The sequence below is a fragment of the Aulonocara sp. 'chitande type north' Nkhata Bay genome, linkage group LG6, assembly GCF_057382095.1.
Source record: "Aulonocara sp. 'chitande type north' Nkhata Bay isolate Kocher_YH1m ecotype deep benthic linkage group LG6, A_spYH_male_GT1.1, whole genome shotgun sequence".
Taxonomy (NCBI): Eukaryota; Metazoa; Chordata; class Actinopteri; order Cichliformes; family Cichlidae; genus Aulonocara; species Aulonocara sp. 'chitande type north' Nkhata Bay.
The window spans coordinates 26,434,393-26,560,623 of NC_141349.1; the positions used below are offsets into that span (position 1 = coordinate 26,434,393).

The 126,231-nt window shown below is 40.3% G+C and overlaps 1 protein-coding gene across 8 annotated transcripts; it reads right to left on the reverse strand.

Annotated features, from left to right (window-relative positions):
- Positions 1 to 7,058: 7,058 nt before the first annotated feature.
- On the reverse strand, positions 7,059 to 94,313 carry adgrl3.1 (adhesion G protein-coupled receptor L3.1). 8 transcript variants are annotated; one of them, XM_086295933.1, is made up of 24 exons: positions 94,169 to 94,313; positions 87,410 to 87,623; positions 69,497 to 69,606; positions 62,950 to 62,964; positions 60,981 to 61,769; positions 49,273 to 49,686; positions 48,844 to 48,947; positions 47,923 to 48,108; positions 46,319 to 46,357; positions 39,333 to 39,516; positions 35,149 to 35,271; positions 34,778 to 34,983; positions 31,938 to 32,114; positions 30,740 to 30,949; positions 27,104 to 27,324; positions 24,429 to 24,495; positions 23,277 to 23,368; positions 19,140 to 19,308; positions 17,578 to 17,757; positions 16,332 to 16,425; positions 12,162 to 12,290; positions 11,530 to 11,547; positions 10,737 to 11,039; positions 7,059 to 9,754 (listed from the first exon to the last, which is right to left on the reverse strand). In XM_086295933.1, the coding sequence occupies exons 1-24, from the start codon at positions 94,221 to 94,223 to the stop codon at positions 9,111 to 9,113; spliced, it is 4,743 nt and encodes a 1,580-aa protein (XP_086152059.1). In that variant the 5' UTR covers positions 94,224 to 94,313; the 3' UTR covers positions 7,059 to 9,110. The 8 variants fall into 8 exon arrangements, with proteins under 8 accessions (XP_086152059.1, XP_086152055.1, XP_086152053.1 ...); XM_086295929.1 differs by lacking the exons at positions 69,497 to 69,606; positions 87,410 to 87,623; positions 94,169 to 94,313 and having other exon boundaries at positions 12,162 to 12,200; positions 17,629 to 17,757; positions 62,950 to 62,999; XM_086295927.1 differs by lacking the exons at positions 69,497 to 69,606; positions 87,410 to 87,623; positions 94,169 to 94,313 and having other exon boundaries at positions 12,162 to 12,200; positions 62,950 to 62,999.
- Between the last annotated feature and the right edge of the window lie 31,918 nt (positions 94,314 to 126,231).

Below are 126,231 nucleotides of genomic sequence, written 5' to 3' on the forward strand. Positions count from 1 at the left end.
TATTGCTGCATCTACAAATAGTCATAAAGAACTGAAAGAACATTTCTGAACATTTTTTCAAAAAATTCTATTTCAGCAACTATTTTAGGCTATAAGTATCTTTCCAGAAAGCATTAGTTATTCCACACTTTTCCCTCTCCTTTATTTATTTATTTTGGTAGTCTGTGCACTACAGTTGCCACATTTAGATTCCCTCAGCTTGCCAAAGACATTAATTAATCATAAACAAATACAATAAACAGAATGATTCCCTTTAATTTATATTCCTGCTCATCCTTGCTGTCTTATGCCTTTGGTGTGTGAGCTGAGTCTGAGAGACATGTCACCTTGTAAGACATACTGAATGCCTTCCCTTGAAGGAGGGAAACAGAGAGAGCAGGAAGATAACACAGCCAGGCAGCACTAACCGATCAGAGCACTCCAGCAGAGATATGACCCACATAGCCCAATACTCGTTTAATCAGTCTGCTACTGGCAGAGGAAAGAGGGAATCGGAGGGAGGAACAGGGGAAATTTGAGTGTTAGGTGGCTTTAGTTAGTTTTAAGGAAACTAAAATACATTTATAAAAAATTTATCTTTTCTCCATTCTACTTGTTCACACTTTCCTTTATTTTTGCTCCTTCCTTTATTGTTGGTCTCCCTACTTTTCTTATTTTTCAAATCCTGTTGCTGTATTATTTTCTTTTATTTCCTGCTCATGAACTGAATCTATGATCAAACTAGATAAAAGATGGCAAAAGTCTTAAATAATATAAAGATGCTGTGCAGAGATTGCACCCAACTGAGTAACAAGAAACATTTGTGGGGGCAGTGCCACAAATAAAAGGGCATGTAACCATTTCATTAAGCTTTTCATATCGTGGCCCAAGTGCATTTTTATTAAATTAAATAACTATTTTTTTTTATTATTATTACAAAAATAAGGGGACTCTATTGTAGGCCAATGCAGATTATTAACTGTTTGACATGTGACAAACAATTATTTTGTTTTTTTAAATTCCATATATTCGTAAAATGGTCTGTTTAGCTACACACCAAAGAACAAAGCTGATGTCAGTGTGAGCGAGATATTGTTAGTATAGGCTGGAATCTTTTTACACTAATTGCTGTTAGTTTTTCTTCACCATTGTAAATATACCCACATCATGGTGGTAGTTTGTTGTGGCTTCACAGGATTTGTTTAGTAATACTGAACCAAGAACACCCACCCTAACCAATTAGTAACCAACCGTTCTGCAATCTGAGCTGCAGCCATTTAGAAAATACAAATTTATTGCTGGCGAAGCACCTCCAGTGGTTTGAGTTTTTATCATCTTAAGTATACACAAGTGAAGAATAACAGTTTCAGATCTGTTTATGCAGTAAATTTTGCTCCAAAATGTTTCCTCTCATTGGAATAAAATAAACTGTACAGCTATGGTTATAAATTTGACTTAATATATGCAATAGACAGCTGTGATGTCTTTTTGCCAGGATGCATAAGGATGCCAAGATGCATAGCCTGTACAGTGACTATGGATGTGATACATGATGTGTCCAGCATGTCCAAATTAACACTGTCAGATTTGATTTCAACACTATTAAAGTGTCTATATGGGTCCACACCAGAGAGTGTTAATTTAACTCTTTTTGGAGAGTTGGTACGTTAACTCTGATTTAGTGTTAAACACCAAATCTGTCTGGAGTTGATAATTTAACGCTTGCTAATGCTAACTAGGTGTTAAGAGTTTATATATTAACTCTCAAAGAGTATTTTAGTTTAACTACATAAGAGTTATCTTCTAATTAATTCTAAAAAGCGGGAATTTTACTGTTCTGAACTTCTAGAAATTTCTTTTGGAAATAAACGTTTACTAAAAAGACGCAATGGTTTTTGAAAAACATTTATTCTGAACTGTGCACCACAATTTCAAAACATTTTCTGAAAGATGTAACAGTGTACATGTTCTCACTTTCATTAGAATTGTGTTTATCAAAAGGTCTGACATAGGTGAGCTGGTAAATGCAAATAACAGCATTCTCATCACTTATTTCTTCAATACAATATACATGTCCTTCATTCATCCCTTTGTGGAACTTCAACGCACTTCTGCTCTCCCCCATATTCCATCTTCACAAGCATATCCTATGTGGAGATTGAATAAAAATTAGTTGACACTAATTAATGGCACAAATCAATTGCTAACGTAGAACCCAGTCAGGACATCTTCTACTGCTGTTTGCTCGGATTTTTTTTTTTATGGGAGATAATTTTCAGGCTTCAAGTAGCACCATTATACCAACATTTCACATTCTAGACATTGTTTTAGGTGTATTTGACCAAAAGTTTGACTGAAAATTCACATGCAAGCTTTTTTTCAAGGCTGTGGTATTTGTCCACAAACAATACATTTCAGCTAGCTAAAACAGAATATTATGCTATCACCGAGCAACATGGCTAATGCCTTTCACACAGCTTTGTCTCAACTCCAAAAAGCCACAGAAGTAAAAGCTAATAATAATAATTGAAACAATCTTTGAAAAAATGACTTACCAAGCATGGCAAACAACTCAAATATGTAGAGCAAAATGTTCTGAAACGGCTTCACTTCAGCTTCGACTGGAGCCTATGGTGCTGGGGGCGGAGTCTGTGAATTTACTCTATTGGTGTCATAGCCCCTCTAGGAGTTCAGAGTTAAGAGGTCAAGAGTTAATGTTTCCATTGTAACACCTCCAGATTTGACAGAGAAACACTCATTTTTAACACTTGATTTTAACTACTATCATTTTACACCTCAGAGTTACATTAAAAGAATGTGACTCTACTTAGAGTAAAATTAACTCTACTTTTGCAAGAAGACTACTAACACCAAAACATTTAACACTTTTGAATTTGCTGTGTAAGAGACACCATCAGTATGTGTTGCAATAATACGTTACATGATCTGCTGAGTTTGCAAGTTTGATCAGTTATAAAGAAACACATTACATAAAAGTTATAAATTGATTTGCATGTCCTTGAGTGAAAATAGCATTTGATCCACAAGTAAAACATGATGTTTCTTGTAGGTGGTCACCAGGTTTGCACACATCTCATCAGGGATTTTGGACCTTTGTCTTTACAGAAACACTCAAAATCATTTAGGTTTCTTGGCTGCTGCTTGGCAGCTCCAATGTTTCCATCTCCGTGCTTGACTGTGGGGATGGTGGTCATTGGGTCATACTCAGTATTGCGCTTCCTCAAGATATGGCAGGCTGCACGAATGCCAAAGAACTATGCTTTCATCTGATCACAGCAATTTTTGCCATGCCCTCTCTCAATAATTTATATGTTCACTGGCACACTTTAAATTGGCCTCTGCATGTGGCTTCTTAAGGGGAGGACTTTGCAGATGCAGCAGGATTTCAGTCCATTACAGTGTAGTGTGTTACCAACTGTGTACTGTGGCTGGTTTTCCAACTGCCTTCCGATAACAAACAAGCTCTTCCCATGTATGTATGGGTTAATTTAACACCTTTCCCATAATCATCTTCACTCCATGAAGCAAGAACCTGCATTGAGCTCCAGACTGAAGGTGATTGATCGTCATTTAATATTTCTTCCACTTCTAAATAATCACACTGATAGTTGTCACCTTCTCGTCAAACTTCTTGCTAACACCCTTGTATCCCATTCAAGCAGATCTACCATGTTTTCCTTGATGTCCTTTGACAGCTCTTTGGTCTTGCTTATGGTGGTGGAGAGTTTGGAATAAAAGAAATTGATTCTGTGGACAGGTATGCTTTATACACATAATAAAGTTGATTGATTGATACATTTTTAATTCTGAGAGCCAGAATTCTAAGAGATCAAATACTTATATCACTCAATACAAATCAGTTTATAACTTGTGTGTAAAAAAAAAAAAAAGTAAGGAGAGAAGCAATCAAAAGGACTGTAAGTGTGTGTGTGTGTGTGGAACAGCAGAACATAGCCAACAGGTTGTTTACAAATTAACTTCATACACACTCTTAGGCCTGTTGCCAAATTAGAGGATGTTGAAGCTTCTCACTCCTGCCCTCTAGAGACTACACTAGCTGGAGAAGGTAACTAGCCATTCCTCAGTGGGGTTTACCAAAGTCCACCCAGGGAATCATTAAGAATTTCTATTGCTGGGCAACACTAAGCACATGGGCCCTAAGGACAAGTTAGCAACTTCACCACATTAAGTGGGTGGAACTGTGTAAATGTAGAGGGAACAGACTACATGGAAAAAACTACATATACAAGTAGACCAACACAATTCTGGCTATGATGCAGCTACTGGGAAGGACCTTGACAATTGAGCAAAATCCAAAATGTAATGTGAAGACCTGAACTTTTACAAAGACAGGACTACGAACTTTAGTTTGCAAAAGACAAACAAGTAGTCTGTTTTTTTTTAATGGGAATCTTTGAATCCAGTGCCATTGCCACAGGCTTATAAAATTGAGCACTTAGCCATGCAGCCTACCTTTAAAAACATTTGTCTAGGAATAGATTGATCTAAGAGCACAATGAATTTGAGCGTGATATAATAAAAGGATGTCAGCAACTCAATAAGGAAAATTTTCCTTAAATATTAGATTTATTATTTTTTATATTAGATATTTTTCTAGATATTCTAAGATCAACTTTACTGGTATTTATACAAAGTGAAAGCTTTCAGAAACCATAGTTATTCAAACCCAAACTGGGTTTACTGAACAAATTAGGTTTTTTAGGTTTACTTGAGTCATTTGTGCTGTTTTAAGAAAACATAAAAATTAGATTTACTTTAAAAAGTTGTTGCACTCAAGTGTGTAAAGTAACTCTGAAGAAATTGGCTGTTTTGTACTCTAAAATGTTTGATTCAATGACAAGCCACTGAATTAACCTGAAAGAATAGAGAATTTTACTGAAATAACATCAAAGAAACTACAGAGGACTCTTTAAAACTGACAATGTAGAGAAATATGTTTTATGTGATTTGACAGGCTAATTCAATGACCTTGAGCGACAAAACAAAACAAACCTTTTTTTTCCAAACCTCCTTTGGCATTAACATCAGTACAAAAGCTGTGTGCTGGGAGCTTTGTGGCATCCAAGGCCAGGAAGCAACTGCAAGTGTATTGTGTATGTGATCCAGTACTTTTGTTTATATTGTGTATGGACTAGAGATGGCACGATACCACTTTTTTATGTCCGATACCGATATCATAAATTTGGATATCTGCCGATACCGATATGAATCCGATATAGTGTTTTTTAATCAACAAAACAGTTTTTTTAAATATCTTGCTGCATTTTGTATAAGTTCACACTCAAGTTTAAAACAACAACTACACTAAAGCTATTCTGTTATACCTGTATGCAAAAAAAAAATTTCATAGTTCAGCAATACTGATCAATCTAATAAACTTAAACCTACACCATCCTCCCTATTCTGGTATTTTAAAGAGTACTTAGCATAAATATTAAGCAACCTAACTAATAGGGTTCCAACTCCCAGCAACAACAAAAATAAATAAATAAAAAATAGGGAACCACCCCTCACGCTCCACCTCATGATGCTTAATCGACGTAATCAACCTTGATTTGATGCAGTGTGAAAAAAAATGCACAGAAATCAATTATTTTTCAAGAAATATTAAATAGATTCAACATCTTTCTTCAACAAATTGCAGACTGCACAGATGGTACCTTCCCAAAGGAAAAAGTACTATAGCTTACTAGGGTATATATATTAGACTTAATAGTCACTATATACAGTAATTGACTTCTATTCCTTTTACATCAAATTAAAACTTTGGGTGTCAGATAATTATTTATTAAAAGCTAGACATTTTAAATGAGAATAAGAAAGAAAAGTATTTCTTTGTGCCCCCTTTTCCCTGTTAATGCCCTATCGGCCCCCCTGGCTAAACTTTGCTAGATCCGCCCCTGCACAGTTACCAGTGTCAGCTACATAGAAAAAGATCCTGGTGTAGAAAGTAATATTAAATAAATTCTAACAACAGCTGATCAAACTTAAACGTGCTGCTGTTGTTCAGCCGCTGGTTTCCACTTTCTGGTGCAAAGTGGGCCAAAAACAAAGAAGCCGATCAGCTGATCATTAAGCAGTTTCATGATTGAAGTAGCAGCAAGAAGAGGCAGTCGCTTGTTAAGCTTAACGCAGGAATGCTTTACAAACATTCAGAGATGGACTTACACACTTGCTTTACTTCTCTCGGGGATAACTTTGTCAGAGATGAAATGCCAGGTTGCTAGCGAAGCTCCACATGCTATCCAGACCACCGACAGGTCCCGCATGCCACAGCCGCTCTATCACGTGATGCATACTGCTCCGACGTGCTAACGTTCTGAGGTGAGTTACGGCGTGTTGCAAGTTTTGTGAGGTGCTTTCGTGATATTTAATGGATCGGATTACATTTTTTATTTTTCTCCAATATCCGATCCAGTAATTTAGGTCAGTATCGGACCGATACCGATACGTAATATCGGATCGGTCCATCTCTAGTATGGACCGAATAAACTTGGAAGAAAGCCGGACCAATTTAAAATATTAACTGATTTCCACTTTGATAGACAGGGAGAGAAAATGTGCAGCAGTGAGTTTCTGCTGGTAGCGTGATCACCATGGGTTACTTGCAGAGGTTCATATCACACTTAGTTTTTGTGAAAGTAATTATTCACCAATCACATTACCCTTGAGGTTCAGTCCTTTATATGTATAGAATATGTAAATATATGTTAATCTCCAAACAATGGAGAACTAATGTATTCACTGACAGAAAGAAGTCTTCAAAAATAAATTGCCTAATATGATTCTGTAAACTTCCCACACACTCAGCTATGGCACGCAAAAGCTTTAACTGGCAGAAGCTGTTCTGACAGATCGAAAAAGCAGAATTTCACCTGAGAACCAGATCCAAATGCATGCAGCGAGATGTTTGCATACTCAGTCTCACCAAATGGTCAGAAACACACATCTGAAGTGAAAACAGTGATGGGTTTAACTCTGTGTTTGTGTTTAATTTCAGCATAATCACTGAAAACACTCAAGAGGCAGAAACCCGCAAAGCTATGTCAGTAATTTATTTGTTGGCAAACAACTTTCACTGTTACAACAAATATTAGTTATGAGATCATTCAACGTGGAACCCATACAAAAAGAATAAATAATTAGCAGTAATATTGTAATAATAATCAAGATCATAATAATTTAAAAAAAGAAATGAAAAACCCCAAAAATTAAAAAAATTAAAAAAAACAAACCCAGTGCCACTTTATTTACTCCTGCCAGCTTTCTTTCCTCTGAGCTTGTTTTGCTGTATTTAAACCAATAAACTGATAAATAAATAATTTCTCTCTTGGGGACATGGCGGGGTTTGTGGAATACATGTGCAAGCTACACTTCATACACTTATTCATTTTCCTGCTAAATAAGTAAACATTGGCTTTCCACATTGGACAGTGCTCTTGTGTGCAGATTTTTCACATTTTCAGTACACAAATATGGTGTAGCCATGATATTTCATTGGTAAGACTGACCCCTTTGTAAAATAGTAGATTCTCTGAGCATTTTTCTGTACAATAAGATCTCAAACAGCACTGTAAGTTATTATCAGTTGCTAGAATATTTGGCAGAGGATATGTTTTTAAAAACTATTTTTGTGCTACGTCTTAAATCTGGCGTCTTTGTAATTTTTCACACCGAGGCCCCTCGCGCAGGGACAAAATGAGATGAGATCCTCTTCCATCAAAAGTCTAAAATGTAGCATTTCCATAGTAATCGCTTCCTTCGTCTCTTAACTACTTCAGTTTCCTGCTTGGTTTAAATCTACACAAGTGGCAAAGTATATAGTAACAACTAATTTGCAAAATGTACGTGACAGTGGTGTTGCTATAAAAAGGACCAGGATGAAGTGTGCGTAGGGTATATGCGTATTAATTAAGGGGTGCTTGACCGCCTCTGCATTACGAGAGAGTGACATGAAAGATTGTTTCTTGCTCGTTCTGCAGTCCTCTCGTGAACAGAACATATCATTGCATTTCAGAACGTTTTCACACACAAAAGGTTTGCAACTTAGGATTATAAAATAAAAGACTTGGTCATATGCAACATTTGTATCTGTATCTGGATTCTGTACAATACATAGAAACAGTTTGTGATTTCTTCATAATCCTTTGATAACGGAAAACTTTTACAGAAGAAAGGAGAAGAAACAGAACTTTTTTTTTCACTTCAGTCTGTTGTAATATGATCTTCCTTCTTTGTTTTCAGTGAAATACACAGTAGCCGCTGTCACTACGACTTGCAGGAATGTTACACCAGCCCAGACACAACTCCAGTTTAGCAGATACGAACAGGAAGAGAACTTCGAACATCAGTTTGATATGGTTACAGTTCAGCCGCCCAAATAATATCAGTGGTTCTTTTTCTTTTCTTTTCTTTTTTTTTTTTTTCTTTTTTTTGGGTGATTGTTAGTGAGGGCATATATCATACATCCTTCACTTGATTGGCAGGTAGCGGTGCTTCTTTGGGGCCAGTTTATGCTGTGAACACCAGAGTCTGACGTCCTGCTCTACCCTTTATTGTCGTGGAAACGTCATCCAACGTATGCGTCTTTAAGAGTTAGACAGACAGACAGACATACAGACAAACAGACAGGCAGCTCTTTTCACCCAGGGCTGGGGGCCTGGGCCCTGTTGTGGTGGTAGTGGAGACTATATGCTATAATCTGCTAGAGGTCCATATTGGTAAACTTGTAGGGCTACGGTCAATCCGAAGATTCCAAATAAAAGTAACAGGTACGGTAAAATTACAGAATCCCTCCCCGTTCCTTTTCTGTTCTGAGTTCAAACATTCCATTCTGGCTTGATGTTCACAAAAAGTCTTTTAGAGCTGCCCTCTCAGTCTGCACCTTTTATGACAGTACATTCAATCCCTGCTTTTAACTGGCCAGTGATGTCTCAATCATATTGTCATGGGCCGCCGTTAATGTTACACACAGTACCTCAATCCAGGGTCGGGCCAGCTCAGTCTGTCAGTCAACAACACAGAATGTTTTCACTGAAAGGTTGAAAGTGTAAAGGTGGGCTGGGGAGGGACAGAAGTCTCGACTGCCTCTATAGACTGGTAACCAGGTGAGAAGGGTCTACAGGCGGCTCCTCGGGTGATGAATCGGACTCATCCTTGCTCCCAGAGACCATATATCCATCACTGCCACCACGGCCCATGTGGTAGTAGCTCTGCAGCTCGTGAAGGTGATTCCTGGAGCCCAAGTTTGGCATGCTCTTATAATAGACATCATCCAGTTCAGGAGCAGTAGCACTCTTACAGGGCTGTAGCTCCCCGGAGCTGTCTTCCTCTCCGTCTGTTAAACCATTCATCTGCCCATCTGGGAGGTCCGTCAGCACTGGCATGCTGGTGTAGAGTGAGTCTCTGTGGTTTGGTGAGTGCGTGTGCTCATCAGTGTGCTCGTTTGTCAGCAGGGGAAAAAAGCTCTCGCTGGTCTCTTGAGGAATGCGCCGTGGCCGGGAGAAACTGTGAGGTGGCGGCGGCGGCGGGGGGTGGCTGTCTGGCGGAGGAGGCCGTGGCGGCAGGAGAGGTGCATTGGACTCCTCTCTGATAATCTCCAAACCCAGGTTCTCCTCATGGGGGAAGGCTACAGAGTTGTCTAGTACCATGGGGCCATTGTCCTCTTTACTGCCTCCCACACATCCACCAACTCCACTGCTGCTGCTGCTGCTGCTGCCCCCTGCCAGGCTCCCTGGAAGAACCAGGCAAGAATCATATTACACCACACATCTCAACATGTTAGCCCACTGACGTTAAATCATTTTGAACAAAAAGCACTGCCACTGCTACCCAAGGCAGAAACTTTAGCATTACTAGTAAAACAAGTATTAAATTTTTTAAATTGTATACTTTATTGACCCCCGTGGGGAAATTCCTCTCTGCATTTAACCCATTCACTCTGTGAAGTTTAAAGTCCCCACTCTAATTTTCAGAAATTAACAACAGATTAAATTAGTCCTGCTATGTGACACCGGACCCAAAGAGAGCGATTTAAAGGATGTCAGCTCATTTGATGTCATTGTCCAGGTTGTCTTGCTTTCGAAATTACAGTTTTACTTGAGCTCACCACTTTCAACAGTGCAATTTTCGCCAGCATCATATGTCTGTTATCCAGTAAAAAAAACCAAACCCCCCCCCCCCAAAAAACTACTGTCTGCTAGATCTGCCCACTACCAAATGTCACACAGGCAAAGCAAAAGGAAAAAGGATCAACTTCAGGTAAATCTACGCTTCACAATAGCTGCCAAAAGTGTAAAAGTTTGGTATTGACATATCAGCTGTGATAATATGTCGCAGTTGTTTAAGCTGTCTGCGAACGGTTAGAAATAATAATTATTGTAGATTTTAATATGTTGCTCACCACTTCTATTGTGCTGTTTTGTTGAGTTCACCTGAACCCTCAGAAGGAAGGGTTACTGCAAATCATTATAAATGACAGGCTTTTGCTTAATTCAGTTTAATAATCACCTGTCTGCATAAATCATTGTAACCAGATAAAAACCCAGATTCTACTCATTCACCCACAGAAACAAATAAAAAGTGTTTACACGCATTTATAATTACTCTAAGACTATTTTTGTTGTAGTGAGTTAACAAGCAGTGCCACTTAATAAATCGAAATATTTACATCTGTTTATCAAAACCTTCAATTATATAAATGAAACCACATTCACCTCCATTGGCCATGCTGCTGTTCACCAGTTTGTTCATGAGGTTGTGATTGCGCTCCGTGGTTGCTCTCTCATGATTGTTGAGGTAAGATGGGATATAGTTGGACGTCAGCTCCTTGAGGATCTTCTTCTCTAGAGTTGTCTCCTTGTGGTTGCCGTGGGTGCCGTAGCCGGCGCTACGGTCGAGGATCTGGACACAGTCGCTCAAGTACTCACTGCTCGCCATGCTGTAGTTGTTGGCATGGTTACCATTAAGAGGGAGTGTATCCATAACACTGGAGTCTCTTGCGTTGTTCAGGATGCCCTCTGAGAAACAATTTTAAAAAGTGCTAATTATTAAGATGTAAGAAAAAAACAACTCCCAAGTGGTTTTTTTACAAATGAAAGATTTTAATTATTGTTTCACATCGTAGTGGGTGCTGTGAATTGAGGATTAAAAATTAGCAATGATAAATTTCTTGGAAAGAAAAATGCTTCAAGCGTCCATAATTCATTAAGGAGAATCTTCATAAGTACTCTTCTTTTTCAATTGCTGCTAGCACTACAACAATACAAAAAGAAAAGTTAAAATTTCACTGAAAAATGTTTTAAGTAGAACTTCTAGTAATTATACAGGAGTTATTATCACATCTCATCTCCCTGCTGGTCGACTAATACTATAGATACTGTATATCGACTGGAAAACTTTTTGGGGAAAAAAGGTTTTGCATAGGTTGGATTTAAAACATTAAATTGCTTTAAATTCAAGAAAATAATTATGTAGCTGAAGTAGTTTGAGTAATAATGTAGTCCATACTTGTGTCTCGGTATGGTGCTAATGGACAGCATGAGGGAGAGAGAGAGAGAAGAGAAACACAGATGTGAATTTAGACATTGACAGAAACACATTTCAGCCACCGTTACATCAACAATTGCTCAACAACTAAAGGCAAGTTGACAAATTTTAAACACAAAAATCTTACATAATCATTACAGAACAAAATATCTGTGCTTTGTTATAAAGACAGAGAAAGAAACAGCATAAGAATCATATTTAAAATGCTATAAATGTAGATATTAAGCTTATGCAGACACATGCTGTTGCACAAGCAACACAAGGCCAAAATGACACATGCATGTAAAAATAAAAATAAAAGTAAATCTAACATTCATATAAAATGTAATATATAAGAAATATTTCATGGTTCACAAGTAGCTTTTTTAAGATATAGCAAATCTGCAAATAGTAATTTAGATAGAGTTGTATGCATATATGTACAGTTCAGTGTCATTGATCATCTCACTTGGGAACCATAACATGCATGCATCAAAATAGAAAGCACCTTTTAAACTGAAAGAACCATGCAAACTAAATCAATAAATAGATAAAATGAAGCAACTCTATGCTACATTTAAAAATGTTGTTCATAAATGGAACATCAGCCACACCTTGGGTGTTGTACATGCCCACAGCTGGGTTGTTATAGACTGCCGAGTCCCCCAGGAGCGTGTTATAAGGATTGTTAGTACCATGGGGACGAAGGAGAGCATTAGTTATAAGATGATTAGCCATGGCTCCTGGTACAGGCAGATAGAGAAAGAGAGAGGAAAAGCAATAGCCAAGTCGAGAGAGGAGGAGAGAGGAAAAGCAACAGCCAAGTCAAGAGAGAAAAAGAGAGAAGCACTCAGGAGAAAAAAAACAGAGTGGAGATAGAGGTTAAAGGAGAGAACATGTAGCCATTGCAGAGTGGAAGTAAGCAAGAAGGAAAAAAGAAGAAGGGAGAGCGAGATGGAGAGTGAGTGTGTGGAAGAAAGAGGGAGAGAAGAGGACAAGTAAATCAAACAGGCTAACAGTTCAGGGAGAAAGGCAAGAAAAAGCTTGACAAGTCATTCTTGCAGCCATTGCATACAGGCTGAGGGAGGGAAAGGGAGAAGGAGACAGAGAGAGAGAGAGAGAGACAAAGAGAGAGTGCCATAGCTTGGAGCAGACTGTGCTGCAGTTCAATACGCTTGAGCAGAGAAGCATGACTACAGGACAGTTAATGGACAAAGGGGCCACAGAAAGTGTTTTCAGTGCATTTTCTGAGAGACTGCTCATATACACATTAAGACAATGCAAAAAATACAGGCAACAAATGGGCACAACAGCTCTTATGCATTCATCCTCATGATGCTATCGACACTGTATGAAGCAGGCTGTGCTACTGCTGTCTGTGCATGTCATATAGCTTTAAAACAGAGAGGGGAAAAACAGGTTCAAATATCTCTGTGGTTTCAGCATAAACTCAAAGCAAAACATGATAAGAAATAATTATCTTTATCAGTTTTCTTTTCCTTTTAGTACCTTAGCAGCACCACTAATGAGGTGCAGAGATGGCATTATACATGACCAACCACTGTGTATGTGACGACCTAGTGGAGAGTCTGCATCATGCAGTTTTTCTTTTTGCTTTTCTTTTCTGCTCTTTCTAGCGGCTTCAAATGCAATCTTGCTAATATTATACAGTTGTCACTGACTGTGTGGGATCTGAACTTATGGTTATGTAAACTAGCTACATCTACGGATGCATCCCGTACCCAGTAAAATCATGTCTAAAGGCTAGTAAATCTATGAAAAATATAGGGGCACAGCAATTTTTTACTTCCCTAAGGCATTTTTTTCTCATTTCTACACAATGTAAACTATAAACTTATGATTCCTATGCCATTATAACCCAGCATTTAAGAACTACATAAGTCATATATTGTCATAATATTCAAAAAAGGGGAATATATGCATTCTAGATCCTTTCAAATGTATGACTACACAAATTATTCATCAAAACTACAAATTACGGCGGCGTAAGAAATTGTAAGCTCTGACACATCAATCTGCTGCAAAATGGTAAAGGTGGAGGGAAATTTGTCATAGCTGGACACACTGAAATGAAAATCACGTTAAGGATCTGTTATCTTTAATTACTTGAACTGATCCCTCCTTTTCTCGGTGCTGCCAAAAGTCAGCCACCGCTACGTGAATGAGTTATTTACTGGTTGATTATGTGACGTGACGTCATTAGTCTCAAGCTACTGGAACTATTGTTGATCTTAGTTTTGCGGATGTCATCTGTAGATTTCCAGAACGTGTGTGTGTGTATATATATATATATACACATGTACATGTGTGTGTGTATATATATATATATATATATATATATATATATATATATATATATATATATATATATATATATATATATATATATATATATATATTGCCTTACTTTAACCTTCCTAGTTTCTGGCTTACGTAAGGTGTTTAGTTGGCCATGACAAAAAATTTAGGTTGCTTGAAAATGTGTGTATAGCATCTCCTAATGTTGTTACTGCACAAATGAACCAAAGAGAAAATGATTCCCTTTTTTTTCTCCTTCTGGTCAAGCCTCCAAACAATCAATGTGGCATGTAGCTCAGTGATGCGCCTGTTTTACAACAGACTCTGTGAAAGTGTTGCCACATACACTAAGTAATATAACTACACTGAAAAAAGGCCTTGTTGGATTTACTTAATTCAATAGTGGACACTGGTTGCACACAAATGTTTTGCTTTGGCAGAAACTTAAACAACTGAGTTAAATCAACACAACTTATTCATATTCAATAACCCTGTGCATTTTGTGTTGATACAACGCGACTGAAACATGTTTAGATGAAGTAAGTTAAAGCTCTTGGAATATTTTAATCCTTCACAATTTTGTCATTTTATTTTAACACTATTCAATAACTTTTACCCCAGTACTACTCGGTCACTTAAATACTACATGTTGTCTTCATATTACATAATGTTCAACAAAGTCTAGAGTCTGGTTACCATAAAAATTGAATGGATCTACAACAACTACCATCCTCCTATCTTTATCCTGGTTGCAGGGGGGCTGGGGCATGAAATCCTGTGCAGTGTCGCAAGATTTAACATTGCTATATTATTGACTTACTTCACTCGAACATGATATGAAGAATTTAATCTAGCCTCTCTGCATATAATGTAGTTTCTACACTATATAGTTACACTTAACTTTAAAGCATAAGGCAATTGTGTTAAATACACACAAGATGCTTACATAAATCCAAGAGATGGCCAATCAATTTTTTTCAGTGTACAGCTTCTTTAGTCTGACTCTGTTATTGTAAGCTGGTACTGTCAGAGTTTATTAAATACACATGTGAAAACAGTATTAGCTGATAGACAATTATCTTTTACTGCTAGGGTTCCAGATGAAGTGCATACCTTTGATTTGCAACCCACACCCCCCTTTTTTAAATCTTTTTTTACATTAAGTAACAGCTACATTTTGAATTAATTGAGAATATCATAGAGTGTTTGAGTTTCACTAAAATGAAAAACAGCCACATACTAACAACTGACTCCTCTATTCCTGAGCATACCACAGAACCTTTTTTTTTTTGGTCATTGCTGTGTAGGTCTCTCTTCTTCATTATAACTTAAATGACCTGGGCATAACAAGAAGTCGGTCTCTTATCTGACAATCCAATTTATTCCATTCCACCGTTATCCAATAAGTCAAAGTATGTAGTTATTTCAACATCTACTGGCTAAGTAGCTCCGTGTGGCATTCTTTAAAGTGTGAGGGAAGGAGGAGGTGCGGGAGTCTTAAGCCCTGCCTCACTAAGTGTGTGATAATTCAAGCGCTGACACGCACCATGTCTGCTTTAGTATCAATCTGTCATGCTAACAGCTTATTAGTGGCCTGAAGAAAGTGAGGGCCACACCTCAGCTTAGAGTCTAACAAATGGCAGCATGTGTTCTCTTGTGTGTGTGTGTGTGTGTGTGTGTGTGTGTGTGTGTGTGTGTGTGTGTGTGTGTGTGTGTGTGTGTGTGTGTGTGTGTGTGCGCACGTATTTCAAACTGTGTGGCCATTTGGGTATCTATGCCCTCATTACCCTAGCCCTCGGATAGCCATACCCATTGAGTTCATTCCTACTCTGAAGGGACTGCAATACACAGCTCTAAATAAAGTAGGGATACACTGAACTGGGCTTATTCATTTAAAAGGTTTGAGACTACAATAGCATACAAATTCTCAGGTGCAAATCCTGCAAAGTTTCGCTCTACTTAAAATGAAACGGGATGCTATGTGATGAGTAATGCTGTGAATTCATCTAAAAATATAACATTAATTTGCATAGCACACTGTATTATAACAAAGGTGTTATGGTGTTTAGTTTAAGTCCTTAACACATACTAACTTAAAGGATTCAAACCTACAGCAGTTAAAGAAACATCTGTCCTTGCAAAAAGAAGATTGGTGCTACAGCACAGTTAGCGCTTCACTCTGTAGATTTAATATTGTGACAATAAAGTAGTTTCAGTTTTGACGGGAGCCTGCCCAGACCTCTCCTTCCTGCGAAAAAGCAGCTTTTGAAGCAGCAAAAATAAGTAAGCGATATTTACACTATCCTGCTAATCTTCCGATCTTCAAGAACAAAATACCATTATCGGTAGTCTGGACCGCAGCTACTTTGCTAAATGACAGCGTATGCTGCCTGTGCCTCCCGCTATTAATAAAGCAGATAGGGTGACAGTGATGAGGATGCAAATTGTAGGTATCCCGTGGTTACCTCTGTTGAGCGTAGCAGAGCTGTTGATGTCTCCAGTGATGAAGGAGGACTCCTGTTTCCTCACAGTGTCATTCCACATCCGCCTGATACGACTCTATACGCATGAGAAAAGAAGCGAGAAAGAAAGAAAAGGGTAGAGACGGTATGGGCAAATTTGTAGAGGGGAAACAATAAAATGCAAGGGAAAAGAAATCAAAGGAAGAGCCAGCAACAGATCAAGGGAGAAAGGACACGACAACAAAGAAGGGAGAGAAATATAGTGAGAAAGTTATAATATATGGGAGGCGATTGGCAAAAAAAAAAAGGATCAAATTAGTGCAGGAGAGGCAGTAAATGGGGAAAAAAACCCAAAGCAACATCCGACAAAAGAGAAACAGGTAGGGAAAAATAATCATACATCAGTGTTTTTTGTACTCCATATACATTTTTTTAAGCAACATTGTCTGTCACAGTCAGGGTTTTGGATCTCACACTTTCAACAAAACATCCATATTTTAAGTAGAGATGCACTGAATGTAATTTTACTGGACTATTGCATTTTTCTTTACTATGCTATGTTTTCTAACCTTTCTTTCGTGGAGAATTTCCATTTTTGCTCATAATAAAACATAGAAAAGTTTTTGAAACAGTCAATGTTTTCCAATACGACATCAGGTTACTGAACCTACTATCACTCCCACTCCAACAAACCCATAATCGAGTGCTCCAGGTTACTGGACACAATATTGAGCTTCTTCATTTACTGGCAAACAGTGCCAACAACAGTATATGATGCCAACTGAGCTGGGCAGATCGTGTCAGAGTTGGAGCTAATAAATGCTAAACAAAAGTTACTCTGACTTTGCTCTTATTGCAGAAAAGAGAGTTCTGAAATTACTAATGGATTGGCAGAACTATGAAAAAGAGTACATGGCAGATGGCTACACTGGTAGATTACTGGCAACTGAGTTAGCAGTATGAGGAAGCCAGATACATTTACAGCTTATAAGATATTACATTTTGCTTCACAGAAGTAATATATCTGCACAGCAATTAAAGTTGTTTTTGTTGTCTAAGGTGCACTATCGGCTATACCCTTGATCGGATATACTAGCCGACTGATCGGTGCAGCTCTAATTTAAAGCCCCAAAATAAACCGAATGGCATTCCAACTTAAAGTCGCATTTAATGTGTTTGCCTAAAATATGAGACGAGTTGAAAGTGAACAGCGATGATCCAAAACCCTCATGGCGTTATCTGGCCTCACCTGAGAATCTGCTGTGCTGTAGCGTCCAGGTGTGCAGGCAGGTAAGCTCACCTGTGAGCCTGTGGAGTAGCGGCCCGGGGTCCGCGAGGTGGTGGTTTTACTGGAGGAGGATATAGAAGTCTCCACGCTCTTGCCGCTGCAGCAGTGGGTGCGCAGACATTTGCCGTACTCTTTACGCACCTGGGCCCCAGATGGTGGGAGGAGGAAAAAAGCGTCAGAAACTGTAAATGCACTCTCAGCCAGCGCGTACAAAAGAGGGGGAATTGATTGATGTTTTTGCTTTGACGTTGCACATAATGATGCATATTTTCAAGATGACAGGCCGAGAAAGAAAAGACAAACTCTTCTTCTACTCAACTTCCTTGTGCAAACACTAAACCCATAAATTTAGACATTAGAAGATTAGCTCCATAAACTTTCCCCCATCAACATCCTCCCCAAGCTGCCACATATTCATCTAAAATGGACATATTCCTTAGGGGGAGATGTGATGCACTTGTACACACAGAACATCTGCATTTAGATCCCAATCAAGTTAGAACAAATACGACTGTAATTGCTTTTTAACAAGCTCGTCGGACTGGCAGGCATATATTGCCACATGCTCTGTTTGAACAGCTGTGTGGTGAGTTGCTCCATGCATCTTGGGAGAAACCAAGTTGGGTCGCAGCCAAAGAAAACCTCATCATTGTTCTGAGGACATCTCTCTGGATACCTGATCCCGTGACCTAGCACATACCTAAGTATACTGTGCACACACACCACACTTGTTTACTGGTCATGCACTTGAAACTAAAAATTGTCTGTGGGATGGCAGCCAGATGAGAGTATTAAGCATTTGATGAATCTTCTTTCCATATCCTACTCCTCTTCTGGAGTCCCAGGCACTGACAGTGTGTGGGAGACTGTAAAAGTATCCCGGTGTGTGTAGGCTCTTCCTGGAAGCCACACATAACTCAAGTATAAAAAAAGTACACACATGTGCTCACAAATGCCAGTAATCCTTTAGGCCAAGGAAACCCCAAAAAATATACTGAAGAGTTTGTTTTGGGGTTTTTTTAAATTATAGAGGACTTGAAAGGCGAACCGTGTGTTAATGTGAGTCATAAAATCATAAAACTCACTTGAGGAAATTACTTCAAGTTTCAGGCAATTAGACTTCAAAACACTCATGCATGTCCTCTTCCTGGGTCCAATATTTAAAACAATTAGAGCTGAATATTATCAAAGTGTATAATATGCTATTTCAGGTGCGATGACCCTGCCTGATGATGGAAAACTTTCTTTGCTGCTGCTAGAAGAAGTAAGACAAGCAACTCAGTTTGTTACCTGCTGCCTCAAGGCAAGACAGACAGTGACAGCGAAAGAGAGTGTTAGGTAGCAAGAATGAAAAGGTGAGAGAATTGAGCAGTAGGGATACTGAATGACCAATCAAACCTCTGTGACAGCTCTGCAGATATTTTTGGTGTCCCTGTTGATCGTTTCTGGCTCGCATGTGTGCCTCTGTGTGTGTTTGTATGTGTCTGTCACACTGGCAGCTTCTGTCTAGCTTTGTGCCTCACCTTTTTCTGCAGTATGCAGTGGAAGATGAAGATAAACATGCCCTGCAGAGAGTTGAAGATGGTGAAAAGGTAGGCCATGATCACGGTGCTCTCGTTGATGTACATTAGCCCGAACGCCCAGGTCAGACCGAGCAGACACAGCAGAGCTATGGCCCCGATCACCCAGGACCTACAGGAGAAGACAAACAGTGAAAAATGAGAGATGCTCGTCCTGTTACTGTGTGTCATTATCAAATGAAATTCAAACATGAGAAGTTTGTCTTTTCCCCCCGTGGTGAAAAAACTAATCAGTCAAGGCTGACGCATGAGGGACCATGAGACGATAGAGGGGTTAGAAAGGGTTCATTATGAGCCCCAACACTGTAGGAGTAGACTGGAGGAAACAGCGGGAGTTTTGCTTAAAAGAATTAAAGCCTTATAAAAGGGTTTAGAGGAGGCAGTGCGAGTGGATCTTTTCATTTAGATCCAATCTCCAGAGAGCGAGGAGAGGTTATAAGCGAGCTGACGTCAGCCACGGGTATCACGAAGAAAAGCATTCTTCACCGAGCACACTTTTCCCAAGCTGCAGCCAAACTTTCTCAGTCAAAGTATATGACAGGAGGTAAAAAATCATTTTCAGGCAGAAGTAGGTCCTGAAGTCTGTTAGCGCACTTGTGACTATAACAGTTTAATGGGAGTAGATTTGATAAAAGTTTTTAAGGCTGCAAACCTTCATTTCAAATAAAGGCTATGAAGAAGTGAGTCATAAAGGCCAAATGTCAGAGAAACTTGGTCATGCGGAGGCATGTGTATGCATCGTAAGTCCTTGTCTGAGAATGTGTGTGTGCGCGCACGTGTGTGTGCATGCGTGTGCGTGCGTGTGTGTGTGTGTGCGCGCGTGTCCACGTGAGTGTCTTCATCGGGCAGTAAGCAGAGGGACATTACGGCCATTATAAATGACATTTCCCACTAAAGGTCATAGATTTGTGTCTGCCAGAGCCGAGATGATAGCTGTTAATTTGATTGGCTGACTGGGCAGTGATCACCTCTAACACAAGTGATAGAGACAAAGAAAACCGGCAAGGAAAGAGAGAGCAGGAATGGAGATAGAGTGAAAAAAACGCAGCGGGAGAGATATTAGGAGAGTCATGAGGAAGGAAGACAGACAGAGGAGGAGAGTAAGTGAGTGAGACTAAGGTGATTGATTCGATGTTTCCCTCTGTGGCACCATTCAGGCGAGACAGAACCTCCAATAAAGCTCGTCTGACGACCCTCTTCAATAAAGGGTATGCTCATCTCTCTTTTCCATCCCACCATTTCACCTCTTCCTCCAGCGTTCCCTTGAGTCATGGTTTCTCTCTCAGCTCTGTTTCCATGAATTCACATCTCACCTTTATAATATTTCAATAGCACATTAGGTCTATAGGTCACAGGACCTCACAAATCACACACGAACAAGAAATCCATTTTACAAGACAGGTTCACGGTTAATTTAGGTGTGTGCATAGACTACAGGAAGACTCCACAGACACATGAATAACAAGCAAACCAAACAAAATGTCTCTAGGAAGACAACACTGATTGGAGAGTGGCCTTACCAGAGCCAATCCACAACAAAGATAACTTATGATGGCTTGGAGTTAGAGAGACAAAGAAAACAAAAGGAAGAAAAAAATAAGACAAAAAGAGCATGATGGTGATTAACGAATAAATGAACCACAATAAGACATGACTAATGAAGTGAAATAGATTAAAATCTAGACAGCCTTCAGTGTTCTCAGAAAGACTAAGGAAAGTCATTAAGAAGAGGGGGGAAAGATCCAAAGCATCGTGTTTTAAACGATTCTTTGATTTCCATCTTTCATCAGATTTTTTCTTATTAGAGTACTTTTTCCTGAACTGCACTAAAGCAAAGATCAGCTGGCTTCGCCTTTGCTTCTGAAACACTTCCTGCTTGAAGTCCTACTTAAAAACTGCCTCCATTGGCAGTAATATTTAAATCATATGAGAACCGAGTCATTTTTGGGATTTACATTATAAATTCTGAGCTCGGATACGCGTTGAACTCTGAGCCAAGGCATATTGTTTGAATTAGACTGAGCCTTTTTTGTCTTGAGCTGGACTCGAACAAGAAATGACACAATCCCGATTAGTTAGCTTGGTAGAAAGAGTTCCAGTATTTAATGGAAGTGAAGTCATATTTCAGTGGCACCCTCTAAGGGTCTCTTGAATAATAGGGACATGCCTGAGAATAATGATTTGAAGAATTTAGAGGGTAGCATCTCAAAATTATGTAAGATAAAGGTGAAAGGCGCTCCATGCGACAGGGTAGCATAAAAATGTAGAATTAATTGAATAGTTCGACTTTTTGGGAAATGTGCTCACTTTCTTGCAGAGATGAATGTGAAGATTGATGCCACTCTTGTGTTTGTGCAGCCATGATGAAGTCGGAGCCAGCAGCTAATGAGCTTAGTGTAAAAACAATACTCCTGGTTCTGTCCAAAGGTAACATTCTAATGCTCACTAATTAGCATGTTATAGCCTTTCGCTGACTCCATAAACAAAACAAACTGAAACCAACAATGCGATAAATTCAGAGATTGTGTCTCTCTTGCCTGAGAAATAGTATTGTACCTTACCTCCATAATTTGTGTTTATGCTTCCACTTATATATAAATGATACAAACAACAAAACATAAAGGCTTTAACTGAACTAAAGGTATCAACTTGTAGCTTTTGTTACCATTGGGCAGCGCCAGGCTTAGTGTTTCAACCCTATTCGAGTCTTATGTTAAGCTAAGCTAACCATCTGCAGCAAAAGTACTGCGCAAAAATTTAGAGTTATGCCTCATTTCTCTGTATTTTGCTAGGAAATAGGAAGAAGTTGAATAGTTGAAGTGATTTAATGAAACGTGTGCAAACACACATACAGTATAAAAGGCGAAAACGACGTTTGTACAAAGTGAAGTGAATATCCATTACGCCGACCTTTATTCTCTAACATAGCCTGAACTCTCTTATGCAAGTTTTAATTCTTTAATTAGTCTTCAGGAATAGTTCTCCAGACTTCTTGAATGACATTGAAGGCTCTTTGGATTTTGGCTCTTTTCTGTTCTCTGTCAAGATGATCACACACGGCTTCAATAACGTTGAGGTCCGGGCTCTGGGGAGGCCAATCCATCACTGACAGCATTCATTATGTTTTTCTCTATCCAGGTATACTTTTAATGCACTGCCAGTATCTTTGGGATCATTGTCATGGTGTAAACTGAAGCTGTTTCCTAACAGGAGTTTTCCAGATGGTGGATCAAAATCAGGTCATACTGTAGAAACACTGTTGTACTTTTCTGCGAACATCCTCAGAAAATATTGATAAAGATTAGAACAAAAAATGTGTAATTTTGATTCACCACACCTTAAGACCTGTTGCCACTGATTTTCAGGCCAGTTATTGTTTAATGTTTCAAATTTCTGCCTTTTCTCTGTTTCCTTTCCTTATGACTTGCTTCTTGAAAACTATCCTTGCACCGAAACCATTTCTGATAAAGCTTTAAATAATAAACGACGGATCAAATGAACAGCCAGGTGTATTTTTGACTTGACTTTACTATTTATTTGCTGTAGATAGTTTTTCTAGGCCTGCTACTTCTTTTGTTCTGCCCTTGTCCAGTTTCCTGTTTCATGACGCACTGCACACCATTGGAAGTCTTTGGGAATCATCTTGAGAATGCCAGTTCATTCCTTGAATTAGTCTGTTTATGCTCAAATGACTCATAAGTCAATGTTAAAAAAAAACTAAACATTTAACTGAAAATGGTCAGGTACAAGGACTGGATTAAAAATGAGTGCAAAAGCATTGGAAGACCTTTGGAAAGCTTGGAGAACTATTGCTCAAGACCCCTTAAAAATGCCGAGAAAGTTTGGATTCTTAAAATATAAAGAAAAAAGGGCAGTTTCACAATACTGTTGTGTCTTTTTCACAATAATGCTTATAGATTGTACTGTACAGACATCTGTCTTCTATTAGTCCTCCCTTTTGCAAAAAAAAAAAAAAAGCACAGTTCCCAAATGTCAAACTATTCCTTCTGCTTTATTCACACAAGCATGCATAATCACAAATCAGATGCACAAGTGTAGTAGCAGGATTGAAGAACTTACTTGATGTTGTCCAGACACCCAGAGTCTGGTTTGAGAATGGCCGTATGATGGAACATCTTATAAAGAGCGATGCCGAGGAAGATTACATTCAGCTGAAACACACAGACATAAAATCACACAAGGTAATTTTCTGCAGCAAGTAGCCTAATTAAAGACACAATGTCACCACAGCACTCACACAAAGAGTGATTCTTTATTTGCCTCTTCAACAGTAATTGGCTTAGGGACACCCTATCAGGCCCTCAATCAACAAGCCTTTATGTTCTCAAAATACAGCAGCTTGAACATCAGGGAAAATTTCAGCAGTTCGGGATCATTGTAACAATGGTAACCCAATTCTCATAGATGTGTTCTGTTCTATTGGAGTACTAATGCATAAAGAGGGTGGTTTAATAATGACTGTCTGAAGCGATACACTGGGTCTCAGAGGCTGTATACATTACCACTAGGTGTGGTGTCATAACAGTGCAGTCCCACCTGAACTGCTCCCCACATGTACATCCTGCAAGATCTGTGATAGCCTGCCTGACATTTCAAAAATGAGTACAGTGGATTGGTTCACAGGCTACTGGGAATACGTCTCATTGCTTTAAATGTCTTTGTATGTGTGTCTGCTTGATCATCAAACTCTATTCCTGTTGTAGTTTACTTGTTCGAGATAGGATGCCTGTTCCTGCTTCTCTGAACATTTTGATGACTGATGAAACATCAATCATTGGCATTGCTCAGACTTCCCGGGAGACTCTGTTCTCCAGTTTAATGTTCAATTTGGTGGCAAAGCAATAAAACAGCTAGATCAGGAGGAAAAACAGCACACAAATGAGTGCCTAATAGCAACATAACCTTGCTGAGTTTTTATCATAATCTGTGTGACGCACGGCGGCTTGCTCTCCATATCCCCTTCGAAGATTTCCAGGTTGCAGGAGTACGTGCCCGCCTGAGAGTTAATCCATGAATGGGAGTTATTAAGTTGACATATAGAGTTGCTTCCACTTTTACTTGCACTTCTGAGGAGCTCAGGCAAGCCTTGTAGGAGATTAACAAATACCTTAATGTGAGCCATCACTGCTGCACGAACATCTATAGATCTACCTACTCATAGATGAAGTGCTAAGTCAAGGGTGTGTGAGTATCCACGTGTGTCCATCTCACCATAATGATGAGTGTAGCAGGGCCTATGAAGCTCCAGATAAAGTAAGTATCCAATCGCAGCCAGCACCTAGAGACAGGGAGAGACGGAGACAGAGAGAGACGTCACGCACGAGGGACGCTGGGAAGAATAAAGGGGTTAAAAAAACATGTTCTTTAGATGGATGTAGGGTAGCAATCAGAGGATAGGACATGCATCACGGTTTCACACATATAATCACTGACAGGACGCAAGCTGGAGGAAAAAAAAGGAGCACATTATGACACGCAGTATATCAAATGCATCACGACAGAGCGAGGACAAAACAGAACTGGGGTGGATGTAAAAAGTGAAAGAGATGAAGAACAGGAAGAAAGGTGTTGCAAGATGGAGGAAAATAGCCTATACACACACCTCGAACATACATCACACACAGAGGGGGGAGACAGCGAGGGATAAGCACCTGTGATAAATAAAGCTTTACTTCTCCCTAAGGGCACAGATATATGACATGGCCACATCCTGCAGTCGCAAAAATATGACATGACTGTGTTCATTTGAATACTGAGTTATGGATGCAGACCTCATACGAGGCTATTTATGGAGTCTGCGGATGGCTGTGTTGAGGTTAAAGGAGAAAGGAGGGACACAAGTGCATGCACATTCAGTGTGTATATGCACACAAGCACACTTTCAGAAGACACGCATGAACATATAACCACAAACACACACACACACACATACAATCATTTTGGACCACAAGGTTAGGATTGGTTGTAAAAGATATACTGCTGTATGCAAAATTATATAACCCCAAAACACCTTGACTCATCAACTGCAGCAAGCAGGGGAAGGAGAAGAAGAAAAAAAGAGTGCCCTCCACTGAGGTCAGACCCAACTAGTTGCCGAAAAAGGTGCCAGAGAAAAACGGCTGGAGCAAAATGGCCAACTGATTCATGACCAGCTGCTTTTGAATTATTAATCTTTCAATTTCCACCACATTAGAGAACCCTCCATTATGGGTCCCTGACTGTGTCACAGTATCCTCCATTAGGGCTCCTTTGCTAACTCGTAGCCACCTTCATTACGGTACATGAATGAGACTCAGTGCCACTGGCTACTGTGAAGAAGAACAGTCTGTGTTATGTGACAAGGTGACACAGCAGGAATGGCAGATGATATTTTCAAAGGTTTTGTCTCAATGTGTTATGTCAAAAATGATACACAGTGTCATTTTCAAGCCTGGGCTGATAAATGGATCGTGTAAGTTCGTTTCTGCTTTTTAAAAATTTCCAATTTCATTTACTTTTCAGATCCACAAGGCCCATGGGGCACGAGGACATGACGAGCAAGAGCATTAATGGCCTGGATGCAACATTACAAAAGAAAATATTGAAAATATTATATTCATGCATTTATTTTTGGTTATGTGCACCTTTTACATATAAGCTCTGCTTCATTGTCCCAAAATATTTCACATCATTTTGCATTTAAAGTCACAGCAGTTGTCTCAGGTCCTTTACGACACTCTGTTTGTGATTATTCACCCAAAGCTTGGCACTGAGACTCTCATGTTTTAATGATCATCAGGCAATGAAATATTGATCTAAGTGGCATGAGGACTGGTGTGGCTTGATGGTTAAACACTGCTAAATTCAACCCTTCCCTCGTCTTTCAGAGCTGGTCGAGTAGAGTGTAGCTTGTGGAAAGCTGCAATGTCAGAACGACTAAAGGTCCCCAAATGACCAGCGACTGGGAGCATTTTAGAAGGTGAATCATTTATATCTATAACCACACGTCATTTTTCACCCTCAACACGGAGCGACTCATTTATAAGCAGCTGAGGGATGAAACACCTCTAAAGCTGTAGCCTTTCAGTGCAAAGTCCACATTGTTAGTGTTTAGTCTTATGATTTGAATGGAGAACAGGTTATGAACATGACTGTGCCTTATATATATTATATATGCAATATACATTTCATATGCATATGTACTTAATAATTAGAATGTTGGCCTCTTTTCAGAGTCAAAGCATGAATGAAGTGTGCAGGTGAAACTCTTACGTTCACTCTCTTTGAATCTGTAGTTTGTGTATTAAGCCTGTAATGAGATGCTGCCTGTCCTTTCTTGGATTCATCCTTTTTCTAGGGTTATACAAGTCAAGCATGCACAAATACGTTACCTTGTGCTTTTAATGTATGTGCTTTTAATGTATGTGCTCATCTTCCACTACTCTTCTCCAGAGAAGCTGGTTTTATTTTAATGCGCAAGCGTAAGCCAGTGTGGATGTGTGAACATCCTGACACACAACTCCATCTTTTCCTATCCCATCCCTCCATTCTCACACTTAAAGCAGTTTTTTTTCTCCCTCGGCATACTCCACTGTACACCCCCTCCTTCTGCCCCGCCTGTTAAATCCTTCCATATTCACACATTGTTGCTGCCATGCTCATGCAGGCACTCTGTGGTGCATCCTCCCCCTGCGTGTCCCCAATACTTCTCTACCACTCTCCATCCTTCTTTGCCTCTCTCTCTCCACTCGTTCTCTCTGTATTGACTCTTCAGAAGTGCCACAGCTTGTTGAGTCCACTGTGGCAAACGCAGCCAAAATGACAGCAGGCACTCCAGCCTCCCTCCCTTTCCCTCCCTTGCCCCGTCATCCATCCTTCCTTCACGCATTCTTCAGCAGCATCCTTACACTCGGTCGGTGCCGTAGCTCCTATAGTCCACAGCAGCGGAGACGGCCACTATGACAGCAGGTACTCCATATCCTGCCAGGTAGAAGTACTTAGTCCTGGAGTGTTCGCTCTCAAACACCTCTACCAGCATGATGTAGAGCTGTACCCCTTCCAGGAACATCCAGGTGAACGCTGCCAAGAAGAAGAAATGGAGCAGGGCCGCAAAGACTGCGCAGACAATCTGGTGAGGCAAATAAAGGATTGAGAGGGTTTAAAAATACAGTAACATTAAACTCAGGAAATATTTATTGTGCTGGACACTTGCACTGATGAGGCAGAAAAATAAAGATGCAAACAGTACAGGCAGTAAGGGTATGAGTCAGATTTAGAAAGCATCATATTCAGTTAAGGAAGAAAACGTAAGTGATTAAATATTGGACAGCCACTGCTTGAACAGGTAAGGCAGGGGATAGAATAAGGCAACGTGAAATAGAAGTCACAATCATAGTGTACTATGACAGAAATTTCAGGTGGCAGAATGACAAAAAAAGTAAAAAATCACTTCAAAATAGCAATATTATTGGAGACCCCCCCTCGCACTTCACTCACAGTCTACAATCTACAAGTCGTCCAGGAAGATAAATGAGAAAATATAAGTGACATGTTAGCGCCGCAGCCCGTGCTGATTGACCACATTTCAAAGAGATGTAGCGAAGCACTTTCAAAGGGGGCTGACAATGAGTTGTTGAGGAGGGCGAATTACTTGCCAGCGCTGTTGAAAATACAGTATGATTTTTGTCAATGCCAAAGATGAACAAAATAAGTGGAACTGCTGCAAAAATGACTCAGCATCTTGGTTTGAAAGAGACAAATGAAAAATCACATAAAAGTTGACAGATTTCGGAGCTTGAAAAAGAAAAAAAAGCTGTGAAAACATACAGCTTTTTTACGCTTTTACCAATGCAGAACTAAATGTTTTACATACGATAAACACTGTGCTTGTTAACATACTTCCTAGAGAATTGCAATTATCAAACACAAAACACAAATTAGAACGTTTTGCACCTACCAGAACTAACCCTGCGTTTTATACACTGAAAGTGAGTAAATCTATTTTAAATGACGTGCCAGTGAACAGTGACGGACGAAAGACATGTAAGTCTTAGAGTGATAGATGAAAACCCTGCGAGAGACTCTGCTCATTCCAAAGAAGAGAAGAAAAAAACACAGAGGTGCAAAGAATGTGAATAAAAAAACAAAAGCCAGGGATCAAACCTAAAAAGACATTAATAATTTTGGCAATTCGATGGCAAAGAAAGAGTGTTGATTAAGAAAAAGAAAGGTGCAAAACGAATGAGCGCTGAAACTTGGTCAATCATGCCAATGTTCTAATCTAAAGAGTCACTCCTAAATCACTCAGTGGAAGCGCTAACAGACAGACTTTTATAATAGAGGAGTTTGCAACGAGAGACAATTACCTAATGTCTGAGAGACAATGAGTTTAGGGGGTGAGGGAGTCACTCATTTCCATTTCTGATGATCGCAGAGTGTAGCTTTCACAGGCAAAGGCGCACACATGCATGCACACACAGGTAGAAAAAAAAAGTGGCTGCTTATGCAAAGTCATTTAGTTTTCCTGCTGGAATTACTGGATTAACCGGCTTCGAGCTAAGTGATGCTGAAGATGTTAATGGAGGTCACGAATAGTCACCGGTAATTAACGGGAGAACAACACGCAAATACAGCAGCACACATACATGCAAAAAAAAAAACCCACAAAAACAAAACAACATGATCCCTCCCACGCAAACACACAGACAAAGAGAAACGCACAAGCGCCACGATCAAAACGCGCTCTCCATCCAATTTGCTTTGTCTCTTCATTTACAGTGAGAAGGTTTTCTCACTGAAAGCTCAGCAGGATGCAAATGCTTCAAGGTGTTCTGAGGCTTCTTGTATACTATGGGGGAGGTAAAGGATACAGCCTTGAGCCTTAACTTACAGAGAGAAGTGGTGAAAAAGCTCGTCCTTTCCTGTGTGTTGATTATTATTTAGGTGTCCTTGTGCAGAGATAATAAAGGCGAGAATCTCCTCTCAGAATCTGTCCCATAAGATTTGTGTGCAAAACGCTTGTACCCAAGTGAGGTTTAAAGTTCTAATCCATGACTGGCGTACTGAATGCGGACCATATGGATTATACATCTTGGGCTATGACTGGAATGCACACCATGTGGATCCCCCACTGTTGAGCCAAAAAACTGCACTGCACTGAATTCCTTCAGGGATAGAGTTTGATTGGTTGCTTAAGTGATACGCAAAGAAAATGCTTCGCAAATTGTGTCTCATGATTTTAAAAAGCCTCCACGCTCTCGAGGGAAGGGCTATTTGTTCTGAGTGTCACAAGGACTTGTGCAGTTAATGATGCATTTGTTGTTCTGAAAACGCACATTTCTATTCCACATGCAGAAAAACACAATGATGTTGCAAATGACACTACATTTGACAAACGTACCACTGCGACCAATTAGGCTAGAGCTACCATTACGCCTGTGGAGAGTAGAACCATTCTTAAAATAGTATATAGAGCATATTCAATAAGTTAGCACTTTTGCCCACAAAGATGTGACTTCATGAAAAACTTCTATATAAATGTTTACCTGGATCGCAGGAATCTGTTTAAAATAATTCCCAGCTTTGCTCTAGATGTTTCACTTGGACTAGTCTGTCTCTGAGCCTGGTCGAGAGCAGATAACTGCTAACTAGTCAGTAATGCTTAGGTTTAATCTTACTAAACACATCTATAATAATGAGATAATTAGTAATAACTAAAATTATAATATATTCTATCTTATATTGTACATAAATTCTGCTTCACTCAGTCTCAGGGGTATTTGACAAATACGAATTGCCTACTTATAAGGAGGGAAAATAAAGAAAATACATAACACCACTTGACCAGAACTTTCAGTGTCAAGAGTAATTTTTTCAAAATAGCCATCTTTAATGGTCTTTATTTTACCTTGCTTTTGTACAAGGTAACTCTACTGTTGGGTACTGATGTATACAGACTGAGGTCACAGCTGAAATCCAACCGCACTGAGGTGTTAATCGAAAGCAGTCTGAACTCATATTCACAAATCGGCCTCATATGAGCTGCATAAGGTTTAACGCATTATATGGCAGATCTTTGTGGGCGCTCTTTGCATTGTAAATCATGGCTGACTATGAATGGATTGCAAAGCAGGCAAATTAGGTTCTTTTTACATACGCACAAGTACGTACATGATTTTGATGATGGGATTACTTAACATGTTGAAGAAAAAATAAATACATTTAATTTTGCAAATTCTATTACATAGAATAGTAAGAATATTGTTTTGTTTCACAATCACTATGAGAAACGACGGCTTTGATTTATTCCAAAGATCACTGTTACTGTACAACATCTCCTGTTTTATTCAGTAGTAGCACAAGTGTGGTAAACCACTGACACAAAGTTAATAAACAGTCTGATGATTTGTGGTATTGGTCAGTGGATAGTTATGCCAACATGTGCCGTGGACTTGTCTGAATTTATGGTCAAAGTAATGTTCTTCCATACGCCGCGTATACTGCACACACTCGCATAAGCTCACACAGGGGAACAGGACCCTCACCGGCTGGTCGGCTTTGTTGATCCCATACAGAAACAGAGACTCAGCGATGAAGAGGCTGATGCAGAGGTTCTTGTGAATGGTGTTGCGATCGCTCTGAAGCCCTCTGAAGAAGCAGAAGGTGAAGATGCAGATAAGCAGGCAAACCAGTGACAACAGGATGCCCACCCACGTGATGACATCCAGGAGCACGTCGTGCATGCTGCCTGTTTTCTGTGAAATGTGCAAACAGAGAGACAAGTTTAAGTTGGTAATTCAATAATAACAATGTAATTTACAGCTACTATAGCTATGCATAGCCTTGGTATGCTAACATCATACATGAGTCATACTGTTGTAAGGTGAAACAAACTGTAGGAGCAGACAGTTAAATCCCCTCCCCCCCCAACCCCTGGCTTATGTGAGTCTGGTTGTGTGTCGTTGAGCGTTCAGGGCCACAGCGTTACGCTGTGTTGCACAGGTGTGCTGGCTCTATCCATCAGTGTCCTGCAAGCTGGCAGGTAGAGCAATGTTCAACCTAGCACTGTTGTGATGGATCTACTGCTCAGACCCTCACACTGCGTTCACACAGAGCAGCCGAGCTGGCTCTGACCATGACCCCTTTGGAAGTAACACACATCCTAGCCCACGGGGAGGGAATAGGTGTCGCGCAATATCCAGAGTTACAAGGGCTGATTTGTGTAAAGAAACTTGGTCTTAACATAACAAAAGAGAGAGAGAGACAAAAAGTACTTATCCCACACATGGCGGGAGAATAATGCTTTTATTAACCACCCACTAAGGCTCATGGATATCTAAAAAAACCCAAAACAAAACCAAAATCTGAAAACAAAAACATGTTTTCACTGTCTGATCAGTCAAGCATCACTTTTAGAATGAAAATAAGACCTGAAGCTTATTTTTGTATCTGCTTTAGTAATCCAGAACTCTGAGATGTTTGAAGTACATTTTCCCCCTCAAATCAATGTCATCATGCAGCTTGACAAATCAATTGTAAAGATTTTCCCTGCCAACGTGGTTATTCAGACTCCAAAGATTCATAATTTACTTTTCAGATGTTGTGGTCTTTCTCTCTTCTTTTCTTCCTCTCCTTCTATTTTCAGAATATGTTGACCAACCACTGCGAATCAAATAATAAATAACTGACCCATAGATATTGCCCACCCCCTTCTGGCATGCACAAGCAGAGAAAAATGCCTACCTTGACCTCCACGTGGGCCATGAGCACTGCAAAGCTGGTAAGGTGGGTGCAGGAGCAGCTGGTGTGTGTACGATTGGTGGCCAGCAGACGACAGTCCTGCGTAGACCAGAATCCCGTCATGGTGCGCTTGGAGTAGCTCCAGAATGAACAGTTGGGATTGAAATTCTTTTCTGAATGCTGGAAGATGAGAGAGAGAGAAAGAGAGGCAGAGTGTGATTGAGAGAAACCCAGACAGACAGGAAGGAACTGAGAGACAAAAAAGCAGGAGGGTTGGGAGAACACGGGGACGCAGAATAGATACTCGGTCATGGGTAGGTGGGAGGCAGAAAGCATGGAGTGGTCGGTGAGCCAAAAAAAGTGAGAAACTGGTAGGAGGAATTGGTGGAAAAAGGATGTAGAGGAAGAAACACAGAGACAGAGTCAAATACACACAGCAACAAAACAACAAACAGAAGGGACTGAATGTGAGATTGCAGCAACAAATAAACATAGAGGCATGAGAGGAGGTGACAGAGCTGCGTCCATGCTTGTTGTGTGAGATTCTGGAGTGTAGGAGCTGTTTGTGTTGTGTAAACTGATGAAGCTGTGTGCGTTGGGTTGGTAAAGCTACTTTCAAAAAGAGCAAGAGAAACAGTGAGGATTTTTGTTTTTTACTGCCAAACACAAAATAAAACCGTGTTACTGACCACCCTAATTCATACTTATGAAATTCTTATAAAGTTATGTGGAATTCAGTCTGCAGTAATTGCTAATGTTATGATTTGGTCATTTGGGGCAAGTCAACGCGAGTCGAGCCAAGTTAGTACACAAGTGATCAAAAATGGCTGCAAGACATTTTGATGTTTGAACATCATCCCGCAATGACACAGAAACAACGTTTTAATATTTGAGCCTTTCCAGGGTTTCTATACATCATGTTTTTGTCTGAATCAGGCCCCAGTTTCATGCCTTATGTCTTTTGCTCTGGTTACTACTACTATTACTGCTACTATATACTGTCATTAAATGCAGGAAGTTTGGACCCAAATGCATACTGCAGAGGTGAACTAGAGGTTAATAAAAAACTAGCCTTTATTCAAACTATTTTAGTCATATAGTCAGGGCTGGATCAGCTAACCCTGAGTCACAGACCCAGGAACATGCAATATGCAATGATTTAATACGGAAGTCTGAAAACAACAAGTTTTCTTCAGTTCTTTTTAGACTTCCCTCACTTTCTGTGGAATTATGCACTAAACTAAACTAAAGTACCGAACTAGATCTCTTTTTGGCTTCATAAGTGCCATAACTCTTTGTTTTGTCTACAGATTCAACGAGGAGCTGGTACATTACTCTGAGATTTTGGTCCATGCTGACATCACAGCATCATCCAGTCGCTGCGGATTTGTCATCTGCACATCCATTATTCAAAGCTCTGAAAGGCGCTGGAGTAAAATCTGGTGATTGTGGATTGTTGTGTTCAAGAAATTAGTTTGAGGTGATTTGAGTTTTGTAACAAAGCGTGTTATCTTGCTGGAAGCAGTGATCAGAAGATGAGTACACTGTGGTCATGAAGGGATGGATGTAGTCAGCAACAATACTCAGTTAGGCTGTGGCATTTAAAATGATGCTCAACTGGAGCTAAGGGGGGCTAAAGTGTGCAAGAAATGATCCCCCACACAATTACATCACCGCTAGCCTGAACTGCTGATACAAGGCAGGATGCATTTTATGTTGCTTACACCAACCCATACTATCTAAATGTACTGGCAGAAATTGACATTTGGCAATATTTTCACAGTGTTCTCTTATCCAATTTTGCCTGAGCCTGTGTTTTTGTGTTCTCAGCTGACAGGTGTGGTGTTCTTCTGTTGCTGTAGCAGCAGGACATTTTCACCCAGAGAATTGCTGCTTACTGGATATTTTCTCCTTTTTGGACCTTTGTCTGTGAACTCTAGTGATGGCTATGTGGAGAAATCCCAGTAGATCAGCAGTTTCTGAAATTCTCAGAAGCCCGCCTGGCACCAACAGCCGTGCCACGTTCAACGTCTAAGTCACTTTTCTTCTGCTCCATTCTGATGTTCAGTTTGAACCGCAGCAGACCGGCTTGATCAAACCATGTAACCGGCTCATTAGATATTTGCGTTAATGAGCAGCTAGACAAGTGGTCCTGATAAAGCATCCAGGGAATATTTTTGATTCCTCTTTTAAAGCCTAACCTGCACATATCCATTTTATACTCTTGTTACCTGTACCTTTCAGCAAGTATGTTGTTGACCTCACCTACTTGCTGAGTGGCTGTTGTTCCTCATTGCTCATCTTTTCACTCTTCACTTTCCTCTTACCCCAACTGATAAAGGCAGACAGCCGCCCACCCTAAGTCTGGTTCTGTCGCAGGTTTCTTCCTGCTAAAAATATTTCTTTTTTTCCTCCCATATTGGAGAACTGCAGGGTCTCTCTGCAAATATTGTCAGTCTCGACCTTAAAATGACCTTTAAATGACGTATGATTTGGCATTACATGAATAAAGTAGAATTGACTGGAAATAAATCTTTTCTTTTTTTTTAATTGCTTAAGTCTGTAGGTTGAAGCAAACATTACTCAAATCGGAGTAAGTAGTCAATTTTCCGGTAAGTGTTTCCAGCTGTGGTCAGTCAGAATTTACAGCACCAGAACACTATACATGCGAAGCTTTGATGGCGTAAACTACATTTCTCATATTGTTTCCTATAAAGCAACACTTTTTGGCACAACAGTGGATTTCTATGGAACAGAGGAATTAAGATTTTAAACTTCTGGCTACAAACCTTCAATTTCTAGCTGCTTTTGGTCTTTTGTGAAATCTTTTTTTTTTAACTCACCTGTAGATGTTTGACAGTGAAGACCACAGGCTCTGACAGGTAAACCTTATTGCTGTCCTTGTTAATGGATGCGGTGATGACCGGGGAGTTGACGATAACAGAGTAATTAGGATAGATGGCATCGCTGCTCAGTCTGACGCTGGCGTTCTCCGTGGAGAGGTAGGAGCCCAAGTTCTTGTACATGACAAACACCATCCTGATCTCACCTGTACGAAAGGGACACGAATAGTGCACTCGATAATTGTTGTAAAGCAATGATGACAGAAATTTGACACTTCAAGTGGGTGAGAAAAGAAGATTGAGAGGCACAGAGAGACAGAGATCACAGTGAGAGTAAGTGCAAGGAGGAAAACATGCGATTTCTCTGCTACCATTTCTGCCATGCTGTTTCAGAGTGCTGGCTGACAGCTGGATGGAGTTTCCGTGTTGTTCCGACTGAGGGAATGTCAGGTCTGCGAGGTTCCCATCCGTGCTCAGCCTGGCTACTTCCAGCACTGAAATACGTACACACAAGCACACATGCACACAAAACACGCACGCCCTAATGGTAAGTTATAGCATAGCGCATTACATCAGATTTGTTTTGCAGACTCTTGTAATAACCATGTTTTCTCACTAAGTGCTTCACAGCACAGCACTGGCATGAGTCCCGAAACAGTTTCAAGCTTCTCCTAAACATATCAAAGTGAAATAATGTACATTTTTTCCCCTGCTAAAATAGGTAACAATGTCTCCAGGCAACTGCTCCAGCACTTTGAGGTAGATTATCCGGCCTCCTCTGTATTGTAGGAATTATTTCAGCGTCCAGGTTCGTTAGCACATTCCTGATTACAGCTGTGTAATGTATTAGATAAAGTTTCTAATTAAGAACTAATTATACCTTTGGTGTGTTGCTATCTTGTGTTTCTGAGCAAATTGGTGATTTAGACTGATGCTTTCATGGTAAAAGAAAAAAAAAAGTCCTACCTCTCTGATCAAATAAACAACACAAGGACATCTCTGATGGAGATGAAGGTAAAAATGGGAGGCAGGGTGGGATAAAAGGTGGAAAAGGCAGACAGACGAAGAGGTCGTGGAGGAGTGGTTTAGAGAGGTAAAAAAGAGGGTAATCAGAGGAGCCGAATGGATGAGATAAGCAGATACACTTAAAGGAGAGGACTGGAGTAGAAATAGAAAGAAGACTATGTTCTCTCTCAGGCATATGATAGATAAGGCTTTACAGACAAGAGATACTAACGTATAGAAACGAGCAAATGGAGGATGAGTGAGGAAGATGGACATGAGCATAGACGTGGGTATGCATAAAGAAAGAGGAACATTGGCTGAGACACCCCCCACCCCCACCACCACTTCCACATGAGCTACGTCGACCCACCCACACGCATGCATACACATGTACACACGCATCCACACCCACACACATCAGCGGGGTATCAAAACACGCTGAGTCTAATCTAATTAAAGCATCCTTGTCAAGACAATCCTCCTCCTAAGAAACACACTTGTTCATTATCGTTATCACACGCGCACGCTGTTACCGCTGCGTTATCCTTTCAAATCACTGTTTTGGTTCTAATAATAACACTATTTATTCATCTGCTCAATACAGTGGCTCATAGTCGCACGCACACAATCTAACACAATAATATCACTTACAGTAGCTGCTGTGGCTCCTTTAAAATGCGTCAAATAATTTATTCTTGTCACTCACTCTCATCTCAAAGACTTGAGAAAAGAAAAAAAAAGGAGGAGGGAGCTTAAAAAGTGCACGGGAGAGAGCGGAGGAGAAAAGACTCAGAGAGAGCAGTGAGGATGAAGGGAGAGAACGAGAGAAATGACAGGCTGGTTATGAATAAAGGGGAGAGATAATCATGGTGGATCTGCCCACTGGATTAGCTGCGAGGGAAGATTAACAACACAAAAAAAGCAGAAATTTTGCAGGAAAAAGATCACTTCCTGTTTTTTAAGTTCCTCGGAGAGGCAGTAGCCTACATCTCCACGACTGTTTACGTAATCACATTTATTTAGTGTGATCAGGAGAGAAAGGAAACACTGGAGGAGATGCAAGTTTGAAATTATGCAAGGTGAAACTGTGTAGGATGTCAGTTGTTGAAATGGACTGTTGTACTTAAACTTAAGCGAGAACATAAAGTCGTGTTGTGAGGAGTGACTTTGAGGAATCTTAACGGTCTTTGATTGGAAATGCAGTGATTTTATCATCATTATCTGTGACTGAAATAGCTGTAATTTCATTGCCTACTGATGTGAAAGTGAGCAAAAAGACCCCTCAGAGCATCATTTGACATTCCACCACCGCCGCCGCCCTCAAGCACACGCTCATCCAGTCTTCCTTCTTATTTCGTTATCATCTTTATTTCTTCCTCCTCCATGGCTTTTTATCTCTGAATGAGTAACATACAGACTTGGTGAATGTTGGTAATGGGGGAATGGTGCGGAGGAAATGTTAAAAAAAATGAAATTGGGTGGAGGGGCGGGGGAGTGTAAACAAGAGGATAACCAAGGGAAACATAACAGATTGCAACTCGCTGATCTGAGCAAAGATGAAACGATGCCTCTAAGTACATACTCCATGTAAAGAAATGAAAATCAAAAACATTTTTTACTCTCCATTAAAACGCGCTTATTCCAAGGTTTGATAATGAGATAAGAGAAAAGAATATGAGAGAAAAAGAGAAGAGAAAGGGGGAAAGTGATGGACACAATGCTATAATAACTATCTGTGTTCTGTTTTTGTCAATTCTGTCTGCAAGTTCAGCAAAGAAAAATATATGGAAACCAATTCATCTCTGCATTGAAGTCAATATTTTTCAATGAGATTTTCACGTTGATGTCTTCACCATGACCTAAAGCTAGCATGCAAAGCTGTATGCATTCTGTTGTACATGATGCTCTGTATCAAAATATTTAGACATTCAAAAATATATTTAATCTCTTGCAAAGGAAATGCATACTAGGAGCTTTAGCAGCCCAACAGGTATAAGACTGTAGTGCCCTTTTGTGCACAGAATTGTAATTGCTTTGCTGGAATTAATAATATATGTGTACACAGTCTACTTACAGTATTAAGAGGATTAAGCACTATAACAGTGGGATCAGTGTAACAGGTTGTTATGCTTAGTCCAGTCACATAGTCACATATCAGTGATACCATTTTGAGTCTTCAAGGAGTCCCTCAACACTCAGTGTCCCAAAATTCTGACACAAAATTCAGTGTTGTTTAAGCACTTTTTTAGCATAATGGCTACTATCCTAGAAAAAGAAAGTGTGCACTGTTGTTTACCCTTTTTATCACTGCAGAAAGCAGTACTTCAGAGTTCATATACTATGTGATATGTTTATGTTTAGCACATTTATTGACTGTAAAGCCTGCCATGTTTTTTTATTACGTGTTTTTTGTTTGTTTTCTGTGATCGGACATTTACAGAATAGAAACCTAATGTTATTAGATTAATATTTTTTTTCCTTTGACTGTATTAATTCACATCAACATTAACTTGTTCAAGTATTCATGCAATCTTTTGTCTCAAAACTCTAAGAAATAACACACATTTTGTTAACATCAGTCAGCCAAAACATCAAAACCTGGATGCAAACAGACAGGTGAAGTGAATAATCTGCCACCTTGTTAAAATACTACTCTGGCTATTCTCCTCTGGTATTAGCAAGGCATTTTTGCTCTAAGAACCTTGGGCCCTGATAATTAGATTTTATGATTTTTTATTTTCATACGTACAACTACTGTTACAAAGGAAATGTTCTGCAGTGGCCATGATACTCCATGATACACAGAAGGACAGTGCAACACAACAAATCACAAAAACTGCTCAGCAACAGAGCCGCAGTCATTGTCAAACATCCCAAATCACAATACAACAGCATCACAGCAATCCGCAGGGCCCAACGGATCTGCTGCGAACATCCCAGCAGATCCCAGCTGTATCCATGCCCCGAAGGGGCCGAACTGTTTTGGCAGTATAAGAGCAAACAAGGATGTGGTTTTTATGTCATAGCTGAACAGTATACGTTCATTAAGTGAAGGAAGATGCCATCTTTTGACATAATGTGAAGCTAGATACTAAGCTTTGCCTCTAATCTGTATTATGAAACATAGATCTCAGACATTGGGTTTGATAATGCCTGCTGTCAATGTTGCCTCTTACTATGATATTACATCATGTTCTTAGATCTTCAGCAGACTGAGCTCTTTCATGTTATTATAATTTCTGCAAGAGGAAAAAACAAAAAAGAAGAAAAAACAGTGAAATCTAACAATTTCTTTCTAAAAAAAAAACAAAACAAGTTATTTCTTCTAAATACTTTGTATTTAGGTAAAGACGATGAGCAAATACTTTTGTTCCAGTCAAATCCTGCTTTGACCTTGTCCAAGCACCAAAACCTAAGACTTGACTGGCTCCCTCAACTCTTATGACCCACTGTAAGAGTTGGAGGTCTGACTACAGGCTATCTCAATCGTCAGCGCTCACAAGGTCCAACTGAGTTTAGAGGACAGGAAGGATCCTAACAATGTACTCACGGATGTAGTCATTAGTCTCCTGCACAGTGTCAGTCTTCAGGAGGTTGTCAGCCAACATAAAAGCCCCGGTCTCCACGGTGTCGAGGAGCAGGGTAGCCGAATGAAGCTGCTCACTGGTGGGCAGTTCTCGCCATGCTTTCTCAGCTCGTGGATGCAACAAATTATTCACGGTCTCCACCATGGCCTGGGGCAGCAGCAGAGACACAGAGGTCACAAAGAGGAAATGAACATATTTACCACTTATTTATTAAAGGAATGCAAATCCACTCGTAGTGCAAATAACACTGCTACACACCAACTACTGAAGTCAGCTGAATGCATCAGCGAGAATGCAGTTGATTTTCATTTATCATGTTAATAAATCATGATAATCAAGACCAAAAAACTGTTAGCAATGCAAATGTGGCATTCCCATGCAGACACAACAAAGACAAAAACAGTTATTAAATCTAAAGTACATCTTCAAAGTTGAACTCTACACTTTTTAATGTTTATTACACCCTTTTCTTCTCTTTGTGTGAGGATGCTGTGATAGAAAAGCCATCACAGATGTTATGAAAATCAAGCTAAGCTAATTAGCTGATTGCAATCACCATGTGTCGACACCCCCAAACCGGGTTCAGTTTCTTTCTCCCTTTCTGCATTTTCTTTTTTTCACCCAAAGTCTTATCTTCAAGTTTGAAAACTTGTGCTTGAGGGTCTGAGAAGAAATTAGAGTTTTATCAGATAATGCCTGCTGGGTCATATCCAGCTGTGCAGAACGGGTTTGAATCCAAAAATATGACCAAATTAAACGGAAAAGTGTTGGCTCACATAGATGAAATGTTCCCCATAAAACAATGCTTATTTTGTCTCCAGCTCATACTTTTTTTTTGTTATGCTTTTAAGAGTTCACCTCCTTATTTTCAGACATGAACGCCACACATACAGCGCAGACACGCACACACATCTTAGAAGACTCTGGGAGAGATAAAGAAACAAAAGAGAAAAGAGAGCTGGAGCAGAGGTGGATAGGAAGGGGAGGGCCATGTGAGAGTGATAAAACAGTCCAGTGAGTCCATGGTGACAGGCCTCCACTGGGAACAAGAGAGGTGGAAAAGCGACTACGGGTACTATCAAACACACACACCTCACACTCTGGTCTGTCTCTTTATTTTCTCTTTCGCTCGCTCTGTAAACCAGCCTTTCTGCAAAGAAACCCCTCGCTCTGCCTTCACTCTTTCAATGCTCCTCTCTCTTGAGAAGCGTGGATGGCAAAGTGGGAAAAGTAACACAGGTGCGATTATACAAGCTAAGGGGGACTTCAGCGGGGAATTGCAAGGGCAGGGAGGAAGAGTGAAAGACATCAGTTTATTGGCATTCACACATCCAGCGTTTGACTTCCTTTTTGTCCCTTTCACTCAGGGTTAAGGAGAAGTGAGGGAGCAGGAAGGAGGAGAGGAGACAGAAGCAGTAAACGATGTGTTTTGTGTGCGCGGTGGATAAGTAAAGCCTAAAGAAACAGTGGAGATGATGACTCATGCGAGTGTTGATGGCATGCGCTACAAAACACTTGCCTTTTTGAATATAAACTAATCCTACCTGTTGTTTCTTTATCCACGTGTAGTTACAGTATATCTCACGCAAGAAAAACTGGTGCTTAGCCAACAAACTAATATGATAATATTATGTCCTCTTTTAGCACTAGCAGTTAATTAGCTGGGATGCATATTGAATGAGTTTGGGAGGGCTACATGTAAACAAGAACTAATTAATCCACTGCTTCGGCAAACAACCAGAATAAGCAGGAGAGGATATGCAGCACACACGCAAAACATACAAACCAGTATCCAAAAGAAAAAAAGTTGGTTCACTGTGTAAAACGCAAATAAAAACAGAATGTAATAATTTGCAGATCACTTCAAATCTGTATTTAATTTAAAGTAACACAAAGAGAACATGTTAAATATTGGAGCTGAAAACGTTTCATGATGTTCTTTTTAAAAAAATAAATACTCATTTTGAATGTCAACAACTAGTAAAAAAAAAAATGGACGAGAGCAAAAGAAGACAGGAAATGTGAAACATCTTGCAGCTGATCAGGTTTATGAGTAACACGATTAGGCAAAAAAAAGTGCCCTAGAGAATAAGACAGGATGTATTAAGACTTTTTTTTTTTTAAGGGAAGGCCAATTCAGCAAAACAAAAACTTGAAAAATACAACAAAGGAGGATCTGAATCGTGAGGTAGCAGAAATAATTTATCAAGCAAGACAGGCAAACGTTTTATTTTCAAAGCAGGTACTGCTTTTGTCATTTCCCAAATGTTTACAGTGTTAAGAACAAGCGATTTAACAATGCTAAATTGGTGACATCAAATAAAAATTGAACCTATATATAACAAAAACTAAATACATTTTTTAGACTCAACCATTGTCACGCTGTCTTGCAAATCGTTTGATTCACATTGTGCACGTCATCTGTGTAAACCAGCAAATGTATTTCTATATCCACTCATTGATACTTTGACAAGAAACTACAAGCTTCAGTTCCTTTCAAAGAGAAATTTCTTAGTTATTTTGCCCATTAATTCCCATTAGTTATGAAATCCACATTTAAGACATTAAAGTATTAAAATCTGGTACCAACCAGATGGGGAAAAACACCAGCAGTCAACTAAATGATTATGATGCTGATTATAATCAAGCTAATACCGAGACGATTAACTCGTTGTCAGCAAGTAGTTCAATAATCAATGAATCATTCGAGCCATTTTTTGAAGCAAAACATTCTTTGGTTTCAGCTTTTCAGTTTTTCACACTTGTACACTTTTCTAACATTTTAAAATGTTATTAGTTTGTTAATTAAATGATTAATCTTAAAATTGTTGGATACTTGCAAATATCGACAGATAGACCCTTCAAACATCTCTCAGTGATTAGACTCTTCCTTTTTGGAGAGCATATCTAAAACAGCAGTGACAAAAATGTTAAAAATGCATGTGCATTGTGCAAACAAAAATCAGAAGCACTTCTATCTTACACTAAGCATTGTGGTCATAGCTAAAGCAGGAAGTTTTCTTTCCCGAGTGTATTCTTCCCGCTCCATCTGACTTCTTTTTAGGGATACTGCCATGATCTGCAACAAACTACCTTAGCATATCCATAGAAACGATATTTGAAATTTCATGCATCAATCCATCCATTTTCTTATTTAACCTCCTGAGACCCGAACTCTTTCATGGCATGCATTTTCAATTTCTCTTTGCTATTTGGGCTGATTGGGACCTGATGAATGTAAAAACAAAGAATTACCAGATTTTTTTTTTTTAACCTGATTTTGTCTCTGAGAAAAATGAGATCCACATATGAGGACATTCGTTTTATATTTTGATAGAACAGTGCCAGCATAATGTCCTCGTAAGTGGACATCAGGCCCTTGCAGAGCAAAATGTAGTATTTTGGTCTAGACAATCCAAAATGTGATGTCCACATATGTGGACGCCAGGTCCTAGGAGGTTAATAACTTTGTTAGTTATTTCTGTGATTGATTTTATACTTTGCTATTTACTTTTGCCTATTTGTATTATTTTCTATCGCATCTGTTGTTGGGTAAGAGTCGGGGTACACCCGGAACAGGCAGGGCGAGCACAGAGGAGTCAGTCACACTCACATTCACACATTCACACCGATTTAGAATCACAGATTAACCTTAGGATATCATTGGACTGTGGACGAAAGCCAGAATAGCTGGAGAGAACCCATGGAGGCACAGGTGAAAACATACCGTCCCCACAGAAAGGCCCCAGCTTGGATTTAAACCCATTACATTCTTGCTGTGAGGTGACAGTGCTAACCACCACACTGCTGTGCTGCCCCGGCAGCAAAACCATGCAATGAAGTTTGTTTACAATCAGAATTTTATGTGATCTGTGCTTTATGAGAAAAGGATTTTTAACTTCTTCAGCTGCCTTATTGTCGCATCGAGTGTGGGAACGTGTATGTGCATATCTCATAAATATATGGTGTAGAAACATATTAAAAGGGACTGAGATACATGCTGCATGTAACGTATGTGTTCTCATGGCTGTGTGTTCAGTTGAGTGTGTGCACAAGTAGCTAAGAGAAGACTTGTAGTGCATCATTCTGCTCCACTTGCTGTACAGTAGCCGAACAGGCAAAGAGAGATGCTCAGTGGAGAGGATGTCCTGTAGACATGGCAGATATGAATGCAATGGCGCAGCTTTTCATTCATTCACGCGACTGGTGCTTCTCCCAACCGCTCACTTTGATGTGTTTCAGATAACCCCATTTTTCTACTCTCATTAAACTTTCCATTGCTTTTTATTGAACTTTTGATTATCGTGCATTTTCAATTTCATATAATTTTTTTTTCAATGAAATTTAATTTAATTCGCTGGCACCGAGATTATATCTGAAGAGGAGAAAGATAGGTAAGGAGAAGAAGGGGTATGATTTCCTTGAGGTCCAGACATCTCAGCATCAGAAAGTCAGAGATAGAATATATGCTTGGGTGCGCGCGTGTGCGTGCGTGTGCGCGCCTGTAAGCTCTGGTGACATTTCTATCCGCACAAGTATAAGGACTTGAGGGCTAAAATAGAGACAGGTTTTTTTAGGGGTCTTCAAAGAGGGGAGAGACTCTGCAGAGACAGATAAGAGTGTCATTCGTTTGTGTGTGTATGAGTGAATGTGTGCGTGTGTGAGGCCACGTATTTGCAGGGTAGGCGAGTGCATGCGTGCACACATATACACAGCACGCATGAACGTACTCACATGCACACACCAGTAAATGGGGCAGAAGCGAAATGCTTTGAAGCGTTGGGGTAATCCAGCGTAAACAGCAGCAGCAAGACAGACTAGAGCTGGGTTGGTCTCCTACTCCGAGCTACACAAGGGGATCGCGAGCACACGCTCGAGCGCGTGCACGTGGATGTACAGTATGTGCACACTCATGCACGGTAACTTGTAACCTGAAAGAGTTAGGACGTCTTGAAGCACGGAAAGATGTGAGACTAGAGAAAAGAATGGAATTTTTCTTTTTCCCCTTTTACTCGCTTGGATGAGCTCTGAGAAGGTGCATGTTTTGAAAATGTTTTCATCAGAGAAGCAGGCTTATCTGTCAGTTGTTGTTTGAGTTTGTCTTCCCTGACAGGATGAGTTTGCAGCTAAATCAGGCTTTAAATTCACAGCATGCCATGTTCTGACCTGCCATCCATAAATGGAGGGCAAATTAGACATTGTCATTGAGCATCGCTGTCTTCTCACTGCCCCCTTCATTGTTTGGGGTTTGTTTTTTTTTCTCTTTTCCTCACATTGCTGTTTCTGTAACTCTCTTCTCTTTTTCTGTTTAATTTCTGGTCCCTCCTTCCCTGTTTCTCATTTCCCTTCTACCTTACAGACTCTACCCCCCTCCATCAATCCACCCTAAAGCATCAAAGCCTCTCCACACCACCAACTTCATCATGAATAAATTGCCAATTTAGTATACATGAAACGAGTCCCCAGTTCCCCAAACGAAGTGAGAGAGGAGGAGAGATGGAGTGTGAGAGTGAGAGCGGAGGAGAAAGAGCGACAGAGAGAGAAAGAAAAGGAGAGAGAGAATTCAATTATTTTTTGTCTCTATTAAGAACCCAAACCTCCTGCCCACTCTCCTCACTTGGCAATTAGTGCTGTAGATAATTAACGAGAAGAGGGCAGCACCACACCACATCCCTAATCACGCGCATTTCTATCTGGCAGAGTAAGGGACTGTTGGTATAATTTTGTTTCACATTACTAAGGCTAATTATATAATCGATCACTCCCAGCCCCCTGCAGAACCCAAAGTGTGTGGTGGTTTTGATTTTAACCTGTAACAAGTTGTCTAAATGGTGCCGCTCTCTGAAACATGGCACTTACATTGGATTAAGGAGACACATCAAAAAGTCTGACGGTTGTGATGTGACAGCACAAGATCATTGTTGAAAATATATTTATATATTGCGTGTGTGTGCGTGCGTGTGTGAGTTGTGTGTGTCAGCTTGCATATAGTCCTAAACCATGTTCTGTGATGTGACATTGCTGACTGGTGCTGACGTTAAGACTTTTCAGGGGGAGAGTGGGAAAAAAGCCTGCATCAGGAGAAAAAGAGCTACCCCATCACTGGTGTGTGTGTGTGTGTGTGTGTGTGTGTGTGTGTGTGTGTGTGTGTGTTTGTCAGGGGTGCCGACAGAGAAAACGAGACTGCAGTCTATCTAGTCTACAGCTCATTGATGAGGAAGGTGGGGTCCTTTTGATGTTCTGAAAAGTGATTTTAGCTGACCAGAAACATGCCTAAATGATGGTAGATTGTTTTGTTAGCGGTGTCGGCCCATGGCGTCAACACATACAAACATCAATACAAGCAGACCAGCAATGAAAACATGAAATGAATACTGAGCCACAAACATAAAGCCTCTATTATTTCTAAGGCAGCGAGGCCGTGATCAACAAATATGCAACAGCATATCCATCATACTCAGTTCTTTCTTTCTGATGCACAGAGGGCATTTCATTGAATGGAGATGGATAGCGAGTCGTTTGGTTTCAGGCGGGCCTGTTTACAATTCTGCAGACAGAACTGCGAAATAGATGAGCTATTATTGATATTGATCATGGCCTCTTATCAGTACTATCGATTCTGACTGCAAGAAAAAAAAATTAAAGCTGAAAACAAAAGAATGTCAGCAAACCCTTTGAGGAGACTAAAACTTTACCGGGAGACACAAGTGGGTAGTCCCCCCTGTTAAAATGGCCGCCCTCTTCAAAGGGTTGGGTTGCAAACCACTGGACAAATGCTGCAGCGTAGAATTCGAATTCTACACTGCAGCATTGTAATGTGTGATCACATGTACACACGCAAACACAAAAGCTTGCTTGCTAGATTACATGCTGAGCGTTAAAAAGAAAAGAAAAACACGTGGGACTGTGGTGTGGCAAAGTAATCAACCATACCGGGAAACGGAAATACCTGTGCGAAAAACCTGCAGGACCTTTCTCTCTTCTGAAGCTGCAAATTCAAACAATTCAGCTGTTAGCGATATAACACCTCTCAATCATACACACGCGCAGACACACAAAGACAGTTACACCCACTTCATTACTACTGCATGAAAAAGGCTTTGATGGTTAAAATATATTGTTATTCTCCTCATTCGCCTCCTTTTGTCATTCCTTATACTCTAATTGCCTTTCATGCTTTTTCCCCTCTATTCTTCTTCTCCTCTTTTCTTCCAGATTGGCTTAATAATTTCCTCTGTTCCTCCATTTCCCCCCCCACTCATTCTGTGCATCTACTGTCAAGTGAATTGATGGCATTAATTACTGTGCCACTCGTGCGTCATTGGTCATATTTGATTTCCAAACAAATATTTGCATAATATGCTAGCGTATTACTCAGTTAGATTTATATGTAATTGGTCCATTATTGAAATCAGGAGGAACACTTTTCCTTTTCAATGGAGGGCTTTTTTCCTCTCTACATATCTAACAGTTAACAGGCCATTTGGTCAACAGCAAAACACAGATTAATTGATTCCACTTACACTTGCTGCAGTATGTATCGACTTCCCACATGTTAATGAATTACTTAGAGGAAGGAGAAGAGATTTAAAGTGTGTGATAGTGAGACAATAAGAGGTAAATGGGGAAAAGCGGAAGACAACACCGACAGAGGGACTCGGATGCTAAAGCTAAATAAAAAAGGCAGTGGCTGCCAAAGCGGTGGCAGCAGCTGTCAGTCCGGTGGCTAAACCCCGCCTATCACCGTTGACCTCAGCAGAGACAATCAAGAAACAGTCCAGCATCCACTCAATCAGTCAATTAGCCAGCCAAGCCAGCCAGTCAACCATTCCCCCGTGATTTAACACACTTTAATTGAATGCCTACATGCCTGCATGGCGCAGAACTAAATTTATCTACAGCCATAACAAAACAGATCCTTTGCATACTTGGAATCGAGTTTCCATTAACGTAATCCCAAAGTGAGCGCTCGAGCCTAATTGTCAACAACGTCTTCGGAGTTATAGCTCAAAGCCTGAAGTTCATTAGAACAACGAGCTACGGCGTAAAACATGTCCGTATGTTTTAATGAGAATAACTCCTCGTGGCCTGAGATGGACTTTTATTAAATTTGGGTCTTACTCTGAAAAGAGTTCAGGAACTATGCCAAAGACTAAAAGCAGTTATCTATCAGCCATAATGTCGAGCAAAACTTGTTACAAAGAGCCACACACAGAAGAAGATAAAATACTGTCTAAAAGCAGCTATTTATCATTTTGAAATCTACAGCTTTATGTATGGCTCTTCATCAAACTCTGCACGGAGAGACTTTCCTAACCCCTGAGAATGAGCGTAAGGCAAAAATACTAACAACTGTTGCTTTTCATCTTACTGTTAACATCAAAGACTCCCTCTATCTGCTCCCCTCTCTCTGTCTCCCTCGCTCTCAATTCTCTTTCTCTTAATTTACTTGCCTTTAAACTGCAAAACCCCTCTATCCTAACGCTTGCAAGAAAACGTCGATTTTATTCACTCACTCGCCCTACATTTACCTCTTATTTCTCAAGACAGTACCTTGGTGAGGCTGCGGGCAGCACTGTCCTTGCCCCCAGGGGTGAGATTTCTGAGTTGGACGTCCAGCAGTTCGACTAGTTGGACCATGGCCCGCACTGTAGATGGCACATCGCCAGGATGCAGAAGTCCTTTGGTCTGCTCTGCCAGTTCCCTGGCTACAATTGCTGCCGTCTCGCCCGACCGAAGCTGCATGTCAGAGTGGATGACAGGGTATGGGAAAGTCACAATGTGCAAGAAGAGATGGATGGCAGTAAAGAAAAAAAAACAAATAAAACAAAAAGGTGAGAAGTAAAGGGAAAGTTTGAGAAAGTAGAAAAAGTTTGTGAGGGCATTACAAGTACACAGTGAGACAGAGGAAAAGGCAACAACGGATGGAGAAGTAACAGGAGGGGGGAGGACAGATCGGCAGGGAAGAGATGTATGTGCAAAAGAGTGGAAGTTGAAAAAGACACAAGGAATAGAAAAAATAATACATTTGCAATATACTAAGCATATACTAAGCTAAGCATTATGTTATAGAGAGAACTCCTGTTTTAGCACCTCAGATTTTCTCTGTTTTGTCATAAAAAATGGGGCAGCAAAAGTATAAGTAAGTACCAAACGCATTTTCCATAAAAAAATGATGCACTGTATGTAAATAAGCCTATCATGAGGTCTGCTACCCTTTTAAGATAAGAGCCCACTGTGAATTAGGGATGCTATTGAACATTTCCTCTTTCCTACAGCTATGGCATATCCCTCAAATCTCTAACACGAGTTAGGGTTAACAAATGAGGATGGATACATGGCCTAAATCTTTCCCTGTGACCAGTGCCCCTTCATGTGTGAGAAAAATTGCTCCAGAACTATGTTCATCATGCGCTAAGCTTAAACTGGGGCTTGATAGGAGCCACGAGGTCTGGGGGTAGCTTTCAGACTTACTTTCTGCATGATGTGGTTGACCCAAGGTGACGTGCAATTGCTGAGGTCAGGGCCTTGGGTATCCCAGTGGCCCAAATGAGCTACGCACATGTATGTAGCCACGCCTGCAAGATAAGCAAAGGGGAGATAATATGACAGCGCTGACATTCACAAGGAGAAAGGAAGACTCTTGAGCTCCTTAGGGTTCGCTAAGCATTTTGTGTTTGCCTGTGTGTGTGTAATTGGTGAATCATTACTGATGTGTGTATTAACTGACCCAAACACGAATATTTGTCCTGACAAAGTGTTGTGTATGTGTGTGAGTGTTATATCATTTTTCCAATAATTACTTGGTAGGAGAAAAAACAAAAAAAAGTAATATATAGATTATCACACACACTGTTACCATGTATAACTGTTTATGCGATAGAAACTATTTGGCCTCCTTACCCAGTGTCCCTACAGGGCACGGCTGTTTGGCCGTCTGGCCCTGCTGTGTGCGAGGCCACGATATGTCGGCTGTCACTACTGGATTACAGAAGTCTTGAGGAGGGAGGATTGGGGGCTGTGGGGGTGCTGGAGGGACTTGCACTGGAGGGGATCGACCCCCAACTTTCTGATTGGTGTCAGGAATCTGATTGCTGTCAGATGATGAACCTCCAGGAGGAACCAGAATGGGCTGGCGGACAGTGGTGGTTGTTCGATACCGCTGACCAGGGGATGTAGTCAGTAGAGGCCTTGGAGTGGTGTAGGAGGGGGGAGACCGTGTGGTGGTGGCGGCACGGCTGGTAGATGAAGAGGAACCTCCCCCACCAATTGGTCCCCCTCCTCGGTTTGGGGGGATTATGGGAGGTGGGCGAAAGTCTAGGAGAGAGGAGACTGGTTAAATTCACAAAAACACACAAAGCATGAGTTCTTCAACGAAAAGCCAGAAGGAAAAATATGTGCTGTGCACATTTGTGGATCCCCACAGTATTAGATTACAGGTGGTTTTGTGAGCCCTGGAGGCTAGGGCTTACGCCTTCAAGGTTCATCCATGGGATAAAAAACATAAGATGTACAGTGTTAAAAGACCCATCCGTATTAGCACCAAATGATTCGAGCAATCAAATAAGCATAAATAATGTAGCAACGGACACAAACACATTGCAGGGATTTGTTTACACGGTGCCAAATAGCTTTGACAGGGAGTAGCTCATGTTTCTGATGACTTCCCAATGTTAGTGTTTCATCCTTGTCAGTGCGGTCATGCGCCAGATCTTTGTGGGGTCGTTTCCTACTATCGAGTCCTATTTATTACCATCAATTGCAGGACATGTTTCTAAACAGTTCAGCCAACAACACTTATAACAGAACAAACTTGAACGTGTGTGGCAAAGTTGGGTTTGTGAAAAAGTTTCAGTGTATAAACTGCAACTCTCCAGCTCAAAGCAAGACCAGTGATTGGTTTTTCCCTGCATCTGTGTTTCCTTTGGGGAAACTAATGGTTCTTGCTGCTTAACCTGGCAGAAAAAACATTCTTTCAGTGGCATGCATGATTCATAGCACTATGACATCACAAGAGGTAGGAAGGCCACTTAAATGCATACGGCACACTCTTCTATTGTCAATATTTAATTGTAAAGAGGTTCAATTATTCACATTGACCCTGTTTAGGGGACAGAAATAAAGAATGAATGAATGAGATGATGGGAAGCGTACAGTATATTGGTGAAGTGTCTGTGCCATTGTGGATGGAGAGGCTGTACCAGTCTGTCTCACTCTCTTTGCAAGATCAGTCTTGCACGATTAAAAAATGATATGAAGAAATGAACAATTTTTAAATTTGATTTACAGTTAAATACCGTACACTGGAGGAGACTAGTCTCTAAAGCTTAATTGTTACTTGCCTTTTACAAAAGCACAGATTAGTCTCATCCGCCGCACATTTACTATACAGCTGAGCATATTTGTATATGTAAAATATACACAAGAGCACTTTTTAGAAGATTGTAATTACAGACATCTGTCTATTAAGTTTACATATTCCACATTATGTGAGTTGCCTTGTCTCCAAACTACACTGTAATAATTTAATAATATTGCACTTTTGCACCTGGTATTTTTAGATTCAGCTACAACTTAGTTACTAAACAAAAATCAATAGAAGATTCTAAAAATGTGTTCTGGCTTCACCCTGCTATTCAAATCCCACAGTGTGTGACACGCAAACACACACAGCACAGATCACAAGGCAACTCAAATATGAACTCTTCAATTTCACGTTATGCTACTTTCTTCCACACAAATATGTATTTTCTAATAGTCAGCTTGTAGACTTTTTTTTTTTTTAACACACAAAGCAATGATAACCAAAAAGCTGTTTAGAGAAGACTGAGCTGCACGTGCCTTCAAACATTTCGTATTTCTGATTTCTGGTTAACAGGGTTCTTTAAAAATTTTCCGTTTAAAAAATAATAACAATAAGCTTAAAAACTGCCTTCGTGCTAAAATGATTGATTTCAAAATTTTCAGGAGACTTGTGTTTCTCATTGGTTTGCCTTAGGTCATAATACGTATTACACGGTGGTCACTGACACTGTAGGGTTGCAGATGTTTCACTGAAGACGTGCAAGTCTGACATGAGCCTAAATATAACTCCACACGTGTGTGTGTGTGGCAGCTGTTTAGCTCTTACTGATTTTAATTTCATATTAATTTTCCACTGATTTGAATTAGACAGCGAACCTACGCGATAGACGTAATAACAAGTGAAACAACCCATTAAGTTATAAATGGACTGTGGAAAAAATTAGCTTTACTTTTTGCATTGTTTTAATAAATGTTGTCTATTTTAATTTGTTCCTTGTTTTTGGGTAGGGGGGTTTGTTGGGTAGATGTGAGTGGAGAATAAAGTGCGAGTGTGTGGGTTGTTGTTGAATGGAGTGGGTGTTTACATTGTTTCCTGTGAACTAAAGTTGTCCCTTCCTGTGGTTCGGGCTGTGCTTCTCTCCATCATTCTGTCTTCCTCCCTTTCTGTCTGTCTGCTTGACTGACAGCCATCTTACATCCCGCTCCTCCTGTACGTTCTGTTCTGTTCCTTCACAACTCAATGGAGTGTTTCCGTACCTAAACTGTGCTGCTCCCCGTTCCTGAATCACTGCCGCCCTGCCTCATGCATTCTCCACGGAACATTGCCATCAATCATGCGTGGCGGCAGTGGCCTAGGGACTAGCTGTCAATCTGCGTGTGTTTGTATGAGTGTGTGTACTTATGAAGCAGAGACAGAGTATGTGTGTGTGCCTATCTGGACTCAAACGGGAAGCTCCATTAGGGCCTCTGCCACAACAATAGAAGAGTAATGGTGTGTGTGCATGTGTGCATGTGTGCATGTGTGCGTGTGCGTGACTGAGGTTGATGTCTGCTGTCATTCCAGTACAGGGCAGCAAACACACTGGCTGGCAGCTCCGGGTGAGGTAACACAAAAGTCTGCAAGCATCATAGGTAAGGGGCCACAGCACATCGCTCTCTATCTCTCTTCCTTCCTTCCTTTCTTCCTTCCTTCCTTCCTCAGCTGTTCTTTTAACATTTTTCACCCGATCTTATCTCTCACTCATAACTTTCTTCCACTATCTGAGACATCTTGTAGCCTTTCTCAGCACTACTTTAAATGTGCACTGCACTATGTTTTCTTATTTTTTTAGTTTTCTCCTCCTTTTCCTTGTTGTTTTGCAGCATTTTGGCTAAAAACGACATTCTAATGCTATGAATTCATCACCGCCATCACTCAGGATGCTGTGTAAGAGACCGTAGGGAACTATAGGAGCATGACATAACAGGTCCATGAAACATTTATGAAGAAAGAAGGCTAGAGGTTGCAGTTGTGGGGACTGACATATCTCCCCGCATCGAAACCGAGGGAACCTTGAGGAAATGTGCCGTGACAACTTCATGATGTCAGCTAACCTAAACACTATGCTCTTTGCCAAAACTGGTGCCACAAAAACACGCTGACAAATTTAGTACAAGCTCGTCACTTAAGGATTTTGCACGTATCTAAGCCTTGCACATGCTTGTGGGTGACATATTTTAACACATATATATTTTTAGGGCAAACCTGAGTCACTACCTTACCTGCCTTTGCTTACCAGGAGATGAAAAATGGCCATTGTGCAAAAGAAACAAGATTTTCTTCAGCGTCTTAAACTGACCAATTTGCTGAAGCCTGGTCTGCAATCGCTCCTTTTTTAAATTGAATTAACTTTCTATTTAATCAGTCATTCAAATAATACATATTTGTGCAACAATGCGATTACAGTTGCACTGATGAATAAGATCAAATAATTGCCGAGCTCTAATCTCATTCAATTCTACTGTGCAAACTCCATCTGATGAGGAAGCTCGCGTAATATAACTGAAAGCAACAGATCAGTTACTAATGGACCCAGTGGGCTCGTAGTTGTGCTCTCTGTTGCTTCCTCGGACAAGAATAAACACTTAATCTCAGAAGTGCCTGAAATGCATCTACACTTTCATGTCAATTGCCAAACTCCATCTGAAGAACATTTGGTATTCTATTCTATTCTACTCTATTTGTTTTTCTGACCTGTAGCAAGCCCAGGGGAAGGTGAGACAGAGACAATGGCAGGGTGGCAGTAAACTTGTTCCTGAAGTTGTCATCTGTCACCACACTGGAGGGGCCACAGAGATGCTGTCAGTCAGCCTGGGATGCTAGCACATGATCATCTGACATGCAGACAGGCACTGTGTTTGTGTTTGCGAGTGTGTTTGTGTGTGCCGTGATGTTTTTCTGTGTGGGTAAGACTGCCTGTCGCTGCCTCTGCTCTGTTGCAGAGAATGCTCTTGTTGACTTCTCACTTGGTAAACAGAGGGATCGTAAATCCACAACACAAAAGGTAGAAGGCAGGGAGGAGAGAGGAGAGGGAAAACGAACTTCCCCTGGCAAGTTTCCCACACTGTCAGAAAAAAAATGGCAGACAGGCGGCAAGAAGGAGGGGCAGAGTGAAACGGAAGCAAAGAGGTACTTGAATTAAGGGAGAAGTTTTGCAGAACTTGAATGAAGTGTCTATTACATTATCGAGAATGTGAGACGATTTAGTGAAAATCTACTGCATCCGTGCCCTCACACATGCAAACACTATTCTGAGCAGTGGGGAAGGATGAATCTAGAGGGGTAAAGGCAAAATGAATCTGACTGGGGGCCCAAACGCTTTCTAGGTTTGATGGTAGCACACGCGCTAAATGGAACTGCATACAACGATAACATGCCACCCCTATGGCTGAAGAGCACACACACACATAAAACCAGAGCTTGTGGCGAGTGGCTCAAGTCTGCTGATAAGACAGAATGGAGCACTTCAAAGTAGCGATACTTTCAAGATTAAAAACGAAAAAAACCACACATACACAAAAACAACCCCCACTAATAGAGCTTCACTCAAAATGGCTGCCAGGGACCCGCACCACGATCTACAGCTAATGCTTCACATGCAGACACATCCCTGCTCAGCCCTGTTGGCTTTCCAGTTGCATAATCATGCCATCCCTCTGCTGAGCTCTAAGGCACCTGCAGCAAGTTTTCCAATTACATGCTTCTTTCTTAATCAGAGGAAGCTCCCTTGTTCAAAGCAAAAAGCTAACGGGACAGACCAAATTGTCTTTTTTAACTCTTTTTTTTAAGTTTTAAAATATAAAGATTCATCAGCACATTCCTTTAGAGCCTCAATTGCTCCTTTTCCAGGCAGGCTATAAACTTATGTCAGTTATATGAGCACTGCGATGAAAATTTATCTATAAGGCATCTAGTAAAATACAATGAATATATTTGAATGGGAGTTGTTTGCTTTGCCCCATATCTTTCAAAATTAAGGGCAACCCTGGCTGGCTTGCAAAGGTGAACCCAGGCACAGTTCAACTGGGCATGTTGGGTATGAAATGCATGTAGCGTGATCGCTATCCAAGCCCAAACATGGATCTACAATGCTTCCTCGATATGGCTGTATTGTTGTTAACTACAAATATGAGCACAAAAAGCACATAAGGTCGTGAAACTTGTACTCTAAAAGCGTATTTTTTTTCAGCCCTGCATTTGTGTTTGTGAAAGAGAGAGAAAACAAGCACAAGACAGGAATCCATACGCTGAGCCAAGCTGATGGAGATTTGGGCCTAGATCTTCGAGGCCAGTGTGAAAGCAGGCCAGCAGTGGGATCGGGAGGGGGACCAGTCTTTCTAAAGGATGGTACACGGCAACCAGTCTCAGTACTCCGTTTTTTGACCTGCACATTTAATGTCAAAATGTCAAAAGTAAAATCCTAATGCACATATGGGGACATGCTCCGATAACTGCTATTGTTTCTGTTTACTTTCTGCTGGGCTGTGGATTTCCCTTCCACTCTATTGTCCAAGCTAGGCCTGCTTAATTTGGCATCTGCTCTTTGGCAGGAGGAAAGCAGTGCTGAGGCCAAATGCACGCAGAGGGCCTGGCAGAGGCTATCCAATCGATAAGGACACACTCCAGGCAAGGAACAGGTGCAGCAGACTCTCTGAAGCAGAGCTCAGTCTCTGCTGAGATGGCTGTGCTGTAATGTTTTTGGGAGTGAGGGAGATAGGCAGCGATTGAGGAGCCGGTGAAAGATGCAGGTGTAGAAGACAAGAGTGGACAAATTCCTCAAAGTTACTATCTAATAAAGCATTTGATATTGGTGTACAAGAACGGTGTTATGAAGAGAGCGTAGAAATGATCGGTTTACAATGTACTATCTAAAACTACGTAGACATAAGTAACAGTTATATTCAGTAAAAATGACATATACCTGAAAATGCTTAGATGCTAGGACTTTTCACTTGAAAGCTGCGTTGTAAATTACTTTTACAAATCTTTCTACAAAGATGGGCTCAAAAGATATTAAATTATAAAGTTGTCCCTTTCTAAACAATCATAAAACAAACTAAGTAACCTCCCTTCACTTTTGCAGAGCTGTGTTATCATGTGATGTGAATAACTAAAGGACCTAACAGACTCTTTCTCACACACACACACACACAAACAGCTTGCTTTGACAGGCCAAAAATGTTCTGAGGGTTAGTCTAATCAGTGACCTGGTGGAAGATGGTCTCCACTTCAACCGCTAAGTATTTTTCTTTCTCCCCTTAAGCTGGCTTCCAACATTTCCTGCACTGCTAAGCACTGCTGCTTGATTGCAATCTGGTGTCAAGGAGAAAAGGAGAGGAGGGAAGAGGAAGAAGGAAGGGGAGGAGAGGAGAGGAGAGGAGAGGAGAGGAGAGGAGAGGAGAGGAGAGGAGAGGAGAGGAGAGGAGAGAAAAGGAAAGGAAACAAGAGGAAAGAGGTGGACTTCCTTAGGAAATGTAACTGTGCAATTTCAGCCATTAAGAGTTCAAAGGTCAACCTTTACATCTTGTTAACCTGACAGTATTGAAAGCAAGGTCATCTTTATATAACAGAAGTAGTGTTTAATTACTCTCAAGGACAGATCATTTTGACTCTCCGGTGTATATTGTGTTGCCTAATGGTTAAACCACACGTTTTATTTTATTTTCTACTTATCTATTGCTTAAAAGCAACGTGCCAATGTGAGAATTGTATTTTTATTACTAAAACACTTGGAAGTAACTGTCAAACAATATGCTGTCTTTTTGTCTTCTAATTAACTTTTTTTTTTCTGGAGCACTGCTCTCCAGTTGCCAGAAAAAAAACAATCCACCAGGATTACTCCAGAAAGTTTCGCGCAATGTTTCTTTTTTTTAAAACCGATTTCAGTGTGTTGCATCTATCCCATAGAATATGCAATCAGACTGTCAGACATGAAATTAGGACCTCGGGTAGATCACAATCCTAAAGAGCTGCGAGTTAGCACTAGAAAGAGTATATATAGCACTTGTGAGAGTGCAGTAAGGTGGAAAAAAAAACCCTGCACAAGACAAAATGAGAAGAGAGTGAAGACAAGTAAAACAAAGACAGAGAAGGCAGTGCTTCTTAGTTTTAGCCATGTTTTTCCCTCCTACCCCGTAGATACAGATAACATGAATAATTTTGTGACTTTGTTGGGAAAACTTTTTAAAGTGTGGCAAGGCAGACTGGAGGTGATAAATTATTCAAATGTTTCATCGGAGCCATGCCGCTTGCGTAGGGCAAGTCTCTATAATATGCATGTAAGAAGACGTGATGAAACAACTCCATAAACAGTAGAGAATGAGAGAATGTTTGGGGATTGTGAGGGAGGAGAAAAGGGTGATGCAGAGACAAGTGACTTTGACTTTACATAGGCATTCAGTAGGACTCTATAATATATAGATCTAAAGGACTCTCAATGAAATAGCGCTGTGTGATGTGGGAACCGGTTGGGAGCAGAAAAGGAGGACAGATTAGGCGCTAGATAAGGAAGACAGAGTGAAAAACAGAGGAAAAAAACACTGAGTGAAAGAGAAAGACGTATGAGCAGGATGGAGGAAATGTTAAGAGTCCTGTCATTGTGAGGGCATGTGTTTGTGTAAGAGGCAGGGAGAGGAAGAATGTCGATTTAACAGAGAGAAGTCCAAACATTAACAATAAATGCAGAGGGCACAGTTTACTTTCTCGTTAGGTACCAAGGGAGAAATAAAATATGCATTTCAAAAAGAAAAATTTCTGCTCCGTGTTACATCAATGACGCGACAGAGAAAACCTGCACATCATATGTTAGCCCATGCTGAACTAAACCTGCTTTATTTGTTTCTCCCCTGCGATCCCCTTTAAATCCGTCAATGCGATATATGAAACTAGGCCTGACATTTTCAGCACCGGGGTAAATAAACATGACCTTTAAATACCTCAGACATTTCAGACTTCTGCATATTGTGATAATTTTCTAACATATGACTCGAATTAAGACATGGTATGTATATATGATAGAGAAAATATTAATTTAGGTACTCAAAAATGTTTAGGTCTGATATCCATTGTGTCATTGTTCACGTGTTCGTTGTGGACATTACTGGTGATGGAAGCTGTGTTGAACGGCAATCTTTCCAAATGCAAATAAATAAATAAATAAAATCAAACATGGTTATATATGGGGATTATATTTCGCATAATATAAATCTTTCTCTTGTACCGCCCTGTGATCCTTCCCAGTGAATCAAATCAAACACACTCAAACTGCTGCATAGCTAACAAAAGCTAGCATCTAACTAGCATACGTGGCTGATGTTGACTTCAACACAACCTCCTCACTAGCTTTCTGTGGCTTTTGACCAAATATATTTGTCAGAGTTCATGCTTCTTTTGTCTTTAGGGTGTAGTGAAACGGCGAGGCTGAAAGAAAAATAGGCTAAAGACGTGTCTTTGCTGTTGCTTTGTCCAAACAGGTGAATATAACAGCAATCAATCACTGGAGGAGAACATCAACAACCGCTCCATCGTCTGAAAACACAGCTGTCTTTTTCTTATTCGTGACTGACGTCATTTATACGTCATCAGTGTTTCTGCAATTGTTCTCCCTGCCAGTGGAGGGAGCAAAAAAAAATCCACACTGCATGTTTAGCTGCTAGGTTGTTTTACTAGTGTACAATGACCTCTGACTGCGCAGTAGCCTAATTCAGCATGCTAAAATAATATGATTATAATATATATATTTTTTTTTTTTAACCACGGCCTAATACAAGTCTGTTTATCTTTTCCATTTTTGCTTTAAATAAGAGTACTTTTACACGAGTTCAGTCTTTCAGCATACCGTCCCTGCCCTGTTGTTCACATTGAAATGTGTGTTCCAAAAGCAAACAGTGCAAGCACTTCAGACTGAATTCTTTTAAACCATTTGCCTTTTGTCATCCGGACACAACAAAGTAATTGGTTCTCTCTGCGTTGTACCCCAATTACACTCAGCTCTCAGTGGCCTACCTCATCCTTCTCTCCGAGCATGGCCCATTTCCTGCCTCATTTTATATCTTAAGAAGTCCATATGAGCCGAAACAAAAACAAGGCGCGCATTAAGCCACATCAGTAATGAGTGGAAACCCTCAGAATGGCTCTTTTTCTTTGGTCTGTTTCCTGGACTGACTAAGAGACATGTGATCATACTCACAGCAGTATATGCTGAATGCATTTAGTTAGTGAATAAAATGGTCGAATACCTTCTCTAGTTTTGGAAGGCAGGAAGGGCAAAACACTGTGCCAAAATGCAACAAAATAAAAATTTAATGAGCTATTGCCTCACTTTAAGAAGAATGAGAGACTCGTGCAGTTAAGCCAGTTAAATTATTTCTTGTCTTCACTGAGTGACGGAGTGAAGCGAGGAGGAAAGTAAAAGTGCGGAGCAGCATTGATTGTATGTATTTATCCCCCGCTGGTCAGCAGTCTGGCTTGTTGCTGTGCACTGGAGGTCATTCTTCACATTGAATCTCCATTGATCTCCTCTTTAGAGTCTCCTGAGACACCCCGAGCTCTATTATGAGAGTGTTCACACTCACCAATAAACACGAATGCACGCTCATGAATAGAGAAATAAACCCGTACTGTAAGTACATTAGCACATGGGTATGGATATTATTATGCATGTCTAAACATACACATAAGCATATTTTTACACCATGGCCCCCTTCCACATACAGCACACTGATCAGTAGAAACCAAGTTTAATGCTGCCTCTCTCTATAATTTCTTGTACTGTGCCTCCTAACTGCTTGTAAGAGCATGCGTTAATTCAGACATCATTTAATAAGACATGCAGCCAGACTGCCTTGACCACTCCATAGAAAGGTGCTGAAAGGCAATTACGCTGGGCAAATAGCCCTTCAGGCTCCAGGGGCCTAAGCCCTTCCATCCAGAGGGAAGGAAGAGGGGAGGGTGTACTCTAACCTCACACCAGAGTTATATGAGTCACCCTCGGTTAGATAGACAGAATTCCTAGTGCTTTTAAACAGATACAGCAATTCTATTTAAGGTGACTCATTGTTAACCCTAATGAGTCACCTTATCAGCTGGATTTATGACCCTGTATCGAAATACTTTGACCTTTATTTGACCTGATCCATGTATGACCCCACCCCCTACGCTTAATCATGTAAAGAATTTTGATTGCATCTGTTATTTCTGACAGGAAAAAAAACACAAAAATGAACCAGGTTTGCGGTGCCCAAAGAATTTAAAAGCTGCACTGGCTGGAAAAAGTGTCCTTTTGTGTACTCCGGTGTCAGGCTGTAATCATCTGCTGCTGTAATACAAACAACCTGTCTCTCAAGACATATATCTATTAAAATTTAAACTGCTTTTGTCTTTTAAAAGTAATAGTTAGCTTTGCGCTTTAGCACTGACACAGGGAAATTGCAGATTTTAGTCTGCATGGTGAGAACATTTGGGAGCAGATACATATGAATGGATAAAAAGCAAACAAAAAAGTGCATGTAACGGCTTAAAGTGTGTTCAGATTGTCATCTTATATGGATGTGAAAGCACCATCAGTTCCCCCGTCTTCCACATACTCCTGGCTCCACTCAAGAGGAATGCATTATGATTTGTTAAGCAGCTGGGGAAACTAAAGAGAAAGCTGGCAAGTGGTACATTAAGAGCCACAAGGCATTTACGGCATTACATCATTGGAGATAGTATTCTTCTAAAGGTAGAGATCAAGGTAGCCTTTATGATATCTTTTTCATTTACGCGTAGAGGAATCTACTGCCATCTGACATCCACAACTTCAGTGGCAGTGGTATATGTAGGACCAGCTGTAAACGTTTTTCTTTTTTGACTTCTGAAAACATGCAGATATCACAAGTGGGGTGGTGGAGGAACAGTCGTAATTGAGAATCATGACAGCACAGATGGTGCTTTCCTTTTTCTTCCTCTTCAAGTTATTTTGAACAATTAATTATTGGAGGCAGATTACTGCCTATAAGTATTCCTTATGTCACAAGAAAACTGTTTTATTTTCTTTAATGTTAGCATTAAAAAAGCCAAGGTAGTTCACTCGAAGATTTAAAAGAAATCACATCACGGGCTAGTCATCACTTTCAGTACCAAAGACATTTTCTAACCGCCATAATTTTCTTCTGGCTCACACATATAGTAACGTGAAATTGGAAATCATTAAGGGAAGATGAAAAAACGAGGTGGAGTGATGAGAAAGAGGTAGAGAAGGGAATCTTAGACTTTGGCTTGGACCTACCATTGTTGCCGAAGTCGAGCGAGTACTTGACCACGTGGTAGTTATTCCACACATACAGCAGGTTGTCTCTAGGGTTGTAATCCACTGCAGCTATGTACTGGTAGGAATTAGGGAAGGGTATGTTAACCGTCATTTCTTTCCCCTTATCAGTGTTGTACATGTAGTCAATCTTGTTCCCCGTGCCTTCGTTGTCATCATCTTCATAGACGGTTTTGACAACATAAAGGACTCCGCAGATCATGAACGCATTGGAGGCAGAGCGCTTGTCGTAGCTCGTGTCCCAGGAGCCTTCGATGCGCAGGGTGTAGGGATTGAGCTGGCTCACCACGATGCGCCCATTGTTCTGCTCCGTTGCGTAGATCACCCACAGACCGTTCTCATCCACCGCCAGGTCAATGTCCGACTTGCCCCCCCAGCGGTAGGGCGACGTGTCGTGGTAGTTGGCGTTGGCAATAATCGCCTCACCGCTCTTGATGCGCGTGCGCAAGTCAAACTTTACGATGTTGCGGGTCCGCTCCTTGTTGAAGAACAGCGCACCGTCATAGACGACAAAGCCAGTGCCGTCCACGCGATGCGGCAGTTTGTATGTGGTGGTGGGACGGCCTGCGATGAAGTCCTCCTTCGATGAATACTCAGTCAGCGTGTCCGTGCGGTATGGTGTCCAGGGCATGTAGTAGATCTTGTCAGAGGCCTGCAGCGGGTCTTTGCACCAAGCACCAGACTGATGGTCCGATTCAAAGAGATGTTCGCTTTGGTAAACTCCCCGAAGAATGCCGGGGCACAGAAACACTGAGGAACAAAAGAAAACATTTTCACATTAGATAAGTTTAAATTACACGGCTGATGTAAAATGTCAACTGTTCTCAGTAGAGTTCCTGACAGAGCTTTTGAAATGTTTGCCTCCATTCATACGTGTTTCTAAAAAAACATAACAGAGTATTTTAACTTAACCACCGGTGAGTGATGATGACATGATAGGCTTACTGTGTTGTGATTTGGATGTTGTATAGTCACTGTCATTGTTAAGCACAGCAACAGTATGCCTTCTATTCAACAGATAATACGATACTCTCACAGCGAAAAGATGAAGAGAAAATGGCACATTTTGTTCTACTTCCACCCTTTCCCTCTATTCCCATTTCTCCCTCCCTCCTCAGCTCCTCATTAGTCTCACAGCTCTTTCTTCCTTTCTCTCCCTTTCTATTTCTGTCAGGAACAACCAACTGTAGAACCAAACACATCTTTTATTGTCTGCTGTTTTTGCAGTTGTTACAATAATTCTTTTCCCACTCCACGCTCACTATTCTCCTCTTGGAATACTGGGGTCATGTTTTATGAGGGATGTGGGAGAAGTAGTAAATTCTGGGAAGCCAGTGCGACAAGAGTCATTGGAACCTTTGTAATTCAACTGGAATGTTGTCACATAAGCATGCATATATATATATATATATATAATATATATATTATATATATATATATATACATATGTGTGTGTGTGTGTGTACAGAGCAGATCCACATAGAGTTGCCAGATGTGCACTGTGGCTTTCCCATTCTCTCAAATAATATAATTCCAGATCCCACGCATGAGGCTCTGACTATTGATTGAATTTTCACTGGCTATCTGTTTTCATTTCATGAGGGAAGCATTTTAAATATTAAACGTCCACGTAACTCTCTGATCATTGGCTCGTCACAAAAACGTGCTCGGCCCATTGGAGAGTTGGTTAAGAAGCATTCTACACATACCGTGGAATAACGTGAGCGGAGTGTGTCTAATGAGAACCAGTAGTTCTAAATTGCTTCTATATGCTGAGATCAAGCTGTCTTAATATAGCAGCAGTGACAATGAAAGAGATGTCATGCTGCCACAAGGTACAAAACGCTTCAAGCGCTGGCATCAAAAAGTGACGCCCAATCCCGGATTTTGAGCATGTGCGAATGTGGGCGTGCTTGCTTCACAGACTTACCTTTTTGTTCTACTTCTGCACCAGCCATAGGCAAAAGATTTGAAGAAAAAAAGAAAGCACAAGAGCGAGAAAGAAAGAGATAGAGACAAGAGACAAAAATAGATTAATGATGCAATAATAAGGAAATCATGATAATACAATCTCAGATCTCCATAATCGGCCTCATATTTCATTCTAACCTTGTGAGAGTGCCAGGATGCTCTCCATGTGTGATTGGTAATAACATTACATAAGCGTCTGAGGAGACTGCACTGCAATGGGGAAGCTATTTGACAGTATTCAACTCACATATGTTGCACACGCGCATGTGGGCAGACAGAGATGCACATGTAAGGCAGACACAGAACGAGGGAGGGAAGACAAAATGAGAGGAAACACACAGGAGCATGGCACAACACGCTGAAGCACACATGTTCACGCTGTCCGCGGTGGTCCTCAACCCGGTGCAGGACAAAACAGAGCAATGCAAAATGACCTGAGATAATGAGCTCTTTAATGTATGCTAATAGCGGCGGCGCAATGAAAACCAGAAAATTTATTTGATTACTGGGATTGTTTTTCAGTGGACCAGCCAAAACTGCCACATTAAAATGCTTTCTGGTGCACGGTGGGTGAGCTAATGCTTGGTGTATGTCATGTCATCTTGTGTGCCTCTGAAAATGAGAGTGAAGGCATCTCTTGGGCAAGCAGGAGCATACTAAAAGAGCTGGCTTGCTTCAATCCCAACACCGGTTCCCAGTCTATTACATTCAAAGCATTATCCTTAAAAATCTGCGAGGATTGTTCATGTTGCCCGGCAATGAAATGTGCACAATTGCCTGGAACCTCTTAAACATATGAATTCTATTCCACCTTGGTCCCAGAGGGACTGAGTGGAATGTGAACACGGCAGAAACGTAATCCTGCAGGCAGTGCCCTTGTGTCTTTCAAGACTTAGAGACCTGCTGAATGGAACTAGTCCCATGAGAAAGGTGTGTGTGTGGGTGTATGTGTGGGTGTGGGTAGGGGAGAGGAGAGGAAGGCAGAGTCTTCAAAGGAAAAACATTTGGAAGAACTTCCAGGACCTCACATGTTTACATATATCACAGATGCACTACATACTGCATGCTGCATGTTTTAATTCTTTACTACATTAAACCCCAAACTTATCCCCAACCACAAGGCATACACAAACACATGTGGCACACAGAACACACACACACCTTCATACACAGGCAACCATTAAATCCTAAGCTCATGAAAAATGCATGGTAACTGGCGCAGCTTAGCACAACTCCCGATAAATAAGCAATCTCCGAAAGAAGATCATGTTAAACCTAAAACAAGTGTGTACATCCGCGTGTGCACGTGTGTGTGTGTGTGTGTGTCCCTGCGAGGTAAGATATAAAAAGGTTCGTCACAAGAAAACAGTTCCCTTGTGAGAAAATCTTGGAAAGAAAGCAGATAGTCTGTCTAGGCAGAGGGGTGTGCACGACGGATATTACACACACTCACTCACACCGGCATCCGTACATATAAATAACACAAAGAAAGGCATCGCGGTGGAGAAGACGAGGATTAATGACACCAAACAATGAGGCCTTCACATTACCTCAGGCTCTTACGGAGCCTCGCAGACACAGAGGAAAACACACAGAGTTCAAGGTTGCCAGCAACTAATAGATTTCAAATGAAAAAGTGTGGCAGCAACAAGTAAACCAAATGGCACACAAAATGTCAGACAAATGTCATTCAATTTGTACTGCTGCTCGTTGTTTCACCAGATTAATGGATATCTCTGTTGGTGAGCTCATTGCGGGGTTGTTCTGCGGTATCTCTCTTTTAATCTTGAGGACAAGGGTAAGAAATGAAAGTTTGTCATAACAGTCATTGATTTTTTTTTTCCTCTCCAGTGCAGACGGTCTGACAGAGCGAATATAGGGTGGTCGGATATTTATTGAAACCTCAAGGTTTTCTCAAGGGCAGCTCGAGCATGCAAGATGATGCAAGAGATGAAAAGTCTTTTGTGCTACTGCTAATTAAACTGCTGAGTGTAGCTAAAAGAGAAAGAGGAGGGAAAAATATGGACTTATGACAACTTGCCAGAAACGCGTCCTTGTTTCCAAGAAAACGTCAACAAGAAAGCATCTTCTCTCACACTGTGTTATTCATAATTGAATTCTGCAGAGGTAGCGGCGTATTTTTATCTATCCAGTATCTTTGACTGATCATTTGCAAAAACCACTAGGACTGCACTATTGAATATTTAGCTATGCAGCTACTGTGAAAAAACAACAACTAATTTATTCCTAGCATGGCTTTGAATGAATATTAGCAATAATGCAAACTGCAACGGTGTGTTGTGAGGATGTGTCGCCTGACTAGTTTGATTTAATAAAAATCATGTAATTATTCATTAATATCTTCAGTAAAATGGTCTGAAAAAATCTGTAATTATACAAACAACGTTACACCCATACCTAGCATGCCTTTCGTTTTAGTTCATTTCTCTGTTTTCTGTTTTTATTTCTCCTACACCCACCGCGCACACACACACACACACACACACACACACACACACACACACACACACACACACACACAGAAGCTGTGTTAACCTAACTGTGCTGCTGTGTAAAGATAATTAGCATTTTTATTGAAAATGTATGGTTTATTAAGTAGGTATTCGTCTAGGAGGGAAGACAGTGTGTGCTCACAAGTGTGTGTAATGTGTGTGTATGCGTGGGGGGGCGCCGACATGCCCGTGTGCGTGTTTCTACAGACAACGAGTGGCGACAGCAGCCTTACCACTATCATCTCTGATCTCCAATAAGCTCAGCCGGCTAAAGCCCAAGGTCGTTTATGGGCGCAGACGTTTTCTACTTTCTTTCTCTTTTTCATTACTCTATTCTTTTTCTCCTGTCCTCTCATCCTCACCCGCTATTCTATTGCATTATTTCATCCTGTTCTTTCACCCCTCCCACTCGCCTCGTTCATTCTCTCCCACTACCTCCTCCGTATCTCTCCTACTTCCCCCAAACCAAACCCTGTCCACCTCTCACCCTGTGTCTTTTATCAGTTAATTCATTCTTTCTGTTCCCTGTCTGCTGGCCTCGTCTAACCTATTTCTCTCTCTATCTCTGTTTCAGCTGTCGCTCTGCCGTCTCTCCTTCTGTCTCATTGGTTCCTTTCCCATCTTCCCTTGCTCTCTCTGGGAAACAAAAAAAATGCCTGCATATGTGCCCACATAAACACACACACACACACGCATATACTGTACATGCATGTACAGAGAGAGACACAAACGAACAAGCACCCCCCCCCCCCCCCCCAAAAAAAAAAAAACATGCACATATACACACACACCCACACAAGGAAGCACACACAGACGCACACAAACAGGGCTTCTCATGTCACTGTGATGAAGTTATTCCAAGGGTCCAATCTGACAGAAGTCTTTAATTGGACAGACAAGAAGGTGATTTTATCTTTTAATTAGCTTTCCTATTGAGCCAAGTTCTATTGTCTAAAATAGACTGCATGGGTATTGCATAACATATCACTGGCTTTTCTGATTAATACACTAAATGTGGGAGTAGGCTAATTGCTTCATAACAGCAGCCAGGAGAGCCAGGGTATACCACATAAAGATGAGGAAACGGATAGACATAATCCTAAGTGTTCCTGGCTTTTTTAACGGACGAACATGAATGAAACAATACGTATCATGTGTCTGCTCTTCAGCAACATACATTTGCTGAGATTGAATCTGTCCACGCACCAGAGTTGCCTTGGAGAAGTACTTTGTACAGCGGTGTGTTAATGTATGGATATTTATAGTCTGCCTGCAGTGCGATGAGCAAGTATACACAGGTGGCTAATTACTGCCAAAGCTAGCTGGCTAGTTTGGCACACGACTGCCACACACTCGTACCACAGAGAGTCGGAGAGAGAAAGAGACAGCACTTGATTGTAGCTTTGGACAACAGCCAAAAACCTACAGTGCAGTGGAGAGAGATGAGGAGTTTTGAGGGGTAGCGCAAGCCAAAAAAAATCCTTGGGAAAAAAAAATTAAATAAAAGGAGGCGAGATGGAGGAGCAAAATTTCCCTGAAAACTGAACCGCACATAATTAAATTACCTGTTTTACAACCCACTTTGAGAATTGTTTACTATATCTATGCAGAGGGAAACGCACCTACTCTACTCGATTGGCAGCGCTCAGGAAAAGTATGCCTGCGCTTTAAAGTCGATCGGCTCATTTCCTTTCCGTGGCGGCTGGCCTGTGATAAGCAACACCTGGCCTTACAGGTGACTGCAAGGGTTCAGGTGGTTACACTCAACAGACAGCACTGCCACCAGCGCGCTCGGCATCAGGGGAGATCTGCTCGAGTGGATCCCTTGACGTTATAGTTATCTGAGCGCACAAAAGCCAAGCCTGCTTATAAATGATGACATATTAAAAATGCAGCTGGTATTCATTTCAGAACAAATTTCATTACACTATCATATAGTGTATCTATCATAAAAGCCCCTCCTCTGTTGAGCCATCTTGATTTACAACACTTTGCAGATATTTCATCACTTATTGTCTAACAAAATGCATCTTTCACGACAATGCCGCTGGCAGCATTGATTTGCGGTGTCAAACGCGCCAGTGTGAATGTTGACAACTTGAAACTCCAGCCCAAATGTCAGGAGTGCCTTCTTCTAAGTTACAAGCAATATTATGACTTTTAAAAAAGAATTGATTTTATAAATATTTGATCCATTCCGTGTGAAGGTTATGTGAAAGGTTTCACTTTTTTTATACATCACATTTTTCCCCTGTTGGACTTTTCCCATGGCTAAGCACACACGCGAGCAAGGTAGTGTATCACACAGCTACCTGATCCAGCCTGAACTCTTCAGTCAGTACACAGCAGATGCTAATGTACTGTCAAAAGCTCTCTCTCTCTCTCCTTCGCTGTCTTTTTCTCCAGTGCATCACCTCCCTCTCTCCATCCCTCCCTCTGTTAGCTGAGCTCGCTAATGACTTTGATTTCAGATACTGTGTATTTTCGCGGGGACACTGTTACCCTGACTGACCCATTGTTTATCAGATCCAAAAACACAACTCATCTCCTTTTGCACTCGGTCGTTTTTTAAATCACTATTCTTTACGCTGACAAATCCATTAAATAAGGAGCGCTGTATTTTCAAGCAGGTGTGCGGTTATATCAAATAAAAACACGGAACATGCAGACAAGTCTTGAATGAATGAGAGACGAGTGAAAACACACACTGCTGCAGTCTTTTTTGATGCCTGCGTGTATGTGCTGTGCGTGCGTGGTGGGGCATTAAGCAGGTATCAGGTTGTGTTTCCATCTGCTCCAGAGAGGGCTCTGATAGTCCTATTATTTAATCTACTGGTCATTCTAGACGCCAGGCAAGAGCCGTTTAGCCAGACATAATTGAATGCTTCAGTGTGGGAGATCACCTTGGCCGTCTGTATGGACTGCGGTGCCAAGGCCGTAGACAAATCTAAAGTGCATCTGTTATTTCTTACTTTAGGAGGGCTTTTGCATAAAGCATGTGTGGGTTATGAGGGCAAAATTAAACTTCTTTACATCTCTTTGGAAATTGACTTTTTGATACAAAGAATGCAGAAATAAGCTTTTCAGTTCCAACTCTGTATGTCCTCTTGACTGTATTGCTTAGAACTGTTCTACCACAGTCATGTTTATAGCTTTACAAGCCAGACATGGCTTGTAAAGTCAGGTAATATGAAGAAGAAAACAATTAAAATTAATCTCCAATCCAACCTGACAGCAATGTTTGAAAATATCAAGCGGCGTTTGCTGATAAAATAATATTTTGGCATCGTTACTTTGTTCACCTGAAATTTTTACTTAACGATTAACATACCTCTTCTCATTTCATTGGAGGTGCAATGTCATTTTGATGCATTCCCTTTTCATCTTTTATGCTTCACCTTACTTCTGTCTGGTTTTGTGGGTTTCACATATGCAACTGCAGCCTGAACAAAGTACCTGTAGATGCCTGTTGTGATGGGGAAATGACTGAGGGGCTGGTATTCGCACGAGATTTAACTTTTTCATTAAACAGACACAACCAGCTGCATTCTAACTTTGCTGGAATGTACTGAAAAATAAACATTAAGGACAAAAAAAAAAATCTAATCCACTAAGTCATCACGCTGATCCCTTATGCATTTGTTCTGAAGCGAGCTGTAACCCACATTCTAGTGGAAAAGATTTTTAAAAAGCCACACGACTGTTTCACTCTAGTGAATTTCCCCTCTCAGTCTCTTACCACCTGGTCAAAGGTCACATCACCATCTGTAATCATCTGAGACTGCCCTTGTTTCTCATCCTTGCTACCTTTGACTTTCCCGCAGGGGGGGAGAGGCATAAAATTATAACTTCCACGTAAAGTTACTGTGGGATCAAGCTGCTGAAGTTTTTGCTGTGAATGCTGCTGCCTGGCATAACAAAAACTGCAATTTATTCATATACTGAAGAGTAGTGAACTATTTAAAAAAAGAGAGCGAGCGAGAGGGTACTTACTGTAAGGAACACACTCATACTGGACTTCGAGGTATTTGTATGTGCCGGGGCAGGGATCGGGAAAGACGTCGGGGCCGGCCACCACAGCACACTGCGTACGGTTGTTGCATCTACATAGATAGATGGGATAGATGGATAGCGTCAGTTGAAAACATCCACAAATCAATTGAAAGACCTGTAACATGATACGATTCAGCGGCACCACAAACTACATTTTCCAAAATGATCGCACAGCTGAATCAGCCTTCTCTAAAAGGTTTAAAACAAAAACGGAACACCACAGCCATCGAGGAGCCGGGATTTATTGGAGGGCTGTTGTACTGGAGTTGCATCATTTTTTTTTTTCAGCTGGAGCCCAAGCACGCTACGCCGCAAAACGCATATCCTGATATCATGTGATATAATGTAGAGCGAGATCTATTTTATCCGCCGAGTCATCCTGACACTCGAGAGTCTTCTGTGCTTAAGGACCCTTCATGTTGACACTAGAGCAGATGATACGGCCTTACCCGGTACCTGAAGTGAACATAACAGTAATGGATTCACCGAGTTCACTTGTACACAAAGGTGGCCCACAATGGATACAGAAGTGCTGTGGCACAAGGACACTTCTGCGTTGAATGTATGTGGGTGTCTGTGTGTACCTGCACGAGTGTGTGAAGCACTGACGGCAATAACCTATACCTTTAAGATTATTTTGCCCCAGACTTTAGATAATTAATTCTAATTACCAGGGGGCCCTCTCCTCTGACACACAAAAAGTAAGTATTACTCACTCTTATTAACACAGGTTATGCAAGGCAGCACACGATGTAGTATATACCCTGTGTGTCTTTTAGGGTTTCTGCTTACAGGTGTGTATAAGAGCACCTGTGAAAATACATACATGACATTTACGTGTCAGTTTCACTGAACATTTCAAAGCTGCTCGTCACAACCACAAAAGATTTGCTGGTGCATATGTTATGATGATGCATGCATGTAATAACATAAAACACACACTTTATCTTTATCTTCCAAGTTTAAACGAGCTACAAAAGCACACGACTGAAACATATTTCTTATACAAGAATAGCAACAACAGACAAATGAGAAAAAGCTATTTTTAAAATGCTTTCATATTAATTAGCACAACTTCTCTTTCCCTCTGTGCACACCTGTCATACAGAAGACATTTACATTCAAAACATTCAGATTCTCCCATTGAGATATTTTTAATGAGCCTACAGAACCCCCCAAGTCACTTTTCCTACAATACCATTCAACAATTTGCATAATGAAATATTCATAGGAGCTAATTTTATTATTAGTTCAATATTCACATGTAACACAGAGAACTAATGTAGCCTAGAAAGAACTAACTGCCTTAATTTTTTTTAGCTCGGCGTCTCTCGCTGACCAGCGTGTCTCAGATCACATGAGGGTTTATTGGAATTTGTGATGGTTTCAAAGTCTTTGTGTTGTGAAGTCTGTCATAATCTAACAATACCCACCCATCTTCTCTCCCTCCTCTCTTTTTTCTCGCCTCTGTGCTTTTTAATTTCTTGCCCTGGTACCTTCATCATCGGTCACCTGTCATCAGTGCGAGCTGTGGGCTGAGGGGGGGGGCAGGGGACACAAAACTGACACAGTGCCACAACTTTGCTCACAGCACCCACCAAAGGTCACGAATGGCTGGCACTCACTGGTGAATCAGAGCACAAAACTCCCTTTAACGACCTCACATAACTTTCTAAAGTTAAAAAAAAAAACCAACAACTAGCCGCTAGTTATGATGTCTTCACACTGAAGAGACACAGTGGCTGAGAAAGCTCAATATAAGAAAAGAGATGGAGCCAGCCAGGAATTGCTGTGAATTTAAGCTTATTTGCTGAAAGCACAAATGAATAGCCAACTTTAATAGCTTCAAAAAGTCACAAAACGCATCTATCTTCTTATCACCTGGGCAACTTAGAGCTCGTGTCTGGAAATATTTGCGGTGCTAGAGATGTCAACTTGATGAATGTTTTTTTAGTTATGTTATGTTTCGAGTGTTTGCATGTGTTATCGTGGGCTGCGGCGCTTTGAACTCTCCGATTCACTGAAGTGACAACCCGTCTGAAAAAAAAGGAGTAAAATATTCCCATAAATGTTTATGTTTCATGTCTAAGTCCTGTAAGATTTCCATATCTCACACGATGATTTACACATGGAAGTGACATCACCTTTGATCACCTGTAGAATTATTTTGTGCCAAAAAGTGCAAAAAAGGTGCCACTTTCATGAGTAAACCATAATATGAGACACAAATATTATAGAAAACACATAATAGTGAAAACATTAAAATCGAACAAGTTTTTTTTTCTGTTTCTTGTACATATTGTTAAAACTAACAACTGAAATCAATATATATATGTAATTTATTACACTATATAGTGTAATAAATTACATTAAATCATGTATGCCTGATCCAGGGAACACGGGCTGAAGAAAACAACAGATAAAAATGAGTTTAAGGAAAAACTGAGAGACATGTTAGGCTTTGCAGTAGCCATGGGTATAGGTAATTGTCAATATATTTCTGCTTCAGGTAAAAAAAAAATGGCTCAGGGCTCTCATGGCTGAATCATGAGCACTGAAGGTTATGGACTATTATCTTAAATAAAAGCTATCGAGCAAAGATTTGGCATAATCTTCTCTTGCGAGCTATATCTCTCTGCTATCACTCCTTCTTTCTCTGTCTATTTCTGTCTGCACTACCTTTTTTCTTCCTCCCCACACTATCTAAGCCAAGATAATAAACCAATTTCTTTTTTCAGCCTTTGTCCTCATCCTTCCCGCCTAGGAATTATTCCTCACTGTTCCTCCTTCTTTGTCTCTCATTCCAACTGGCTGTTTTTTCCGTCTGTTTATCTGTCTTAAACCCACTTAGCTGCAGTTTCCTAAGTCACACCCAGATATATGTGGTAGGCCGCTTATTGCTGCTGCCGTTCTCTCTTTTTCTCTCCTCTCTCCCTGCTTAATACTTTTCTCATCCCCGCCTCCCTCAGGGCGTCATCTCCAGCCTCCCCCTGTTTCTCTCTCGATCCCTCCATCCTTAGTAAAGCCTCTGCTGACGTCACCGTTCTGTCTGAGCCAGTAGTCTGAGTCAGGTCCAAAAAAGACTCCCTTATGTTCTCAGTACCTCCATCTCATTCTTTATTTGTCAACATTACTCTCATTTCCTCACTGCCAACATGTTTATCCAGAAGCCTAACAAAACACGAGAACATCAGCAAAAATTTACAATTCCTGTCCTCTCTGCATTGTGACCCATGATTAATGGAGGAGATGCAGAACATGCGCACACACACACGCGCACCTTTAGAATTTATTTTTTTCCCAAACACCAAAATGGCTCTATATATTTTTTTCTCTGTGTTTTTCTTAGAGTTGGCAGAAAAGCTCCTTTTTTTAATTAGCATGACCACATCAAAACAAGGCAGTGGCCTGGATACCGCCTGGCCCGCTGGCTTTCTTCTTTGCAACGTGCAACACACACATGCACACGAACAAACTATTCACTAACAAAGCCGAGCTGTGGCAGGCAGGGAAAGAGAAAGCTGCTATGCTGCAGTGGGTGCTGCTGTTGTTCTTGTCTCTGATGTTTTTCACTTTGTTTGGCAGACCTCCCTTCACTCCATCTCTGTCTCTATCCCTCATATAACTGACTGATGATTTGATGAGGCTGACGCTGCCTGTTGGAGCGTGTGTGGGGTATGTTTATGCATATGTGCAGGCGCATGTATGTCTGTGAGCAGATGCAAAATGGAATAAATATTTGAGTGTTTGTCTGCGAGTGTGTGCGCGTTTGTGCGTGTGTGAGTGTGTGCGTGTGCTAGAATGCAGATGTGTTGAAGAGCTATATAATTACAGAACAAGAGAGAGCTGGGAACTAATCCTTGTGAGTTGAAAGAAGTGTCTGAGAGTGAGTGACGCATAAAGCTTCTCCAAAGTCCTCTGGAATCAGTGTTCGAATACAGTGAAACCACTCCAGAGCACTCTGTGAGTCATCTACAACTGTTTGTGAACATGCTTAACACACACAAACGTTCTGAATATCATTAATCTAAAAAAAACCCAAAAAAAACCACTGAGCTTAAAAAAACAATTAAATGAACTTGAAGATACTTGAACTGGACTAATATAGACATACATGTATAGAAACTACTCATTTCTTTATGTTTTTCTAGGAAAATGGGAAATAGAAACTGACTTTCTACTATTCCAACAGTCTTGAAAGTTAATACTTTGTACGACCGCCTTTATTATTCAACACAGCCTGAAATTTCTTTGACAAGCGTTCTTGTAATTTCTTTAGCATTCGTTTTCCAGGTTCCTTGAAGGACCTTCCGAGCTCATATTGGGATGTTGGCTGCCTTTCGTTTCATTCTCTGTCAAGATGATTCTTCGCTGCTTCAGTAATGTTCTGGGAAAGCCAATCCGACTGTTCCACTGTGTGTTTTTCTATCCAGGTATGCTTTTACTGCATTGGAAGTGTGTTTGGGATCATTGTGATGCTGAAAAATGAAGTTGTTGCCAATCAGTTGCTTTCCAGATTGTATTTCATATCTGCATTCATGATTCAATCAGCTTTGACAAGATCCCCAACACCAATGGCTGAAATACAACTCCAAACCACGAGAAAGACTCCATCTTCTTTTACAGATGGCTGTAGACACTACTTGATCTTCTCCATACATATTGATGATATGAACCAGAAATTTCATATTTAGATTCTGCTCTCCACAAAACCTGTTGCTACTCATTTTCGTCCATTTCTTGTTTAAGCGTCTTTTCTTTTTGACCGCGTCACTTCCACTGAGACTATTTCTGAAGACCCTTCAGTGAACAGTCATTATTTTCCCTGTGTCTTAAGGATGTTTTCTCTTTTTTTTTTTTGTTCTCCACTTGTTCAAATTCCTCATTTTTTTAAAGGCTGCACATCATGCTGAGATATGCCAGTTTTTCAGCTAAAAGCTCTTTGGGAATCACCTTGTTAGTTTAAAAATCTTATTTTATGCCCTTTTCTTAGACTCAGTTAAAGAAATGCAAATAAGTTTCTGGTCACCACTAATATTAGTGACAAAGTGACAATATATACCATTTAAAACTGCTTCTTTGCTAACTCGTTTGTTATGCGTAGACAACCCTGGTTAGTCGTTTGAGTTAGGTGCCTTTTTATGCTTGAATAATTCATAGGTCAGTGTTATGTGGCTTAACCAGTAAAGCACCCATTCCTCTGAAAATGGTCAGGTACAAGGATTAGGATTATTACAAGGAAGAGAATATTGGAAAGAGCCAAACATTCGCAAATAATGACGACATGTTACAGGTAATGTGTTTCTGAGGGACCATTTCAGGTTTAAGAGATCAGGAAGATGATAAGACTCATGTATCCCTTCATGCCTCTGGCTAAGGCACACATAATGCCAAAAGCTGGAGCTCTCACAGTGGATGTCTAAGTGTTAATGTAACATTTGTTTGCAGCTGTGTTGCCATCGTGGAAAAGTGCTCATTTGCAGCCACTTCAAAGCCATACAATTTTCTCAAAGAAAATAATACAGTAAGGTGGTGTATCTTAAGCTCTCAAAAGGACAATTAAGTGCCAAGAATAAAACATTTATGTGAGTTAGCAAAATATGACATAAACTCTTCTCTCTATCATCACATATTGAAAATGAATACCACTCAAAAGTGGTGGCTCAGGGAGGTTGGACATAGATAAGTCTCAAATGGATGATTCTGTGTCAGCATTGGCCTTGCAAGGTTCAGGGATTTAAAACAGGAGATGGTGTGTTAATGTAATTTCGACCCATTAAATGCAAAATTTAATAAAATTGGTAAAAATATCGCCGTTACCACCAGTACTGTGTTTCATCACAGTTGTTTACAGCACAGGGTGTGACTGGGTGCAGTACCTTTTTAAGGAGCAGGCTCTATTTCAGAAACTTTAATACGGCCTTTTTGTAGCATCCATTTGTCCCTAATGCAACTATAGACACAACTTGAACTCTCAGTGATGACACTAAAACTATTATATAATACAGAAAAAACTATTAAATAACGAGAACTATAAGTTATGTTAATTTATAATTGTTTATATTTACATATGCTTGGAGGATTTTGCAACATGTTTCATAACTGCATTATTGAGCATCTTTCCTTCTTTCTTTTCACACCTGCAGAGGCACTGATGGTTTAGAATACTGAGACATCTCCTGGTAGATCTGCCTAGGAGTGCTGTGCAAAGCTTGAAGCATGCAACACGGACTCGTGGTCTGCATAATGTCACCATTTTATTTTTGTCAGCTTGTTCACCCACACTGTGACGTAACTTGCAGAAAGACTGGATTTCTTTTTTTTTTTTCCTTTTTTGACAGCTGGACAGCTACACAAACCCAGAATCAGGCAGTTAGTGGATTCAATGATAGAAGAGTCTGATATGGCTCAACACAAAAATATAGACAAAAATATAGAAATCTACCAAGAATGGTCCAGTTCCTGTTGCAAAGGAAGCGGCATTTTGTTCTTAAATACCCCATCAAATTTATCTATTGCTATGATTTGTAACACTGGTTACTGTTGCAATAAATCACATACATTTTGTGAGCTTTTAAAATATAAAGAAATTCAACTGAAATCTACAAAGTAGCAAAAATTAACCAGTGTGAGTTGAGCATTCTTGTATTTGTGAAAGTAAGGGGGGGGAGCCCAGAAGATGATTTCAGAGTGCTCTTCATCTCCTGTGCGAGTTCAGGAAAACCCATTTGACAGCAGATAGAGCCCATTCACTATATCTCACAACAGGATAAAAACCTGTTAGGCTGACCACTCACTCTGCCCCCCTCACACATCACATATGAGATTCCTCTTCTACTGGCCTCATTTCTACTTTATTAGCTCCCTGATGTGGTTATACACACATACACAGGCCTGTTTGGAGATGGACAAATGGAGTGATGGGAAAGGATGCCTAAAAGGACAAACACAAAAGGCAGGACGTGTGGAGGGGTGCACAGGAAATGTGATTTAATATATAATTGAAAAATGATGCTAGTGTTGTGAGTGACAGAGGTAAGGGAGCAAAAGAAGGTGCCTATATATGTGTTAGTGCAAGCCTGAGCACATGTGTACCATGGGGTATCGTGAAGCAGATGCAGCACATCCTCTGCCAGCCCCACCACACCACACTTATGAAGAAATGACAGATCTGCCTCTCTCTTTGTCTCTCTCCCACACACATAGACACAAACATTCCTCGGCAGTCCCCGAATGTGTTTCTGTCAGCTCTCGAACAGCCTGTCAAACAAGCCACAGGTAAAATTACGTTGTTTTCCCTACTGGGAAAAAACTTTGAAATGTGCTACATTATTAATATTTGGTTGGAGGATGCCACTCTCTCCTGTTTTCTCCTATATCTGTGTGTCATGTGATATTTTTAACTTTACAATATTCAATGCACAGTATAATATGGGATGTTGTTATTACTGTATGCTGTATGTGTGTAGCTCCTGTAAATGCAAAGCACCGGCTCGTTTACCTGTCATTCTCATCCATGCACAATAAGATATAATATGAAATGTATCCTGATAAAAAATGATAATCTAATTTTAAGTATTATAGACTTTATTTACACATAATATTATATACTTCCACCAGATAAACCTCTTCTTATCTTAGAAACAGGTTTTGTTCCTAAAAATTAAACCTAATTTAAATTTCAGCTCACTTAGTACCGTTTTAATTTACGCCCCTTGAGCAGTTATGATCTTAGGAAGATTAGATATTAACTCTGCCATTTAAAAACAGCATGCACTTGGATTTGCAAATTTGAGTTTTTTGTACCACTTAAGGAGAATGAAAGCAGATAACTGTGTTGTTTGCATAAAAAATAAATGCAGCATTTGATAAGTATCACAAAGATCAAGAAGAGCAGTGGTCCTAACATCGACCCCTGGGACACACCTCTTTGATACGGGAAGAAAAGAGGAAGAAGATCCAGCAAAGTGGGCCTACTGTGTTCTATCTGACAAGTAATTTTAAAAACAACTGACAGCATTCCCAGAAAAGTCATTATTATATAGTTTATCCACCAAAGTGGCATAGTCAACTATGTCAAAAGCCTTCAGCAAATGAAGAAAAGCAGAAATGTTGTATGTTCCGCAGTTCATTGCCTCAATAATGTAATTTACCTCTTAAATAGCTGTGGTTATTGTGCTGTGCTGTTTTTTAAAACTTAGTAGTTAATATTTTCTGTATTTCTGCTATAGGCCTGCAATACCCTGGCAACCTGCCTAGGGTGTACCCCTGTTCTAGCTGCACAGGCTCTAATACACGAAACCCTGAACTAAATGGATGCATGGATGGATAATAGTTCTGCTATAATATCCGTAGCTAACTTGAGAAAATCTAGATCCAGTTTTTCAGAACTTGCAGTCTTATTAGCATTCAATTGCTTTAAAGCTCTACAGATCTGTTACATCGAAAGGAGAAAAGCTGAAAGACTGAGCCATAGATTCAATAAAAAGTGCTGCAGAGTGAGCCTTCTGTTCAACATCCTGTTTTAATTCTGGATGTAAAGTGTGCTTGAACATTAAATACAATTTAGATTCTCAGTGCAATTCAACAACCTGCATTCAAGTCAGCAAAATCAACCACTGACACACTTCTGTGAACAGATAAAACATTCTTTAAAAATTAGCTACAGTAGTTGTAAGCTTGCTCTCATACAGAGAGACATTTGTATGCAAATGACAAATGGCACACACATTTCTGAGTCTGCATAATGCCTGTGACATTGTTAAGATAATATATGATTTAATAAACGATGACAACACTATCAGATTTCAGTATGGCAGGTAGAGATGTCATATATTCGTTTTTTTTCCATTTCTTATATGTCAGAAAAAAAGAAATGAGTATAATTCCAAGTGGAACGAGACCGAATGTGTAATGCATGTTAATTCATTGTTTAGAAGTGGCCTAGTTTGGGAGTGTATGATATATGTTATGTGTGTGGATAACTAATGATTATTACAACTAAAAGACTGTTTAATAATAATAGTAATGATGACAATGTATGTCTTATCATAAACAGAGGCAAACAAACCCTTTTACCCTTCTAGCTTCTGAGCAGGCTGCCTGCCAAGTATAGTTTTTGAGCTCCACCGTCTCTCCTTTCCTCTTCCACCGGTAGCCATGGCAACTTCCACGTCGTCCGATTCCAGGACACACTCGGAGAGTCTTTCTCCTGATTCCACCTAGTAACATTCCTTAGCTGATATCCCTATGTCTCTCCCAACCTTGCATCTCTCTAAATTTAAATGTGACACCTCCAACTCCAACACATTTTAATCCAAACCACCTGCTTACACGAACCCCAAATCCTCCTAAAAGCTAAAAGATGAGCGTGTTTCAGACAGATGTGCTGTCTTCTTGATTGGTGAGACGCAGAGGAGCGTGCAAGACACCATCACCATCAAGACGACCGAGCAATGCTACATCAAGTAACTGACTAGTATAATTTAGTCAGCCTCACCTCATAAAAAAATATGGGATGCTGTGCTTGTGCAGGGGAGACGAGGGCTGTTCCTTGTGTCCTGGTTTGGATTTGTGCTTCACTGTCAGCGTCAAAGTATCGAGTCAGTCAGGTAGTCAGTCAATGTCTACAGCACGCCAGCATGTCTGAGGCACTGATTCACGTGCCGTGCTACTCTCTGGATGTGTCAGACTTTGTGTGCATGTGTGGAAGAGAGAAAAAGAGAAAGCGTGTGGTGTCTCAGGCCGTTCTCAGGCAGCCATGCAGCTTTGGTGCTCAGTGAAGCATGATAACGAAGGTTAGCAGAGCTATGGTGAAAGGAGAACAGGGTCAGATGGTGGAGACTTTGACATGTGGAAATACAGAGGTTTTGGGAAAAGAGAACAGTTGTCAGTTTGGGTGAAAGTATATTTGCGTGGGTAGACGGAGAGGAATATATAAAGAACAATAGAAAGAACAAGATCATTGTTAAGATTATAAAAGACCCCGTGTGTTCATTCCTGTCACATATCTGAGGGAAAGTTTCTGTCAGTGTTTCAGTGTGCCAGAATCAGTCAGTCTTTAAGTACGACTTTTCCTATTCGTCTATCTGTGTTTGCGTGTGCGTACGTATGTGTGTGGGTCCTAATTACCACACTGAGCAAGGGTGACAGTTGGGCCCCCAGGGTGCCGCAGGGCATCTCCTGTAGCCGTGGCGACTATGTTAGGGTGGTAGCACAAGCACAGACACTTTCATACACCAACATGCACACACACACATACACATTAAGTAGGACATTTCCAGATATGACCTCATTCAGTGGGAAGCAGGGTACAGTTAATGGAGGGAGGAGAGAAGAAGAGTGAACAGATTGAGACAGAGCAAGTCAGAGATAGATATCATAACAAGATATAATTGTTAATATCCTGGTGAGTCCACCTCTGCAAGAAATCTCACACCCAGAGAAGAAACACAGTCACAGTCTCAGTTTCTGTGGTGAAAAACTTCAATTTAGCATATTGTTTTTGGAGTTGGAATCACTGGGCTTTAGATTAATGTAATGTTTGGAGCATTTATTTATCTGCCCCTCTGTCACCATCTGTTCCAGCTCTCTCTTCTTATCCTTCAGCTTTTACAGAGATGGATTATATTCAAATGGAGAAGTAACATGACGTGCAGGTATGCCTGGAAAAAAGTGCCAGACTGCATGGCATAGTTTGCTGGTTAGAGAGTCTGAGACTGCAGCACACAGCTAACACTAGACTGCAGTCTGCGATTCAAGTGGTTTTCTATAATTCAGAGAGTCAAAGGAAAAGAACTTCAGAGGCTGCTTTAGAGTCTCCCACGTGTGTAGTTCAAGCTTGCTAGTGCATGCTCAATAACACATACGGACTCGTATGCAAATGCATACAGCTAAAGATGAACACACTCAGACATGTTCACACACAACCACATATTCAGTACATATGCACACAAATACATTCACATGCTACACTACTAGCCTGGAGCTTTGAAGGCTTAGATGCAGTTCTAAAGAGAAGGAGAAGTTGAGCAGGCTTAAGAACTAAGAAGAAACTCTCTATTTCTTTCTGAGCGCAGTATGTGTGTGGGCAAGAGAGAGTGTGAGTATGCATTTAACAGCTGCCACGTGCTTTCACATATGCATGTGCGTGCCTTCATCTGCATGTTAGTACGCAGTGGTGGTGTTAATATGTGTTTTTACAGCCATAGTGCACCTAGAATCTTTGGGGACACACTGAAGGATTCATCTGGAGACCTGGGTTGTCACTCTGGCCGTCAACCCCTAGCATCCTGGTTCAAAACAGGGACAAAATATAGAATTCACTATAAAAGACAGGAAACATGTAACCTATAAGGCTTTGCATTTTAGCCTCAACCTCATCTCTCCCCAGAGTTGAGGAAAGAAAAAAGCAAATGGAAAAACAGGAAAGCCAATGAAAGCTAAAACAGATGGTAAGTGAGAAAGGAAGAGTGACAGTGAGGGTGGGAAACAGGGGGTGAGAAGCAATTTGAGGAATGAGGAGAGAGTAGAAAAAAAATACCAAGAATGGAGTGACAAAAATTGAGATATCAAGAGGGTGACAGATGGGAGAATAATAAATGAAGCATGTTGTTATTTAACACATCCAAAAGAGACGGGGAACAGAGGAGAAGGGAGAACAACTCCCCACCCTTGTCTCTCTTGTCAAAGTGCCTTCCCTTTGTGTTGAGAGGCGTCTTCAATAGGCATGGAAAGGGAGAGAAAACGAGAGCAATCGAGAAAAAAAGAGGTGAGAGCGGGAAAAAAAGGCTGAAGGGCCAACAAGGTGACAAGGTGGGAAAGGTGGTATGGAGGTATCGAGGGAAAGCCTGTTTGAAGTCCAGAAGTAATTTTCTATCACGATAGCTGTGGCAGAGGCAACAAAACAGAGTTTGTGTGGCCGTGTGTAACGTCCACACATTCTTCACACTATCGACACTTGCAGCCTCAAGTGCGCGAATGCATGTGTGTGAGATTAAGAGGGAAAATCTGAGAGAATGTGCTGAAAGGTACTTGGTCCAATTCTGTAGCATCTCCAGAGAACTCATCAAGTCATTTTTATGTGAATAAATCGCTATCCCTGAAGGCACTTCGGCATTTTGGCTCGCAGCTCTCTCCCGGTGTAGAACTGCACACTCAACCATCAAATGTCTCCTCATATAAGTCACTTGTGACACATATGCATGCAACCCAGCCACACCCTAGCACTAACCGGTACTGTGAAATTCATCCTGACATTTAGGAAAATAAGTATGAAGTGCAGTGCCAGTGGGGTGAGTCTAACAAAGAATGAAAAATTGAATTATACTCACAATGCCTTAATTTAATATCAAAGGTAAAACCTAAAAAAAGAAATAATTAAGCTGCAGAGACCTTAAAACAAAGGATTTTCAGTAGTCGTTTTCAAATAAAGGTGCCTCTGTTCAAACCCTGATAAAACAGAGTGAGTCACTGAACTGAGGCCACTGTATCACTAAAACAGATTAAGCGTAACTTTCATGGCCACGGCTTCGTTTCCCCTTCAACCCAGTGTATCCCAATGGGGAGATAATCTGGGAAATGCAGCGGTATCAGGTCCTTTCTAGGTTGCCTGAGAAGCCTTGTGAGACCCTCTGGAGATATGAGGCTTTGATATCAAGACCAATTATGTGGTATAGGCGCACACATCCACGCACACAAACATTAGCACACACACACACACATGCACACATTCACAAACACATACACACACTCATACATACACACTCATTGGCCTTGGAGAGTGGTGGAGAGGAAAACAAAGAGAGAATGTGATACTGAGGAAACACTGGGCAGGCGGAACATGCTCTGATTTTATCAGCCAGTTGAGCGGAGCTTGAAAGCCAGAGACGATACAGACATAGAGGCAATGAGAGAGTGGAAACAAGACAGGCTGAAACAGACTGAAGAAAATGGATGTGAGAGTATGGGGAAGAGTTGAAAGTATATACATACACACATCCCCGGTCAAACTCGAAATTGAAGCCTTCAATGCCCGTTAACATGCAAAAACACACACAACGAACATGTGCATGAGCACACATTAAAAGATTCACTGTCAGCATTTATGCCAAACATGGACACACTGTATGCAAGAGCATATCCGAGCTTTGCAGAGTATTGTGCACGTAGACACAAAGGCTGACTCGCGGCATCTTGGAACTCGCAAACCGTTCACCACAAATATATGTGATAAACAGTTGTTTCCGGTCTGAGTCACCTCCACAGAGAATCCCTCAAGATTAAGTATGGCCTCTGGCTCTGCTAATTGGAGCTTAAAGTCTGGTGTAGCCCCTGGGCAGTGTATGCTGTGTGTGGTAGAAGCCATGTGTGTGTGAGCGCGCTTCCGTATAAATTATGGATGGAAAGGGCTGTAGGAAAGTGGCCACACAAGCTTCAGCTGCCAGAGCGAGAAGAGAGACCAAGCTAGGCCAAAGCAGTCGCAATGAGAGCACCACCACATGACACAGACAGGTGGTTTGATAGAGAAACAGAGCAGGGAGACGGACGGGGAAAGATGACAGCAATATTGAGATGGAAAAAAGATGAGAGAAAATAATAGGACAGCAAGAAAGAGAACTGAAAGTGAGATTAACGCAGGACCTGGAAAATCCAGATACTAATGGTGACATTAATGAATTATTTATAGCCAGACATTCTCATTACAGAGCACGGTGCTTTCCCTTTATTGCTATTTTTGTCATGCTATCATTTGCCAACTAGCTTTAACTAACTACCTGCCAAATACAAAATATATGTAAAGTGCAGAGACCACAACAGCATTAAAAACCATTTCCGGTAAAATAAATCACAAGCTGGGTTCTCTTTTCTATTCTGCTACTCACCAAATAAATGTTAGGATAATCAGAGCAAAGTACCTGAACATGTTAGATGTTAACTAAAACAGCACTCACTCGTGTTAAGTATAGACTCAAGTGAGGAAAGGAGATATGAAAATCTATTATTATTATTTTGCAGCCCAAATATAAAATATTGTATTTTTCACAAACACAGAAAAAGTGGAAAAATCAGTTGTTAAAATTTACAAAGTAAAGAAAATTTGCTGAAGCCTTAATTTGTGAGCTCCATGTATTATGACATAAAATGCTGTATGGCATAATATATCATTATAATGTTTTTTTTAAACGATCCATATATTACAGCCTATTGTTCAATGATAATTTTCCATGGAGCAGACGCTGAGATTGCTGTGTTCCTTTCAGCACCCTCAGAGGAGGAGGCAGGCACACCAGAGAGATGTGCAGGAGAAGTGTCACCTGAGTCACTTCCATTGTCTGATAAGACTACACTGGTTTCTATAAATAATCCGTCACAATTGTCCTTTTCCCCCATTACAGTTTAGCAGTTCTGTCATTTTATGCCTCTGTTGTTTGGTGTAAACTTCTTGAAAGTGGGTAAATTCATAATTAATTCAGAACTTGATGTATATATAGTGTATTGTGGGAAAAAAAACACAAGGGGGGATTTCGAGCATGGTGTGGTGGATCATTTTCCTGCTGCAGAACCCAAGTGCGCTTAAGCTTGAGGTCAACAGCAGATTGCCGGACATTCTCCTTCAGGATGTTTTGGTAGAAGCAGAATTCATGCTTCCATTAACTGCAACAAATCTTCCAGGTCCGCACTACCACCACCATATTTTACTGTTGGTTAGGGCTGCCACGATTAGTCGACTAGTCACGATTACGTCGACTATCAAAATCGTCGACGACTGATTTAATAGTCGACGCGTCGTTTGAAGCTTTGTAAGATCCCAAAAGACGCAGGAATAAGTAGTAGGATTTAAGAGTGTAATAACGGACTGAAACAGAAGATGGAAGCACTGCATGTACAAGGATGCCAGCTGCCGTTAAACCCCGAAGAAGAAGTAGCTCTGTCCCAGAATTCATAGCGCAGCCCAGCTCAGTTTCCAATAACGGCAGGAGCTAGTTAGTTTTAATATTACTCTTATTATTCTTTCTGGGTCACAAAATAAACGTTTAACATATTTTCAGGCGAGAATGTAGCTGTGTAAACCTCAAATATCTGCTCAGTTTATCAAGATACCACATATTTTCAAAAGCGCTTCGACGTTTTCGGAGACGTCTGTTACCCACCAGCTCGATAGCTAGCCGGGGGCTAGGTCACTAGAGCCCGTGAGAACACCGGACTCCCGGCAAATCGTTTTCAAACCCACCGCCGTCTTTCGCTACTCAGGTTAAACATATATAAGTCACTTAGATAACTTAAAAATGTTATTGTTTGGCTTTTTTTAGTATTTTATTTGTTCCTGAGTAAATCGGTTTGGCTGAGATTAAAGTTATAGTTTTTACACAGCTGAATAAACGTCAAGCAGACAGCTGATTATCAGAAGTGTGAGATACTCGAGAATATACTCCGGTGTCCCGTTATATTTTAGATAGCAAGGAGTTTATTAAACTTCACTGAAACAATCTGCAAATTTCATTAAAATTTAATAAACTATCATCTTAGCTTTATTTTTAGTTAGCACATACCTTAAACACTTCAAGCTGTAAGCTAATGATAGTTATACAAGAGCAGATGCAGGCTGGTGCGATAAGCTGTACATTTTACGTCCAATGGATGCACGATCTGATTAGTCGACTAATCGTAAAAATAATCGGTGACTAGTCGACTATCAAGATAATCGTTTGTGGGAGCCCTACTGTTGGTGCGAACTTCCTTTTCTGACATGCTGTGTTAGTTTTATGCCACATGTAACGGGACTCAAACCTCCCAAAAAAGTTCCGCGTTTCTCTCTTCAGTCCACAGAGTATTTTCAAAGATGTCTTGGGGATCATTAAGATTTTTTCTGGCAAATGTGAGACAAGTCTTTGTGTGACTGTTTTCTCCTTGAACTCTCCAATGGGGGGTATTTTTCCCAGTAACTTTCTTATTGTTGAATAATAAACTCTGACCTTTTGTGACCTCTTGGATGAGTCGTCGCTGCGCTTTGGGGGTCTTTTTGGTTGACCAGCGACTCCTGGGAACCACTGTTCCATATTTTCGCCATTTGTGGATAATGGCTCTCACTGTGGTTTGCTGGAGTCCCAAAGCCTTCAAAATTGCTTGGTAACCCTTTCCAGATTGATAGATGTCAGTGACTTTGTTTCTCATCTCTTTCAATTGTGACATGTTGTGCTGCATTTCTCAGTCTGCTTCAGTTTGTCAGACAGGTTCTGTTTAAGTGATTACAGGCAGTAATCAGGCCTTAAAGTGGGAGGGAAACTTAGCGTTGTAAAAGACATGGTTAATCACAGTTTATTCATGATTTAACAAGGTGGGGGCAATCAAGTTTTCACACAGGGCCATACCCCTAATGATAAAGCCCTTGATTTAAAAACTGCATTTTGTGTTTACTTTTGTTATCTTTGTGTAGGGATGGGTACCGGTTCTGACATAAACGGTAGTAACCAGACCGAAAAGCAGCGCACATTTCGGTGCTTTATTTCGGTGCTTTTTTTTCCTGAGATGACATACACTTTGAATTCTAGCCAATCATTTTACGTTTCCGAGGATAGTAGGCGGGTCCAGGTATGTACGTTCTTTTAGAGCAGAGCTACAGATTAAAAATGCCCAAGGCAAAGCGGTCAAAAGTCTGGCTGTACTTTACAGCAAAATATGCAAACTCAGCAGCCTGCAACAAGTGCTTTAAGCTGATACTGTGATACTGTCAAAGGAGGTAACACCTGAAATCCGATGAAACACCTGGCGACGCATAGCGGGGGTTTTTTAAAGCCGAGAAATGCGCCGTATTTGATAGCTTGCTGCGAGACCTCACATCGAGCACATCTACTGCGGGTGGGTTGCCTGTTATCGGACCTGGAGTTAGCAACATCCCCCAAGAACCCGAAGAGGAGAGTGCTGGCCCCTAGCCCTGCCAGTGTAGCAGAAATGATGACGGATGATGATGGCAGCAGCAGCAGCCGTTCTTCTCTGCGTGAGTAGCTTAATGTTGTTCGTGTGTAATTTACGTTGAGTAGGCTAACCACGTTATTACATTAATGCATGTAAGGTGAACTAGCAAACACCGTCGTAGTTACATGCGGCTGCCTTCTTGTTTGATGGCAGATACTCCCTTCAACCTGGCCAAAAAGGCTAAAATGACCAAAGAATAAGTGGAAAACAGTTAAACATGAGAGGTTTTTGGACAAAGTTTGTGTTTTTTCCATTGTTTAAGCACTGCTTCCAGCCAAGAGTGATGCCATATATGCCACATAGCTGCAGAAAAGGCTAACATTGTTATCTTTTTACAAAAAAAAACAGCTGAACATGAGAGGTTTTCAGACCAATTTTGTGTTCTCCATTCTTTAAGCACCGGTTTGAGCACCGGTTTGAGCACCGTTTAAGCACCGGCACCGTTTCAAAAGTACCGGTTTGGCACCGGTATCGGATAAAACCTAAACGATACCCATCCCTATCTTTGTGTAATATTTACATTTGTTGATCTGATGATCTGAAACATTTAAGTGTGACAAACATATAAAAAATCGAAAATCAGGAAGGGGGCAAAGACTTTTTCATACCACTGTACTTAATGAGGATCAATACACCTACTAAAGATAGGATCTCTGGGGTTTAGAGTAAGTAAAGCAATTCAGACTGTTCCTGTCTTGGCTCTGTCTTTGTGCCATGAGTCAGCCTTCAACACGCACCAAAAGGATACCATGGGACAAACTTAATTAACAAAGCAACACAAAGAATTAATTATGTTCACTGTGGTTGTCAGTTTTGGTTTTACAGTTCTTAGAAAATGACACATCACACATTCACTCAAACACGTACATACAAACTGACCTGAGTGACATGATCTTGTATGCATCAGGCAGGTAGCACCGCGTGTTTTCCATCTGGACGGGGTCCGAGTCGCAGATCTTGTCATCAGTGCGGCCGTAGTTGGCACTTTCAATCATGATGACATCTGTGCCTGGGCAGCGTAACTCAATGGGGTAGGACTCACAGGACAGCTCCCTGCGGACTACTGCCATGGGGATGGGGGCACGGCCATAAACTGGACAGAAAGACATATGTATTGATATTAAGTCTTTGTTTGGTGAAATACTCCAGACGTTTTGGTAGAGCCATCTTTAATTTACTTGGACTGCAAGGCCTGAATTATTCAAGAATAGGCTGTGTTCAACTGAAATTGCATTTGTACCCTTGTCATATAGACGTAATTATTCAGACTATATGAAAACAATAGCATAACAAAAGACTTCTTATAAGGGCACGTCCACTGTCGCGAGTGAACTGACTTGGTAATTAGTGCTTTGCAGTTAGCAGTATTGGACATCATTCTAGATAGAGAGTAATTGCCTGGCAATTTCAACAGATATTTAGTGCTGCAGATAATATTCAAAGATGGCAATGCCTAATTATTCTCACAAGTTGCAAATGTGATGCAAACATCCACTACGACTGTACTGTAATAGGGAACATGTCATTAATTTCAATGAGTCTGAAGTTACTGAACATTCCTGATATTTTTTTTACTTCACTGGCGGACGCTTTTGTGCCACACAACTCCCTTTCATCTAAAAACAAAATGAGCAAAAATCAGAAGAAAGGCAAACTCTTCTCATCAAAAGTATTCTTAACAGTGTCATGATTTTGGATTCTTCTTGTTATCGCGATTCCATCACTTCTTTTATTTTAATCCTTGCTTCCTGTGGATTCCAGTTAGTCCCCGCCAGCCAGCCCCCCAATGCCACACAAATAGTTTAAAAAAAGTTTTCTCCTTGCTCATAAGCATTTGGACTTTTCTCCCCTTTCTCTCATTCTTTATTTTCATGTCCTGCCAAAACACCTTATACATACCTCCATGTGACTGAAGCTATTACATAGAAGTGCAGTGACAATAATGGTGTGGTTCTGGGTGTTAGTGTCGCATGGATTATTCTTCTGAGGTGCTCAATTGTATTGCCCATGTCTGAATCCACCTAACCTTTCCATAATAATAATGCAGATTTTATTACACACACACACACACACACACACACACACACACACACACACACACACACACACACACACACACATATATATATATAGCACTGCCCATCTAGACCATCTGAGAATTTTTGCTATACAGGGTGCAATATACATATTATGCATTTCCCACTTGAATAAACTAATAACATTTATTAAATCTACACAAAACTAATGTGGAAGCTTTCCAGACCCAGCGCTCTTTTTGGAAGAACATATCCTGTCAAATCATTTCTTAAAAGCAGAGAAACAAGCACATGTATACACACATGAATGTACGGACACAAAAGCAATTAAAAAGACACAGACATACAACATCTGTGTAAAGTGAGGCAACGCTCCCTGTCATGGTAACCATAGTAACCCCGTCCACCCTCCCTTGGCTCTCTCATTGGTTAGAGAAGCGTCATGGTTACACAAATGCAGCAAAGAATCTGAATGAGCTCAATGACACTGTGCCCGGGCTCAACTTAATACTGCCCTTCACCACATCACAGACACACAAGCACGGAAGCACACGCACACACACACACACACACACACACACACACACACACACACACACACACACGCACGCACACACACACATACACGCACACACTCATGCATACAAATGCTCGGAGTGATGGAATGTAGAGGTGGAAATTCACAGCCAGCCAATATCAGTGTGGTGTTGGTACCTGAGGGAAAAACATTGATAATGGCAGGAGGTAGCTTAGAGATAAGACTGATATATAAGTGGCATTTACTGAAAATGTCTTCTCTAATGAACAGACACATGCACACACACGTATGTATACCACTGCAGGCTATGATTAGACCTTAAGCACACATTCAGACAGGATGTGTGTCTCCAAAGTAGCTGAGGATTTAACAGGGCATCATGCAGTTTTGTCTGTGTAAGCAGGGGGTCTTAGTGCACTGGGTCATTACTGTGTGAAAGTAAGTGTCAGTTTATTAGTTTTTCAATGGCTGCATCATGACTCTGTGAGCATGAATATAAATTCTGAAGTGAGGGTTAATTGGAGCATGCGGGGATCAATAAACAGCATCGTAAGGCAGCTGTCTAGACTAGCATTGGATCAGATGTCTTACAGTGTTGCCTTACAGGGTCCCCTTTGGGTATGAAGCAAGCATTATGACACAAACTCACACACACACTATTCAAATGAGGGGTCTATCTGTATTCCCATTAAAAGCCACTCTGCCTTTGTAAGCAGGAGTAAATGAACTGACTCGTACATGCCATCCTGTCTCGTCTGTCACATTTTAATTTATCTTATTATATCAGCTGCCTCACCTATAAAGCTGCTGTGCTTAACCCATCTCCAAAGGACCCTCTACACATATTTCTGTCACCTGATACACATGCATTCACTCGCACACACACACTATGCGCACATATTTAGCTGTCTGTCTTTGACTACATGTAATAATGTGTGAGCTGGCAAGTCCATGTTAATGTGTCTGTCATTAGTTGTGTAAGTGGTGACAGAAACTTGGCAGCAACAGACAGTATGGACAGTCTTATTCAGACACTCTTATTGCCTCGGGGGGCTGAAACAAAAGGATATTGATTTTTACATTTGGGCCAAGAACAAGAGAGTGGCGAAAGAGGTGGATAGATGGAAAGAAGGAATGGGTGAAAGGAAAGAGGAGAGAGATTTAAAAGGTGATCTCTCACTTGAATTGCCAAAGCTTTTGGCCAATGCTGATGTCTTAAATGTGGGGTGCTTTGAGTTACAGGGAAAACAACTTATTTTAAGTGCATAAGATATTCTAAAGGTTAAGGCTAGCAGTACCCTCATTGTTTTATCAATATATATATAGATATATTCATATATCTATCTATATATATCTATATCTTAGCTTGATCATTGTCAACCACCAGGGGGTGTATCCCATTTTGACCTCAGTAACCTCCAGCCATATTTGGCACAGATGTTCCTGTATACTATGTCAGCCGCTTGGTTATGGGGTCCCATGTATGTCCTGCCTGCTAGCATCTCACACCCTGTTATGTGCTGGATTATCTCAGGACATCTTTGCACAGCCTGCACCTGGGATCTTGCCTGGTGTGGTAGACCCCAGCCTCCATCAATCTTGCGCTTGGAGCTTGTGTCTGTGCTGCCACAATTAGTGCCTCCATGCTGTCTTTCAGTCCAGCTTTATCTAGCCATTTAGGATTTTTTAATATCACACCCTTCTTCTACCTGCCAGTGAGACCATGGCATGCAGTAGCGTGTCCATCCATGATGCTTCCTCTTCTTATGCCTCTTCTTTCTTGGGTTTCTGCTGCCTGAGGTATTTACTAAGCACATGATCAGTTGTGGCCATCTGTCTGTGTGCTAATGGATCTTTGTTCTTTCTTTCCTGGATAGTGTTTCTGACACTCACTAGTCCTCAGCCTCCTTCTTTCCGCTTAGTGTACTCTTCTGGGGTTCCATGGCGATCAGGCCTTTTCAGCCTCCGGTTAGCCATTCCGGGTACACCTCATCCATTAGCAACTGGTTAATTTGTGCTTCCAGGGGCTCACAAAATGAAGTAAATCCTTGAGCCAGTAGGTGTGGATCATGCCAGAGTCTGGTGCTGTTTATTTTTCTTGGATGGTGACTAGTGAACCCAGAAGACCGACAGACACAGATTGGTTACCTAAATGGAGATGACATAAATGATGACACTGCCGCGGACTGCCAATAATTCATACTCAGCTAATCCCAACCAGCCACACCTTTACCTGTGAAGCACAAGAGTATAACTTGGATGGTTCAGTGGAGAACACTTGGTTTATTCTCCCAGCTTCTGGTATAACTGTTCAAGCTAATTGCTTTAAAAGGTATACCAGAAGCCATCACACTTCATCACTCCTTCCTGCAGATAGTTGGCTAACGTCCCTTTGTTCTGCCTTGATCTTGGCCACAAGTCTTTTTCTCCATGGAAGATACCGCTCCTTGTGGCTGTTGTTAATCTTATAGAGTTATAGGTTCCCAGCTTAACCATGGTCTTCTGTTTCAGGTCAGCTGCCCTTGCATTTAATCTACCAGTTGTTTTCAGGACTTGGTGCCCAGTCTTGGAGAGTGGGGATGATGACATTCCCCCTCAGACCTGACGTCTTTGTGTTGTAGGTCACTCAATGTGTTGTACCTCAGTCTCTAGTTGCAACAGCAGTTGTTTTTTGCAGATGTTGATGATGTTGCAGCTAATGATTCGAAGCATACTGCATCATCTGTCAAATATGGTGGAGGGTTAGGCATGAGCATGTATGACTGCCAGTGGAATTGGGTCACTACTGTTTACTGATAGTGTGATAGCTTATAGAAGTAGCAGGGTGAATTCTGAAGTGTACAGGCCTAGACCCTCTGCTCAGAATAAGCCAAATTCTGCAAAACTGATTAGACAGAGCTTCACAGTGCAAATGCTTCACACACAAGTTCCTTAAAGGAAATAAACTGGATGTTCTTCAGTCAGTCACCTCCACCCAATAGAGCGTATAAAAAACCCGTAAAACCCTGCCAAAAAAAAAAATCCAAAAAACAAACAAACAAAAAAAAAACAACCAAAATAATTCCCAGATTCACGTTTAAATGTCTTTTTGTTTGAACAATCCTAAAATAATATGGGTCTGTGGAGAAGACTGAGTGGTTGCTGTTGTGTGCCCTCAAGCTGGTGTCCTTGTTTCAGCTGTACAGGTTTCCTCACAAAGCAAAAGGAACATACTTTGCATACATCAACTCATTCTTTAGACATCGATGCAAATATATTTAACTGAAACTCATCTCTTCCTGCAAAACCAAGCCCTTGGTGTTTATATGCCTGACTATAAGCACTCCCTGTGTGCCTTTTAATTGCATCCATTAGTGTTTAGGTGGGATTTCTGGCAACGTTGGTGCAAGTACATGCTTGATGGTGTGTTTGTGTGTGTGGTCCAGGAATCACTTGCTGTAGAGACCTACATCTATTTAAAATGTGGATACATATGAGTGTTTGTGCGTGAGTGCATGTTACAAAGTTACACAATGTGAGTGACAGGAGCTATTAATAGGACCGAGTTCAAATGGGCCAGAGCTCCCTCTCAGAGTCTTTTAAACCTATAGTCATGTAGGAAAGGAGGAAATATAAAGTTGACCTACTGGACTGCATCTGCACTGAACATTTTGTATGTGTGAAAAATTTCTGTGTGTGCAATAAAATGGTGCCCTGACTTTTGATTCTTATTTTTGGTTTTATTGTTATTCTTTCTTATGCTCATATTTTCATGGTGTCCTCATTGTCTCCCCATCTTGCCCATCTCTGTCTGGTCTATGTGTTTACACATTTGTCCTACTGGTTTCCACTTACTGTCTTATTTTGGTAATTGCTTTTTCTTGTGTGTCTCCTGTGCCTTTGCCTCTTCACTCCTTTATGATTGTCTGCGCTATCCTGATTAGTTTCACTCTTGTTTTATATATCTTTACTTGTCTATTTTTCATGCATTCATTATTTCAAGTCTGGACAATCTTAATTCATTATTATCAGGTGTCAGGGAATAGACAGAGAGACCACGTTTCCTCTGTATTAGCATCTCTTCATTTGCTCCCTGTTAAATCCAGAACTGAATTTAAAATCTTTCTCCTCACACACAAACTCTCGAATAATCAGACCCCATCATATGTTAAAGACTCATAGTATCATATTATCCTAACAGAGTGCTTCACTCTCAGACGGTGCTTACTTCTGGTTCCTAGACATTTTAAAAGTAGAATGGGAGGCAGAGCCTTCAGCTATCAGGTCCCTCTCCTGTCAAACTAACTCCCAGTTTGGATTGGGGAGACCTACGCTCTTTCTACTCTACTCATCACGTTCATTTTTGATAAGCTTATAGCACGGTTCTGCTGGAGGTTTCTTCCAGTTAAGAGGGAGTTTCTCATTCCCACCATTGCAAACTAATTGCTCATATGGGGTCCTTTGATTGTTAAGGTTCTCTCATGAATACTGCAAGGTCTTTACCTTATAATATAAAGTGCCTTGAGCCATCTCTTGCTGTCATGTGGTGCTTTATAAGTAAACTTGAATTGAACAGTTGCCACCTTGCTTTGTAATCAGCCCATGCTGTATGTAGTCTTGTGCATCCCTTTGTTGGTTTGTCTGTTTATCCGCTGTGTGTCGGCCTCCTTTATCCCATCTGTGTTGTTTCAAGACTCATTTGTATCCTTGCTTTTTGTGCCTGCTGAGTAACAGCTCTTTGCAACAAATGCTATTTGTTTTTTGAAAGAAGTCCAGCAATAAGCCTTTATTTTAGCAGACAATTGTGACTGTTATAAAATTAACTAACATTACCTATTGCTCTTATCAATACAGTTATTAAAAACGCAGACTATAGCTTAAAATAATCAACAGCTGTTTTATGACCAAAACGTTTTTCTTGCTTTTGCCAAATGGACTTTAGTCACATAGATATTTGACTGAAAATCTTTAATGTAGCAATAGTAATAATTGAGCAATACAACACATTTCAATTAACAAATTAAATGTAGTTTTTTTTTTCTCCTTTTTTGGTTAGGGCAGTGCAATGAGTAGTGTGTCCCTTACCAATGGCTATGGGGGAAAAGAAGGTTGAGATCAAGAGCAGGCATCTGGTCCACATGACGTCTGAGGATGACCTGGAAGTAGATATGGAGGTACTTCCTGCTGAGCCCAGACGGTCTTGTGGCGAGCTGTTTATATGTCACAGCTCAGTCTTCCTGTCACCATACAGACCTGGGAATTGATACACAGAGAGAATCTGCTCACTTGGTTTGCCATACGTATACACATTAGGATGCTTTATGTAGGCCGCAATACACAGATTTACTAACTATTCCAAAATATGATCTTTTTCTTATTTTTTTTTCTTTCTAACAACAAATAAACAAGTAAACAACAACTGACAAAGTTTATCCAGCAAAGAAGCAGATTTTCCACAAAACATTTAACTGATTTATAGTGGATGGACATTTTAACAAACTTCAAAATAACAAAAATCATTTCCTTAAACAATAATGAGAGAAAGAAAGAGAGGACTAAATGACCAACACTTGTACCTCAATCATATTTTCAGAAAATTAAAAAAAAAAGTCAAAGAAGACCAATTTTAAGTGGATTTGCCTGCTAGGTAAGTAAATGATATTCTGCAGACACACAGAGAGGACCTACAAGCACATAAAACTACAAGATTATGGATTATGAATGTATAAAAACACTTTGATAACATTTATTGTATAGTTTTTTATTATTAATCTCTGTCTCTCTTCCACGGCATGTCTTTGTCCTGTCATCCTCCCCTCACCCCCAACTGGTCACAGAGATGAGCCTTGTTCTGCAAACCAATTTCTTCCTTATAAAATTGAGTTTTTCCTTCCCACTGTCTCCAAAGCGTTTGCTCATACAGGGTCATATGATTGTTGGGTTTTTCTCTTTATTATTTTATTACAATGGAAAGTGGCTTGCGGCAACTGTTGTTGTGATTTGGTGCTGTATAATTAGACTGAATTGAATTCAATTAAATTAAATAGCTTAGGGAGTTAAAAACTTCTGTCCAATTTGTGATTATTTTTAAGATCTGCAAATTAATATATTCTTCATTAGGTCATACTAAATATCTCATCTGCTTTAAAAGATTCTAAAGGAATTAAAATCACATTTTTAAGCTAAAAAAAAAGCCATGATAGTGTGTTAAACACAACAAGAACAGAATAATTTGTGCAAATCCATATTTCACATGGCAACAAACCATATCCCGATTAATCCATACACAACACAAATCTGCCTGGAAAATGCAAGACTAATGTTATATGCAGACCTTGTCTAAAAGAAATAGTAAAATAATACAATGGTGCTTAATGTTTGCATAATGATGCTTTTATTAGGATTCACTTCACTTAGTATTACACATCAGCATCAAAGTGTGAAATGTATTGATGTCCCAACCTAATTGTTCATTTCATGGTCCATCAGCAACAAACAATTAATACAGGGATGGTCTCTGAGATAAGTTATAGCAGTGACAGACTGGTAAGCATCGTTTCTCCGTCTTTTTTCTGAGCAGATTAAAAAGACCAGCACTGTTCAATCACTTGCTCACCGCCCACTCACTCTTATCTCAACTCAGTGGCTCTCTTTGTTTTTTTGCGCTGCAAAATTCACGTTTTAAATAGGAAAAGCTGCAACATTTACATTTAATTTGCAGAATTATGTGTGTATGTCAAGTTTAAAGTGTGCATGACATAAAGGATAATAAAATCTTCACACAATCATCCTTTTCAAACAAACATCAATTTCATCAGGGGAGTAGTTCTAAGGTAGCAAAAGCCATCTTTGTGCCTAAATGTTGACCGTTCTCAAGGGAACTCATACTCAGCTCCGGAAAAACAAGCACATCAAGTTTGTAAGTGGGAGCGAGAGGGGCTGGAGAAATATGCAACAGCCGGGGACAGATGGAGCAAAGCAGACAGCCACAGCCATGGGAGATACATCATGTGTAACAGAGACTATTGATCAGTGTGACCATATCATTTTTGTCCAGCAGAGACTGAGACAATAGCCAGCTATTTCCATCATGTCATGCTGTGAAGGCAATATCTGCTTTGGCACAATCCTCTGCCTTTGATATTTCTTATAACTGATGTTATCAAAAGCCTTTTAATTTATAGAAAATGCCAGAATCACACAGGCCCTTTTTTATACCAGAATCACACAACATATGTATAACGTATCTTCAGAGCATCTGAAATGACAAAAAGCCTCATCGCAGACCTGCAAATGGGACAGCCAGCCACCCAGAGGCACATGCACACTGCAGAAACACACAGACGATGAGGCCTGTGTAGTCATCTGGCATTTTATTGGTTCTGTTCTTTTTTGTATGTCAAAATAAATCCTTTAAATTGAAAATTCACTAAAACTAATGATAAAAACACAAGCCAAACCTAATTTAGTGAAGTCTGATTAGTTGTAGAAAATTCAATTTGCATTCCAGCATAAAGTAGTCAAGCATTTTATCCAATCAGATTACTTTTATGGAGCATAATTCTTTAGCTCTGGATAATGGCAGAGACTTTAAGTTTTCCTTTGATAAGTCTGTAAAAACTTAACAGACGCACTTAACTACAAACTGTTTTTTTCTTTTGCATTCAGAAGAAACTAATTGTTAACTGTAAGAAACTGTTGTTGTTTTTTTTGTGATTTCTAGTTTACTACAAAAAAATCATTTTAAAAGTATATAAAATGTATTGGTCAGCTGACAATAGGTGGCAAAACAACTAATTTAAGTAAGAAAAGTCAAAGTTTGAATAATTTTGATTTCTCAAAACTGTCTGTTATAATCGACTTAATCCTTCTACTTACAAAAATCCTTCAATTTTTATGTTTAATCTACAAACCTATTCAGCTTTCTAAATACCAAGCGGTGCAACTGATTTCATTGGAGTGTGATTGCATATCTGTTAACAGTTCTTGACAAATCCCTAATGGCACTAAAGTGATAGACTCACAATAGACTCCTCTGTGTTATTCTTTCCTCCACTTAAACGACCTAACAAACTGCCCCATTTTGATTGATTGGCCCCTAACTCAGTTGAACATGAGCAATCTGACCAGCTGTCCCCAGCTAGACAGAGAAGGCATACACTGACATATGGCCGGACGCCACCAGCCACAGCATTCCGCTGTTTCATAATTCAAAAGCTATTCCATCACCCCGTATGCTCCACCAGCATCTCACCCATCAGTTAATTAACCCTCTCATTTCCTCCAAGCACACGGTGGCTACACAGACAATGGCTGCGTGTCAGTCAAGTTATGTTCATAATTCAACAAGGCTGCATGCTCCCATATGTTCAGATAATGACAAAAAAACTGTTCCCTCTACAAAGTCTGACAAGAGCATAGACAATAATGATTGCCCAAAGCATTGCCCTGTTTTCCTAACCTGCTTCCTTTAATTATCCTAATGTGTTGATTGGTTAATATATAATGAGTAAACAGACAGTAATGGTGCTAATTATCAGGACATATGTGAAGCGTTTACACTCTGTATTCATCAGAGCACATAAGGTTTTGCAAACATCACAGGCCCCACCTGAACCTGCTCACTGCTAAAATTATGAAAATAATCAAATCTTTTTTTTCTTTTTAATGAGCTCAATATTTCCAATCCTGAACTAGTTCTATCTCACTGGAGATGCTCTCTAGAAGATAAACAGCATCTGCATAAAACTGAGCAAAACATCAACAAAGAAACAAGATCAGACTGGATCCAAGTCTTTGGATGTACCTGCCGTTTCTATCCATCTCTGCTTAGTCATATCCGCTCAGCAGACACCTGCTAATTATGCTACAAATATAAACACACACTACATTTTTCAACCTTGGCTATTTTGCCACCGCAGTTTTCCCAACATCTTGAAGAAAAAAATAAATATATAATGTTATAACTGCACCGTTAATGCAGTTAACAGTCTCAACAACACTGTATTATTTACTGTATCAATAAGACAATCTTCTCCACATTAGTCTTACATGTATGTGTGACGTGGCCTCGATGTCCCATGTTTTTCTGCCCTGAATCTTCATTTCCTACAGGGTCGGCATTAACATAGCTGTCGCCAAAGCCGCCACACTCACACAGTCTATAATGCATGCATCCATGAACTAATTGATGTTGGGCTGATTCTGTGCACAAGGCAGCCTGACCCTACTGAGTGTGTCTGTGTGTGTGTGTGTGTGTGTTAAGTTCCCTAACGAGAGTCCTGCCTGTCACAGCACTCCTCATTCGGGGATTCTCTCTATCACTAATGAATGCTGACCGGACTGGGCTACCTTGTCAACACGCGTCACACGCACATGCACGTGCCTTCATACACACATTTTCACACACACACATGCTTATCACTAGGAGACCAGATGCCCTACTCCCTCAGCCTCCAGGCAGAGTCTCAAATGTGTCCATGTTGCACTTATCCTGTGAGCATGCCTTAAAGAATACCGTGTTGAAGTATGAGTATATGTGCATCATATTAGGCTAGCAGATAACAGATGGATTGCAGTAGTTATAAAAAAACAAACCATAGAGAGCAAATGAATACCCGTTTAGATACTGTACTAAAATCAGTATTTTGTAATCTATCTTTGCCTGTAGTTTTGCATTCACCATAATTATAATGAAAGAAAATGGTTCAAAAATAAAGAAAGAAAGAATAGGAGAGAAATGTAAATGCATGCATAACCTGCTGAGTTTTTCTTCTTGTACTTATCTATCTATCTATCTATCTATCTATAGATACATATATTTGGTGTGCTATGACAGCAGAGGAAGAGGACATCTTGTGGTTTTTTTCTCCTTTTTTCTTCACTTAGTTTTTGTTCACCTGTTCTTTTCTTTCCTCTTTTTAGTTTCTTCATTTGTTCATTCTTTGCTCTGTTGGAGAGAAGTCTGAGCGGAACAAAGCTCAGGGGGCTATGCACCATGTTCAGTAAAATGACATGTGTCCGCCAAGCTACGGTAAATTACCTCCAGTTGGCTTGCTAGGGTAACCACCATGGACCATTTCTACGTGTGTGTGTCTGTGCGTGTGATGGAAAGGGTTGGAATAAGGTTGTGTGGGTGATAGAGTGTGAGTCGGTATAGGTAGTGTTTCAAATTATCATGAGCACAGGTAGACAGGCTGGGAGAATTTTGATTAGAGTGACCATGCACACACAGACACAGACACACACACACACATTTAGGTAGCTAATTTGGCGGTGTGGAGCTGAAGAGATGACTAATCAGGATAGAACCTGGTGGGAGTCTGGCCTGTGGCCTATAATGAGAGACATAAGAAACAAGCACACACATTCAATCAACAGGCGCGTGTATACACACTCATAGCAATTATGCACTGTGCAAACAGACTAAAGACATTCACATGCAGCAGGCACGCACGCATTCAAACACAGACCAGCATGAGTGATTGTGAATAGAAGGTCCTCCCTCATAATTGCTTGGTGCTGATGAAGCCTAAGATACTGATTAGCAGCGAGTGGCCCCTCAGTGTGACCAGAGGCTCGGGAAAAACATACTGTCAACTCCCAATAATGTGAATGTCTTGACGTGTCAACCACAACATGTATTCCTACTGTTGCATGTGTATGCATGTTTAGAGAAAGGGGGAGTTCACATACAAGCCCCCTCGCACCACATTAAAATCACAATTAAAATTAAGTCAGTGTCTCGTTGAGTTTAGATCTGGCCACTACTAACATGTGACAAACAGTCATGTCAGCTCATGTCTCTTATTTTAAATCTATACATTTGGTCACTGCAGCCAGATGCAGTATGGTTAATACCACTGGACATTTGTTTTTAGCATGCACAGTACATACATGCAGTCGAGTGCACACATGTCAGTACTCGGATGAAGGGCAGCTTCACTGTAGGAATGTGCACAATTGTCACCAGTGCCCCGAAGACAAGTGGCCTAGCTAGCAATTTATACAGTGCCAGTTGTAAATCCTTTGTATGTCAGTAGCAAAGAGCTGCAGAGTGCTTCAGCGTCGCCTTAAAGGTATAGGTCACCCCTACATCAGTATGGGTCACTGTGGTCTCAATTTGACATCCTTAGTGAAGTTGAACAACAGCTGTTTAGTATGATTTTTTTTTTTTTTTTGCTCATTTTTTTTCTTTTTTTATAGCAGCAGGGAAGTCTGTTAATTTAACTGCAACATTTACTCTGTTTTAACATGTCATGATCAGGGATAAAGGCCTGTGGCAGAGCAGATCATGGCTAATTCAAGCCACCTTTATATTTTGCATGAGAAAAAAACATGCAAAGAAGGCTGGGCCGCCCTGACAGACTAGTTTCCTCTGTTGCTGTTCAAAGAAGATTCAAGATTTTTCCCACAAGTACATTTTTATTTTTTAAAAGCTACATTTTCTTTTCAAATTATTTTCACTCATAAGAGTTCAAAGCTTTGGGCTAAGCACCTCATCCTCTCCATCCATGTTAGACATGCTATGCCCGTCAGAAAATTGCGTCTAGGGAGTCTCTGGCTTTGACCGGACCACTGCAGTTTCCGCATGGCTGCCTCTGGCTGCTCTGAGAACGCTCACAGAAATCTGATGCACCAAAACCAGCCTGAAAATCCACCACCAATGACCTCGTCTGTAAGGCACAGGCGTTTTGATTCTGTCTGCCTGGCAGCTAGATACCACACTCTGTTCTGCTCTGCTTTGCTCTGAACTTTCTAATGCTCCAATCTAATCAACTCTATATGCCCTCCCTCCCTCATGAGACAAGACGGGCTAAGGTGGAGACGTGCAAGCAAGAATTGAGATAGGAGGAGAAGTGGAGAAGTGGGGAGGGGTGGAGAGAGGAAAAAGACGAAGGATTAAAGAGGAGGGAAGAAGATGGAGGAGATTCGTGAAGAAGGTCGGAAAGGAAAATGGCTAAGAGAAATAGAGATAGAAAGATGGGATAAAGCGGGAGTGACACAGGGATGGAGACAGAGAGGATGGCAGGAGGCAGTGAGAGAGAGGGAGTGCCAAAAGCGATCATAGCGATTTGAGCAGAATATTAAAGCAAGTTAATAACATAAGGCATTTATCTTTTTTCTCCTCCTTAGACTCTGCCCTAAAAGATTCAGGTTTCATAAAACACAGCTCTCTGACACTAGATAGTGATATAAAAAGTTCAACTGTCAAATGTGAAAAGAGACATAAAACAGCACCAGTTCTGAAAGAAAAAACACAATAACTATGGGTGAAAACTAAATATAACACAATAAAATCACTTTTTTAAGACAAAACACAATAACTATGGGTGAAAACTAAATATAACACAATAAAATCACTTTTTTAAGACCAGCTTTTCAAAGAATTTCAAAGAAACACAATATCATGCCATGGAAAAATAAGCAGGCTAAATCAAATCAATTACAGTAGCAAATTAAGGCTAGCTAAGACAAAGTAGACTTTTTTGACATGCTTAATCACTTTAAAATATTTAATTTATTATGAGACAGATACTGATGCTGTTACTATCTATAATGTTACAGGGGGAAAGGTAACTAGCTAGCCTGGCTACAACAAAGTCTTTTTGGAAAGACTCTCGAGAACATGTCAAACTCATCTTACATCGGGGTAGGGCTGGGCCATATTATACCTTTCACGGTAATACCGGTATAATGTTAGGCAACAATAGGAAAATGAAATATCGCGATAGAATGGGAGTAAAACGCGCATGCGCAGTGCCTTTGTTTTCATACGCACATGGCCGATTGTTGAGTGAAACAGATGAACCAGAATTGGTTTGTAAAAATGATGCAACTTCCGTGATGTGGAACTGGTTTGGTGTTTGTCCGTCAGATACACGACAAAGCACATTTTTTTTGCAGAACATGCAAGCGGCCGTTGTTATTGTCGTATTTGTCGGACTAAGATGCTCTTAAATCTGGGAGTAATCTGGGTCCTAAACTCTGTATTCTTCAGGTCAAACGAACACTGCAGCATCACTGAGAGTTAAAAACTGTCTAAATTATTTCATCTTTAATAAAACGATCAGCATTGCTGCTTTACCAGGTGTAACTATAAAGTTTAACTTCCAGGCATCCATGAAAACAAAAGTTATTACATTTAACGGAGTTAAAAGTTAGCAGGAAGCTAGCGGAAGTTAGCTCGCTAGTTTCGCTAGTTACCTAAGCATGATCTAGCATGTTCTGACTGAGAGATTTCTGAAAAAATTCAAATGTACAGCTCTGCTATCACTTCCAACATAAATGAAGACAGGAAACTAAACAGCAGTGACGTTTGTAGGGTTACTGAAGTTGGGCTAGCTGGTATATAATGATGTGCTACGTGATCGCTAGCGACACAGCTATGTTAGCATAACATAAACAGTGAAGCTGGACGAACACTAACACTTTTCCACTTATAAAAGTTAACATGAAGGTTCCTTATGGTTAGAGACAAATGCAATCGCATGGCAGGATGCTGTAAACGGACCAAACTTCAGTCAGGAGAACAACTGAGATAATCCATCCACAATACGAGGTTAGTCATTAATATACTGCAGCAACATGGGAATAGAGCAGCTGCCAGAGAATTCAACATTAATGAATCAATGGTACAGAAGTGGAGGAAGCAAGAAGAATGAGTTTAATAAAGTTTGATTTATCTGACTGCTTTGTTTCGCTTAATGTGCCTTATAATCCCGTGCAACTTATGGTCCGAAAAATGCGTACTGCACACTGCAGTTTAATGTTGCAAAGCACCTCTTTTTAACTTCAGTGGATATTATACATGGTTATGCTCAGGATATGTCAGCCCATTTCTACTGGAAATGCCTTTTGGTTAAACTTTCAGCAAGGAATTTGCATTTGCACTGTTACATTTTTATAAAGCTTTAATGTACATAACCAGCTTCTTGTTTAAGTGAAAATAAATGGAAGGTTGTCTTTTTGCGCTAGTAATGTTGTGGAGTTGTATTTTGTCTCTCATCAATTATATCGTCAGTTATATCGCTATCGCAAATTTTCAAATATATATATTGTGATAAATATTTTTGGCCATATCGCCCTGCTCTAATCGGGGGTCAAATACAAGCTATTTGGATGTTAAGTGGGCTGAACTGAAGAAACTCGCTTTTACATCAGTCTAACAGTGTTTAACTACACATTAACTACCCACTGTACAAAACAGACATTTCTATTGAATATAGTGAAAGAAACTTTTCTGTCATCTAATCATTTATTTATTACTTAATTACTTTGGTGTAATAAGAATAGCTATTGGGGAAGGTCTTTATGAGCAGGAAAAGTTATAAAACTTATGAAAATACATTTAAAAGTACTAAATTTATCCTCTATCCTTCACATTTTCCAATGCCACCCACTGGCCAGATTTTAGTCTTTGCCAAAACCCTCGAGGCGATTCTGGTTTCAGAGTTTCACACCCAGGCTGTATAAGATTTGTTTATAATGTGTCTGGGAGATATGCGCTTTACAGATTTTCTCTTACTGTAAAAGCTATTTAAAGTTTCATAATTGAGTAACAACTGTACAGTAAATAGCTAGGTCATGATATGTTCCAATGAGATAAAATCTACCCATATACTGTCTGCAGATGGATGGTGTTTATAGACAAGTCCATCACTTCCTTTCAAACCACGATTTCAGCAGTCACAAGGAGGATTTCGTCTTACCGTAGGGGGGAATACACATTTTTCCTTAGCAATAGGTGGTTTCCAGAGGGCCACTGATCAATCTGTAGGCCTGTATGACTGGAGGGCTTTAGCAATTGTTTTCCCAGTGACTCCCATCAACCTCTTGCCACCACTCTCAGCCATTCGGGGAAAACTCATTTTTCCCGAACGATTGGTGGTTGTCAGTTGGATGCTCACCACTCTCTAGGCCTAAATGACTGGAGTCTTATTCACTTGACCCTACATTGTCACCATGACTGTCACACATCTAAAATAGCAGACAAGTTAAGGTCACATGGTTAGTGTTCACATGTCCACATAACCTTAAAAAAGGGACGTCAGAGCACCATGAAGCACTTTCCTTGTAAGAAAAACATAGGGTAGAACAGATCGGGGGTTTAGGTTGGGATAAGTTGGACACATAGCATCCTGGGCTTCCCAGTCAGATCCAGATGTGGTTTAAAAAATAACATCGCAATGGCAAAAAATGCTCAGCTTGAGGCTCCAGAAAAGGATTTCACAAACCAATGGGTTAAATCACAATGGCGATATCCATCATTTACAGGCAATCTGTGGGCTTGCCATCACTGTAAGTGATCACTCTATTATGACCGCTGAGTATGGGAACTGCTAACCCCTTCAAACTAGTATATTCTCACATATGTGGAACTGCAGCTCGTATGCTGAGAAGTATTAAACAGCCCACTTGGCGGTGTCGAGATTCACCAGATTAGTCATGAAGTTCTCGACAGCTTTTAGCGCCTGTTAGTTTTCATTTACAAGAAAAAAAAATTAATAGCTTTTTCACTCATCATTTACGCTCTTGACGCAATACTTTAGCTTGCAGATGAGTTAGAGTTTTGCTAATTCAATGCTAAGAATACGCAGAATCAACACAATTATCAGTGAAAACTGATTTCATAACTTATCTGCTTTATACAACCCACAGATTAATGTGGAATAATGAGGAATACTATTTTGACTCCCACCTCATACAAGCAAATTAGGTTAGTTCACTGAAATACTCAAAACACTCAAAATATATCAAAGTACTCAATGCATAGAGCAGAAGTCCGGTTTATGGTTGGCCTACTTTTAGGCTTAGCTAATGAAAAAAACAAACAAAAAATGAATCCATACCCCAAAAATGGCTGTGCCCCATGCAAATATCCAGATAACAAGCACACAGTCCTGTGCACACACGCGCATGTAGCCATTCAATTCTGCATGGCATTACAGCTGAGTTCCCCCATAAGAGCGGAGTTAATAGTGTACAAAACTTCCTCTGATACAATCAATTATGTCAACTACAGACACAGTGATGCTGATTCCGGCGCCACTGATGTTGTTTTCCTCCCTTTGATTCATCTGTCTTCTCCTTCATACTACCTTTTTTTGCTCCCCCATTGCAGTCTCCCTCTCCTACTCCCTGTCACTGCTCTAAACCCAGTACTGTCACAACGGATCCATCAAAGGCATGCCTTAAAGCCAGAGGCAGCGCGCGGCAGAGTTTGTGTATGCGTGTGATTGTGTTCGCGGGTGAAGAAGAGAGAGAGGGAAAGGGAGAAAGTTGTCCTGTACAGTACAGAGAACAGCCACCTCAGCAGTGAGTGATGCTGCATTAAAGCGGAGGCAGACAAACAGGGAGCAAACGACTCTCGTGACCTAGATTTAAACCCCCGTGAACGAGCTGGGCTTGGTTAGCAAGAGAAAATGCTCAAAACCTCATCTTACATTTGAGCTTTATTATCCATTTGTCAGTTACTTTTCTTCAATTCTGTTCTCTCCATCCATTTATTTTCATGGCCGACTGCTATCCTCCATCCAGCCTTGTTTACTTCTTTGCGTGCACTCTGTCTCTATGCTTTTTTTTCTTCTTTCTCACATGCTTGCATGTCCTTTCTATCCTCTGCCATCCACTTCGCCATGTTGCTCTATGAACATTTAATATTCTCATCATGCTCAGGTGCTCTACACCCACTTTTTTCCATTTTAAACTACCATAAGCTCACATGAAAGAGACTGGTAGGACCAAAATAATGAGACTCCTGCTACTCTAATTTTAGATCCCAATACTCTTTCAGAAACACGTGCATTCAAGTATTTCAAAGATTTGTTCAGAATCAGCAAACTTCAAAACTCTGTGGTTTCCACTGATTCAGTTAGGAGGGGAAAAAAGTGATTTTTGCATAAGACATTAGGACCAAACCTTTGCTCTTGCATTATAGAGCAGATATGAACTGTGTATATCAGAGTCTTGAAATATTTATTCAAAAAGGCCTTTCTGGGGTGCTTACAGTGCTGTTCATAAATTAAAAATGCATAAGCACCAACACTGGTGTATAAATATAAAAGGAGGCACTTAATGTTGGATTGTCTGACTGCTGAGAAAATGGCATCGGAAGCACAGAAAGATCTACCTAAGAGAAAAAGTACATCCGTTTGCAGACTGTCACCTTGACTTATGTGTAGGAAAATGCGCTGGTGGACACAGATAGAAATTTCTCCCTTCACATATCACGGAACACATTAAACATTACAGTCTTTTTGAGTCACTATGACTGCAATGCTGCTCAGAGCCGTGATGCGTATAAAATGTCTCATGACAGATGTCCACACTGATATGGGAGTATTTGTCAGCAAACACTTTTGTTAGATATTACATTTTCACTTCTCCCTGGAAACAAAAAAAATCTAAACTGAGGAAGAGATTCTCTTCAAAGTTTACTGGGATTGAGGAAGCACAGTGGTGGTTATTCAGTGCTAGAACATTACCTGGAACATTATTACATAAAAATCAAGACTTATTACTGTTCTCTGCAGGACTGAGGCTGAGCTTTAGTTTTCAGTTTGCAGGGCAAAATGGTTTGAATCCTAACCCTCATCAGTTTCACAGAGGAAGCTATAATAATCCTTCATGTTATCAACATATGTTAAGGACTTATTCTGGAGTAAACCTGCACCCACGTGAATTGCATCTGCCATTTTTACAATGAGATTCGATTCAATGAAATGCAACCAGTGTTTCGTGATTGCAGGGCGACGTGGATATTTTTTGCACTGACTCAAACCACAGCTGTTGCATTTTTGATAAGCTGCATCCATCACTTCTCCAAAATAGCATAAAACTGATGATACAATGAGCTCCAGCAGGATGTATGGGTGGTGATTTTGAAGCAATCAATGGGGACAGCAAAGGTAAACACAGTGCTAAATGTCAGCTATGGTGATTGCGCTGCCACAATATCCCCTCGGGCGGGAGACCCAAATAACCAAAATCAATAATCTAATCATTTCATATTCAAATCACGCAGGGTAGAGGTCTGGATCTTATTGCAGTTTCATATCCCTGGTGTGCTGATATATTCCAATCAACAAACCAGAGCAAGCAGATGCATTTAAAATAGAATGATTCAATGAGGCTGGTGGGTGGTTCACAATGTCTGAAATAAATGTCTATTATTTTCAGTCGGCATTGTTGAAACACATGCAATATGCAAATCTACATGTACATATACTTTATTTGTTATCGCTGCAATATAATCGACACATTTGAGTATGTGTAATAACAATGTAATGCCCATTTGTGTTAAAAAAAATTACACATTAGTAAGTACAAATTGACAGAATAAGTTATTTTTATAGAGTTACAAAGTTCAAATAAAAGAAACCCAGGGTCTGCAAAACTATTCTCACTTGTTTCATCAATGCTTTATTGTGCCAGTAAGAAATATATGATCAAAAATTAATCTTATGCTGCTCAGATCTTATATTCCGGTTGTAGCTAGAAGTCTTCAGCATCGATTCCCTTTCATAACTGTAGTCATTCTGGACAGATCCACGTTCCTAAAACATGAACTGAATGTGAGGATTACATTTGGATCCTTGTGAGGTCTGCGACTTTCTTTACAATAACTGAATACACACAGCACATTCACAGCATTTAATCCTCTATGATAATGGATATATATGTAGATTTGAAATGTGAAACACTGGCACGCAGCAACAGGTCTGCTTTTAAACTATTAACTAGAACAGTAAGATTTTAATCTCTGACCAATGCGTCTTTTCCAGCTGTTGCTTTCAAAACGCATTAGAGTGAAATAAAGCATATTTTATGGTTTAGATGTCTGTGTGTGTGTTTAACCGTTGTCGCACTCCCAAAGGTATCAAACAAGTCTGCTTGCACGAACAGAGTTACGATAACTCGTGGTTTTTGTTGGAATCCATGCTGATGCATCCAAATAGAACAACAAATCTCTACAGTATACGATAGGGATAATTGAACTGGTAAACACACACATGGAAGGAAAACATCTGCGAGTGCATCTGCTCATCATCATACCAAGCCCGTTGGAAATCTGCATTCTCAATATAGTCTACTTTATACAATTAGCACTGACTCATAAGCAAAACATCCCAAATAGGAGAAGACACAGTAGGGAAGAAACAGTGATAGTAACTGCCATAACTTGTTTTGTTTCTTCGCACAAATAAGACGGCTTATCCTTCCTGGAATACGGTGGCCTTAAATAGCTGCCTTTTTTTTCCAAGTTGTTGACTGAGAGCATCTCTGTGGGCTATTCCCTGTTGTCAAGTGTGTGTGTGTGTGCGTGTACTTCTGTGTTGCTGGGGGTTGTACCAATCCACTCAGGTGGCAATGTATTTGTGCTTGTGAGGGGTATACATGTGGGTCTTTGTGCATTTACGTCAAAACCGCATGTGTATTTGATTATTCTGTAGGTGTGTGTGTGTTTGCTCCCCAGGTGCACTCGCTTGATCTTAGGAGGGATGAAAGAGTGCATAAAGGAAAGAATGATACTTTAAGCACAGTAAACAGGATGCAGAGCCACCAGACAGCGGCAAATATCAGACAGCAAACACTAAGTCCAACAGAATTTCTCCAGACTGTCAGGTGTGAATACACCAAATCAGCAAAGAAACTGTAAACAATCAAAGCTGAAATAATGGCTGAAAATGTAGCACGTTTGTAAGCTATCAAGTCATGCGCTTCATTTAGCCTGGCTCGTTGACTGGGAAAGAACTCGTTCATGTTTGCCTCAATGGCTGAGCAGGAAAGAAGGGTGGACCACATCCACGCATTAACTCAGTCACACCTGGGAGCTCGTTCAGCACAGCCGCACAGTCTCACACTACCGAAGTCGGAGCTGCTCCACCGAAACAGTTAAAGGTTAATGCCCATAGGTCGCAGCCCTGATGGTAGTTGTTGAGGGATTTAAACTGCCGGGATTTTTCCAGCTACTGTACCCATACAGATTTTAAACCGTGACCTTTCAGTCACAAGCTCATTTCCTCTGAGCCTATCTGTCACTGCGGGTCAATACGTGGCTGGTGAGGATAAATGCAGAGATGGTGTAGACATGGTCACGCAGTCTTTTATCATATTTTTTAACATTTTATTCTTTGTTAATAGATGAATGGAACTGCAACTAATGATGATTCATTATCAATTATTTACAATACGTTATCTGTTAAAGAAAAGCAGATTTGTAATTTCTCACAGTATGAAAATATATGCTGAATAATGCTGAGTAATTCATTGCATTCGACGAAAACACTTCATACGTGCAAAACGAAACAAAAAATATGCCTAATTATTTGATGATTTGCTCATTTGATCCATTTACAAATAATAATTAGATTTAATTTTGCTTGTTTTAGCATTTTTAGTAATTCAATGAAGAAAACAAAAATGTGTTTATCTAATCTTACTTAATCTTGATGAAATTCAATAATATATCTTATATAGCCCCATTAGAGAGAAAGAACTCCATCCTCATCTCCCAGGTCTGGAACTTCAGAAACATCTGTGTCACATCCAGCCCTGTGCATATTTTTCCGAGTATGCATTGGATGCGTGGGTTTTCGTGTGTCTGTTTGTGTGCAATGTGTACACAGAACAAGGCTGAGTCTAATTGCGCAAGTCCATCTGCTGATTTTGGAAACATGGCCTCTATCTAACAGACACAAATGGTACAGACAAAAACACACAAGCAAAGACAACACACATGCGCGCGTGCCACAAGTGCCTGTCTCAAAGCCTCAACTTGGACCCTGGATAATTTGCACCCATTTTATGGCAGCTGTGTGGACCGCATTGACTGGCATGGTTTACAATATGGGCCCTATTGTCTTCGAATAAAGGCCTCTCAACACAAGGCAAAGGTCACGTTATAAGACAATGAGCCTGCACTCACTGGGTGGCAGCAAGGGAGAGGAGAGAGAGACAGTGTGTGTGTGTGTGTGTGTGTGTGTGTGTGTGTGTGTGTGTGTGTGTGTGTGTGTGTGTGTGTGTGTGTGTGTGTGTGTGCATATGGATCTGTGTAAGAGAGATTGAGAGAAAAACAGAGAACAGAGACTGATTTGTGTAAGTGGTGTTACAGCTGGAATTTGAATTATCTTTGTATTTTTCTCAAATTTGTTTTTTTCTTCAATCATAAACTTTCCACAATATATTTTCTGTGTCAGGTTTCCAGGTGCAAAGCTTGTCAAGACTGTCACTTTTCTTAAATTCAGTTTCACACTTGATATTTAATTTTTGTTAACTTTGTAATGAGTGACTATATTGTGCATGACTGCACCGTATCTCGCATTCATCTGCTTGTTTATCCAAGCATTGATGTGTTACTCAGTATACATGTAATGACTGTTTAACCAATGACACTTCACGGATATGTTTTCAGTCTGCACTCTCATTAGAAATGTGGTGATTGAAGGTTGTGTGTTTGTTCGTGTGGACCAGGAAACACCTGTTTGACGCAGAGAAAAAAAAACACATCCCCCATACGAACAATGATGTATCCCATTTCTTTCTTTTTTACTTATTGTCTCAGTGAAATAAAGACAAAATGCGGCCTTGCTGTCACAGAATTAGATTTCAAAGCAAGCATTCAGAGCCATGTGAGAGTCAAGGAAGGCATGCAGAGTCACAAAGACCAGACAGGAAGGGCATTGAGGTGGTCACACTCACATATGCTGCCTACACAATCAAAACTCAAACGGGCGTGCACACAATAACATTCTTAATTACACAAATGTTATCATGGCTTGTCTTTTATTTCATATCCATGCAGTCGGAAACTTCAGTGAAATGACAGATTAAACTTAACAATGTGACCCTAAAATAAGGGAAGCAGAAGGAGTTTGAGAGAGAGAGACTAGCCTCATTCTCATCAATTCGATCAATAACAAATAGGATCCCACATGTAAACATGACCTCAGGGCTTTTTTACAGCAAGGATGCAATATATTTTTTCCCTGAGTAAAAAAAAAGAAAATGTAAAAACTGATGGCAACCAGGATTCTCTGATAAGCTGTCAGTACCCAGGAACTGCACCCTCCTCGATTACCAATAAACTGAATGTGCAATTCATCAGCCCAACTCTAGGAGACAGTATTTCTAATTAAAAGGAAGCTCGTAAATTCGACATTTTACAGGTCCTGCTCAGCTTGTAAATACACTGTAAATAACCCATGCTGAGTGGCTTCATGGGCAGATGAAGGTCTGGATTTGTGGCAAACTCCAGCTGATGCCTTCAATGAACACCAGGCTGATTGCAATTAATTCAAATTCACTTTTATTCCCAATGGGCTAACGGAACCCACTATCTTTACATATCTAATTCTATTCCTGTTGCATTCACTGCATATTGCGTGTTGTTCTGTATTCTTTTTAAAGCTTAGTTAAATCTGATTGGATTAGCAGTTTCAGAGGACGCATTTGTTGGGCCAATTAGAGCACTTCCTGGCACAGATGGAACCATGAGACCTCCGGGGAGAACACTGGGTCATATTTGGATTTTAAAAAAGCATAATGTATACTGTAGAGTCGGCAAAAACAACGCACCAGGTGTGTGTACATATGCGTGACTATACCCGTGACTTAAAAAAGCCTGCTGTAAATAAGAACGAATTCTGAGTCAACATCCCTGGTTAACCACTGTTTAAAAATTGTTACAGTGTGAAATAGTGTGCATTTAATCTTGATGCACAAATACAGACACGCGTGGCATTTTCTTACCTGTTACTGGTGTACTTTGCTTTGTCAAAGTGAAATGAAACTGGTGAGAATCACATCTCAGTGCCAGCCGGATGTTCCAGTTCTGCAGACACGGGGGAGAGAAGAGGGAGGGACACAAAGGGAGAAAGGAGGAGAGAGGAAGAGAGAGAGAGAGAGAAAACGGTGGGGGTTATTCGAGCTCAGTGAACTGAAATCCCTGTCATTTTTTACAATAGAGACAGATAGCTATAATATGTGGTGAATGTGGGGTGCAATGTGAATAATGCCCCCCCCTCCAGATTGTGTGAATAGCCATAACCCACTCTACACAAGAACCAGACAGTTCACAAGCCACTTTTACTTCTGATTGCTTGTTTAGCATTCGTGTGTCCTTGTATGTGCATACACGTGCACACGTGTGTGTGCGTGTGTGCTCTGTCTCATAATGACCTCTTAAGTGTCAGGGTATCAAAGTCTATAATGGTCTGTCTATGCACTCGCTGGCAGTTTACAGCTAAAAAGCTCTCTCATGCCATGATAACTGGTTTATATGGGTGGCATTTCACAGCCAAATGCCAGAGACACTTTTCAGAAAGGGAAATTGTTAGCTCTGTTTCCAGAATTCAGAGAGGCAGTTATGCATGGTTAGTGTTACATATCTTTTTTTAATTTGTTTTTTGTTCTTTTTTGTATTTGTCAATGCATCTTTGTTTGTATTTTTGTTTTCACATCTTTCTCTCGCACACTCTCTCTTTTGTTATTATTATTAAGATTAGAAAAACCTTTTTTCTTTTTCCCTTTTCTCTCTCTCTTTCTCTTGCTCTCCACCTTCATTTCCACCTATAATCCCAACTTCTTTCGAGATAAACTTTGTACCAATATAACCAACCTCAGTGTGTGTGTGTGTGTGTATTTGTGTGTTTGTGTTATTACTCTGTGTACAGTGTCTGAAATCGCACATGGTTTATTTATGGGGAGGCTGATAAAACGAAAAGCAACAGTGTATATACTGTTTTGACTTGAATTTTCTTTTAGACAGTCTTTATCTGTGTGCATTTTCACTGTCATGCAAGACATTTGTCAGCCGCATTAACACACATCCATGCAATGTGTGAAACCTCTGTGGAGCGCTCAGGCAGGGCTGTGGAACTGGGTCTATCAGCCAGTAAAGCAGGCCATGAGCAATGTCTCTATGGTTGGGTGGGCAAAGACAACAAAAGATGGATTCACTGTTCTCTGTTAATGTAGTTGCATGTGTCTCTATGTATTCATGTGACTAAAGTGCAGGAATAGTGCTACAGACAACAGAGAACTAGTGAAATTACGTTTGGTTTTAAGCTCCTTCGACTATCCATCACCCTCATTCGTATCTCCCTTAACATGTTTAGTCACACAGAGATGATCAAGAATGGTGGAATCAGCAAGTAAGGAGTGTTGGAAGAGGGATCGAAAAGAAATGGGATTGAATGTAAATGTGAAGTGGTGAAAGACCATGTTTGTGTAAGCAAAACAGGGGAAGGGATTTTTTCATTACAACTCATAAACAGTAGCAAGTGCAAAAGAGGAAAAAGAAACAAAGATATAGCCAGCGCAATAGTGAGAGCACACAACACTGGTACACCACCAATTTGTTGCATCCCTACAGAGGAAGTCTTAAATAAAGTCTAATTTAAGTTTCCATGAAACACACAGGGAAAACTACAACTAGATAAAGTATATTTTTGGTATATTTTTTCCTTGCAATCACTAACCCTGTAAACACTGGAATTACATTCACACTAAATGTAATTTACTTCCTATTTCCAGTGCCATTATAAGAAGTAATGTTCCCTTATTTAATTTGGAAAGTAGGTATGTTTAGTATGTGTTTGCTGATGGGCCCATAATAGAGCTGGTACCTGAATCAACACGTAGGATAACTATACCAAAATTCAAAAAATGTAACAGTTGCTTTCTGTAGTAGTTACCTTAGGCAACGTAAGTACAGAGGCTGTATTGTTACAAAACTAATGGTGGCAGCATATGGCTACAAGCATTGTATTCTATCGTTGTATGCTGAATAAGAAGGGCTGCCACAAGGACAAGAAAAACTGCAGATAGCAGAGGAAAAACGACATAGAAGACTGAGACTAATGCAGCTGTTGTGATAGCTCCATCAAGAATTGAGTATGGAAGTGCTTTGGGTTCAAGAAAATGACCAAGGTGTGATAAGCTAATTCATTCACAAAAAGAACTGTACAAACAATACTATTGTGCTTTTCAAACCAAGGGAAGAAATGATTCCACTTTAGGGAAGCACGTAAATTGAAAATTGGGGAAGCAACCAAAGAATTGAATCAGACTAGGAATCAGTTCATCTTTCTTACGCAATCCTGAAATAGCTCTTTTATTTCATCTTTTTTTTTGAGAGAGAGAGAGAAGGAGAGAAAGCTGGCATCACCCTAAAGTCAAACATGTTCCAAAGGCTAAGTGCTAGCTAACTTCAAATGTTTAAGCTAATGTAATGATGCTAACTTTATACCTCAGGGTAACAATATAGGGCAGTTGAAAAATTTCTAGTTTCTCTCTTTAGTTGCTGGTGAGTGTTTCAAGAAAAGAGGGAAAGGGAAAAGATTTAAAACAGTCTGAGTACACTTAAGGTGATAAATGCAGGACTTTGATCAAATGAATGTAAGAGGGGCCTCAGATAGAGAACAGTTGTAGCTATAGCTTCAGGCTAAGCAGGGGGACTGATCAAGAGGACTCTGGGGAGGGGGTGAATGAACAATGGGTGGATGAGGTTTTTTTTAAGGTCTCAAGGCTCAATGTCTTTCTAAAAAAAAAAAACAGAGTAGATTCTACATGATAGATGATCCCCATTTTCCCACAGTAAAACAATTGTGTTTTCTATTATGAGAGGTAGTGGCTGTATTGATGTCCAGTGTCATCCCCATTATTCATCAGCTCTCCGTATGTAATTAGGATGATGCTACAGTATGCTTTCATGATGATTTTTTTCATGTATTACGCTCTGTAATTATGCTTTAAGCGACCAATTGCATCATAACACAATGGAAATTGTGCTGATGCCTGTTGGCGGAGATTTATGGCAAATCCAAGCCATCCAAGGCCTTTCTTTAAAGGGCGGAGTCCCCTATATATTCATTTTAAAACCGCAATTCTCTTCCTGTCCTTCAGCAGACTCTCTATAAGCACGGGGAATGTGGAGCAATAGTGTATATGGTTTACCCAGGCGTAAAATTAAAGACTCTTCTCTATGTGGCCCACATAAATCTTTGAAAGAGGGAGGGAAAGAAAAAAAGGGAATCAGGAACGTAGGTGTACATGATAAATAAAACTGGTTGATTTGTCCAGATACTGTGAACCACTGAACTGTAATCAACTTTGCTTAAGTCTGGACAATGAGATATTTCAATGCATGATTGCACAGACACATTCAGACATTTCAGGACTTGCATGCACCACATATATCATTTTAACCATTATACATAGCTTAGAGTAATTCCCAGACATATGTTTTCACGTAGAGATTGGTTTTAAAAGACCAAATATAATTTATCAAACACTTCCTTTACTCTAAATATCCTCTTACACTCTTCTAGGTCCATGTACTGAATGTCATCTCATTTATCACACATACAGTCTGAGTGAGAACCAATCAGAGGGTTCAAAATGCATGTAAGCACACTTAAAGAGACTAAGAGTACAATGTCTCACATGGTTAGAAAATAGACATGCGGTGCATGGAAGCTATTGCTCCAGGCCAGTAAGTCGTAGTGGTAGTCATCTGTCTTTCGCGACACTACCATGTATCATGTAAAACTGAGACATGGCAAAAAAAGCGTGGTGGTTATATGTCAGATGAGTAGCACTGAACTGGATAGATTATTTTAGGCTCATATACGATGTGTGAAAGTAACCTAGTAGGTTTAAGCTCAGTTCTTGATTATTTTTTTCTTATTATTTTCTTTTTCTTCTTCAACCTTGGACAGAGTAAAAGGCTATATTCACATTCCGCCCGCTCAATAACACTGGGACTGAGACAAAATGCCGCAAATAATGTAAACATATATTATCAAGGCATTGATCATTGCTACATCTGCTAATATCTTTGTTCCATCAAGAATGACTATCTAGTCATCCTTGCCCTTCTTCAGCCTATCATACTACACCAGCAGCTAAGCTCCAGATCAATACTCCCTTTCATTCACACTCCCAAAGACTTGGAATGAATATGCTATTCGATATCAATCATGATCACAACTGTCCCAATGAACAAGCACAAGAAATGACGGTTTTGTCTTTCCTTGTCCCTTTTTCTTATTTACCATCAGATGACCAGTCCCATCAAAGTGCTTCAAGTCAGATCTTTCAGCCTGGTTTATGCTGAAAGGAACCAGATGAACAGGGAGTGGAAGATCTATGTAATGCAGTTAAAGTAAAAGCTCAGTAAGCAGGCAATTTAAGAGGGGCCTGGGGATGATGGTATTACAGCAGACGCTGATTGTGGACAATCTGCTGAAGAAGGAAAAGATATGGAAAATATCACTGCATGCAGTATTGTAGATATAAGAGACTCGCACCTCTCGAAAAGGATGAACTGAAACTATTTAACAATATGAAATCATTTAAATGTGCAATAAAGTGTAAATGTTACTTGTAACAGTAAACAGTGCTCAAAAAACAATGAAAGCAGAATTCCCCTTCTATTGTCTTAGCACCTGAGTCAATGAAGGGAACCAACCAGTCCTTTATTTACACCAATGAATAAGCCTTTAAACAATCCTACTTGCTGTAGTTTCCTCCATTGATAAGAAATGCTGTGTTATACGATGGCGCTGAGAGATTTAGGCCCCCAGCATTGTGATGACCTCATTGTTCATTGCCCCATAATTCAAATCTATCCGCTGTGTTGCATCACATTGTGTATGACTCATTTCCATGCAACCTATTCTCTAAACAACCACGGCCTCCTCAGCACGCTATAGTCAACCACTCAAACAACAAAGCAGAGAAGTTCCCATCAATACTGTGGCGACTGGCTTGACACTTAACGCACACAACAGCAAACAATGTTTAAATGAACTGATGGGTGATGGGTGCTATTGTAAATGATTTCCTGCAGAGACCAAAATAATCGGCAGACCTTTGAGTGGGCTTCTTACAATCACTCTGGCCTTGTACACTGATTCTCCGCTCGGCTCCCTAATGGCACTGTGTGTGTCACTAAATATACAGCTGCAGGCAATGTCTATGGACGTCTCTGTGTGAGTGTGTGAGCTTATGCATGCGTGTGTTTGCATACAAATGTACGTGTGTTTAAGAGAACCAGAGAAAGTGGTCGGAGCTGATGTGTACATTATTAATGTGTGTTCAGAGTATCTGCAGGAAGAAATTCATGTGTATGTGTGCATTTCTGTTGAGTGGTGACAGCTCTGAGTGGTGCACGGGGAGGTGAAACACACAGAGGAAATGTGTGAGGATACGTAGACTGGAAGGACAAGCTCTCGCTTTGTAGAATAATAATAACAACTTCATAGTGAATGCAAGCTTTTAAAAATTGGTGGGCTGTGGACACATTTAAAAAGTAACAGCTTAGTCATAGACATTTATTGCAAGCTATTGACTTGTTTGACATGACCAAAGGTTTCAGCATCTTTCACTCAGTTCTTCCAGATAATGTCGATACTGTTTTTTTCAATATTTTACCACACAACAGATATCATTACATGGAAAAAGTAACTATATCCATGTCTTCAGATCCTACTATTGCCCCCTTCAGTTGAAATATGTTTAAGGGTTTGATTACACCATAAATATCCTATAAAACTCAATTTCATCTTTGCAAGCCATGGTGATTTCTCTATTGTCCTGTTCAACTTCAACTTTCAGACATATCTTCAGTCTTTGATATAATGCAGAATTCATAGTTGAATTACTTACTGCAATCTAATAATGCCAAACAATTCTATCTGTCCAGAAAACATAGTTGCAAACTGCCTTTCTAGTTTGGGAAAACCATAAAATATGATTAGCAACACACCCTCTTTGACATCAATAGTTACTTGTGGAGCCTATAAGATGAATGTTTGGCCTTCTTGGAAGCTTCTTTCTGGATGAACACTCCACTGCTGGGATCTGTTTGTTAGGGCTGCAGTATACAGGACAAACTCTAACAACTCTGAGCCAGCTATAGATGAGTTTGAGTGATGACACTATAACAAAGACTCTACATGTTAGAGGTTGGCCAAATTGGGATCCAAGCTGAAATCTTGATTCTCATCCTGAACCTTGTGTGATGAATCTAGATGTCAAGTTTATGTTTAATTTGTCTGAAAGCATCATCTTCATATTATTTTATGCATTAATACTGTTTCAAGTGTTTGTTTGTCTAAATACGTTCACAAGGTCAACAACTTTCAAGGGCTGTGCGCATCTTTTCAAAGAACTGTAGTTTACTGGCTTATATCAAATTTGGAGAGTAAAGCAGAAAAAGCCCAAAGACATAAACACAAACATTAATTCTCTTTATTCTTCTTTGAGTTACTAAATTTCCAGTCATTGTAAACACACTTTTCAGACTGTTACCCATAATAACGGTGCACAAACTGAATAAATGTACCATGAACAGCCTCCTCTCTCCTCTTCAAGACAGCACTATATGTGCAACCAATAAAACCATGTTAAATAAAACTCAATTGTGACAACATAAAAGTTGGGTCTCAAATAGATTTTACACTGACTCAACAAACAAGACAAAAAAAGTCAACTGGTCAGAAAAACGTATACACATCTGGCTTTGAAAAAACATAACTGTAAAATCTGACATTGATTTTCCCCACTTAAGCACCTGAAATTGATTGCTTAAAAGGAAAGATGGTGCAGTGCAAGCCATCAGCCTGTTTACATTATTATAACGATGATGGAAAGCGTAGGCTATTTTATGTAATGTTCAATCTCTTTAGGAGTTTTTATGTTTGGAAGGTAGGGAAGAGCCAGAAAACATCACCACAACACATATTTATATTATCATAATAAATGGCTGAGGGGTGATCATTCTTAAAATTGATTTACACTGATTGATTTCTCAATTATTTTTATCCCACTTGAGCCTTTTCACAACCCTGAACGCTATCAACTTAATAAAAATTGAAAATTAAAAGAAAAGCAGCAACATCGTGGTTCTTGAACATGAATCATACTGGATGTTTTTCAACATATTCTAGTCTCATTTTAAATGGAAACACCCATAAAGCTTCCTAACTAACGATTCTAGCATAATGCATATTTAATGTACGAAAATAGCTTGAAACTGCCAGAAAATAGTCAAAATATCAATGTTTGGCATTTTTCTTGAAAAATATCTTAGATAATACGTTAATTTTCCTTTACTGAGGGGCAGCCTTTCTCAAAACTGATTTACACTAATTGATTTCTCAGTAATTTATCCCGTGTGAGACATTTCATAGTCTATGGTCCTTGGGCTTGTTTGTCTGTTAAAAAGAAACTTTGATTAAAAACAAAATGCAATCAAACCTTTAAATTGGTTCAGAGGTGCATCAGAGAACATCATTTTTTTTAATCCATGTGTCTACTGACCCTCCTCTGTCTCTGAAAGTTGCTAACTCAATGAAAATTGAAATAATAAAAGCAATAATATCAGGTGATTTTTTTTTACCCTGGAACATAAATCAAACTGGCTCTTTTGCAACACGCTGGGGTCTCATTTTATATGCAGCTTAAAGCTTCCTCACTAATGATTCCACCAAAGTTACATATTTTATGTATGAAAATAGAGACTGGAAACTGCAAGAAAACACTGATTCTGGTTTCCTGATGTTCACTGACCTGATTTTAAGTGACCGCCACATACTGGAAACCCACATTTATTAATTCACTATCATATTAGCAAAGAGAATCAAAGGGAAACTGAATTTTAAAAACTAGAACTCGGTAATTTGGGGCATTTTTCTCGATAAATCTCTCACGTAATAAGTCAATCAAAACAATCAAAATAATGCTTATTAATTTTCATTTACTGAGGGGCAATCATTCTCAAAACTGATTTACACTGACTCAATTACTTTTAACCCATGTGAGGCATTTCACAACCTAAGGTCCTTGGGCTTGTTTGTCTGTTATCAAAAAATAAAATAAAAAGCTGTTGATTAAAATTAAAAATGTAATCAAAGCTTTAAGAGATGCTTCGAAGAATCGTGCCTGAATCCCTGACGAATATCCGGGTGTCTACTACTGATGGTCCTGTGAAAGCCCTCAATAAAAAATTTTTTTTTGCTTTGTTGTTTTATTTAAAAAAGGAAAACAAAAGAATTAACATTGGGTGAAAATTTTCTCCTGAACATAGATCACACTTTCTCCCTGTCAATATGTTCTGGTCTCACTTTCTCTGCAACATCCATAAAACGTATTGCCAAATGATTCCATCAATATTTCTTCTTTCATGTATTATTTCCAAGTATTCACTGACGTTATTTCGGCTGACTGGAACTTAATAAAAATCGGAATTTATTTTTTACAGCTAGATCTAAATAATGTTTGGCATTTTATTTTCATAATAAGTCAATCAAAATATTGCTTAATAATTTTTCCCGTATGGAGGTGTAATCATTCTCAAAACGGATTTGCACCGACTGATTTCTCAACTACTTTCATTCCACGTAAGACGTTTCACAACCTAAGTCCCTTGATCTTGTTTGATTTGTCTGTTTGAAAAATCTTTGATTGAAAACTAAGTAATCAAGCCTTTAAAATAGTTCAGGGGTGCTTCAAGGAACATGTTGTCTATTCTGCTATAGACCCTCCTTTGTCTTTGAAAGCTCCTAATTAAATCAAAAATAGAGTTCTCTTGAAAAGTAAAAAAAAAAAACTTTTCAAAAGTAAACAAAAGTGATAACATAAGGTGAATTTTTCTCATGACCATGGATCACACTTGTTTATTGTACATGTTTTAGTCTCATTTTATACTTAGGAATCTTTATCCAAGTTATCTATCTAGTGAGCCCACTGATATTATTTATTTCATGTATTATTTCCAAGTATCCATTCACTCACCTTATTTCAACTGACCAGACATTACAAAAAGCCCAAATTCATTATTTCACTATCAAATCAGCAAAAAGAAACCAAAATGTGCAGCTATTTTTTTTAATTATTTTTGTTCAATAAAAAATCTAAACCAAAAATAATACATATTAATTCTAATTTAATTCTGGTTTTCTTCACAAACTTTACAAATATATCCTCTATATCTGAATTATCACTATATCCTCATCCTAGTGAGTTACAGTGAACCATGTGCATCATCTGTTTTAAGCCTGCGCTTTACAATCACTAGATGATTCTGTATCATAGTGCTGATGCGGTTTAATGGTATGATTATAATAGAGTGCTCAACAATGCAAAAACCACTGAGCAGAATGACAAAATGTATCACTTTCAGCACCATACTAACAGCCCCATAGCACACTGTATAAGCAAGCAGGCCAACAGTGTGCCTTTTTTCAGCCTGAAGGTACAGGCAGATAATAAGCTGTGGTGGTTCAAACAGAACATATTTCAAGAGGTTTTTTTTAGGTAAAATAAGACATCTATGTCTGCGGGACTATTCTAGGAGATCATAGCAGCACCGAGTCTGTGAATGCTCTGAGATCTGACTATCGTCTGCTATGTCTGCTATTAGCTTTCCCGTTTTCCGAGCACATATCTAATCAGAGCTCAAAGTAACTGTGGGCCCGTCTCATGGTGAAACTCTGTTAGGGTTCGATGTTATGTGAGGTATGTTTCACATATTCAGAGAGCTGGTAGTCTGGTGCAAAATGCAGAAAACTAGAGTTATTGTTTGAGGGAAGGAAAGGGTAGGAGGAAGGATGTGTTAACACATGGCCAGAGGTTTAGATGGCAGAGGAAGGCAAGCAAGGACCTAGTCTCATTGTTTTAAAATGGGAGATGTCGTATAGTGCAGGAAAGGGCTTTTGAATTAGGTTAAGCTCAGCACACAAAGTGGGGCTGAAACCAGGAATGTGAATCATCATCACGTTATGAAACAGAGCACTGAAAGTCTATGCTTCTGTTATCATTGAAAATAATGTTTTATTATTACAGCGCTAGGATTTGTTGTTATTTTTTTACAGCTCAAGCCAGGAAAGCGACAGTTTATTTCTGCAGGAAGGCTGGCTGTCAACCTCGCTGAGCATAATAAACATCACCTTCTATCTACAAGGCTCTCTAACACAAACCTTTACTTTGCCATGCATAATTTAACTAAATAGAGAGCCGAATCCAAGAACCTGATTCTTTTTTTGCAGAATCACTTGTTAAAATGCTTCTGGGGAAATCTGTATTTTATTCTGCATGCCTACTAAATGGAATTAATTGCACAAGTGCTTAAGTTAGACTCTCTATTAACCCTTGACAATATAAATAGAGACTTTAGTAAGCAAGCATGCTAACACTTATTACAAAACTGATTATATGCCTGCTTGTCTTAATAATCCCATGTGTATTTGTGTGTCTTGTTGTCTGTCTGCAACAGATTATATTCTCTGCCAAGTTGTGTTTTCATTTATCGAGGTTTCCATGTGAGCAGAAGATGCTTAACATACGATCCCTTATTTAAATTACAGGCTGCTTCCATTGCAGGGTGAGACACTGTTATTGGAGCCTTCCAAATCTAAATCAAATATTGTGTTACGGTAACAGTGCCAAACAAAGAAAGTGAGGCCCTGGTCATTCAAGCAGAACAAACCAAATTAGCACAACCCTCCTAATTCGTTCCATGTTTTCCCCAGCAAGGAGCTTAGTATGTCTTGTGCATCTAAACAGAAAGGAATCTGTGACCTAATTAAAAGAAGACAGATAGACCCACAGTCAGCAGAATGCTTGATTGCTGCGGTTGCACATTAAACAGCTTCAGGTGCTTCACAACATCAGTGCTGCGTGAGTGCCATTACTGAACGTGACCTAAGATGCTCTTTGACACATCTCGCATTCACAGTGTGATGTGGCTCTCTCTCCAGAGAGGCAGACTGAGACCGTCAGAAAAGTAAACCAAAAACATCCCCCGCAGCAGGTGTGATTTTGGACAGGTAAACACTACTGAGTCCCCATCTTTCTTCACTGTTTTACAACTAATCTGAAAACAAACAACGAAAGCTTAGCAGACACCGACAATAAACTGCAATATTTGAAGAGAAAGCTATATTCTTACAACAGTTTGATGAATATTTACTGTAAAACGAATAATCGTTTTAGTCTGTAAAAGCAAAGCAAAGAACTATGGTAACACTTTGATATAAGCAGAAATATTAATGATATCCACAACATTCACAGTCCTTGAGCGTCCTGGAGACAGAGCTGTCCTTTAACAGATAGAATGGCAAAAATGTCTTCACTGTAGACAGATGCACATCATCCAACGCTGACTATTGCTCACCTGCTTGGTGGATTCTGTTGAGACACCTATCTCAGCCGCAGCACTGACTCAACACAACGTCAACCAGCAACCTACATTTTATCCACCCTTTGTTTAAACACTGAGATCCACACAAAGAGTTTACACTGAATCTCTTTGCTGATGGCCATTTGGGTGCTGAAAGTCAAAAGGGCGAGCCTACAGCTACCCAAGCAGACACAGAACGCAAATGACTATTAAGGCTGTTTTAACTGTCAGACACCTGCAAGTATTTGGGAGGCAGACAACTTACAATGAACCATGTTGTTTATTATCAGTGTGGCTTTTTTTCTTTTCTTTTAAGGTTTAGGCTATGTTACTACTTCATTTTTCTTAGGGAGAGTACACGTCTGCGGTCACACGAATCTGACACAAGTTCATATTTATATATATTTTTTAAATTTATTTTTTCAGCGTGAGGTCAACATCGATGGATTCTGCCGCCTTCACAGTTTCACATCAAGGTCATCTGCAACCCCGGACGCCTCTTCTGTAAATAAGAGCCAAAGCTTTCACTCATATATCCGCATGATTGACGTATCCTGAGGTGCACTGGCCTGCTGGATATTCCTTCTCTTACAAAGCCGTTGGATTTACTCTGGATTTCAGACTGCGGTTGATCAAACCAGCACAGCCCCCAAATAAGCTCTAGCTGTACTCAAATGACAACCACATAAAACAGGAGAGGAAATACTGATGAGGTGAACACTTGGTCTGTCTGTCATCTATCATGCCAGAGCATGTGATTTGTCATTACGCCCTGCAGTGAGGCAGGTACTTGCGGCTACAGAATAATAATTATGTGTACACCCTGGCCGAGAAGATGTCATGGGATAATGTGATTGCATTGATTATATTCCGGAGCGGTTATGGGTATCACTGCTTATTACTTCGCCTTAGCGACGTCTCACATCCTAGCGACGCCCATGCAGCCACAAGCCTCTGGACCATCATCTGTACAAATGCTGGCACTATATTACATTTTACCCAATCGTCCATTAAGGCCAGTTTCCGCTCCCCGTAAGTACAATAATGGCAGGCCACATTCCCATGGGCACCAGTAACATCCAAAGTCAGCGCTTTCGGAGCAATTCAGTGACACGGTTTGACATAAAGCCAAGACGTTTACCAGTAATGTCTGGAAAAAATTCCCATCATTTGTGTCGGTACACAGAGCGGGCTCTTACCTTATCGCCAGTCGCAGCAGTATAGGCGCATGTATAGCTTACACATCCAGCGCAGAGAAGAGTCGGGAATAACCTTTCTCCTTCTTCTCCTTCTTTGCTCTATACAGTCACCAGAACGCAATTCTTGTGTAAAACGTATCTTCCTAGTCGATAAATTTCAGTGGTTGGTTTGTGCCTCGACTCCGGCTCTAGTTAATTCTCGCGGCTGCAGAACGACATTGGCAAGTGTTCCTGAAAGTGGGTATCGAAATAAAGAAGCCGAGGGTGTAACAAACCAATAGCTGCGTGCTTAGTATCCCGATCAGAGCTCGCACAGTAGGAGGTATCACGTCCGTCAGTCCGTCCAAACGCACTGAGTCCAGCGGAGCGCCGGAGGAGGACAGAGGCGTATCTCTGTCTCTCCCTCTCTCTATCCGTCTGTCTGTATCCCTTCCTCCCTCCCTCCCTCTCTCTTTTTATCTTTCTCGGCTGCCTTTATGTTCTTAGTGACTTCTGCTGAAGTCCACGGGCGCAGAGCGCAGTGGAGCAGAGGACCGTGGTCGGCGCAGAGAGAGAGAGGGGTCAGAAATGACAAACCAATTTGGAGGCGCGGTGAATGCTCGGCTGATCAGAGCGCAGCCCGGCGCGAGGAGCGTTGCGTTGCAGGCGGGCGGGGAGCAGGGTGGATGGAGGGCTGGGGAGAGGGTGATGATTCTTGCCTTGGGGATGCAGGGAGAGAAATGGGGAGACGAGAACTAGGGTGTGCAGTGGAAAACAAGGAACTGGATCTGGCTCCTAAATCTCTGGACCTAGAGCTCCACCTGCCGTGTGAGAACACGTAAGCGTTCCCACAAATTCCACATTGTTAGCTAATCAAGAGGGACAAGGGGGGAAACCACAGGGCTGGTTTCGGTTAATCGCACCATGGAACCCATTAAATGATTTTGCTACGGTGACCTGCAGAAGTTATCCATATGCCTACAGAAAGTCAGACTATGAGTTGAGGGGCTGTTTTACAGATCAATCCGAACGGGTTTTCCCTGTAGCGGAAAACCTGACATTTTTTGGAACAGCAAAAACTTATTAAAACGTATTAAACTCCAAATAAATTTGTAAATTTATTTAATTTTTAAAAACATTTCTTAATTGAATCAAATATGGTTAATGTCCACGGCCTACTTCACCACAAGGCGTATAGGCCCACATAAACGTAAACTGGTTTACAACAACGTCAACCATCATTTTCTCAAAAGGGTTTACTCTAAAAAGCATGCGCCCTACTGAAATGTGCTGAAAGCAACAACAGAAGATTCTTTGCAAAAGGAAAAGTAGTAGCATAATAATGTAAATCCATTAATAAATTAAGGTAACATTAAATTAAAATAACGCATTATCGTAACTTTTCTATATGAATGAAAAGCGCGACAGAACAGCTACGAGATGAAAGCGTGGTTAAAGTATTAAAGTAGATACTAGGTTTGGGGGAAAGCCTGTGGTTTGATTCTTCTAACAAATGTACTGTATGTAACATCATGATGTTATTAATAAGCGTGTGATAAAGATTTCAAGTTCCCCATAAACAGTTTCACGTAGCCTACAGGGACAGCAAACAGATACTGAGGGTCTTGATATGATGACAGGAAGTCAAAAGGAGGAAAACGCCGTTTCCGGTCATTTTTGGCGAGATCTCCAATTGGATCTGTTAAAAATTGAAATAATGTAAAGGCTTTTTAAAAACAGCCTCACATACATCCAAAAATGTAACTGAGGCCACACACCGC

What these genes read in the sequence shown, in the direction of transcription:
- adgrl3.1 (XM_086295933.1), bottom strand. Translation starts at nt 94,223, where the DNA reads ATGTGGACCAGATGCCTGCTCTTGATCTCAACCTTCTTTTCCCCCATA. An exon ending in TCAACCACATCATGCAGAAA is followed by an intron (nt 48,109 to 48,843) that starts GTAAGTCTGAAA and finishes TCTGACATGCAG; the next exon opens with CTTCGGTCGGGCGAGACGGC. An exon ending in CCTGCAGGTTTTTCGCACAG is followed by an intron (nt 39,517 to 46,318) that starts GTATTTCCGTTT and finishes CTGCTGCCCCAG; the next exon opens with GCCATGGTGGAGACCGTGAA.